At 38.9% G+C, this 121,896-nt stretch overlaps 1 protein-coding gene across 1 annotated transcript; it reads right to left on the reverse strand.

Annotated features, from left to right (window-relative positions):
* Positions 1 to 73,016: 73,016 nt before the first annotated feature.
* On the reverse strand, positions 73,017 to 120,931 carry GPR63 (G protein-coupled receptor 63). Its single transcript, XM_045807037.2, has 2 exons — positions 120,621 to 120,931; positions 73,017 to 74,813 (listed from the first exon to the last, which is right to left on the reverse strand). Exon 2 carries the CDS (start codon positions 74,661 to 74,663, stop codon positions 73,404 to 73,406), a length of 1,260 nt encoding a protein of 419 aa, XP_045662993.1. The 5' UTR covers positions 74,664 to 74,813; positions 120,621 to 120,931; the 3' UTR covers positions 73,017 to 73,403.
* Positions 120,932 to 121,896: the final 965 nt, after the last annotated feature.

Consider the following 121,896-nt stretch of genomic DNA (forward strand, 5'->3'; position numbering starts at 1 on the left):
TATGGCTTCTAGGTAGAAAGACTGTGTTTAAGTCATTCTACATGTCATCTTCCTGTGGGTCACTTTCTTACAGATAGTCTCAGCAACACCTTCATAAGTGAATTTTTAAGAGAAAGCTGAAAGTGTGTTTTCTTTTTAAACTTAAGCCCAAATAGGTGAATCAAACACCAGATGATCTTACGAATTTCCTTTTCCACTTCATATTTCTTCAAGAAATATTTTAAAAGTAAAACTAAGGGGCGCCTGGGTGGCTCAGTCAGTTAAGTGTCTGCCTTTGGCTCAGGTCATGGTCCCGGGGTTCTGGGATCCAGCCCCACATGGGGCTCCCTGCTCAGCAGGGAGCCTGCTTCTCCCTCTCCCACTCCCCTGCTTGTGCTCTCTCTCACTGTCTCTCTCTCCGTCAAATAAATAAAATGTTTTAAAAAAAAAGTAAAACAAAGACCTTTTGTCTGATTAAAAAATTTATACATGGGAATAAATATTCCTGAAGTTTACTTAGGACTACCAGATGCCAAAAAGTGTACACTCTAAAAGTTATCAATTGCTTTCTTTCTTAAATATTAGATATACTATTTAAAAAGTTATATAAAAATAATCCATGGGGGCGCCTGGGTGGCTCAGTCATTAAGCGTCTGCCTTCAACTCAGGGCGTGATCCCAGGGTCCTGGGATCGAGCCCCACATTGGGCTCCCTGCTCTGCTGGGAGCCTGCTTCTTCCTCTTCCACTCCCCCTGCTTGTGTTCCCTCTCTCGCTGGCACTCTCTCTCTCTCTGTGTCAAATAAATAAATAAATAAATAAATAAATAAATAAATAAATCTTTAAAAAAAATCCATGTTTCATAAAGGAGTTTATCAATATCCTGCACCATATAAAAAGAAAAGTAAATAAACGGACTGAAATACTCAAGAGAAAGGGAAAAGAAATGAAGCTATTTTACTGGCATTATACTTACTAGCAAAAAAACAGTGCCAATGGGTTTTAAGTAGCAGTTTAGCTAGGCTTCTTAATTTGTCAACATGTAACAGTTTTGACAATCCACTTCAACCAAGCTCAGCTCTATGTCATGCATTCCAGGCAGGACATGTGGTGTGGCCTTTGGTGCTTGGGGACAGGGACCTCAAAAGCACAGGTGAAGACAGGGAGGGGCAAGACTCATGGCTCACTGGACAAAGGAGAATTCAATGAGCTGCTGAGAACATACTCTGATACCCATACCAACATCTCTTCCTGAGCCTGAGCCAACAGAAAGTGGGACCAGATTACCTTGACTTTCAAAGTTCTCCATCCATACTGACTAGGAAGTTCCCTGAAACAAACAACGCCTAAATTTCTTGCTCAGGTAACAGTGCAGTGAGGGTGGATGGTGGGCTCTGCTTTATGAAATGATTCTGGGACCACAGACCCTTCTATCTAGTGATTCCACCATCTTCCCTTTATTAGATCCTCTCCACCTGGACAGCGGACAAGGGAAAAGACAAAGAAAGAGACACCCGGCCTGACCATCTCAGCCTGGATGGTGACACGTATTACTTCCCATATTCTATTAGCAAGCACTAGTCTCATGGGCCCACCTACATGCAGGGTTTGCCACATAAATCAGAAAATAGGTTTCTATTTCCCTCCAATTCTGTGACCTTTTTTTCATTTCTTTTTCATTTCCTGAGTGGCTATTTTCCTAAAAAATGAATAGAAAACGTGTTTTTGAAAAATCTCACACATCCCTTTAAGATGTAGCCTGATGTGGTGAAAATACACTAACATTTGATGTAAATACCATTGACATCTCAATACTTGTTCCCATTATCTGTGAGAAAATGCAAAATTTGGGCTGAACAATTATAATGTGGCATTTAAACCTTCTCATCTACCAACCTCCCATCTTAGAAAACATATTTAAAGTAAAACTCTCAACATGTTATGCTATTCTTAGCTCAGATAGAAAATGATGCTGGTTATAGCAGTGTAACTATGGTGTTGCCATGGTTATCTACCTATTAATGATTAAACTTGCTTCCTTATGCTCATTAGAATGTATATCTTGAAAACAGAGAAGAGCTTTCAGTTTATTAGCAGATTGTAAGGCCCAAAGTTCTCAAACAAAAGTTTGGACATTAGAAACCAGCTCAGGCTCTGACAGTCAACAGATCCTTCTCTTGTGTCTATGGCATGAGCAGTTTTTATCCCCCTCATTAGCTACACCAATCAATTTTCAAAGGGATAAACATTTTATGCTTCATAGAGTCATTATAACTTCCTAGGAAGAGAGAAACTTGGTGAGAGATAGTATGAATTATGCAAAAAAAAAAATTTGTTTAAAGACCAGAAAGCATCAGCAAATTCAATCTGTTTCTTCATTTCTTTTTTTTTTTTTTTTAAAGATTCTATTTATTTATTCGACAGAGAGAGAGACAGCCAGCGAGAGAGGCAACACAAGCAGGGGGAGTGGGAGAGGAAGAAGCAGGCTCATAGCGGAGGAGCCTGATGTGGGGCTTGATCCCATAACGCCGGGATCACGCCCTGAGCCAAAGGCAGACGCTTAACCGCTGTGCCACCCAGGCGCCCCTGTTTCTTCATTTCAATTTTTTATCAGATCCATCCTCTTGAGTCTACATACAAACTATCACCGTATATTACCAAATCAATCAAAATTTCTGAATCATCGGAATAAGATTGATAATAGTATTTCACAGAAATGCCTCTGAGGCTTATATGCAAGATATTTTTGTTTACTGTTTCAAAAAGCAGTCAAATGTTTGTAGGTATTTCTAGCTTCCAGAACAGCAGATAATTTATCTCCTCACTACAGGTTTTTAGGAAGAGTTAAAACTTGGAAACTGTGTATAAGATATCTACATCTTCAGATCATTTTGCTCGGCATGAGAGAAGAAAGCAGGAATGATGTGGTCATGTTTCTCTTCCTGCGCTGCTCTGTTTGTTTATTCGATGAACATTTCCTGAGGGCTTAGTAAGTGTCAAGCCCTGTCCTGCTGCTGGGGGACAGAAATGAACAAAACAGACACAGTTTCTATCTGTAGGAATGATAAAGGCCTAGACAAAAGCTTGTGAATGAATCACTCTCTTTTGATAAGATGAACCCTTAGCCTGGCCTTCAAATTCTTCAGCCTATATTTTAAGCCTTCCTTGCAGGAGTCTACCCTCCTTCTCCCAAACTGGCTGGCTGTATACATCACTAGGAACCAAATTCCTATGGCCAGGATCCTGTTTTCTATCTACAATTAGATTACAAGGCCTAACTCAAATCCCAGTTTTTCCATAAAGCCTTCTCTGACCGGACGGTCTCTCAGTCCTCTGAACACCCATAAACTTTTTTTTAAAGTAAGCTCTACGCTTAACGTGGGGCTTGACCTCATGACCCTGAGATCAAGAGTCACAGGCTCTACTTACTGCCAGCCAGGCACCCCCCATAAACCTTTTTTTAATGTAGGAAACTTTACTGAGTTTACATTATGAATCATGTCTTTGAAGAACTATAATTTATTTGCATTTTGAATCACTCTTACAATGAAAATATCTACATTTTATAGATGAGAACATTTGATTTTCAATGGAGATAAACTGCCCCCAATTTAGCTGTAATTCAACTCAGGATGTTATAATTCAAAAACATATGTTCTTTTAAACCTATCACATTGACCTAATAATATTTTTTATTTCATATCAAATATAAATTCTGTTAAGTCTGGAATCACCTACATATATGTATTTTTCTTAACCTCTAAAATTAATGCTATACCTAGAGTAGACTCTGATTAAAAATTTTTTCATGATAATTGTGATAACAGTACAAGTCGTATTAAGTACAAGGTATTATAAATACCATCCTTCTCACATGGTATATACAGTAACAGTTAGAAGACATCAGGAAGAAGAAAATCACAGGTGGCTGGAGTAGTAAGAAAAGCTAGGAACTAAAGGATGAGCAGAATTGGTTGCTGGTGTCCATAGGTAAAAGCATTCCAAATATGGGAAAAGTCAAGGGCAAAGGTGTTGAGGTGAGAATGTCCATGGGATAGCCATGGGAAGAGTCTGGCTACAGCAGGAATTGATAGAGTGTAAGATAACCTAGAATGGTTAGTGGGGGGACAGACAAAATAATGCTTCCACAAAGACATCTATGTCCAATCCCCAAAACCTATAAATGTTATCTTTTATGGCAAAAGAGACATTGGGGGCACCTGGCTGGCTCAGTTAGTACAGCATGTGACTTTTGATCTCGGGGTTGTGAGTTCAAGCCCCACGCTGGGTGTAGTGATATCTTAAAAGGTAAAATCTTTTAAAAAAGAGAGAGAGATTGTAGAATTGATTAAGGATTTTGAGAGGAGGAGATTATCCTGGATTATTCACGTGTGCACAATATAATCACAAGGGCCCTTATAAGAGAACATCAGGAGATGACAGTGAGTGGAAAGAGATGTTATAAGAGAAGCAAGAGGTTGGAGTGATATGAGGAAGGCATCATGAGCCAATGAATGTAGGTGGGCTCTAGAAGCTGAAAAGACAAGGAAACAGATTCTCCCTCAAAGGAATACAGCCTTGCCAACACCTTGATTTTAGACTTCTGATCTCCAGAACTATAAGAGATTAAATGTGTGCTGCCTTAAGCCACTCCATCTGTGGGAATTTGTTATCTAAAGAATAGGGTATCAATGCATGAGGAAACTTTAGTATTTAGCCATACTACCATAACTAGGAATCTTCCCTGCAAGCATTGAATGTTTCTCTTTTTTTCTTTTTTAAGATTTTACTTATTTATTTGACACAGAGAGAAAGTACAAGCAAAGAGAGCAGCAGGCAGAGGGAGAAGCAGGCTCCCCACGGAGCAGGGAGCCCAATGTGGGGCTCAATCCCAGGACTCTGGGATCATGACATGAACCAAAGGCAGACACTTACCCGACTGAGCCACCCAGGCGCCCCACGTTGAACGTTTCTAAGCTAGGATGGAAATAAATTAAGGCGATGAAGATGAATCACACTGTTAAATTTATTCACAGTTATCTGAACTGCTGTAGTAGCCATGAGAAAGGAATCAAGGGAGATTGCTTGGAGAGTGCCTCTGAGGAACTTAGAAAAAAGAAAGAAGATGCAAAGGGGCTATCTAAATCATGAGTGTGAGAGATACCATTGAAAAATTACAGTTATCATAGAGAATTTAAGTAGAATAGTAGACACTAAGGAAAACAACGAGTTAAGTCTTACCTTGAGTTCAGCGTGCTGACATCGGAGCCATTAGACCATGAAAGTGCACTACTAGAGAAAGCAAGTGGCTTGGAAACAATGCCAACTAATCCTGAACATCTTGAAAGTAGGAAGACAGCCTTTTTCTCATTACCCATGGGCCCAAACAAAGCACACTGCACCTAGCAGACGCAGAGGACATGGCTGGTGATAGGGAAAATATCTGATCTTGCCAATAAAACATATTATAAAACATCCTCTTTGGGATAAGTATCTAGTTGTAAAGATTCCTCTCTTCTGTAAGTGATCTCCCCTCCTCATTTTTCCAATTTTGCATCTGGATTCCAGAAACCTTATATATCTATGTGGCTTTCATGGGGAGGATGCTCAGTCCTTAAGCCATCTTCTGGGTCTTCAGAAGTTTGTTGTCTCCAGAACTGTGCCTTGGGCCTTCCAGTCCCTCAGTGTCCTGCACTGGTCTCTACTGAATTGACACTGTCCCATGTGGCCATATGAGCATTACTCTGGCACTGTTGCATGTGCCATGGCCTCCAGCTGCAAGGTAGAGCACCTCCCTGATCCCCAACAAAGATCTCCTGTATTCTTCCCAGCACTTCTATGTCCCCTGCCTCTTAGAGACCTTGGAATTCTCCGTCGCTTTCTCTGAATCATTCTGATGTGTCCTGGATCCAGTGAAGTTGGACTGCCTATTTCATCTGCCTAGGCCACCTCCTTTCGTCTTTGTTACTCACCTATTCCCACATCATGGTAGGCTTGGTAACGTTCAATATGAACGTCTCTGAGAGTCATGTAGGCTCCCTCAGGCTATACTTTTGGAAGTATATCCAATCCTGAATCCTCCAACTATATCTGAGTATTTGAAAACAGCTCCTTAGCTTTTAAATCTATTGTCTCTCTAGGAATTCGAAAGTGTCCAGCTTGAATTCAAAGTTGAGCAATGGCTTCTTGGCTGTAGACAGTAGATCTTTTGTTTCCTTCCTTACAGCAATAAGCCTTGGTCTCATGACTTAGCCTTAATGGGACTGGACTGCAGGGAATGCAAAAGAAATATCTGAGAAGGAAAATCTAGTGGAAGCCATTTCAAAAGCATTATTTGCCTGTAAAGCCAGAAGAGAGTTGAAGTCAAGGGCTTGAATGAGAGCAGAAGGAGAGAGTAAAAAAAGAGAATAAAGGATGCAGGACTGAGTTGGGGAACAGCTACAAAGCATGAGCAGGAGAGAAGAGGAAATAAAGCAGTCTGAAAAAACAGTGACCTAAACAGGAGGAGAACCAAATTCTCAGAGTCCCCAAGGCCAAGAGAAAGAGAACATGTCCTAAGGAGGAGACAAGCAGAGGGCAAAACATTAAAGAGATCAAAGAGAATGGATATCCAAATGGGGTCCCTGGGTCTGATACATACAAGGTAACTGCTAATATTTGACAGGTGTGGGTTAGGGGTAGATTTGGACTGGGATCCAGGGATCACCCAGTCAATGACTTCATAGTAGAATGCTCCTTTCTTAGTCTATTCCTGTGCCAAAAATCTGAACAAATCAGAATGGCTCTTTTAAAAATGCGTGTGTGTGTGTGTGTGTGTGTCTGTGTGTCTGTGTGTCTGTGTGTCTGCGTGTGGAGAGACAGAGAGAAACTAGACTTTTTTGTTATTATTCCTATGTAAACATTACTCATTATTAATTTCATATTTATCCCTAAATAACCAAACTGCTATATGGCCACTCTCCTAAAGTATAGTCATTTTATGTGTGTAAAATTTATTCTTAATCGTTATTTTCTGTGCATGTTACATAATTATCCATTTAAAATGCATCAAAGTTATTGTGATTTCAAAAGATGGTCATCTTGTCCCTACCATAAAATTCCAAGGCTGGAAGAGATTCTTATTGTTCCAATGAGCCTGTTAAATGTAAGAAACAATCTTTTGTCATCTCAAGAATTTCTAAGCTTGAAGTAAGGGACAGATACCAATTTGGGAGTTCAAATGAAGGCCTATGCTATAAAAAAAACATTGTATTGATTCCAAAGGGAATTAATGAGAAAGTAGATTATATATGACATGTATCTAAAGCTTATTTCAGCAAATACTCAAGGAATTGGATTTTACATTTAAGTTATTTTACTGGTTACTGTAAAATTCACTAATAAATATACTTTTGCAGCTAAGTATTTTACCATAAAAACATATTCAACAAGGCAGGATGATTATACTCTTCTTTGTATGATAGGTATAAAAAGTATTTCCATGGGGCTATATAAATATAAAGGTCGGGCACCTGGGGGGCTCAGTTGGTTAAGCTCCTGCCTTCAGCTCAGGTCATGATCCCGGAGTCCCAGGATCAAGTCCCGCATAGGGCTTCCTGTTCAGCAGGGAGTCTACTTCTCCCTCGGACCTGCCCCCCTCATGCTCTCTCTCTCGCATTCTCTCTCTCTCTCAAATAAATAAACAAAAATCTTAAAAAAAAAAAAAAAAAAATATATATATATATATATATATATATATATATATATATATATATATATATATAAATGTCACAGACTAAAAACTAAAAGGCAGAGTGATCAACCTGGCAAACACTTAACTATAAAGACTCGAGAGTTCTAGACGAAGTGACAACAGGCAAGATATTTAAGCTTTCTTTTTTTTTTTTTTAAAGATTTTATTTATTTATTTGACAGAGAGAGAGACAGCCAGTGAGAGAGGGAACACAAGCAGAGAGAGTGGGAGAGGAAGAAGCAGGCTCCCAGCAGAGGAGCCTGATGTGGGGCTCGATCCCAGAACGCTGGGATCACGCCCGGAGCCGAAGGCAGGCGCTTAATGACTGCGCCACCCAGGCGCCCCAAGATATTTAAGTTTCCTGAACCCCAGCTTCTCATTCTATAAAATGCGCCTGAATCCTATAAAGATTTAGGATAACGATGGGCATGACACATACGCTACAGTGAGGGGCAGAGTGCATAAGTTTTAAGTGGTAATACACTGCTTCTTTACTGCTGGTTTTACAAAAATACAAAACATGAAATATACCTAAGTCATGGAATGAGGAATCAGCAAAAGATTCTTAGATGCCTTCAGAATAATTTGCTCTCAGCGCAACGCCATCATTTCGGCACGTCATCCCCCTGACATGTGCTTGGGGTATACAGAATATCAATGAAGTCCCTGCGTCAGATTTTACAAAAATGAAAATTGAAGCCGTGTCATCTATTCTTTTCTCATTTCTTTCTTTTTTTTTTTTTTTAGATTTTATTTATTTATTTTACAGAGAGAGAGACAGCCAGCAAGAGCGAGAACACAAGCAGGGGGAGTGGGAGAGGAAGAAGCAGGCTCCCAGCGGAGCAGGGAGCCCGATGCAGGGCTCGATCCCAGGACCCTGTGATCACGCCCTGAGCCGAAGGCAGACGCCTAACAACTGAGCCACCCAGGCGCCCCTCATTTATTTATTTCTAAATAAAAGCCTACCCTCCCGATCAGCAGGAGAGAGGACTGCCAACCTCATTTTTTTACTTTAATTTAACAAAACCCACCTGAGCCTTCATGTATTTGAGGGTGTGACAAGCTCACCCAAAGCTCGCCGCGTCCTTGAGAGCCAGGCCGAAGCCCAGGGGAAGTTGTTACCAAATCAGGCAGATAAAAAAGTACAGAGGATGTGCAGTGGATCTCATCTAAGCCACTGACCTGATTACGCTTCAAAAGAAGCACTAAAGTTTCTGAGGTTGAAAAAGACTGAAAAGAAAGAATAAAAAGCTCGGGCGATCGTGACCGCGGATGAGGGCAGGCAATGCTCTGAGTAACCGTCTGCACAAAGCAATGCACGCATCCTGCAGAACCACCTTTAGAGCAGAAACCAGCAAGGAAAGGCACGGAGTTTTGATCTTACATTGTTATTTTTCAAAAGAAAGTAAAGTAGGAATTTATTTTGATGGACCTCTCATGGATTCTCTCTGAACTTAAAAAGATTAACATTAGTGGGTGATAATACATAAAAATGGTTTTCCTTTCATTAAGCTTCTGCTGGTCCTAGAGGAAGAACAACACAATATATTTTGTTATTGGGAACTAACTTCTTTCTTCCCCTAGAAAATAATTGGTATGTGGGGAAAACGCAATGAAGCACATATTAATAACGTAAAAGCTAGGTTTTAAAAAGATTCCAACTTCCAACAGACAGCCAACGACTAATGATTTCCTTCTACATTATCAGAGAAAAATCTGGGAAAGAATTCAGATGCATATTTTCTGTCCATCAAAAAATATTCGTGGGTCCATTTTGTATATCAGTTAGAGCTTTCCCACATTCTGGTGGAAGAAGCTCTTTAATTAATATTTTTACAAGATTGTTTTCCTTTTCTTTTAGGCCTTGTCCTTGATTCAGTTATTCTCTTCCCAGATAAGATCATGCTATCCCCCAAAGCCCTGCAAACCTCCAGGCAGTTATGATGATGCTTCCATGTGGAGCTATGATTTTGTCCTTGAAATGAAGGTGGTCCAACACTTCGTTTTGTTTCTTTGATTGCTTGCTTTTTGTTTGTTTTTGTAACATATTGAGTAATTCTTCATATTAAAGCCATCTAGATTTCCCCTTTCTTCTGAACTCACCCCCCTTCTACCACACATTTTATTGTCGCGTATACAGCTAAAATGTGACAAATACTATTTATATTAGTTGTGAGAACAGTATTCCAAAATACTTTCCAACAAGAAGATCCTATGAAAATGTAAACTTTCTTCCCCAAATACTACTGTGCCACAAATAGTGTCCAATGTTCTCTTGATAATTATTCTGTGTTATAAAATGTGGAAGCTTTTATTGCCTGAGCCTGTCACTAACATTATACACACAGAATAGAAGCTGGACGCTTAGATACCATTCTATCTCAACCCTGGCTGAGAACCCTTTCCCAATGACTGGAGTGAGTTTTAAAATACCGCTGATGAGCGGACAAAGAAGATGTGGTATATATATAATGGACTATTACTCAGCCATCAAAGAGAATGAAATCTTACCATCTGCGATGACATGGATGGAGCTAGAGTATATTATGCTAAGTGAAATAGGTCAGCCAGAGAAACACAAATACGATACGATTTCACTCATATGTGGAATTTAAGAAACAAAACAGATGAATAGGGGAAGGGAAGGAAAAAGAAATAAACTGAGGGTTGCTAGAGGGGAGGTGAGTGGGAGGATGGGGTAACTGGGTGATGGGCATGAAGGAGGGCACTCGATGTAATGAGCACTGGGTGTTATATGCAACTGATGAATCACTAAATTCTACCCTGACACTAATAATACAGTGTATGTTAACTAACTTGAATTTAAACTAAAGAAAAAATAAGTAACAGGAAAAAATAAATTAGATACTGCTGCCACAGTCCCATCTTGACCTAATATTTCTCAGAGCCCTTCCATCATTTTAATGCACAGCCAGGATTGAGAGTCACTGATCTATCTAACCCTTCACTCATTTGCAGCCAAGGAAACTGAAGCCCAGATAGATTCAATCACTAGCCCACCTGCATAAAGTGAAAAAGCAGCAAAGAAAGGGTTAAAGACCCCCAGTTTTTAGTGCATAGGTTCTTCCAAATCCAAGAACTACAGGATTCCAAAGCATTTCTGAAGAACAGTCTATGGTCTGAATTTCTTTCAGTTTCGCCCAGGTCAGGATCAGCTACGTAATTTGCAGGGCCCAGTGCAAAATGAAATCATAGGGCCCACTGTTTCATAAATTACTAAGAATTTCAAAAAGTTGGCAGCGGGGATTTAAGCCAAGCACAGGGCCCAGTGTTACTGCACGGGACACACACCCAGGAAGTCAACCCTGGTCCAGGTTTGGAAGACATACTCGTCAGTAACAATGTGTTAGTAATAAACAAACAAAGATTTACTACTGTAAATTTAGAAACAGTGCTGAACAAGCCTTTGGTGTAGTTTCTTGTCTGTGTGCTTATTTTTTGGTTTATTTACTTTTTTAAATACAGGAGCTCTCAGGAGACTTCAAGAACCCCTGTTCTTTGTAACCGCATTAGCCTCCCTCTCCCCCTGTCAAAAGCAGAATCTGTGAGATGAGGGGTTTTATCTTAGGAAGTGATCCCAGAGGGCCAGAGAGACGGAGGGAACAGTAAAACAGGGAAGGAAAGAATCAATGCAAGGGGTGGGGAGTTGTTACTGGCCCCCGGCCACTGTGGTGCTAACCCACCCAGGGCTCTGGGCGAGGAGCCCTTTGAAGAGCGAAGGCAGAACGCACCTCAGCACTGCACACTGCACCTCAGCACTGCACACTCCGCAGACAGGCAGGAGGAGGGAGCCTCTATCCTCTGGGTCCCACGCTGGAAGGAGTTAACTTCTGGCCCTTCCGGATTCCACGATGACAGTGTCAGGAGAGAGAGGAGAGTCATGCTCTGTCAGGGTGATGCCTGTGTGAAGCCGGCTGTAGCGACAGGGGCTGGAGGGACACAGAGTCCCGATCTAGTGACCCTCCAAGCTGAGACTCGGCCAGCGGCCAGCCCACACCGATTTTAGCTCAAACTCTTTACTTCCCAGAATACCTATTACCATCTCTCTGGACACGTGTGCTATCCACGGAGCACAGTTCGGAACAAAGGAGAGGATCTATTATTAGAGTTAGATATTCCTTTTCAAAGAAATCACACACTGGGAAAGCCATGTTGGGGATGGGAAAGACCAAAGGGAAAGATTAGAACCTGGAGAATGAAAGCCTGCATCTTAGCTGAAGGGCAGTAATCGTTGTGAATGTCCTCCCACTGGTGTAAGCACGGAGATTTGGCTCACTGACGGTTCTGTGCCAGCTCTCCTGAAATTCTTTAATGTATATCCAGAGAGTTTTAATAATAGGGCTATGATTTTTATGCCACAGAAATCAGGCTTTTTTCAAATGAAGGCTAGATGCAACAGGAAATAGCACTTTCTGCCTGCAGACTGGTCATAGTAAGAGGTTTCAAGTGAACTTGGCTACAGCTAAAAAGTACACAGAGAGAAACCATTTCCTTGTTTAAGACAATTCTGGGCACGTGCACTCTTGGTCACTGAGACGGCTGGCAGTAATTTGCACAGACATATTGTGAATAAATGTCTCCTTACTATATTTATTTAGCTGTGACAGCAGACTCAGAGCGATCTCAGCATTTTAAAGGGAAAACTCCCTAAATATGTTTGGTGTAGGTGTTCCTATAGATGTGATGCGATTCACATAGAAAAACAGTAAAACAAACAAAATCTTTACAAAACTAAATTATCATTTCGACTTTTACTTAGGAACCTTATATGTTACTTTTCCATCAATAGCTTGTTATTTAAAAAAAAAATTACTTTCAGACATCTCTACATCACCTCTCTCATTTTTCGGTCAGTTGGGCAATATTTACTGTTGGTGATGTCCAGAGTCTTGATGTATATATATTTTTTTAAGTATTTTTATTTTTGCGCGAGAGAGAGAGACAGAGAGAGAGAGACGGAGAGAGAGGCAGCACGAGCAGGGGGATCGGGGGGTGAGGCAGGGAGAGAAGCAGGCTCCCCAGTGAGCAGGGAGTCCGAAAAGGGACTCAATCCCAGGACCCTGGGATCAAAGATGTTTACGTATTTTAAAAAGCACAGAGCACACTGTCTCTCAGACAGGCTATAACTGAACTATCAAAATGACAAAATTCCCTGTACTATAGAATATGTTTTTCATAAGGTTTCATTCAAAAACCAGATTTATCTCAAGAGCAATTCAAATCCTTAGAAAGAATGTTATCATAATTTTCAAAATGTAATTGTCTTACTCTTAAATGTTTACTTGCCATTGGAACACATGACTTTAAATATTGAGTTTTCCATCTGTTTTAAAATACGACCACCCACAAAAGCTGTATATTGCCAGTTTTCCCTACATTCCTTTTTATTGCCACACTTTTGTTTCTGCTTATAAACCTGGGAACTTCACACAAAAGCAAGTCAACAGCATGAACCTACAAAGCAAGATCACTTTAAAATCAGTGTAAAAGTCCACCCAAAAAAACTGCACAAAGGATTCTTTTTCCAATACAGTATTGCATTTAAATTTAGATATGAGATTTCAATAAAATCCTCTTAAATCAATAGGGGCATTGTTTAAAGGCCTCACATAAGCAGAAGTTTCTCTTAAAATAGAGACTAAAGGTCACAGAAAAAAAAAAAAACAAACCTTAAACTTACATACTTGGAATTTGTCCTTCATACCTCATTTTATTTCTGTATTTCATATTTCCTCTTTGCCACATCCTTATTTGTTGTTCAATAAGATAAAACAAACATGCTTGAATTCTCCCTCTGAGTCTCAATTATTCTTAACCCAGCAAATCATAAAGTTTCTGCCCCTCAGTTATCTGATCTGTAAACTGTGGACGTTGTACCAAATAACCCTACCTTCTTTAAATGTTGTAATTAAATGTTGTCACTGCAGCTTTCATATAGGCCTTCTTATGGAAGAGATGACTTGAAAACCGTCCCATACATTCCAGGTCAGGACAGCAGATTGAACACTTACATTTTATTTCACTCCCTCTTTTCCCAAACTGCATTAAAACTACCATAACTAAATGTTTAAAAAAAAGGAAGAAAGAGATAGGAGGTGAAGAGCACTGAGTATGGGCAAATCAAGAAACTCTGTCCACCGAAGGTTGACTGCAGAGTCAGCTCCAATCCTGGGGGTCCCGAAGACTCCAGCAGCCTGACCTTCACTGTCCAGGCAGAGAAGCTGACCTTTCCCAAAGTAATACTTAAGAAGGTTTTCCAACAAATGACCTGCTCAGGGTCAAATCTGAGGTTCAAATATGAAAACGCCATCCATGCGTTCAGGACCACTAATCACCTTTTTATTCCCTCACCTTAAATCGTGGGTAGATAGCTAAGGGTGACCAAATATCTGAACAAAGTCTCTAACATGGACAGAAGAGCTCAACAAACAACCTAACAGAACAACCAGGAAGAAACAAATACAGGCAACTATCCCTGATATCCTCGGAGAGAGAAGAGAAGATGCTGCACCCGTGAAACAACCAGGAAGACATTAAAGAGGAATGGAAAAGGTGACCTCGGCATTTTAAAATATGACTGCAGAAGTTTAAAAAAAACACTATGGAAAGGTTAGAAGATAATCTGAGTACATATGCCAGGGAGTAGAACAAAAAGACAAAAGAATGGAAAGTAAAAGGGTAAGAAAGCTGAAGCACAAATCCTTCCATGAAGAAAGAACAAGGGAACATGGAAGGCAGGAAATAATTTAAGTTCATATAACTAAAGAACGTAACTTGCCACGTGGGAAGGACCCACACTACGAGGAAACAGCCATCCTAAGGAATGCCAGTGTACGTTTTCAGCATTCTGAATGAAAACACAAAGGTGAATCTATAAGCTTCCAGGGAGGAAGAGGAGAAAAAAAGATCACATACAAAAAATGAGGACTCAAGTGGCTTTGAAATTCACAACAGCAACACCAGGAGCAACAGAGCAACACCTTCAGAATTTTGAAGGCAAATAATTTCCAAACTAGGATGCTATAGGAAATCGAGCTATCAATCAAGTATGAAGGTAGAATAAAAACATTTTCTGTACATGCTTGGTATCAAAATATTTGTCACCCATGACTCATTTTTAAGAAGTCTCTTAAGGATGTACTTTACTATTATGAGAAGGAAAAGCCAAGAGAGAAGACATGGAATATAGGAAATAAAATATATTATACAGAACAGTGAAGGAGGACAGTAAAGGAAGACCCTAGGATTGTCACCAGTTGCCATAGTGTGACTTAAGAGAAAAACAACAGCTAAAATCACCTAGAGAGGGGCACCTAGGTGGCTCAGTCATTAAGCATCTGCCTTTGGCTCAGGGCACAATCCTGGGGTCCTGGGATCAAGCTCCCCATTGGGCGGCTCCACTGGGAGCCTGCTTCTTCCTCTCCCAACCCCCCTGCTTGTGTTCCCTCTCTCTCTGGCTGTCTCTCTCTCTGTCAAATAAATACATAAAATCTTTAAAAATAAATAGAAAATAAATTAAAAAGTAAAATCACCAAGAGACCCACTGCTACATCTTGTTAATTTGAGACAGAATGTACGGATGAGCCTAGCCCAGAGTTTTATCCCGACTGATATGAGCATGTGCTATGAAGCTCTTTAGTCCCTCCATTTCTCACCAGGTCCTGACCCAGGGATTAGCTAAATCAAGTACCCATTTCCTCCTACAGAAATGCTCTTCTTTGACCTACTCTGGACTGCTAGAGAAAGGCCATGGTGAGTTTAAAAGCATAAAGGACAGAGCAGACCTGTCCTGTTGACCATATTCCTACCGGACACCTTGTCCCTGCCTGCCAGGTGCCTCAATGGCATGGGAGAATGTGCAAAGCACACCGACAGGAGTATGCTAGGGTATTTGACCCTTATAATTCACTATACAGCTCAGTAAATAGAAATTATTGGTTATATTTCACTCTTCTGAGCTTGGTTATACTATACACTCATCCCTATAAAACTGATCTATTCTAGATGTACTGACAAATCAGGTTTCCAATCCTTCAAGACTGAGGGCCACTAATTAGCTTACCAAAGAGCTATGCATGGGAGGACCCCTGTGACAGCAGCCAGCACACCAACTTCTCCCAATGTCTTCTGAGGGTCCCACGTCTTTTCATTCGAAACCTCATCAAATGCCTACTCCATATTCTACCACATCGGCATCAAAAACATCAAACCACCAAACAAAAGCCCTCGTTGAGATCAAGAAGAGAACGGCACAGCTCTTATTGAAACGGTCATAAAAATCACTTGATTTAGACTATTGGTTAAGATGGCGGAGGAGTAGGGGACCCCTTTTTCAGCCGGTCCCCTGAGTCGAGCTGGATAGGAACCAGACCAGCCTGAACATCCACGGAACCAGCCTGAGACGCAGGAAGATGCATCTGGATCTCTACAAATGAACATCTCCAGCGCTGAGTATTGAGGTACGAAGAGGGGGAGCCGTGAAACCGTGCACAGATATCGGAAGATAAACGGAAGGGGGAGGGAGCCGCCGCGTTCGGGTGCCGGGAAGCGGTAGCCACTTGCACGGGAGAGCGGGCGGGGCTCGCGGACGGCACCCGCAGAACAGCAGACTGAGACCGTGAGCCGGGTGCGCGCGCCGCCAGGCATCTCGCGGATCACCGGAATCCCGGTGCGCTCACTGGATCCAGACTGAGACCGGGAGCCGGGGAACGCGTGCGACCAGGCTTCTCACAGAACTCCGGACCCGGTGTGCTCACCGGAAATAGACTGAGACCGGGAGCTCGGGGAGCGCACAGGGGCAGCTGGCGGCTGGCGGTGTTAGAAACACAAAGGACAGAGACGCGCCGGCCCTGGAAGTGAGGGCTGGGACGCCGGCTGTGGGGCGCACATCCCGGGACGCTGCAGGGTTGAGCAGCATCAACAGTAACAGAGTTAAAGTGGCCAGAACATCAGTGGAGAATGGTCCGCGATCCCTCTGTTCTGAGACAGAGGCTGAGATTCGGCCACTGCTGCTCTGAGTCTCAGAAGAAACACTGCAAACCGCCAGGGAAAGCCGCCAGAGAACAAAAGCCTGGGAATACCGGCTCACAGGGTGCCCATCCCCATCCCCCCTCGCAGGGGACACGGAGACTCTACACAAACAGGGTTGCCTGAGTATCGGTGCGGCAGGCCCCTCCCCCAGAAGGCAGGCTGAAAAATCAAGAAGCCCACATTCCTAAGGTCCCTATAAAACAAGTGTGCACTGCCTGCTCCCGGTCAATAATTTGGGCTCTGGACAACCCCGCAACGTCTCCCCATCAGAATGATGAGAAGGAGAAATCCACCCCAGCAAAGAAAAGACAATGAGTCTGTGGCCTCTGCCACAGAACTAATGGATATGGACATAACCAAATTATCAGAAATGGAATTCAGAGTAACAATGGTCAAGATGATGTGTAGACTTGAAAAAAGTATTAACGAAAATATTAATGAGAATATAGAATCTCTAAGGGAAGAAATGAGAGTGAATCTGGCAGAAATTAAAAATTCTATGAGCCAAATGCAGGCAAAACTAGAGGCTCTGACGGCCAGGGTGAATGAGGCAGAAGAACGTATCAGCAAATTGGAAGATGGGTTAGTAGAAGAGAAAGCTAAAATAGAATCTGGACTCAAAAAAATCCACACGCAAGAATGTAGGTTACGGGAGATTACTGACTCAGTGAAACGTTCCAATGTCAGAATCATTGGCATCCCCAAGGGGGTGGAGAAGAACAGAGGTCTAGAAGAGATATTTGAACAAATTGTAGCTGAAAACTTACCTAATCTAGCAAAGGAAACAAACATTCATGTTCAAGAGGCACAGAATACCCCTCCCAAGCTCAACCACGACAAACCTACGCCACGTCACGTCATAGTGCATTTCGCAAATATTAGATCCAAGGATACAGTATTGAAAGCGGCCAGGGCAAAGAAATTTCTCACGTACCAAGGCAAAGGTATCAGAATTACGTCAGACCTGTCTACACAGACCTGGAATGAGAGAAAGGGTTGGGGGGGCATTTTTAAAGCTCTTTCAGAGAAAATCATGCAGCCAAGGATCCTTTACCCAGCAAGGCTGTCATTCAGAATTGATGGAGAGATAAAGACCTTCCAGAATCGCCAGTCATTGACCAATTTCGTAACACGAAACCAGCCCTACAGGAGATTTTAAGGGGGGTTCTATAAAGGTAAAAAGGCCCCAAGAGTGATACAGAACAGAAAGTCACAATCTATAGAAACAAAGACTTTACTGGCAACATGGCATCATTAAAATCATATCTCTCAATAATCAGTCTCAATGTAAATGGCCTAAATGCTGCCATAAACGCCACAGGGTTGCAGATTGGATAAAAAGATGTGACCCATCCATTTGCTGTCTACAAGAGACTCATTTTGAACCTAAAGATACATTCAGACTGAAAGTAAAGGGATGGAATACCATCTTTCACGCCAATGGACCTCAAAAGAAAGCTGGGGTAGCAATTCTCATATCAGACAGATTGGATTTTATACTAAAAACTATAGACACAGAAGGGCACTATATTATTCTTAAAGGATGTATCCAACAAGTGGATATGACAATTATAAATATATATGCCCCCAACAGGGGAGCAGCAAGATACACAAGCCAACGCTTAACCAGAATAAGAGACAAATAGATAAAAATACGTTAATAGTAGGAGACCTCAACACTCCACTATCAGAAATAGACGGAACACCCATGTAAAAAATCGACAAAGAAACAAGGGCTTTGAATGCCATACTCGACGAGTTTGACCTCATAGATATATATATATAGAACACTACACCCCAGAACCAAAGAATACTCATTCTCTTCTAATGCCCATGGAACATTCTCAAAATAGACCATGTTCTGGGTCACAAAACAGGTCTCAACCGATACCAAAAGACTGAAATTATTCCCTGCATATTCTCAGACCACAATGCTTTGAAATTGGAACTCAACCACAAGGAAAAATTTGGAAGAAACTCAAACACTTGGAGACTAAGAACCATCCTGCTCAGGAATGATTCGATAAACCAGGAAATCAAAAATCAATTTAAACAATTTATGGAGACCAACGAGAATGAAAACACAACGGTCCAAAACCTATGGGATACTGCAAAGGCAGTCTTAAGGGGGAAATACATAGCCATCCAAGCCTCACTCAAAAGAATAGAAAAATCTAAAATGCAGTTTTTATATTCTCACCTCAAGAAGCTGGAACAGCAACAGAGGGACAGGCCTAATCCACGCACGAGGAAGCAGTTGACCAAAATTAGAGCAGAAATCAATGAAATAGAAACCAGGAGTACAGTAGAGCAGATCAACAGAACTAGAAGCTGGTTCTTTGAGAGAATTAATAAAATTGACAGACCGCTGGCAAGACTTATCCAAAAGAATAGAGAAAGGACCCAAATTAATAAAATTATGAATGAAAAAGGAGAGGTCACAACCAACAACAATGAAATTGGAAGAATTATTAGAAACTTTTATCAACAGCTTTATGCCAATAAACTAAGCAATCTGGAAGAGATGGAGGCCTTCCTGGAAACCTATAAACTACCAAGACTGAAACAGGAAGGAATTGATTTTTTAAACAGGCCAATTAATTATGAAGAGATTGAGTCAGTGATAAACAACCTTCCAAAAAACAAAACTCCAGGCCCGGATGGTTTTCCTGGGGAATTCTACCAAACATTCAAAAAGGAAATAATACCTATTCTCCTAAAGCTATTTCAAAAAATAGAAACAGAAGGAAAGCTACCAAACTCATTCTATGCGGCCAATATTACCTTAATCCCCAAACCAGGCAAAGACCCCATCAAAAAGGAGAATTACAGACTGATTTCCCTAATGAATATGGACGCCAAAATCCTCAACAGATCCTGGCTAATAGAATCCAACAGTACATTAAAAGGATTATCCATCATGACCAAGTGGGATTCATCCCTGGGATGCAAGGGTGGTTCAACATTCGCAAATCTATCAGTGTCTTAGATTTTATCCAGAAAGAAAAATTCAAAAATCGTATGATTCTCTCATTAGATGCAGAAAAAGCATTTGACAAAATACAGCATCCTTTCCTGATTAAAACCCTTCAGAGTGTAGGAATAGAGGGTACATTTCTCAATCTCATAAAAGCCATCTATGAAAAGCCTACAGCAAATATTATTCTCAATGGGGAAAAGCTGGAAGCCTTTCCCTTAAGATCAGGAACACGACAAGGATGCCCACTCTCGCCACTATTATTCAACATAGTACTAGAAGTCCTTGCAACAGCAATCAGACAACAAAAAGGGATCAAAGGTATCCAAATCGGCAGAGAAGAAGTCAAAATGTCTCTCTTCGCAGATGACATGATACTCTATATGGAAAACCCAAAAGAAGCCACTCCCAAACTATTAGAAGTTATAGAGCAATTCAGTAACGTGCCGGGAGACAAAATCAGTGCTCAGAAATCAGTCGCATTTCTATACACAAATAATGAGACTAAAGAAAGAGAAATTAGGGAATCCATCCCATTTACAATAGCACCAAAAACCATCCGTTACCTCGGAATTGACTTAACCAGAGACATAAAGGACCTATATTCTAGAAACTATAAATCACTCTTGAAAGACATTGAGGAAGACACAAAAAGATGGAAAAACATTCCATGCTTATGGATTGGAAGAATTAACATAGTTAAAATGTCCATGCTACCCAGAGCAATCTACACTTTCAATGCTATCCCGATCAAAATAACGATGACATTTTTCAAAGAACTGGAACAAATAGTCCTTAAATTTGTATGGAACCAGAAAAGGCCCCGAATCGCCAAGGAATTGTTGAAAAGGAAAAACAAAGATGGGGCATCACAATGCCGGATTTCAAGCTGTACTACAAAGCTGTGATCACAAATACAGCATGGTACTGGCACAAAAACAGACACATAGACCAATGGAACAGAATAGAGAACCCAGAAATGGACCCTCGGCTCTTTGGGCAACTAATCTTTGATAAAGCAGGAAAAAACATCCAGAGGAAAAAAGACATTCTCTTCAATAAATGGTGCTGGGAAAATTGGACAGCTACATGCAAAAGAATGAAACTTGACCACTCTCTCACACCATACACAAAAATAAACTCCAAATGGATGAAAGACCTCGATGTGAGACAGGAATCCATCAAAATCCTAGAGGAGAAGATAGGCAGCAACCTCTACGACATCGGCCAAAGCAACCTTTTTCATGACACATCTCCAAAGGCAAGAGAAACAAAGATGAAATGAACTTGTGGGACTTCATCAAGATAAAAAGCTTCTGCACAGCCAAGGAAACAGTCAAAAAAACTAAGAGGCAGCCCACGGAATGGGAGAATATATTTGCAAATGACACTACAGATAAAAGACTGGTATCCAAGATCTACAAAGAACTTCTCAAACTCAATATGCTAGAAACACATAAACAAATCATAAAATGTGCAGAAGATATGAACAGACGCTTTTCCAATGAAGACATACAAATGGCTAACAGACACATGAAAAAATGTTCAAAATCATTAGCCATCAGGGATATTCAAATCAAAACCACACTAAGATACCACCTTATGCCAGTTAGAATGGCAAAAATTGACAAGGCAAGAAACAACAATTGCTGGAGAGGATGTGGAGAAAGGGGATCCCTCCTACATTGTTGGTGGGAATGCAAGTTGGTACAGTCACTCTGGAAAACAGTGTGGAGGCCCTTTAAAAAGTTAAAAATTGAGCTACCCTACGACCCAGCCATTGCACTACTGGGTATTTACCCCAAAGATACAGACATAGTGAAGAGAAGGGCCATATGCACCCCAATGTTCATAGCAGCATTGTCCACAATAGCTAAATCGCGGAAGGAACCTAGATGCCCTTCAACAGATGACTGGATGAAAAAGTTGTGGTCCATATATACAATGGAATATCACTCAGCTATCAGAAAGAACGATCTCTCAACATTTGCTGCAACATGACAGCACAGGAGGAGATAATGCTAAGTGAAATAAGTCAAGCAGAGAAAGTCAATTTTCATATGATTTCTCTCATCTATGGAACATAAGAACTAGGAAGATCGGTAGGGGAAGAAAGGGATAAAGAAAGGGGGGGTAATCAGAAGGCGGAATGAAGCATGAGACACTATGGACTCTGAGAAACAAACTGAGGGCTTCAGAGGGGAGGGGGTGGGGGAATGGGATAGGCTGGTGATGGGTAGTAAGGAGGGCACATATTGCATGGCGCACTGGGTGTTAAACGCAACTAATGAATCATCGAACTTTACATCAGAAACCAGGGATGTACTGTATGGTGACTAACATAATATAATAAAAAAACATTTTAAAAAATCACTTGATTTAGGTTGAGTGAAAAAAATGCATGTTTTGGCTACTAATACACAAGAGAAGTAAAATAAATCTCTGTGAGGACTTCTTAAGACCATAGGTGTTCTCCAAACCACTGAGGATCAGAGTGTCGTAAATTCTTTATGCTCCTTGCATCAGTTAACTGTCATGGTGGAAAATATCTCCCTACAGGAGTTGAACTTAAGTTAATGAGAGATGAAGCAGAAATTGTAATGAAGGTTTTTGTTTGTGTTTGATTCATTGATTTTGCCTTTTTTGTTTTATTTTAGTGATGAGAAAAGGGAATTAAATTTCTAGAAGGGGCATTATTTACATTAAAAAACAAACATGGAGGGGCGCCTGGGTGGCTCAGTCAGTTGAGTGTCCACCCTTGATTTCGGCTCAGGTCATGATCTCAGGGTCGTGGGATCAAGCCCCACATTGGTCTCTGCGCTGAGTGTGGGACCTGCTTGGGATTCTCCCTCCTTCTCCCTCTGCTCTCCCCCAACTTGTTCTCCCTCTGTCTGTTTGTCTCTCCCTCTCTCTTTCCAAAAACAAAAAACAACAAAACAACAACAAAAGAAAAACAGTGGAGAGATGGCAGAAAGCAAATAAAGGTTGATAAAAATGTAATAAAGGTATTTTAGGAAAATGGGATAATCAGCAGGTTCTAGAAACCAAGTTTAATGTAATAAGAAAACTTGGGCCAAAAAGATGCTCATTCCCTCATTGACAGGTAAAATAGCAAAATTCTGATGATGTTCGTGGGAAAACACGATTTCCAGTAACAGCAATGACTATTATTATTATCATTATTAGTATTAGTATTATTATTATTTAATCACATCCCTCCTTTTATACAATTGCAAAATATTTTACTCATTCAGCTTCACAGTGTGAGTCATTGATGAAACATTTTGCTTTTATTTAGACATACAAAAGCTGGGTGTCTCTTTTTAAATGACAGTCATAGGCATTAATCAGTGGATTATGATTTAAATGAGGCTAGTAGACATTTCAAATTTTCCTTGACTTCTTTCTTCACTGTATAAACAAAGTTGTATTCAGGAACAAAACACCTGTAAAGAAAGAGGGTGAGTAAAGCTAAGTAACTTCCTAAGAATCTGTGTTCTTGGTTGCCTGGTTACATTTCATGCTGCCCAAATTACAACCATGCATGGTATCAGCAAGCCAAGAAATAAGTTCTTAAGGTAGATTCTGTGAATGAAGTGATGAAGAACCATTCCTGTAAATATCTGAAAACAATGACAACACGCCCCTCTTAGAACATGTTCAAATACTATGCTGATTCACATCAGAAGGCCCTGATGGAGTCCATCTTTAGCTGCAATATTAATGAAAACAATGGGGACAGGTTGTAAAATAGATTCACAAAACTATTGTCCACAACAATCAAAATTAGTTTAAAATGACAGAGACTACTACTCAACAACGTGGGGGAAAGAAAGAAAGAAAGAAAGAAAGAAAGAAAGAAAGAAAGAAAGAAAGAAAGAAAGAAAGAAAGAAAGAAAGAAAGAAAAGAAATCACAGAAACACTCCCCTTCTAACTTTCATCTATCAAACCAGACTTCATTTTTATTTTTGCCTTCATTCCTCCCCACCCCTTCCCCATTTGTCCAAAAAGCACAATAATGCCTTTCTCTGAGTAAGAAATATGGGTGAAATATTCAGAGATAATTGGAGTTCTATTGGCCATCACCTTATTATATTCTAAGCCTCCCAGCAGGAGTGAACACAATTCACTTTAAGATCAGACTCTCACATTTCCTTAGTGGTTCCTTGGTGTTGCAGTGACTATTACTCCATTGGGAGCTTTGAGTGGTCAAAGTAATAATAAAGGCATCTGAGAGCCCACTTATGCACAAAATGTCCTAGTTCACAGTTCCTCAAATGGGAACAGTCATTTAGGGCTCCATGGCAAGAGGATGTGATGACCTTTCTGTCATCCAAAAGAGGAGAGTCCAGGGATCAAAAAAATAACCTTTTCCTTCAGTAATCATCCAAGCTAAACATGATCAGGAATTCTAACAGCACATCACAGGAAAGAGGTTACTAGGCTCCAGCATGCTCTCGTTCTGCCCTGTGGATGAATGACTGTGTCTTTCTGATCTTTGAAAGCCAGTGTGGCTGTTAAAAACACTGACTCTCAAATGAGAGAAGGGAAAAGTTGACTGTGGGTCTGTCCATATATCAAGCTCTGGTTTCCTCAGGTGTTCCTTCTTTTAGACATTTTTCCAGGTTGCTGCCTCAGCTTTTAAAGATCTTAGAAACTTAGAAAAAAACAAAGACATGAACTATGCTTAGTCAAAGTTGGCTTTCCAAAGACAAATGGAAGAGCTTCTGGACAATGGCTGCTGCCGCTTCTGACCACTGTAGCCCACTCTGGAAGATTATTCGCTAGACGTCAATATTAACCTAGCATCATCATCACACAACTCCTCTCGCCTCCTCCTGCAACAAACTCACACTCTCAATAATATATCTTTGGTTGGGGGAAGGTTGAGTTAAATTACGTAGTTAATTATGCAAATTAATTCCTACGATATTTTTAATGATCACTCACTCATAAAACATTTGAATTACGTTTTCAAAGAAATCACTGTGCTGGGGTACTATAAGTCTTAATTAGATGTAAATAAGCCAAGATCCATTTCTTACCCTGCAACTAATACAGTAATTGTCAGGCAGTAAAGAGCCATTTAAATTCCCACTACAGCCACTGTCCTACTTCTCAAAATTCCATTTGAACTCACACATCTACAACATCTTTGGAGTAAATAAAACCATTGACTTAAAAAAAAAAAGGTTGACATCAATAATATAAAATACAAATTTTCTATACACCATCTGATCTTGGGTTGATCATTAGCAGTGGCCTTATCACAGAATAAGACAAATCATTATCAGAAAGCAGGTGACCCAGATGTCTAAGACGTATAGGAATTACCAGTGAGGATGTTGAGAAGGTAGAATATAGTTGGCCATTACAAAATAAAAACAAAATATTTACTCAGGATAAATAAATGTGGGTTTACCATATGTGGGTAATGGAGATTTATTTGACAGTGTTGGGGAAATATAATTAAAATCCAAATCTTCTGGGGCTCCTTGTTGGCTCAGTGAGTTAAGTGCCCAATTCTTGATTTCGACTCTGGTTAATGATCTCAGGGTCGTGAGATGGAGCCCTGCGTTGGCTCTGTGCTGGGTGTGGAGCCTGCTTAAGGTTCTCTCTCTCCCTCACCCTCTACCCAGACCGAAAAAAAATTAAAAAAAATAAAAAATAAAAATCTCCTGACCCAGAAATCCTCACCATAAAGGTAGCAGGAAAAGAAAACACCGTATGCAGAAGAAACAAACTTTTCATATGTTTATGACAGGAGGTAGTTTTGCAACTTGAAGCAAGGTGTCCACTAAAGCTGGGCTCCTACCCTCCCACAGAAACTGGAGAGGAGGTCTGTATTTATATTTTAAAGCAATGGCTCTTGGAGATTTGAGAAAGACATTTTTGAGTCATAAAGCTAACAAAAACCTATCTAGTCTTCAAAGGATATATACACGTATACACATTTCAAAGAGAGGAAAAAGTACATACAATTACAATTTTCTAAAGTAAATGCTCCAAGAAAAAGTAGGAGGGAGAAGTTTCTTCCCTCATTGATAGTAGAATTACTTTTCTTATTTTTAAATTTTATTTGTCCTTAAAGGAGTAATTCTCAACATAAACCCAATTTCTTCCAGTCTCTTCTCAATGTCACTTAGATCTGAATTTTGCTCTCAAAATCACCTGTCTTCATCACTTCCCATTCAAGCCTTTGCAATGCTCATCGGCCTCGGGGCTTTTATGCCACGTGGCAAAACTCAGCAGTTGGCAGCTGCCAGTAGGAAGGAGGGTAACGTACTCATTTACTCTGAGACTGGGCAAAGGACTGGTTGTTGGAGTATCTCAAACGTAGTTAAAATCAGAGTCTGTAGTGTTCCAAGTGTTGGGGAAATATAATTAAAAAATCTTCTCCCAACCCAGCAAACCTCTCCACAAAGATAGAAGAAAAAGAAAATAATTTTATTACTGAATAAACTTTAACCTGCATGTAATACTCATCACAGGCAATCTGCTAAAGAAATTGCAAAGACAGAGAAAAATTGTACTCTCACATATAGCTAAGGATACAACCCATGACATCCATGTTTCAAGATAAAATTGCTAATTTTCTCATATCTTTATGACTGAAGTAGGGTTTGCAATTTGGAGTCAGGTGACCGATGACGTTAGGCTCAGAATCTTCCAGGAGAATGTGAGATAGGGTGTTACCTTCCCTGATGATTACATTTCTGGAGGATGGTTTTCACTGGGTGCTTGAGGGAACTTTCTTAAACTGTGAGAATAGCAAAAGGCTTATCTAGCATGTTACCTTTGACAAGAAGGTGAAGGAACTCGGGGGAGGGGGCTGCATAGTACATCTAGGGAGGCTGGGCATGAAATTTAACAAAGAAACCCATGGCCAAGTTTGGCAAAGAAGCATTTTGAAGTATTCCGTGAGCTTGGAAAATGTGTACATCCCATGTGACCAGGGAAGACTGTGCTCTTTCCTAATGTTTGGTATAAAGTCAGATTCTTATTATCATTACATGACCAGGGATAAAGGAAAGAAACTTGTCATTCGTGACTCAGACTGAATGTCTTGTCAGCCAGAAATGGGAAGAAAGTAACTCAAAGCAGTTATCTTATTTCTAAAAATAACAAACTGTGACATTCTTACACTAAATGTGGTAGTTAATTCAGACCGGTCACATGTACCCACTGCCTATTATATACTAGTCACTGTTCCATGTAAATAAGACTATGAAGATCCCGACAATCATGGAGCCTATAAAGTATTAGAAAAATCACACAAGCAGATGATTATAATCAAGAAGGGTGAGTTATGAAACAAGAAGCATAAATAATACAGATGTTGTCAGAGACCCACATTTGGGCTGTTAAGGAAGGTTTCCAGATGTTAATTAAGTCCAAACTGAGACTCAAATGAAGAGTAGAAATTACTACTTGTAAGTTCAATATCCTAAAGGTACAATACAATAATGGATTTAAAATGACGACCTCCAGATTTTAAAAAATTTAATTCTCCAAAAATACTTTTACTAAAGTAAGGAAGTGTGGCCTAGATCTTAGAAATATTTCCACCAAAATAGTTAAACTTCAAATAGGAAAACTTTCATTATCCAGAGAATGCTTTTATTCATCTCATTTCTTTAATGATGTCAGGCAAAGTGTTCCTTTATTTTCTTTTCTTTTTTTTTTAAGATTTTATTTATTTATTCGACAGAGATAGAGACAGCCAGCGAGAGAGGGAACACAAGCAGGGGGAGTGGGAGAGGAAGAAGCAGGCTCATAGCAGAGGAGCCTGATGTGGGGCTCGATCCCACAACGCCGGGATCACGCCCTGAGCTGAAGGCAGACGCTCAACTGCTGTGCCACCCAGGCGCCCCTGTTCCTTTATTTTCTGAACTTCAGATCTGACTGCTTAAGTCTTCAGGAAGAGTTCAAGGACTTAGCATAAAGAGAAGACTCAAACTACTGATTATGATTTTACCATATTCTTTCTATTCTTTACCCAACCAACTTAGCTTATAATACATGGGTACTCCATCAGGTGCTGGGGATAACAACATAAAAAATAGCCAGTCCTTCCCTTCAAGTATCTTTCTATACCTGAGTATAGAAAGAAATAATTACTAGTTACGTGCCATGATTGATGCTTCCCGAAGTCACGCTATACTGCAATTACATGCAGGCTCTAACATCCTTACACCACCAGCAGACTGGGAACACAAATTTTAACAAATGACCACATTCTCTTGACACTGCTGCCAGCTTAGGACACTCATCTTTTTTTTTTTCTTTGAGATTTTATTTATTTATTTGAGAGAGAGAGAGCACAAGTGGTGGGAAGGGGCAGAGGGAGAGACAGAAGCAGACTCCCTACTGAGCAGGGAGCCCAATAAGGGGCTCGATCCCAGGACCCTTGGATCATGACCTGAACCAAAGGCAGACACTTAACCCACTGAGCCACCCAGGCGCCCCAGGACACTCATTAACATTAAAGGCTGTACCATTACTGACTGGTCCACCACTACTATTTCTGATCACACCTGTTTAATAGTAGTTTGCAACATATTCTTAGAGCATATCTTCTGCTGTCCACCTCACCCAACGAAAAAAAGGATGACCTAATAACAGTCTCAAAAAAAAAGAAAAGAAAAGAAAAGAAAAGAAAAGAAAAGAAAAGAAAAGAAAAGAAATCCACATGTGTGGGTACATTCTTGAGTTGAGAAATTTTTTTTTTAAAAGCAAGGCAAGGGGGATCTGGGTGGCACAACTGGTTAAGCATCCAACTCTTGCTTTCAGCTCAAGTGGTGACCTCAGGGTTGTGAAATTGAGCCCCAGGCTACACACTCAGCCGGGGTGCAGGGAGTCTGCTTGAGATTCTCTCTCTTTCTCCCTCTGCCCCTACTACTCATGCTCTCTCGAGTGCACGTGCGCTCTCTCTCTCAACTAAATAATCTTTAAAAAATTGAATCAATAAAAGCAAGGCAATATTTAACCTCTGTTTTTAATTTAAAGATGAGAGAAGAAAATGAGTAGATCACTGAATTTTGAAATCATACAAACTTCTTCAGTAGCTGTTTTCTAACAGCTCAGCCGGGAAAAACAAATGGTTTATTTCAGCATTTCATTGAATAAAATAGATATTTTCAGTAGAAGAAACTCAGAAAGAAATGGAAGGAGAATGCTGTATTTTTCCATTTAGAAGAACGGTAAATTCAACTTCAATGTCCTTCATTTATTGATGGAATTTAGGTATTCTTAGATTCCAGGCCACTGTAAATATACAGTAAGTAGCGGTAATAGTAAATAGGAGGTTCTTCAGTTGAGTTTTTAAAAGTTAAACATTGGTATGTACTGACACTACACATTACATGGAAATTAATCCTTAAATCGGAAATTTAGGTATAATTGCAACTAATCACTCTAATTGTGTAATTGCCTAGTCTAAATGGGCTGCTTGCTATGAGCTGTGTTGTGGGTAACTTTTTAATTAGATCTGTGTCTTGAGAAACAAAATAATCCACCAACACCACGTTATTCACCAACAGAACTATTAAGCAATAAAATCAACAGGAATATTCCAAAAACAGTTCATAGATTGTAATGATTCTCCCAAATCCCTAGGCTGACTTTTAAGATTATCTCATTCAATACAAAAACAGCTTTATCTCTTTTCAAATAAAATAACATTCAATTTTTTAAATTTTCATGCAATACAGAAATTCTATTTCTAAACGATAAAAATAAAGTCAGCCTTCATGTCTCTACCTAGAAATAAGCACTGATGTTTTCTTTTATATCTTCCAGACTTTTTACTATCCATAAAAATTTTCTTACAAAAACTGAATTATTTTTAAGCAATGTCCCTCATTCTATTTCATTTATTTACTTTAATATTAAAATGCTTTAGAGTCTATTCATAAATTCTATCTTCTTTAATGTATATATTTTTCACTGTATATATATTTTTCCTTATTTATTTAACTAATCCATTTTTAAGGCACGATTATTTTCCACATTTCTTTTTTGTTATTATAAAAAATATTCTCAGAAATAAACACTCTTATTATACTTTTGATGCACATTACTTGATAAATTCCCACATTGGACTTGTTGGGTCAAAGGGATATATTTAAAATATATAATTTAAAAGCTTTTGTTAAATATTTCCAGATTTTTCTCCAAAAGGTTATATCAACTTATAGTCTCCTTAATAGTGTATGAAATGGCCTATTTCCTGACACTTTCACCAACACTAGTTCTTATCAGTATTTTTCATTTTGGTTTTTTAAAGTTTAAGAAGGAATTGCAAAGGGGAGACTTTGAGGATAATAAATATGTTCCTTTTTTATTATAATGTTGTTTCAGTTATACACATATGTCAAAACTCATTAGTTATATACTCCAAATATATGCAGTTTATTGTATGTCATTTAAACCCCCAATAAAGCTGAATAAAAGAAAAGAACCCAAAATAAAGGCAAGGCAAAAAAAATTGTTTGGTTCTTGGATTACTGGAGAAGTTAAATAATTTTAGGTGTTTATGGGCCATTAGGCAATTGTGTTTTTTATTATTGACTTGTGTGTTCTCTTTATAAATTAATAATATATGTAAATATATTTTATAATTACACATATATTACATAATTACGCATATATTACATAATTATACATATATTATATATAATCAAATATATATTACATAATATATGTAAATATATTTTCCAAGTTTGCCTATTTTGATTCTGCTATATTTGGTCTCCAGCAGTTTCAAATATTTACGTACCTAAATCTACTAGTCTTCTAGATTGTCAGGGCAGGGTTCCAAAACCAAGGGAATTCAAAATAGGAGGAAAAGCCAGGTTTGGGGGAGACATGGGGAATAGCAGAGGGCACATTAGTCTTCACTGGGCCCCTGAGGCTGCTGGCTCAGGTGACAGCACCAACTATAAGTCCAGTGTAAAAATATATTCAGAAACAGAAACTGGATACATATGTAGAAACAAGAGAAACAAAAGGCAAAATTGTTCAGGAAAGCATGAGTTAGAGAAGTTAAGAACTCCAGAGCAGGAAATGGAGACAGCACAGAATGATGAGGGTCTTAGGTTTCTACTGGGCTTAAAGAAACACCGCCAAGGGCTGTGGGGAAGGTACAGCCATGATCTTTGATGGGACAGTTGCTATTATCATGGGGGAGGGGCGGGGGATTGCTTTCTAGAAAGTATGGAAGTTGTATTCCAGAATACATAGAGCTCCATGTAGCACTGACTTCAGAATGCAGAGATCAAAGAAAGATACTGAAGGAAATTTAATAAGCTTTAAAAACTCAGAAATCATATTGTGGAGAGGAAGGGAGACTGAAAGTTAATTTTGCTAAAAGATAGGAGTGTTTTAGATGATATTCTCCCAAAAATGAAGCACTTTACATGGGTGGTAATTTTTTTCTAGGTGAAATGAGATCCTGTCAAAATTAACCTCCTTCTGGGGGATTTCCACCTGCTGACTTTGACATTCAAACAAAGACATTTTAGATCATTGGAATGGGTTTGCATGCAACCTAGCAAAGCTGAAACAAAACCCTTTGTCTTTCCCTGTTTTTCTCCTTTCAATGTCTTCCCCTCCCCCCCAACAACCTCTACATGTTACTTTTTCTCCCATTTTTTAATCAAAGACATGTTTGTGTGGCATTATACATATCAAATAGCCCAATGCAATCGTGCCAATTTGCCATACTCAGCTTGAAACCGCTTAAAAGCATAAAGTTGAACAAAAGTCAAAATGGCTGCATCAATGCTTTAGCAGAGCTTGATTTTAAACTAAGTAACCTTTTTCCTCTCTTCTGCAAACCTCCGCCCCCACCCGCCCACCCCGCCCTTCTTAGCCTTCTGTTTCAGGAACCCCGTTCCACCTTGAAGATATGGTGAAGGAGGCTGGCAGCACGTACATAATTCCTGTCACAACTGGAAAACCCCCCTCAGCCTCCTGCTCCAGGCATGCTTGCAGTTTTGAAGGGCTTAAGCTGCTGTAGCCTTTGCCCGGCAAAGCAATAAAGCTACTGTTCCTTTTTATACGCAAAGTCTGTCTTTGTGTTACATATTTTGGCTCTGGAGCACAGAGGTCAGTTTTTGACAATAAGCTCATGGCAAAAAAACAGTGGGGCTTTGGCTGGGCATTGTCTCTTCAGAATATCAACGTGTGATGGATGTTGACTTTATAGAGCTTTGTGAATAGTCAAGGAACCTCAGGCATAACCTAAGATTCAAAACCCTGCTTGTGAGGAATATATCTTTCATATTAAATTTAATACTGATCCCTCTCTACTTTTATAAATACTTATTAACAGAATTCACTGCAACTGGGATGCCTGGGGGGCTCAATCGGTTAAGCATCTGTCTTCAGCTCAGGTCATGATCCCAGGGTGCTGGGATCAAGCCCCACTTTGGGCTCCTTGCTCAGGGGGAGCCTGCTTCTCCCTCTGCCTCTGCCCCTCCCCTGCTTGTGCTTGTGCATGCTCTCTCTCTCTCGCACATGTATGTGCACCATCTCTCTCAAATAAATAAAATCTTAGAGAAAGAAAGGAAAACAAATCTATATTTTAAAAAAAGAATTCACTGAAATTATCATATAATGGAATCCCTTTGAAGAAACACTATTGCACTACATAAAATCTCCCAGGGAAGGAAAACCTGAAATTAACAAAGAAACAAAATGCACACACTTAACACCTTAAGAAATTAGAAGCATCTGATGTGTGAGCTGCTCTTTTTTCAGCCTTTCCTTTCTCTGCAGGCCTCTCTTCCCACTAAACACCAACTGAATCCCTGATACTACACTAGGCACTCTGAGTATATCATTTCATATTACCACAACCTTGTAAGGTAGGCATTGATCATCTTTATTTTAAAGGGCAAGGACACTGAGATTCATAGAAATCAAAACACTTGCAATAGCTAATACATGGTCTTGTCTGAATGCAAATTACACACCTCGAGAGGCATTTATTCATTCAACGAATATTAATTGAGGGCCTGGACACTGGGGATACAGCAGCAAACAAAGCAAATTTCTTGCCCACATGGAGCATATATTCTGGTGGAATTCTATCTTAATTAAGATATCATATTACTATATCCCAGCCAAACATTCCTATCCCTGCCCTTTGGCAATGGCTGCCGATCAGTATTTTCATTGGAGACACCAAGAACTGGGTATGATTTAGTGGTATGAGCACAAACAACTTGCTGGACCGATTTCGGTTTTGTTTTGATTCTGGATACTTCTCATGTTTGTGATTATCTTACCTTAGTTGGGATGAAAGGGTAAAACTGATATCAGACTAAATAATAAGTCTTTTCCTTGAGAGAAGCTTCTTTTTTTCTTCCCTTTAAAAAAATGTAAGCCTAAGCTATGCTAATACTCAGGATACAGAATATATTTTTGGCTCAAAATGTATCATGAATCAGAAATTATTTTTAAACTATTCAAAATGGCCTTGCAAAGAAATATTCTGAGTTTCACTATTGTTAAACTGATCTCTATAAGTTAGGCTGGCATAGTGGAGCCAAACTTCGCTGAATCTTCCTTCCCGCAATTGGGTGTAGAGGAAGATACAAAGCAAGAAAAAGCAATCATATGCTTCTCGTACAGTCTCATATATTGCTCACTTCCCATACAAATGCTCAGGGGGGACAGCTGCTCAGTAGAGGGCTCTGAAAGTTAAGAGAATTTTGAAACGCAATTTACAATTGTCCCGAAAGTAAATTAACTGAAAACGGGGGTCCAAGAAAGCCAGTGGTATTCTGTAGCAGCCATCAACGTCCTGCCCACCCCCAGCACTGTCCAACCAGAGAAAGAAGGTCCAGATCAGGGGAGATGCCAGCATGAGCAGCTAGCAGATGGGGTCTTTTTTTTATCTTCTGGGATCCATTATTCAAAGAACATTATTTGTTGAAACATACACCTGGATAAACAGAGTTAACCGTCTGTAAGTTAAACTAGCCCAAAAGCCATTCTGTAATACCTCACAAATGTGAATACCCCACCCATTTAACTCACAACAGTTTTGTGAAAATGTAATAAAATAATTTAGTTTGTAATGCCTAACACAGAACATGTTACATAATATAAATTCTCATTAAATTCTCATTAAATGGTTCAAGAAAATAGCAGTTACAGTTATTTAATCTATTAAATGGAGCGTAACATAGCATGGCACAGGAATGATTTCTAGGTTGACGTAACATGGACAATGCTTGACCAACACGAATGCCACCGGTGAAGGAGAAATGGGGGAAAAACAACACAAAGATCCCTAACCCACACTCTGGATATCTAACCTGTCAGTTAAAAAGATTAGCTAAAAGATGACTGAGCGAGAGGAACTGCATTTGGCACAGGTGAAAAATATCACCTCTTAAGTAACCACAACCTCCTTTCCCATAAATGAATATTAACCACCACAATTTCTTTTTTTTTTTTTGACTGAAAGTTAACTTTATTGATAGAAAGTACAATAAGTTAGCCATTCTTTGTGCTGGTTTGACAAAGTTTCAGGTTTCTAAAATTACCCAAGTGGGGTGGTAATATACTATTATTTTTTCATAGCATATATTGTAGACAGAATAATGGTTCCCTAAAGATGTCCACATCCTAATTCCTGTAACCTGTAAATGTTACCTTCTGGGGAATTAAAGATCTTGACATGGGGGGATTACCCTCGATTATCTGGATTTGCTCAATGTCATCACAAGGGTCCAAGTGGAAGGGATGTAACCATCACAATTTAACTCTGGTGCAACTATTTTTCGAAAAATAAATAAATGAACAAGAATTAAATTACAGTGATTACATTCATAATACAATCACAGCAATAACTATGTTCCATTTATTATTGGGAATATGGAAAGTAATTTTGAGAGGAAATATTTTTAAATATCTCAAATTCCCTTCTGAAAATGAATCAAATGTTTTAGGAGATAATTAACTGAGCAAGAAAGATCAAAAGAGCTCTAACACAATAGTATTAACAACTATTTTTAACCACCCATAGATGTGTCTGTATTGTTTCAGTAAATCTCATCCATGACCTACATAGCTACCTTTGCTCTTCAGCTGGTTTTGCCACCCCAGTAAGATACACTCCTCTTATTTTTTACACCATACTTTTTTACTTTAACCAAGGAGGTTAACTGTCAATGATTTCAATATCATAAAATCTGCTTTATTTGAGGGCACTCTGGGAGTTCATTAAAAAACAAAGACACCCCAAATTATAGTAAGCAGTCAATAAGCTAACCTTGAAATCATTTTTACATGAAGTTTAAAAATGTAATGAGGCAGTATACTGTGTTTGGATAAGCTGAGACCACAATTCTTCTCATGAGTCTTAAGAATCCCTCTTTCCATGTTTAACATATGGTATGCTTACGCAGCTGCTCTGTAATTATAAAGGAGCATATACACCTAATTCCCAGGTTTCTTTAGGAAGCTTAGTCACATAGAACACCAACTTCTATTGGAGATCAAGGATAGTCATCATTAATTTCATTATAAATAGATTACCAAAACTGCAATGCTCTATTATAAACATCCTGTTGTACAATGACTTTGTACATCCTGTTGTACTTGGAAATTTTAAATATATAGAATTTTAAAAGCTCCAAGATCATAATATTCATTCTTATTCAAATGGCTTCTGGGAAATTTTCAACAGACCCACCCTTCTGAGGAGAGTTTCATTAAGGATTTCACACAGTCGGTATTTTTTTGGGCTGTGGAGTCCTCAGTTTCAGCCAAATCCCTGGCCTAGTCCTTTCTGAAAATGTCCCTTGCTTACCCAAGCTTTCCAAAATCCTTTCCTAAAAAATTTGGATTTGAGGTATGATCACACAGATAGAGAAGTTGGAGAAACTGTCCACAGGAAGTACAGAAACATTCAGTCTTTAAGAAAGCAAATAGAATAATGCTAGCCGCCTCCATTTTTTAAGTATCATCAAATTCCAGACTTCACAGCATTTTACAAACTTCCTAGATTTTTTTCTATCTTGTTGCTTTTAGATGTTCATGCAATAGGAAAACCACAAGACCTCAATCACTCTTCAATTAGGACTCACAGATCATACCAATCTAAATCTCATTAACTTGTACCAAGAGTTCCCAAAATACAATTTCAATTTACTGGGAAAGATTAAAAGGCACATTTGGCATTTGTACTCCAATGAGGAGTCAGTAGTGGGTGAAGGGCTATCAGTCTCAGAGTTTTATTCTTTTTTTTATAAGCTTATGTGCTAATTGTAAGCTTACAAAGTGAGTTTTCTAGACAAGAAAAAGAGAACTAGTCAATTCCTAGAAACGTGTCAGTGGAAAACACAGGAGTTCCTGCTGCTGCCAGACCCCAGACCTTAACTAACCCACAAATACATACTTCAGCAGATACATAGATGCTTCCCTTTAGGAAATAAAAGTAGCACATTTAAAAAGATTTGGCTGAAAGAGACCCAAAATCTAAGTATTCTCTTTGATTTCTTTCTCCCTCAGAAACTCCGCAACATGTTCTGTCAGCCTATTATATTCAAAACTTTTCCAGCTGGCCCCCCAGCCCTGCAGGTTCATGGTGGCTGGGCCCTGCGCAAAAATCACAAAAAGATCGCCCCCAAGCCATAAGGATTTCACTACCACTCAGTAATGTGGGACTCTCAGCATGGCCACATTCCCCTTTGGTCAAGCCCCCTTCCACCTGAATTTTTCTGCAAATTTCCTCCCAGAATATTACAGTATTTGGTGGTAATGGATTCTGAGTGGTTGAGAGTGGAGACCAGGTCAACCAGCTGAGATAGTAGCTAAGCAATGAGTAGCTGTGTTTTGTTTGCAGCAGTACTGGCCCCCAGGCCCTGGCTCCCCTGAACCTCAATAAGCAGACCTCAGAGAATGCAAGGGAAGATATAAACATCAGTCTGCTGGAGGTTCACCTGAGAACTAGGACATTCCTAGTAGACGAAAACGACTCACTTGCTATCATCACCGTTAGCTGTAACCCACTGTGCCTCAACAAGTGGTTCCCAGAGCCTCCTTTCCACCAAGCCTTTCCAATATCAACCACTGGTTCCTTCCCTACAACTACCAACCCAATCCTGGACTGTTCTGAGGAAGTTGTAACTACCAAATATTAAATTTTACCTGTGAAAAATCCAATCTCATATTAGAATATGGCTTAACAGTTGCTAAAAACTTTGCAGAAAGTTAGTCTAAAAAGGAGACTCCAAGGAAAGAGAAAGGTCATCAGAAGGAAAATCGTAAGGCTCAAGAAGAGAAGAAGGGAAGGAAGAAGGTGACATCAGCAGCCTCTAATCCTGAGGAGAAGTTGCGTAAGTGTGAGTACAAGTTGACTGCTGAGCCTAAGGCTAAGGGCACCTTTGTTCACCTTCCCAAGAGTACCTTTGTGTTGGATGAGTTAGAATGCAAATCATCCAACAAGAATACCCTTGCTATAGTGCTACACACTTACAAGAGAATTCTAGTTGAATCGACTAGTCCTTGTGGTATGCTGAATACAGTATACCTAGTACTCACTCAGACCTTCATGAGTTGTAGCCTAATCACTGGGAAACTGGACAGTGGATGGACACACAGGAAGAGGCCCCTCTTTGGAATCAATCACGGCTACTCATTTTATTTTTGGACTCTGAGCCTGAAGCCCCATTGAGTCCAGATTGGAAGGTGGACTGTGAGCAATTGACATGGTACAAACTGGGTCATGGAGATGCGGAGATCTTGTCACTGGTTTGAAACTGCCTTCAGAATGTAGGCAAAGACTTCACTTAAGGGAAGATCATCCAGTGATTCTGCCATCACCTAGAACTGTTGTTCATAAAGGGAACGAAACATTGAAATCTCCAGAATATAACCACTTTTTTCTATTGCTGCAGCTGCCACCCTAGTACGAGCCACCATCGTTTCCATCTCCACTAATATAGTATCTTTCGAACTAGTCTTCCTACTTCCACATTTGTCCACTGTAGTTGATACTTCACCTGGAAGTTGACATGATTCTTTTAAAATAAAAGCCAGACCATTTTATTCCTCAACTGAAAACATTCCAAAGGCATTCCATCAAACTCAGAATCCAAATTTTCAAAATAAGCAGATTTTATATTTAAGCAAAATCCTGTCAGAGTGCACTGAGGCCCTCCTCACCCCTTACTGTGTTTCCCAGGTAATAAATGTTCCTTATAAACAAAACCCGCTTATAAACAAAACAAAAACAACCAACAAACCCTGTTCACATGAGGGTCATTTTCTTTCCTCACTTCTTCCATGTTGCTGTCCCATAGGCCTCCTCATTACTCACCTTCCTCTGACAAAGACCTTGGCATCTGGCTCATAGTCTTCCTCACCACCCCAAGCCTGGCCTCCATCCTGAGGGACTCCAATCTCCATCTTAAGCCCTAGTCTCTGAAGTTTTAGTCCCCACATGTCCAGTTATCTTCTCAGAGCTTTCTAATTCCACTACTTCCACAATCAGTTATCTAAACTCCACAAACTTCTCTCCTTCCGTATGGCTGGCTGAAGCAAACCTACCTCAACTGCACTGAGATCTCTTTCATTAACCAATCTTCTTGCTTCTGGTCTATTTTTTCTTTAGTTTCTTCCTTATTCATCTTTGATTCTATTGTCCATAATTTCAATCACAGTCTTAAAATTTTCTTATTATCTTGTGCTTTTGTTGCCACTGTCAGAAAAAAAATCTCCACCCTAGATGACTATAACTATTATATTCCTTATATTGACAAAAGAAAGTCATAGAATAAGGTAGAATGATTTCACTTTAAACTCTTGTTTACCAACCCAAACAGGCTCCCAACACTACCTATGCCAACTATGATGCACTATTCAACTTACTTTCTCCTTCTCCACAGTTGCTTCAATTTTACTCCAATGTCTTCACAAGTCCAATCCCCTCCTTCCCACCTCAATACCAGCAGATGACTCCTACTTATTGAGAAAATAACATTCTCCTGAAGTGTTAAAATACAAATTTTAATGGAATGCTAAAAATGGAACATTCCCAATTTTAAAAATATAAATTAAATGTATTAATCACAAACCAGTAGAGAGAAAATAAATAATGAGGTACCTAGCTCAATCTGACAGAAGGAAGAAAAAATTCAAAGAAAATGTGCAGCAAACAAAGTACTATTTATTATGGCATAAATAAATAAGGTGGCATAAATAAATACAAATACATCAGTAACTTCATAAATAAAATTGGACTAAAATTTCATTTAAATGGCAGATCTTTCAGAATGGATTTCTTAAAAATTAAAATATGGCTATGTGCTCTTTATAGGAGATACATCTAAACCATAATGACATAGAAAGGTTGAAAGTAAAGTGAAAAAATATATACTAGGTAAATAATAACCAAAAAAGGTAGTAGTTTTATTTCAATGTAATTGAAAACCAGAAAGCAAAATCATCATTAGGAATAAAGAGAGTCAGTACATGATAAAAGAACAATTCACTAGGATGATTTAACAGTTCTAAACATATTTAAATTTAAAAAGGAACTAAAGGATATATTTGAAAATCTGTAATTGTAGTAGAAAAATTTTCACACATTTCTCTTAATAATCAGTTAAAACTATATAGCATTCAATAGCATTAATAGGTCAAACACTATTCTAAGCTCTGTAAATGTATATTAATTCCTTTGCTCCAACGAAGCATCTTCACTTAAATGTCTAGTAGATTCTCAATCTTAACACACTCAAAATGGAACTCCTAAATTTCCCCCCCAAATTTGCCTCAACCGCAGTCTTCTACTCCTAATATTGATGCTCCATGGCTCCAGTCACCCTAGCCAAAAGCCTTAAACTGATTCTTACTCCCCTTTCTCTCACACCTCATATCCAATAGGTCAAGAAGTCCTGTTGACTATGTCTTCAAGATACATCCAACCACCTCTCACACCCTTCTATGCTACCCTCTGGTCAGAACCACTATCATCTTCTATCTATATAGACCGTCCCAGGCTTACCATGGTTCAACTTATGATTTTTCAACTTTACACTGGTGCAAAAGCAGTATGCATTCAGTAAAAAACCATACTTCAAATTTTGAATTTTAATCTTTTTCCAGGCTAGCAAATATGTGTTATGATACTCTCCTATGATGTTGGGCTCTGACAGTGAGCCCCAGGTCCCAGTCAGCCATGCAATAACAAGGGTAAACAACCAGTATACTTACAACCATTCTGTACCCATACCACCATTCTGGTTTTCACTTTTGGTACAGTATTCAATAAATTACTAGAGACATTCAACACTATATAAATACACTTTGTGTTAGATGATTTTGCCCAGCTGTAGCCTAATGTAAGCATTCTGAGCACGTTGAAGGGAGGCTAGACTAAGCTATGACGTCTGGTAGATTAGGTGTATTAAATTCATTTTCAACTTAGATATTTCCAACTTACAATGGCTTTATCAGGACATAATCCCATGACAAGTTGAGGGAGATCTGTATTCCTTCAGCAGCTTTGTAACTAGTGTCCTTGATTCCACACTTTCCCTCATACCATTCTGTTCTCAACATAGCAGCCAGGGTGATTCTTTTAAAATATATGTCAGATCATGCCACCCATCTGCTCACAAGCCTCTGACTTCTCACTTTACATAGAGTGAATGTCGAAGATGCTTACAATGGTTTCCCAGGCTCTACGTACTTGATCCCATTTTACCTCCTAGAGCGCTCTCCCTTGCAGACACCTCTCCACAAAACTGTTCAATCCTGAACCATGCCAAGCATACCCTAATCCTGGGACTTTTGCATTTTCCTCTTTCTGGAATACTTTTGCCCCAGATATCAGCATGGCAAGCTTCCTCACTTCTTTCAGGTCTGCACTCAGATGCCATCAACTTCATGAGGCTAACCCTAACCACCCTATATAAAATAGGAACCTGCCTCCCACTCTTACCTCCACCCTCCTTCTTCTACTCTATTATTTCCATGGCACTTATCGCCTAAGATACTATACAAGGTACTTATTTATTGTATTTATTTTCTGTCTTTCCTCAAGAAAATATAAGCTGGAGTGGGAGTATATTTTGTTCACTTGTATACTGTACATGCCAAGAACAGAACTGGCACACAATTTTAAGGAATTAAATATTTGTTGAATGAATAAATGAGTACTCAAAAACTAACCAGAATTAAATGGCATTATTTATCATCCCAATTGCAAATGAGGAAACTGAGGCACAAATAGGTTAAGTAATTTGCCCAAGTTCTCACAATTAGATAATAGCAGAAAAGAGATTTCCTTCTGTTTTTCGCACATGGTTTTTAAACTTCTATGCTGTACTAACACACAAGTATCGCTCCTCAGCAACTGAGAAATCAAACCACAAAACCACGACAGCACAGCATGAATATTCGAATCACAAAGTAAATGAATTTGATATATATACTTCATTCCTAACAGAATTCATATCTTTTTCAAGCATATTTAACATATTTACCAAAAAAACATGTTAAACAACAAAAGATAACACCAAAGAAAGATTCAACATAATATAGGTATTATTTTACTTCAAATGCAGTAAAACTAGAAATTGATAAATTAAAGATACTTTTTAAAAGATAATATGCAGATGGAACCTAAAGATCATACTCCTAAATAATTCACACATTAAAAAAGGAATTTGTATCAGAATGAAACATAAAATGCACTAGATGGCTAAATTTCTGGTAGTCACTACATTTTGTTTCTTTTAATGCTTTCTATTTAAATGTATGTTAGAAAACAAGAAAGACTGCAAATATGTGAACTAACAATTTATTCTCAAGAAGCTGGCAACAGACTTTACAATAAATACACACAAAAGTATAGAACAGGAAATAAAGATTAAAGCAGAAAGTAATGAAAAGAAAACAAAGTAGATGTGATTTACAAGTTAGTACTAATACTTAGAACAGACCATAAAATAGATAAGTTGCTGGTAAGACTGACCAAGAAAATGAAAGGGATGATAAAAATAAACAGTATCGGGAATAAAGCATAAGGTATAATAACAGAGTAGAGATTTTTTATTTTTTATTTTTTTATTTTTTTTCAGAGTAGAGCTTTTTTAAACATGAAAATACAGTGAGGGGCACCTGGCTGGCTCAGTCGGTGAAGCATGCAAGTGTTAATCTTGGGGTTGTGAGTTCAAACCCCACATTGGGTGTGGAAATTACTTAAAAATAAAATCTTTAACAAAAGAATGTAAAGAAAATACAGTGAATAACTTCATGTCAATAAATATCAAAACTTGAGCAGAAATAATAAATTATGGGAAATTAGGAATTACCAAAACTAACAGAAGAAGCAATATAAAACTTTAATAGATTTATGACCATTAACAAAACTGGGGTCAATGGTTTAAAATCTACCTACAAAATCAAAGGGGAAAAAAAAATCTTCCTGTGACCAGAAAACCTTACCTATATGTTCTTCAAAATCATCAGCAATCATTTATCTCTAAAACCAACAGTTTCAAAGAACAGAAAATGAGGAAAATTTCCCTAACTCACTTTATGAGGCTGTTATGATATTGATGTCAAAACTGGGCAACAACAGTACAAAAAAGAAAAATTAGCAGCCAATCTCATTCATGAACAAGAACATAAATATTGTAAATAAAATATTAGCTAACTAAATCAAGGATTACATGAATGTAACAGATGAATAATCTAAGTAGGGATTTTCTAGGAGTCACAGAGGTTTAAATATCAGAAGATGGATGGAGAGGATTCTGAGATGATGGAGGAATAAGAAGCACCAAGAATCTCTCTTCCTCCTGGACAACAATTGCACTGCTAGAATCTGTCTGATGCAACCAACTATTTGGAACTCTGGAGTCTTTTGAAGGCTTGCAACTTCTAGAAGAGACTTAGATGGTAAACTGCCATTGAAGTTGGTCAATTTCAGCTCCTCTACAGTAGCAGCCCCCCACCTCCCACATCTTAGACACATGGCAGGCAGCTGTGCCTGACTTCCTAGAGCAACTTGCAGAAGCTTATGGGAACCAGGGTGGGCAAACAGGGCCCTGCCCTCCAACTATCAGGAATCTTTGCTCTGACAGCTCATGGCTGCTTCTGATCACAGAAATTGTAGAGAGGCGGGTGGCCACTGTTGCAAAACCTCCCTCCCATGGTTACAAGCCCCTCTTCTAGCTGAAGTGACTTCCAGGGGATTTAAAAAGCCAGTACCCTTACTTCATCCTTAATTCTTCTCTTTACCCCTTTTGAAGACAAATATTAAAGATTAGGACATTCAAAAATAACTGCATATATGGGAAAAATAAGAAAGTGACCATGCATGTCCAGGAAAGGGTTAAGACCTGAGAAGACCTTAGGTTTATATCTCAGGCTTATCCTCAACACAGAGATAGCTTACGACAATAAAAATGAATAAATAATAATAAACAAATAAATAACAAAAAACAGCAGACACTAGGAAATGGGGAGAATCTAATATCCATAATTACCACATTAGAATCAAATGTCCAGTTTCAACAAAAAAATAACAAGACATAAAAAGAAACAGAGGAATATGGCCCATTCAAAGGGAAAAGATAAACAGAAATTGTCCCTGAAAAAAGATCTGACAGCAGATCTACTAAACAAAAACTTCAAACAACCATCTTAAAGATGTGCATTGAACTAAAGGGAGATGTGAAGAAAGTCAACAAAATTATGTAGGAACACATCAGAAATATCAATAAAGAGGTAGAAAACGTAACAAAAAACAAAAAGAAACTCTGGGGTTAAAAAATACAATAACTGAGATGAAAAATTCACTGCAGGGATTCAAAGATAGATTTGAACCGGCAGAAGAATCTGTGAACTTGAAGACAGGACTATGGAAAGCATTCAATCTGAAGAACAGAAAAAAAAAAAAAAAAAAGATGGATGAAATGGCAACAGAGTGTTAGTGACCTGTTGGATACCATCAAGCAGACCAACACACACATTGTATAAATCCCAGACAGAGAAGGGGGGGGGGCAGAGAGAATATTTGAAGAAATAAAGGCTGAAAACTTCCCAAATTTGATTAAAAAAAAAAAATGAATATAAACATCCAAGGAGCTCTATGAACCCCAAGTAAGATGAACTCCAAGACAGCCACACTGAGATGCGTTATAATGCAACTTTCTAAAGATAAAGAATCTTGAAAGCAGCATGAGATACAATGAATCTTTAATAAGATTATCAGCAGATTTCTCATTTTCTCACCAGAAACTTTGGAGGTTAGAGGGAGTACAACAATGCATTCAAAGTGCTAAAAGGAATAAAAAAAATAAAAATAACCTGTTAACCAAGAATCTTATATTTGGCAAAACTGTCCTTCAACAGTGAGGGAGAAATTAAACAAAAGCTGATGGAATTCACTATCACCAGACCTGCCCTGAAAGAAATGCCCAGGGGAGTTCTGGAAAATGAAATGGAAGAACAGTAGACAGTAACTTGAAGTCATATGGAGAACTAAAGAGCTCAATAAAGTTAATACATGGGCAATTAAAAAGCTAGTATTATTTTAAGTATGGTTTGTAACTCAAGCTTTGGTTTTCTACATGACTTAGGAGACTAATAGATTTTAAAAATTATTAATTTAAATACTAGTACTACTGTAACTTTAGTTTGTAACATCAAATTTTGTTTCCTACATAATTTAAGAGACACATTTTAAAAAATTATTAGTTTATGTTCTGGGGCACAATAAGATATAAAAATGTAATTTTTGGAAAATCAACAACTGAAAGGAATGGAGACAGAGCTAATTTTTGTATGTTATCAAAGTTAAGCTGCTATAAATTCAAATCTGTGTTACAACTTTAGGATACCAAATGTAATCTCCATGGTAACCACCAAGAAAATAGCTATAAAATATACACAAAAGGAAATGAGGAAGGAATTTAAACATTTCACTACAAAAAAAAAAAAATCAACTAAATGCAAAAGAAGGGAGCAATGAAGAAAGTGAAGGGGGAAATAACTATAAGGCATATAAAAAACAAATAGCAAAATAATAGAAATAAGTCCCTTACTGTCAGTAATTACTTTAAATTACAGATGACCCTTAAACAACATTAGTTTGAACTGCAGAGATCCATTTACACATGGATTTTTTTTCCAGTAAATACAGTACAGTACTGTAAATGTATTTTCACTTTCTTATAATTTTCACAACAACATTTTCTTTTTTCTAACTTACTTTCAGTATACAGTACATAATGCACATAACATATAAAATATATGTTAACTGTTTATGCTATCAGTAACACTTTAGTCAACAGCAGGCTATAAATAGCTACGTTTCTGGGGAGTCAAAAGTTATACATGGATTTTTGACTATGCAGGGGGGTTAGTACCCCTAAACCCACATTGTTTAAAGGTCAACTGTACTTTCTCCAATCAAATTTGAATTAAATTCTCCTATCAGATATTGGCAACATGGATAAAACACATGACCCAACTATATGCTATCCTCAAGAGACACACTTTGCATCCAAAGACACAGATACACTGAAAAGGGAAAGGATGGAGAAAGATATTCCACGCAAATAGTAATGAAAACAGCAAGGGTGGTTATACTGATATCAGACAAAGCAGATTTTAAATCAAAAATGGTTATAAGAGATAAGAAGGACATTGTTAATAAAAAGGTCAATACAGCAAAAAGATATAACAATTATAACATTTGCATACCTAATGATAAGCCATCAAAATATATGAAACAAAACCTACCAGAATTGAAAGGAGAAAGAGACAGTTCTACAATAATAGTTGGAGACTTCGAGATCTCACTCTCAATAATGGATAGAAAAACTAGACAGAAGATAAGTAAGTAAATAAAGGGCTTAACATAACTAACCAACTAGATCTAGCAGACATGTATAGAACACTCTATCAACAACAACATTTAACTCCTTCTTCTCAAGTTCTCATGGGCCATTTCCAGGATAGACCATATATCAGGCCACATATGAAGTCTCAAGAGAGTTTAAAAGGGAGATATTATACAAAGCATCTCCTCTGAACACAACAGGATGAAATCAGAAATCAATAACAGAAAACTGGAAAATTCACAAATTTGTGGAAATTAAACAACACATTCTTTAAAAAACCAATGAATAAAAGAAGAAATCACATGGGAAACCAGAAAATACTTAGAAATGAATGGAAAAAAAAAAAACAACCCATACCAAAACTTGTAGGACACAGCAAAAGCAGTGCTAAGGGGGAAATTTATTGCTATAGCTATATTTATTTGTCTGTTTATCAATATAAACAGCTATAAATCTATAGCTATACCCCTGCTAAGGTGGAAACTTATAGCTTACATTAAAAAACAAGAAAGATCTCATATCAACAACCTAACTGCACAATGTAAGGAACTCAAAAAAAGAAGAACAAACTAAACCCAAAGATGGAAGGGAGGAAGGAAATAATAAAGATTAGAGCAGAGATCAATGAAATACAGAATAGAAAAAAATACAGAAATCAATGAAGCCAAAAGTTGGTTCTTTGAAAAGATCCACAAAATTGACAAACCTTCAGCAAGATAGATTAGGAAAAAAAGAGAAGACAAAATTACTATTACCAAGTCCTACAGAAATAAAAACGATTGTGAGAGTACTATGAAAAACTGTATGCCAATACATTGGATCACCTACATGAAATGGACAAATTCCTAGAAACACAAATCATGCAGAAAGAAAATCTGAATAGACCTATAACTAGTTAGGAGAATGAATATCTAATAAAAAACCTAATGTCCTCACTGGTGAATTCTAGCAAACATATAAAGAATTAATACCAATCTTTCTCAAACTTTTCCAAAAGAAGGAAGAGGTGGGAATACTTTCTAGCTCCTTCTATGAAGCCAGCATTGCCCTGATAGCAAAGCCCCAAAGACACAACAAGAAAATGGAGAACAATACCTCTTATGAACACTGATTGAAAAATCCTTGACAAAATACTAGCAAACTAAATCAGCAGCATACTAAAAGGATCATACCATGATCAAGTTGAGATTTACTCCTGGAAGGCAAGGATGGTTCAACATACCAAAAAATCATTCAGTGCACTACATTACACTAACAGAATGAAGGAAGAAAGAAAAAAAAAACACACACATTATCAGCTCAACTGATGCAGAAAAAGCACCCAAGAAAATTCAACATCTTTTCATGATATGAACATTCAACAAACTAGGACTAAAAGGAAGAATACCTCAACAACAAACATAATCATTTGCTCTACCACAACGATACCACAGGTACTTTAATGGAGAGATAAGGCACTTGCACATAAAATTTTATGAAGCCTGCAGAAAGCAGGGTGATCAGCATGCTTCCTTCAGTAACTTTGTGCCCAGCTTGCCTAACTAATTATTTGGCCTATTTCTAATCTTCCCCAGACCCAAAGGCCTACATATTCCCTCATCCAAACATAACTGCATACAAAATTGCATGTGAGGTGAAAAGCCCGCACCGCGAAAAGGAGAGCCTTCTGTGACTTCCTCATACTATACCACATCTGCAGAACACGCACATGTATGGTACATTTCCTTAATAAGGCATTATGATTAAAATTATTTCAGTGGCCCATTCCCTATCCCTAGGTAATCAACAACCAAATCATCCACATTAGTGTTCACACCTTTCTTTTGGCCTTCTTAAGAACATGGCTATCTTTTTCTTCCCCCAAAAAAATAGATCGAAGAATAAAAATGCAGTATATTTCCTATTTCTGAGGTGAGATAGACCAGAGGTAGTCCTTAGCTCTACCTGTACTGATCTTGAAAAGGTGGCAACGAAGCCATTCTTTTGACCATGGCCAAACTATTATTTAAAAGCCATTGGGAGGGGCGCCTGGGTAGCGCAGTGGTTAAGTGTCTGCCTTCGGCTCAGGGTGTGCTCCTGGCCTTGTGGGATCGAGCCCCACATCAGGCTCCTCTGCTGTGAGCCTGCATCTTCCTCTCCCACTCCCGCTGCTTGTGTTCCCTCTCTCGCTGGCTGTCTCTATCTCTATCAAATAAATAAATAAAATCTTAAAAAAAAATAAAATAAAAGCCATTGGGAATACATAAAATACACATTTTTACAATTGTATTTTTTAAAAAACACACAAAAGCACAACTATGTTTAGTTCACTCCTTTTTTTTCACTTTTAAGCTTAAGTTTATGAGAATTATGTGTACAGAAAAAATTTTTGTTCTGCATATATAATAAGGTATTCATCTCTATTACAAGATACTTTGAATATGTCAGCAGAAGTTTTCACTGAAAAGCAAAGATCACTGTGGCATTTATTCTTTTAAAAAATACTTTCTATTAAGAAAGCTTATCCTTTGTTATGCTTCAGTGATTAAAGAAAGCACTCCTAATGAGCAGTATTTTGACAGTAACCAAATGACATTTGAGCACAAATGTGTTAACTGAGTTACTGATCTTTCGAAACAAACAAACAATATTAAACAAATTTGTGAACAAGTGTTCAGGATAATTAGTATTCATTTCTACATATTCAAGGGTCTTTGAAGTTGTGATGGCCATATCACTCCTAAGATAGAAAATCCTCTTTAAAGAGAGAAAGTCTTAAAATGCTAATTGTCAAGGGAGGTTGCATAGAATTTACAAAGCACTTCAAAAACACTGAATGTAATTGTATTAAACTTCAGACTTCCACCCTAATTACAAAACAATATCTTTCAGAAACCATAGCCTCTCTTAAAAGACAAAGAGGAATTTTCATGAGTAGGGTTTAACATCTTAAAAAATTAATTTCCTTCAGTACTTCTCTATTGTTGACTAAGGTAATCTTCTGCCTGTTCTCGCCCATTATAACCATTAATCCTTATTGAGTGGTACTATTCCTGAAAAACATATTCCAAAAACCTGCTAAGCCTGTGACCACAAGGAAAACTGTCTAATGCAGTTCAGAAAGGTTACACTCATCCAGTCCCTCCAAAGAAAAACAGCAACTCCCCAAATCAAATGACTTGTTTGTTACTGTTTATGGTCAATTTGTTTTTTATCCTCTGATGATAAAAATGCAAAAAACTTTCCTGTAGAATTTAGGGAGCTGGGAAAATAAGTGCCAAACTTCACTTCCAACCCAACTCTCCAGCTTTGACATTGGGGTATATCAAACTGAGCCTTCCCATCCCCATACACTCACTCCCCATGCCTTCATTTAGTATCCCTCTACCCTCTGGTCTCTACCTAGGAAAAAACAGGATTACTGTTTACTGAAAGAGCTAGACAGGGTATTCTTTAAGGTAGTTAATATCAATTGTAGTGTTACCCAAGATAAGGAAAGTCCAAGTTTAAGAATACCAAAGGTTATTCCTTTTCAAGAAGTAATGTCAAATTTTTGTTAATGATAGGAGCCACATAAATCTCTCAAGCAACTCAAAGTTTCTCCCAAGAAAGACATCAAACCTGAGATGCTAGTAATATTTGATTCCAAATATTTTAGGATCCCAGCTACTCCTGAGGAAATAATTCTAACTCCACCCTCACACACACATACACATACGCTCTGTTTCCACTCTTACCTCCACCAGATTTTACCTTGATTCTCCTCTCTGTAAAGCTACAGGATCCTACAGGAGAAAAAATTCATTGGTTTTTCAGAGCATGTTTAGATTTATAAAAAGAAATTAGAAATAAGTAGAAATTAGAACTACTTGGGTTTTTATCATATCTGTGGAGAAACATAAATCCTGGGAAGATGGAGAACTAAAAACACAGGGAATAAGGAGAAGTATCAAGAGAGAGAATATGATGAGTTAGGGAGGAGGAAGCAGTCCTGCGGTCCCTCTGGGAAGGCTGAGGTAGAGAGCACAGTGCCCCCTACATGTTCACCCTTTTACCTACCTGGAACTGACCTATGCTTTGCAGTAAGAAGCTATTTACACTTTCAGTGGTGTCATACATGCACTGAATTCCACTGTTGTTCACATAAGGCTTCAACATGATGGCCTCCTTGACTGTGGACCATTGGGCAGCAAGGAGTATTTCCAGGTAAGAGTATAAGCAGTTGAGGGCAATAGTTTGTGTCATTTTTTTCTTGCTATATAACAGGGCCTGGAACATAGAGTCACTCAATAAACATTTGCTGGGTGAAGGTGGAATCACTTTACCTACAGACTACCCAGTAGAAGAATCACAGCTTTTTGGTGGCAGATTACAGATTAGAAACTCCTGATGTCCAGGGTGCCTGACTGGCTCAGCTGGAAGAGCATGCAACTCTTGATCTTGGGGTTGTGAGTTTGAGCTCCACATAGGGTGTAGAGATTACTAAAATAAATGAATAAACTTTAAAAAAAAGAAAAAGAAAAAGAAACTCTTAAAGTCCAACCCTGTTATGCTTTTCACACAATATTAGACACTAGTAAGGAGTTAAGAGTTTAGGGCGTAATTAAGTAAATATTCAACCCCTTAAAACGTCAAATGCTAGGGAACAAGCAAGCAACCTGAGAACACATTCTGAGAGAGGGATGAAAATAATTACTTTCACTTTTAAAAAGAAGAGTTTCATTTTTTAAGTTTAATTCATATAAGTCCTAATTTAATTGTTTTAAAGTCAGGCTGATTATAAGTAAGATCTAGGGAAAAGATGATTTGTGGTACTTCATGGTTTTCCAGAATATTTATTTTAAGCCAAATTTTCCTGGGCCCTGGGGGAGGAGACATGAACTTACACAGTAGAGGGCTTACTACTCTACAGGTAATATTCATATATAACGTTTTGTGAATAAATAATATTTTTATAAGTTTCAAAAATCAAAATATTTTATTTTTTTAAAGATTTATTTATTTTAGAGAGAGAAAATGGGGGGAGGGGAAAAGAGAGAGGTAGAGAGAATCTCTACCTCCATGCTCAGCAGACCCGGTGCTGAGCATGGAGCCCAAATTGGGGCTCAATCTCATGACCATTGATTATCAGCACATGAGCCAAAACCGAGAGACGGACACTTAACCAACTGCACTCCAAAATAATATTTTTTAAAAGTAATAAAATCCAAAACCTATTCATGATTTAAAAAAAAACTCACATTGAGCTGGGAGTAAAAGGGAACTTCCTCAACTTAATAAAGAATATTACTATACTGCACAACTGAAATTAATATAGCACTGTATATTAACTAACTGGAATTAAAACAAAGACTTAAAATAAATAAATAAATACTCTTTGAATTAAAAAAGAAAAAGAAGGAGAGGCAAACCAAGAAACAGGCTCTTAATACAGAGAACAAACTAATGAATACCAGAGTGGAGAGGAGTGGGGAGATGGGCTAAATATGTGATGGGGATTAAGGAGCGTACTTGTGATGAGCACCTGGTGTTGTTCGAAGTGTTGAATCACTATATTGTACACCTGAAACTAATATTACACTGTATGTTAACTAACTGGAATTTAAATAAAAACTTTTTTAAAAAATAATATCTAAATACCGAGAGCCAACATCACATTTAATGGTGAGAAACTAGAAACTTTCCCAATAAAATCAGGAACAAGACTAGGGTGTTCCCTCTCATCACTGCTTTTCAATATCACACTGGAAATCTAGTCAATACAATCAGACAAGAAAAAGGAAATTAAAGATATACATATTAGCAAAGAAAACACAAAACTATCTTTATTCACAGATGACATGATCATCTTTGTAGAAATCCAAAAGAATTGACAAAACACATTGGAAACTAATAACCAAGTACAGCAAGGTTTCAGGATACAACCCTGCAACTTAAAATACAAAAATGAGTCACTTGCTGTATAGTAGAATTTTAAATTTAAAACACAACATCATTTATGTTAGCACTCCAAAAAATGAAATACTAATCAGACATAATACGAATTACACTATATAAGGGAAAGTATAAAACTCTGATGAAAGAAATCAAAGAACTAAATTAATAGAGACCTATTCCATGTTCATGGACAGGAAGACTCAATATTGCCAAGATGTCAGTTCTTTGCAACTTGAGTGTAATCCCAATGAAAATGCCAGCAAGGTATTTTGAGGATATCAACAAATTCATTATAAAGTTTATACAAAAAGGCAAAAGACCAAGAATAGCCAACATAATATTGAAAGAGAAGAACAAAACCAGAAGATTGACACTACCTGACTTTAAGACTTGCTATAAAGCTACAATAATCAAGACAGTGCAGTATTAGTGAAAGAACAAATAGATCAAATGTGATACAACAGAAAACCCAGGAATAAACCCAGTCAACTGATCTTTCACAAAGAAACAAAGACAGTATAATGAAGAAAAGACAGTCTTTTCAACAAATGGTGCTGGACTGAACATCCACTTGAAATCGATCAATCAACCAATCAATCAATCAACCTAGACACAGACCTTATACCATTAAAAAATTAACTCAAAATGGATCACAGACCTAAACGTAAAAGATAAAACTATAAAACTCTAGAAGAGAGGAGAAGAAAATCTAGATCACCATGCACATGGCAATAACTTTTTAGATACAACACCAAAGGCACAATCTATGAAAGAAAGGTGAAGGTGAAGCTGGATTTCATTAAAATTAAAAATGTTCTACTGTAAAAAAACACTATCAAGAGAATGAAAAGACAAGCTACAGACTAGGAGGGAATATCTGCACAAGACATATCTAATCATGGGGCGCCTGGGTGGCACAGTCGTTAAGCGTCGGCCTTCGGCTCAGGGCGTGATCCCGGAGTTCTGGGATCGAGCCCCACATCAGGCTTCTCCATTGGGAGCCTGCTTCTTTCTCTCCCACTCCCCCTGCTTGTGTTCCCTCTCTCGCTGGTTGTCTTTCTCTGTCAAATAAATAAATAAAATCTTTTAAAAAAAAAGACATATCTGATCAAAAAATGTTAGCCAAAATACACAAAGAACTCTTGAAATTCAACAATAAGCAACCCAATTAAAAAATGGGCCAAAGACTTTAACAAAACAGACCTCACCAGAGAAGATATATAGCTTGTAAACAGTCAAGAAAAAGATGACTCATGTCATATATCATCAGGGAAATGCAAATTAAAACAATGAGATACCACTACATACCCTTTAGAATGGCCAAAACCCACAATACTGACTTCAAGTACCGTCAAGGATATGAAGCGGTAGAAACTCTAATTCGATACTGGTAGAAATATAAAATGGTACAGCCACTCTGAAAAACAGTTTGGTGGTTTCTTACAAAACTAAACATACACTTACCACATGATTCAGCGATCTCACTTCTTGGTATTTACCCCAAGAAACTCAAAACCTATGTCCACACAAAAACCTACACATGAATATTTATATATAGCAACTTTATTCATAGTTGCCAAAGCATAGAAGCAACCAAGATGTCCTTCAGTAGTTGAATGGATAAACTATAGTATACCCAGACAATGGAATATTATCCAGCACTAAAAATAAATGAGCTAATCAAGCTATAGAAAGACATGGAAGAAACTTAAATGAATATTACTAAGTGAAAGAAGCCAATCATACATACCATGTAATTCTGACTATAGGAGATTCTGGAAAAGTTGAATTATTGAGATAATAAAAAGGTCAGTGGTTGTCAGGGGTTGGCTGGAGGAAGGAATGAATAGATAGAACACAGAAGGTTTTTAGGGCAGTGAAAGTACTTGGTTAAAGTGGTGGACACATGTCACTATAAACTTGTCCAAACCAAGAATGTACAATATGAAGAGTGAACCATTATGTAAACTATGGACTTTGGGTACTAATGATGTGTCAACGTAGGTTCATCAGTTACAAGAAATATACCACTCTGGTGGGGATGCTGATAATGGGGGAGGCTATGTGTGTATGCAGACAGGAATATATGGCACATGTCTGTACCTTCCATTCCATTTTGCTCTAAATCTAAAACTACTCCAAAAAATAAAATATATAAAAGTTAAATTGAAAAAATTTTTTAAGTATATTTTGATAAATCTTAGTCCCATCCCCATTACTGCCCACTGTGTCCCTTCACCCATTATAAGTAGACATTTTTATTAGTTTCTTGATCACCATTCTAAAATATCTTCATTCAAATGTAAACAAATACAGATATATATTCTTCTTCTTCCATCTTTGTTAGATAAAAGGTAGCTTAGTATATAGGCACAATTCTGCTCCTTGCTTCTTCAGTTAACAGTAATATTTTCTGGAGATCTTCTCACACTACCACATTATGAATATCTCACAATGGCATAGAATGCCACTCTGTGGCGAACCAGGTCCCCATTAATGGGCACTTGTGAAGTTTCTGGTCTTTTGCTATTGAAGACCATACCCTAATAAGTAAGTTGTACATATGCCTTTTTTTTTTTTTTAGATTTTATTCATTTTTTTGTCAAAGAGAGAGAGAGCACAAGCAGGTGGAGCGGCAGACAGAGGGAGAAGCAGGCTCCCTGATGTGGGACTCGATCCCAGGACCCTGGGATCATGATCTGAGCTGAAGGCAGATGCATAACTGACTGAGCCACCCAGGCACCCCTGGTTATAGGAATATTGAATAAATTGTCCAAGAACTCACAAATCCAACCACAGATCTGACTTTGAAGATGATGTAATATCCATTATAGCACAATATTCTTGCCATAAAAATAAAAAATAAGAAAAGCAATCACATCCAACATGTTATATTAACTATGTTTTTATCCTCACAACTCTATGAAGTTGATATCATTTTTATCATACTCATTTACAAATAAGAATCTGAGACTTCAAAAGGTTAAATAAATTTCCCTGGGAAACACTGCTTCATCAAGGATCAAATCCCCACAGTCCCTGTCCAGAAGGAGGGTGCTCTATGTCTAAGCTCTAATTCCTTGTCCTCAAGGAACTTAGTCCAGGAGTAGAGACAGAAATGCAACCTCAATAATAGAGGTAAGAGCTGCATACAGGTCCCGTTGGTATCACTCCATTTATTTGGAATCGTAAGCTGTGTCTCATTTGTTTTGGACATAATGGTACGCTATCAGGCCAGTGTTCAAGCAGCGGGGCAGTATCACTAGATGCTGTCACTACACCCAGCAATAGCCACAGTCATGTCCCCCAGCTACGCATTTAATGAAACACAAATGCCACAGTCCAGCTACTTGTCTGGGAACATTCCCTCAAATTCACCATGTTCAGAAGCTCTGTGGAGAGAAGCACTCCTTATGGAGGCCTTCCTGAACAGTCCGTACGCCATCAATTCCCCTGCTTTTGCTCAGTGAGATCTAGCTCCAGAATAAACCAGACTGGCAGAGAGGAAAGTACCTGTCCTGCTTACAGTTCTCTCTACTAGGCAACTGCTCTTACTGAAATGTAATCGTAAATGATGCTCTCTACCTATAGTGAGAGGGCTTGAGAAATTCTAGAAAACTGTATTTTCTGTTAAGGTGATATTAAGGATGCCTTTCAACATGATCTCTTCCAGTGTCTTACCTGCGAAAGAAAACTGAAAGTGGTTTATGGTCTCAGTGCCAAGAATAGTTTCATTCCCACCGAGACTGATTTTTGCTTACCTTGTGACCCTGACACTCCTATGAAAGATCACATTTCCCTCTTTGAATTGGCCCTAAGGAAGCTCAGATTGGAATGTGTGGCACACCCATGTGATTTGTGTGCCTACTTTTACTCCCAACTCTTTCTTACAATCTAACTCTACTTTCCCTTGTACTTCCTTAAATTAACTCATTGAATTTTGTGTTTCTTGTATTGTCACCTAAATTCATTTTTTAATAAGACAAGGTGTAAATATATATTTAAACTAAGTATTTTATCCTCTTTTTTATTCTTTCAAACATTGCGAACATGATTGGAACTCTGTTGAATCTAAATTACGAGTCCACTTACATAAGTAAAGAAAGATTACTTCATCTGCACCAGAATTTCACTGACTTCTTCTCACTTGTGATAATTGGTATCTCTCATAAAAGAAGCGTCAAGGCACATCAGAATTCTCTTCGGCTTTGGCAACTGTCTGGCATGCTAACTGCTACCTGCTTGAACCAAGCTTACATTATTCATGAGTTTTCTGACAGCTGCTTTGAAGCTAACAGACATGCAGCCTTTAAATTAAAATAGAAATTAGTGCTCAAAATGTAATCTTCCAAGAAATATATTAGCCCCTGTGTACTACAATAAAACCACCCAAAGAGCAAACTAAAACATCACTTTAAAATATTACTTGCTACAGAACAGAAAACATAGGATTATATCAGAAGGAACACAACCGTGCCCTAGAGTCCATACCTAGTATCTCATCCCCATCAGCCTTCCATGAATTAAATACAGGACTATTCATACAATTGAGAGAATTTCCCTGTGTTCTCAAGCTTCTCTCTCTACCACTCTGCTCACGGAAGGCTACCAGCATATTCCGCTCAGGAAAAAGTGTATTTCACAAAAATAAAACCTTAGCTCATTGTGAAGAAAAATCAAAACTAAGAAAACCCAAATATGTTTGTATCTATCCTAAGAATAATAGTAAAAGACTTTCTTTGTCTTACTTTACTCGTCTATTTGTTCACTTTCGTTTCTTTTTCATTTTCAATGAATTCATGAACAACTCAGGGTCTACTCTCCGTAAGCCTTAAATCATTTTATACTTAGACAAGCTGAGTCTGGTTATCTCAGGAAAAATCATGCTTTAGACTTTTGCAATATTTCTAACCTCAAAAAATTACCAGTGTTCCCAGAGTCTAAAATGACTATACCCAGAGGAGCTAATTTTCATCTGTGCTTTGAACTTCTACAAAAAACACAGCTGCCTTTATCTATCTGGCTTATAGGTTAATTTACCACAGGGTGTTCTGTTTGGTTCTCTCTGGTATTCTTTAGCTGATAAAAACTTGGAAATATTGTGACTATCCCTGTCTTGCCCTTTATTATACTGTCCGATTTGGTTCATATCATCTCACCTCGCCCTCCCCCTCTCTCTCTCTTTCTCTGTCTCTCTGAAATTAGGTTTTGCTGTTGCCAAGAATAAATTGTTCCTTAGGGAAACCAGTAAAAGTCTTATTGTGTGTGTCACCTTGAGCACAAGTGTGCCAGGTAATTTTCGTTTTAACCTCAGTTTAAAATCACTGTTTCCAACTCTTGCATATATTTGAAGGGAAGTGGGGAGAACTGATCATTATAAAGTCATTTATTGTTCACACTTTCAACTATAGCATACCTACTAGCATGGGCTGAAACTATCTTCAATCAGCAAGAATTAATATTTAATAGAGCCATTGAAAATAAAGTATTTATCCCCCACTGATGATAAATAAACAAACAAACAAACCCAAGAGATAAATCTTCATTTCAAAGGGAGAATACAAGTCTTTATTTGCTGGATTAGGGTTAAAATTTCAGATCTTTCTGGATTTCACCTAATTTCTGGATCCCTCATGAAACCATTACTTTATTACCTGCAGCTGTAATGCCTCCCTAGGGCTGTTCCCCTAGGTGCGGTTCCTTACAAAGGGCACAGGGAAAACATTTCCAGTTAGTATAATAAGCAGAAGAAAGAACAACTTGCTTTTTTCAAGAAAAGAAAAATAAATCTTAAATTTCAAAATGGTAAACTATGGAAGATGCCATAACACAAGCAAAGTTTACATACCCTTCACATTGTCTAAGCCACTCCATCCACCACTGTTTTCTTCTAATGTTCCAAATTTGGAGACATAATGAAGGTGGAATAGTCAATGAGGAAACAATTAAAGGCTCAGACATATAATTACAGAAAAGAATTTAAATAAAACTCTATGAGAAACACTTAAGCAGGGCAAAGAGGCACCAAGATACTGCCACTGTGTGTAGTTATTAACCAGAATGAGTTCTATCTATGCTAGCTGACCTATGAAAACAGCGATGATCAATTTTTTAAAAAGGTACTGCTGTATAATAATGCATACAATATGACCTCATTTTTGTAAAACGAATAAACAAGCAAACAAAACTAAACACAACAGAAGGCTATAAGTTTCTATAAGCACAGAGGAAAATACATAAGTGTACATAGTTCATGGTTAACAGTGGTTACCTCAGGAAGGTGTAATAAGAAGTAGAGATTCAAGTTTTCTTTCATAGTTCTATATTGCTTTGACTATCAAAAATGAACACCTACTATCTTAAACAAAACAAAAAATGTAAGAGAAAAAGACAAACCATATGCAAAGGAAGATACATGTATCATATATATGAAAGAATTTTCTATTCAGTTCAATAAGCATTTGTCCAGTGCTAGAGAACAGGCATATTGCTTAGATATGGTGCACTGGGCTACCAGTAAGAGAAAACCCAACTCAAATTGCCATAAAGAAGAACATTTACTGGCCTACATAAAAGAAGTCCAGCAGTGATATGGGTCTCAGGAGTGACATGATCCATGCACTCCAGCTCCATTTCACTAAGATTCTCTTGGTTTTCCCTTTCTCTGCATATTGACTTCACCCGCAGTCTGATAGGAAGGATAGGACTTATTTCCAAGTATCACATGTCCAGAAGAAGAATTGTTTCCCTAGGAGATGAAGTAAATGCTCCTGTCAAATCTCTCCTTGTGCCTCATTGGCCCAAATTTCTCCACAATCCCAATTTTGAAAAATTCATTGATAAAGAATATGGACATTTGATCAATCAGGGATAGTTTTGGACTGGCGCATGAAGACAGTCTACGGAGGAACATGGGCTGAGTTGGGGAGAGGACAGGAGTAGATATCGAAACATGGTTCTACTAGCAAAGAGAACAAAGAAGTGATAACGATGGTCAAACATGAACAATGGTGACACAGTCCTTACCTAGCAGAGTTTACGCTGTTGCAAAAGGCAAGCAATAAAGAAGTAATTATGACTGTGAGAAGCATTATGGAGTATATAGTGCTATGCTTTAGGAACAGATAGCAAAGGATTTATAATTGATAACAAGAAGATAACTCGGGCATTATTCTATGTGATTGCTCAATAAAAAAATTTTTATATTAATGGTCAGAATGTATAAAACATGAGACTTCAATATAGATACTTGTCATCTGTAACACTGCTAAAGGTTTCTGCCGTGCAAACATGGGAATTCTGATAAATTCTATTTCAGGTTATTCCCATCCCAAAAGAAATATATATATAAGCTTGATTTTCTACTGCATTAGTGAATAGGTTCCTAACAGGAAGAGAACATCTATGTTACTAGGCTTCAATGAAAATTTAATTATCTACTTCTACTTTTACATATAAGAAGATTGGAGGAATTTTGCATAAATTAGTTTCTGCCTCCAAACATTTCAAACATCATTTCTTCTCCACCATACTTCTGGTGCCAAGCACTGAAAGATGCATTCCTACAGCACCTTCATGTCACAGTGTGGCATGAGTCAGCACAGTGCGGAGTGGGAGTATTCCTGGAAGCCAGTCATACACTTGATTTGCTAGTAATAACTTCACTGTATATGCATCCCACTAAACCAGAATTAAAGTGTGTCTCCAATTCAGTTTGGATCCCAAAACACTCACAAAATTCCCCAAACACAAAGGAAATATGACAGAAGGTAAGCCAAAGTAGAAAGAGACAATGGTCTTGGAGTGAATGAGAAACTATATGCATAAATATTACCATTACTATATCTTGCATTTGTACATTGCACAAAGTTGAGGGCTTCCTATAGAGGACACAGGAGCAGGAAAGGAGCACAAGTCATTTCAATATAGATAAGTTTGCCTATGTAGAAACAAAAGGTTGAGAGAGGTCTCTTTTTTCCACAACTTCCCATAGGAAGTAAAAGGCAAGGTCGTCTGCTGAACGTGAATGGGTAGTTGTATCTAAGGAATAATGGTGAGGCTTATGAATAATCATTTTGGAACCTATACAAGAGATGACCAGGGCAATGGGAAAAGTTTGCTAAGTAGTGCTAAGGTCAAAATAAAATTGAAGAACATAATCTTGACCCATCCCCAGTCTTTAGCGTCGTGTGATAGTCTCTAGCAGCATTCGGCAGCTCAGCTAAGAAACCAAATGTAATGGAAATGTGTTGTTTTTTGACAATTCAATATTCATAGACCATCATTTTATTCATTTTACCCCAATTTCTCTCTAGAGAACCATGTACTTCTTCCCGCACTTTTAGCCCACACACTGTGGGCCCTGGTGTGGAGCATATTCCCTAGACACAAACCAGATTGTTTGGTTTTCTGTCACTCACAATGGAAGAAGTCCTCACTGAATTCGAAAAGAGAGAAACAGAAAAAAGAAAGAGAGAGAGAGAGAGAGAGAGAAAGAAGATAGAAAAAAGGAAAAGAAAGAAACTGCAAGTGGCATAGTATAGGAAATGGATAAACAAGATGGAATAGGTGAAGATAGGGGAGAAAGTAACTAAGGAGTACCTCGTCTTCTATTTGTACTTAGGGACCGAGACCATGTGCCTCTTGCAGCTTCCCCAGTAAAAGACTTGACAGGAAAAGAGTTAGGATTTCGGACAGTGTTACTTATTGTGGCTTTCTAGAAGGGCCTACAAAGAAAAGATTCACTTAGGCTGAAACTGGCCCATTTGAAAGCAGAAAGGAATGAAAAGCATGGATATGCTAATGAAGACAACTTCTGTTTGTGGCCTGCAATCCAAGATGGCTAAAAGTCCAATGAAATGGGACCAGGGGTTGGAAAAATGGAATGCTTTCCTGTCAGCTAAGGTTCATGCCAGGAAAGGCAGGGGGGGAGTTGTTCCAGGAGACCGAAATTGGGATATTTTCCCACTCAGATATCTGCTGTTATGCACTCTAGACTGACAAAGAGAACAACTAACCTAATTGCAAAGAAGCTGGGATGAAGCCTGTGAGCAAAAGGCAAATCACTGGTGACTCTTACCACAGCTATGGTTTAATTTCATCCTTAGGCAGAGAGCAAAATGGAAGCCATTCAGTTGAGAGTCAAGCACATGAGCCAATGTCTGAGACTAAGGCAAGGCCAGCTGCTAAGAGATTGAAATTCCCACGCCCAGTTCCACAATTCACAAGCTATGTTTTGATATGACATCTGACTTTGGGTTCCTAGCCCCTGGAACTCAGGGAATGAAAAGGGGAGTGAGAGGTAGAAAACTTCATAAGTTGTTAAGGACGTTGCTTTACTTGAGCTCTAATTCAATTCCCAGGATCCCAAAACTTTACTAACCTGAAGCAGACTGCTCCAAGATGATATTATTAGATAGCTCATTCTCCCCATTCCCATCTGAGACGTAGCTATGGAAAGCAATGAACAAAAGAGAACCTCCTAAATGGCAGAACAGGGATCACTCACAGTTTTATTAAATCATCTGACTCGGTAGACCCTGGTGCGGCTTTGTACTTTCAATCAACTAACCGGGCTTATTATACACACACACACACACACACACACACACACACACGAAATATAATATTTTAGGGGTAAAAGAATCTGAGATATAGGCAACCTTGGGCCCTGACCTCTATCAATGATTATCACTCATTCTCCCTTCCCATAAATTTCGCAACCTGGGGTACACAGTTCATCAATGACCTAAGGATACCTATGTCAAGGCAAATCTGTCTTCTAAAAGTATCAAAAAGGGGTGCCTGGGTGGCTCAGTTACTTAAACATCTGCCTTCAGCTCAGGTCATAATCCCAGGGTCCTGGGGTGGAGCCCCACATGGAGCTCCCTGCTCAGCTGGGAGCTGTGCTTCACCTTCTCCCTCTGCCCCTCCCCCCTGCTCATGCATGCTCCTCTCTCTCGATAAATAAATTAAATCTTTAAAAATATAAAAAATAAAAACAAAAGTATCAAAAAGGAAGCTGGGCCTGCACACAGGGTAATTCTACTAGGCCACTATCAAATAGAGAATCCCATCGTCTCAGGTGGTTTCCTCTCTTTGGGATACTCTGGCCAGAAACAAAGGGGTCACTACTGGCTCTACTGTGGCAGAAAACATTGTGTTTTCACCAAAACTCACTTCTTCTTCATCTGGGCAAACACTGCAGGAAGATGTACGTATATGGCTGAATTCTAGCCAATGGAATGTGGGGGAGAAGCGATGAACACCACTTCCAGGCTTGGCCTATAAAAATCTCCCAGGTTTCCAGGCATGGTACCTCATTAATCCAGTCTGCTGGATGTTGGCACAATGGAATCCACATGCTGAAGATGATAGAGCTTCTATCATCCTGGTTTCCTGGGTGATTACTCGGAACCAATCAGGAACATATGAATTGGGCTGTTACATGAAAAACATGAACTATTCTGTGTTAAGCCACTAATTTGAAGGATTTGTTGTCACAAAAGCTAGCACTAATTTAATGAATATACAGACTGATGTTCGCGTCACATTTGTGGAGCTGGAGTAATACACCCAGAGTTATGATTGGACCAGGGAAGATGATTAACCAGGGTCACCTGAGGAAGCATGGCTAGCGAATTCTAGTTGTAATGAGAAGGAAGCAAAACTAACTGCTAGAAGAGTATCCCCAAAAGTCAGGATCAAGTGAGGAAAGCATTCACAAGGAGAAAGCCAGGAGGCCCGTGAGCGTGCTGGGCTGCTGAGCATGAAGACGATCAGAGCATGTGGTGTAGGCTGAAGACAGAGATGTGAGGGCAGCAAAGGTCTGATGCACAGGTGACCTTAGAGGGAGGCCTAAAGATGTAAAGGAACTGTGCAAATCCAGACACTTTCAGCCCAATCTCTCACAGCCAGCTCTGCATCCCATTAGTTGCTGAAGCCTCAACCCACTGGCTTCACTCCTAAAAACCCCATTTCTCAAAGTCTGGTTCACTTTTCAACTTCTTTTATTTTTTTTTTTAAGATGTTATTTATTTGAGAGGGAGAGACAGAGAGAGAGAGAAAGCATGGGGGGGCAGGGGCAGAGGGAGAAGGAGAAACAGTCACTCCTCTGAGCAGGGAGCCCAATGCAGGGCTAGAACCCAGGACCCCAGGATCATGACCTGAGCCAAAGGCAGATGCTTAACTGACTGAGCCACCTAGGCGCCCCTCAACTTCTTGTATTTAACATTGGTCTGTACCTGCCAAACACTGATATCGTTTTCATGTTCCTCTTCCAAGTCCTCAGCATATCCATGCTTCGTATTTGAACTTTTCTGTAAGCTAGTAATTGTTGAGTAGGTTACGGTGGGTAACTAACCCCTATCCAGAAGAGAAAGAACCTGCTGTTTTCACTCTAGTGTTATTCCTAACCCTCACACTCCACAATACTACTGTTTGTTAGCCCCTTCTAGGATTAAACTGAAAGCACCCAGATGAGCACCCAGGATGCAGAAGGGGGCAAATACCCATGAAGTCCCCTGCTTCTGTCATATCAGTACTTTATGACAAGTACCACAAGGCTCTAGGCATTCCATGATCTCTTCACCAAGCTAACATTCCTTTTTTTAAATAAGATTCTTTTATTTACTTATTTGACAGAGAGAGAGACAGTGAGAGAGGGAACACAAGCAGGGGGAGTGGGAGAGGGAGAAGCAGGCTTCCCGCTCAGCAGGGAGCCCAACATGGCCCAAGATCCCAGGATCATGACCTGAGCCAAAAGCAGATGCTTGAGACTGAGCCACCCAGGAGCCCCACCAAGCTAACATTCCTGAGGAAGGAGGCATCCAGGTTTTTGTTAAAGGTCTCAGTAGAAACTTTGCCAGCCTCAGTCCCTCCCCACAACCAAAATCTCACCTGTCTCTAGTGGTCCCCATGTCTGGACCCCTTCCGAGGAAGAACCCCAACACAAAGAAACTACCACCGTTGGGATTACTGAGATCTCAAAGGTCTTTTGTTTGCCCTGGTCTCTATGAACTATATGTCTGTCTGGCGGGATTTCTCCCCTATCTTTGTAAGTTCTCTAAGGACAAGGGCCAATAACGCTTAATAAGGATCTTTGATTTCTCTCCCATGCTTCTTCTTTGCAAATGAGTAACACATGACTTCAGGTCATAATGAGAATATTCATGTTTTATTTTGTGGGATCCACCCACGTAAATTATCAGCACTGAGGAGTGCTTAGCAATACTGAACCTAGAATACACCAAGATAAATATGTGATGAATAATGTAGACAGATCACCAAAGCTTAGGGCCAGAAGACCATAGAAGAGTTGAGGACAAACTGAGGGCAGGCCCAGAGGCAACAGGATGAATCACAAAGTCCAAGCTAGGTGAACTAGGCCAATCAGATTCTAAAGGAAAATCTTTTATGAACGAGGGAAAAATAAGGTGAAGGAAACTGGTAAGCCTAGGTAAGAGGATGGACAGATGGCACTGCAAGATGATAAAACCTGAATATCAGTGTCCACGCAGATGTGGGTTTAATTCTTGTATCTCTACTTTGCGTGTCCTGTGGCCTCTTAAAATTCAATTAACCCCTTAGAGCCTTAAAGGACTTGTAAAATAGAATGATAATATCTACATCCTAGAGTTATTGTAAGAATTAGAGACTATTTATACAGATGTATTACTTGCGTCATACAGCAGGCATCAATAAATGGTGGCTATATTAATAAGATTATTTGGTTGTGAGCTTTCTGTGGGCATTAGACAGCAGGAACAGTCTCAGCCAGGAGCTGATGACTGAAGTATTATTTATTTATTTTTTTAAATTTTAAGTAGGCTCCATGCCCAACGTGGGGCTTGAACTCACAACACTGAGATTAAGAATCACATACTCTACCGACCGGGCCAGCCAGGCGTCCCAAGTCATTATTTATAACACTTAACTTGCTTCAGCCAACAATGAATCTTTATTTAGTATTTAAATGTTTTAGTATTTATTCATTGAACAGAATAAGTAAACTCCTTTTCCGTGTAAAAGTCTAAGCTAACTGCCAAAAACACAGTACTACCCCATGCATGTACCATAATGTAACCTGTTTTTATGTGACTATCCATCTTGGTTTTAAATTGCCAGTATTTTTAAAGATTTGTTACTAAATATAAGTCGTCTTCATTTCTATACAATATTACCCTGATTTGGCTGCCTTTTTTGTTCTCCTAAATCCTTTTTTAAATTGAATCAACCCTTTGTTCTGCACCATGTTAATATACCTTTAGGTCTATTTATACATGTCACATCTTGGGTTGACTTTTTATTCCAAGTTTCTTCCTGGCAAAGACAATGATCACAGCGCGCATACTTAATAAATGTTACATAATAATAACCATTAAATGTTCCTTTAAAATCTTAAGCAGCTTTTTATCTTTAGCTTCTACTTGGAGATAATTATATACTTCCCCAAAACTATTTATAGCTCCCATCAGGAAGAACAGCTGAAAAAAAATGTGTTCCCAGCCCTGCCAAAACTATGGTAAAAGTGATTTAAACTCTGAATTTCTGTTGCAAGTGTTCAAATGGCATTCAACATATGGATGTCTGATTCCAACAATAGAAAACGTTTCCCAACCAAAATCTCCCTGGAGATGATTACTGAATACATCTTGTCCATACACCATCGTCATTCATTTACCAACAAACAGATATGCAAAATGGTTACAGAAACACACCTTGTCCTTGCTGTCATCAGTCCATCTGTATCTGTGCTCCTCAGCCGCACCATGAGTCATGTCCTCCTCCTTCCCTTTGAAGCCTGAGCCCCAGCGAATTTAGTCAAGACCACGAGAAGTAGTCACAGATGACCTTACGAATAAGAGGAACAGAGGACCTCCTCCACGAAGTGATTTGCACATCCCAGGGTCAAAAAATTATATACATATGTGCACTATTCTTGCATTTGCCAGATTTAGCAAATAAAAATTTAGAAGCCCTGTCCATTCTACAATCATCCCCCAAACCAGCCTAGCCACAGTGTCTGAAAACCCCCAGATGAGAACCCTCAGTCAAGGAAGCAGGTCTGTCTAGTGGGCTGGTCACTGGATTTGGAGACTGAAGACCAGGGTGCTGGTCTCGGGTCTTGCCACTTAGAAGCCATTTGGTTTAAGTAAATCCATTATGATTTTTACTGCCAAGATCCTATTATCAAAAGGTCCATTTCCAGACTTTTGGGAACCACTACCCTTCATGAGTCACTGTGCTAGCTGCAGGGGAAACAACAGATAAGCACAGTGCTCTGCCCTCAGGGAGCTTAGTGTCCAATGAGAATGAAACCCATGAACTCAAGGGGGAAAGGTGGGGCTAGAAATCTAGACCTAGCGGATGTCTTCTTTTGTTTCTGTTTTTGTCTTTTGGCTGTCATTGCATCTCGGTCAGATGACATTGCCCTTTCGTGTGCATCTGGTTTTACTACATATTTGTTTTCATGTGAAGTGAAATGCCTCCAAGACATCAAATAGGACCCAGGGCTTAGCAATAGCAGCCTCCACACAAATGAACATGACACTGTGACATCTTGCCATCTGAGTCAATCATCGTTTTTGAGATTATAAATACATTTGGGGAAGTGGTACAAGAACATGCCATCTTTCTTCCTGTCAGAGAGAAGTGTCTTCCGTGCCATTTGCAGTTACCCTGTTCATCAGAAGAGTGTCCTGGAAGAGGAGGTGAGAGCAGAAGGAAATTCCCTGGCTACTGACAGTTTCCCAAGGAGTCCCCAGCATCCATGAAGGAGAAGTTCTTCCAGCATAGGTCCAGAGGGACAGAAGGGACAGCAATGCTTACCAGAGCAAATGTGGGGTATGCAGACCCAGCGTAGCTCCCCTCTGAAGTTTAAGTCCACAGTGAGAACAAACTGCTGGCCCACACACACAGAGCAATTCCTGGCCTCCTCACATTGACCTGCCTGCGTTCCTTTGTCCATGAGCTCAGCTGTTTTTTTTAGTGGTAAAGCTTGGGTGATGAACTAAAAAAAAGAGAAATTATTTTCTTTAAAATGTAAACATTCTATTATTCTTTCTACTAATAAAAATGCACCTATGCAATTAAGATACTTTCCAGAACCACGTATCTGACCTCTGCTTACTCAATCACTGGTTTTTCCAAACCTTGCACCCACATTGTCCTGCCCTTCTCTCTGTGATGGGAGAAATCTCACTGACTGGAAGTGGAAGCTCTAAAGTTGGGAGCCATCAGCTCAGTTTGAATCCCAGCTCTGCCTCCTCACTGCTGCTGGAATTTGGGCAAGTCATCTAGTTGCTCTAAAACCGTTTCTTCATCTGTTTATTAGAGTATAATGTATTTGACAACCTCTAATAGAGGTACTGTCACAGATGGCCAGTAAGATAAATTACACAGTTTAAAACATATTTTCATAAATACATAACAAACTACAGGAACAGGTTTTGAGTAGTTTCTCAGTACAAGAATTCAGTTGATTGAGCAATTCAAATTACCATACCAATCATGAGTTAATGAGCACCTTAAAACACTGCCATCTTATGTCAGGCTGAGAGAGATCTGGTGACGGAACAGGAGTGTCAAAGCTGGAACAAGGACCACAGGGCTCTTGATTTCATCACCTCCACCTGCTCACCCCATCTTTGCTACTCTACGTAAATGCTGGTACTTAGAATCGGTACATACTTGAATTCCAGTTGTGCACCAGGGTGAAAGGCTTTCCAAAAGGATTCTGGGATCAATGCAACTTAAGGGAAGTACTGGTTATCTAAGTGTCCCCAAAATTTCTGCCACAGTCAGCAAATTCCATGAAGGTTCTGTGCCATGAGAGAAGCTGTGTCCAAGGCTACCAGGGGCCCAGTCAGCTGACCAGTCTGTTTTCTGATGTAGCCAAATATGGTTAATGACTTAAAACCAAGAACAAACCAATCTAGGTTTTATGTTAATATCCACAACTTTGTGTATAGGTTTTGCTGCTATGATTATTTATTGGGCATGCAGAGTGGTAATGATCCAGTATGATGCTCAATGAGCTCTTCTCACTAAGGACTCAGTTCTGTTATCAGAAAATAACAGAAGCAAGGTGGCATAGAAAAATATGAACTTCGGCATTAGGCCAAAGCTGTGAATCCAAGCCATGCCTGAAAAAGTTACTTCACTCCCGGCAACATAGTTTTCTCAGTTGGAAAAAGGAAAAAATACTGTGAATTAAAATAGATAAAGTGTATTTTGATATAACTGACCAAAAATGGCACCCATCATTATTACTCTGACAATTAGCATATTTTTATGTTAAGGGTTAGTACTGTTGTAACTATGAATGTTTTCAAATTCTTTAAAAAGACATCATCCTTGACAAGTATCACAAATAATGAAAGCTCACATAGAAAGGAAGTTGGTTTACAACATCTTCTGATCAATTGACTATTTTTCCCTTTTGGGAAGTTTCAAAATAGACACAGAGAAAACCAGAGATAAATATTATGCCCTGTGATTATGTGGATTTGAATATAATGCAGTCAGGATGTGCACTCCACCCTCTGCCACAAGCTTATCTCAGTCGTTGCACTAACCTCAACACAGACTGAATTTTTTGGACTAGCAGTACAGCATCATAGGAGGATTTTATTATATTTTAAATTTGGATTTCACCATTGTAATGATCTTTTGCTGTGTCAATTTGGCTAGGCTACCATCTCCGATTCATCCATCAAACACTAATCTAAGTGTTGCTGTGAAGGTATTTTGTAGATGTGATAAAAATCCATCACCAACCCACTAACAGAGATATTCCTAGATAATCTGGGTAGGCCTGATTCAATCAGCTGGAAGGCCTTCAAGCAGAACAGAGGTTTCTCCCAGGAGGAGGAAATTCCACCTTGGGCAACAGCTTCAGCTAGTACCTGTGAATTCTAGCTTGCCCTACCTGACCCGCCTGCCTTTGGGATTTCAGATTTGTCTAGCCAGTCCCACAATCACGTAAGCTAATTCTTGCAGTACATCTTTTAAGAAATATCTTCTACCAGTTTTGCTTCTTTGGTTAAATGCCAACTGTAACAGCCATAATTTTTTTTTTCTTTTTGTATTAAATCTAATTGACTGCACTGTGATATCTCAATTGCTCCTAAAGTTTCTCTCTGTTATGTATGAGTTGAGTAGGGTTCATGGTAGATATTTTTTTTCTATTTTCATGGTAGATATGAAAATGTTTTTAATTCAACATGTTCCTCTATTTTGCTATATCTTTCTTTCCATTTCAGAAAAAAAAAACTATAAAATGTAGATTCAATGGCAATCTTCTTTTGTAAGTTAAAAAGAAATATGTTTTAACTACAGCATGGAAGTTAAAAAGAAGAGAAAATAAAACCCTCCTATCTAATTGGCAAGACGCTGGAACTCATAGACAAATAATTGATATTTCCTATGGATTTAAAAGTGGATTGCAGAAAGGACTTAGGTTTTACAGAAGGAAGTGCGATCTGAAATCATTTTGTCAAAATAGGAGCAGACACTGTCATGGCTTTGCCAAGTGACAATCCAATTTTAAACAATTCAGCAGTAAAATTTCCATAATTCTCCTAGAGAGAATTCCTTAAAACCGTTTCTTAATACTAGTGGTTTTTTGCCAAGTTTCATCTCATCTTTAACTTCTCTGAGAACTTCTAAAACTAGAATATAATTATATACACACAGGCTTTGAGAGCTAATTTGAAAATAAAAACCCAAAGGAAGCAGGATTTGAAACTTAGATTTTAATTTAACAGAAAGTATTACTCATGACAAATCTTTCTAAGATAAGATGAAGTAGTCCTTTAAAAAAAAACTCCACTTTTAGAAATGTTAAATATTTATTCATTTTCTTATGGGGAGCTCTTTTCCTGGTTGTAATAACAATATGCACAAATAACCATACTTTTTTATTCTTGAATTACAACCCAAAATTCAAAGTGGTTTTTTTTCCATATACGTCAGGTACTATTGTAAAATAAGTTAATTTTAATTACAAAGGACTAGTACCAATATATAGCTAAGAAACGTATTACCATTTACCTGTAATAACAAACATGTGCTTTGATATTTTTATTATTTGAAAACTGAGTCTTCGATGAAGGCAGTTTAGCAGGACTATGGTTGTGAAAATAAATTCGAATTAAGCCATCCTTTACACTTAAAAACCATAGTAGAATAAAATGTCAAGCAAGTAGAAATTTTTCCGTGATATATATATACATAAATATTTTCATGTAAACAAAAGCAAAGATTAAGAACAAATTAAATATCTTTGTCAGCAACTGAAATTATACAAAGAGTAAAAGATTATTTTATTTTCTTCATGCTTCCATTGAACACGACTGGCATAAGCAGAGCAACGGGAAATTCGATGATTTTTACATTCCCCTCATACTCTTCCGGAGATTATATACAGTAAAGACATCTCTCTAGAAGAAAAGAAAATATTAGAGAAACTAGACTCTTGAAAGTCATGACTGTCAAATACTAAATGACTCCTTTTGCTCTAGCGTGAGACAGCATGGCCTATGAGAATTCTGCCAGCTGAGAGAATATACAGCCCACACTGGCGAGACCCAGCACTAACACATGTGGCAGCAAATTAGGCACAACCATGTGTAGATTTTCCTCTCGATGTGGATTACCCATGCTCTAGGAGATAATGGCTTCCAACACTAACATTTTCGTGTAAAATGGACAATCTTAAAATAGGTATATTTTCAACAGGAGTGCTTCTTGAAGCACCTGCTTTAGGATCAGGGACCCAGGGACCTGCATGGGAATCAGAGCGCTCAACGAAATCAGAGCACCCCTCTGGGGAACCCGGGCCTCTGTATTGTTAACAAGCTCCCCTGGGAATACTTAAGACACAAATTCCTATTCAAGTTTGAATATCACAACTCCAGACTATTGGGGATTTCTTTTGACTTTCTCTCTTGATCGCAGATATTTCGTGATCTCTCTCATGCCTTGTACTTATTTGCCAGAAGGAAAACGAAATTACATTTCGTTCGACAGACAAATGCTGTCTGTCAGTGGCAATAATTAGTAGTGGTTTTTTCCCCCTCAAGAAAATACAGGGGAACAGGAAAATAGGATTCTGCACCTAAATTTTTCAAAGGTACATCAGAGTACATTTTTTTTTAAAGCTTCCAAAATGTATACATAGCAAACACATTCAAACTGATTTGTGAACTGCCCCCTATCAACAGTCTCCAGTGTAGAGAGAACCACTGTTGGGTGGTGGTGCTAGAGTTCCCACTGAGGCCCCGAGTGCTCTTCTCTCAGGGAGCATCTCAGCAGGCACGCCGAGCTCTCGCCCTCGCCCTCGCCCAATGAGGCACTGCCCACCAGGCAGCACACAAGTACCCGAGGACCGCTCATAAGAAAGGACAAGAAAACAAAGCTCAGTTCCAACGCCTATCACAAAAGGAGTCTCAAGACCCACGGCCAATATGGGAGATGAATACAGATCACGCTGACTTTTCTCAGAGAAAGTCTAATTTCAAACAGACTTATTAATATCCGCTTGAAATCCAGTTTATATCGAAAATGGAAAGCATGATACACTCCCAGGTGCTCCTAGGTATCTACTACAGTGTTTATGTTCCGTAAGATCCCTAACAGACAAAAACAATTTCAACCTGTGAATAATATAAATTAGAAACCAAAGAGGTAGGTGACTATCAGCAAAGGCTGATCCCAAAACAACATGCTGAGTAAGTGCTTTGAGTCCCAAAAGAGCTCTTCAACTGGAAAATGAGTTCTAATACCACCACAACTGCCTCAAGAGCACGGTTCCCCAGGTCCTTCACGATGGCATCAATCTTCCAAAGTCCTAATTACTGATACTGTGCTATGGGCTCTTCCGACATTCAGCAGACGTTCCATTTTGAGAAACAGCTAATAAGTAAACTGCAAAGAAGTAATACTGGAGACCAAAGATTGATGCTGACGTCAGCCGAGTTCTTCACAAATCTCTACTCTCACATGGAGGAAAGCACATTAGGGTTGGGCAAGATTCATTTAACCCAACTCTGTGGTTGTAAAACTGAAGAAACAGAGACTCTTTTCGCACTGGCTCACAAAGCACTAAAATGCTGAAAGATGCTATAAAAATCCAAAAAGTATTCATGTTATCTCAGCTATTTATAAAGCCCGTGATGTGGCCACAAGGCTACACTTTCTACCCTTATGACCTTCATCGGCAGCCCCATCCTGTCAGCAGTTTTATAAAGTGTGCCAGTGGCCACAGAGCAAGGGGACCAAAGGCTCTGAATGTACCTGGGGGGAGGGGGGGTCGTCAGCAAGAGAAAAATCATTTGAAAGCCCAAACCTGCCCTATTAAAACTTGCTCTATGCTCAGACCAGGACTTATCTTTGCTTCTTTGTAGGAGACACACTCGCCCACACTGACAAACTCCAGCTGTGCTACAGGCAAGCCCTCAGGCAACATTCAGAAACAGCTGGACCACTGGAAACCTCTGACCCTGCAAGGACAAGACCTACATACAGCTGTATTTAACTTCTCCATTGTTATTAGTCACCTGTTTTGCAAACCAAAAAAAATCACCTTATGTCCCTTACAGCCTTGTCTAAGATTTTTAAGTTCCACTGTAAAAGGGTGGTTGTGAGAGAGTTTTTTTTCTATTTTCCTCACTTTCTGTAATGTTTTCACATTTTTTTTTTTTTTGGTAATAAAAAAAGTGAAGCTACTTTTAAAAGGAAGGTTTTAGTCTAAAAAAAATTAAAGGCTACAGAGTTCCTTCTTGACTATGAAATACTTAAACCTGAATGATATGTCTACGTGGCACAGAACAGTCTAAGGATTCTGACAGACTTTTTTGGATTCCAGCTCTACCATTAACCTTGGGCAGGATTTGCATCTCTCTGAGACTTACTTTCTTCGTAAAAAAAGAGAAAAAGAATACCTACGTCACAGGATTGCTGTGAGGATAAAGATGCACAGGGCCTGGCAGATGGTAGGTGTCCAACAAATGGTAGGTCCTTCGCCCCACTGGATCAGTGAGAATCCTGGAGTCAAAGGAAATACCACAGCCCACACCAGCTACCCCCTCACTGCATCCCATTTAAATTTGCAAGGATGCTCTGTCTCCTCGACTTTGCTCTGAAGAATCCCTATTGTGCTTAGAAAAATGTCCACATTTTTATGTTCTCTCCTTTAAAACTGGACATGCAGATAAAACATTTTTTAAAATCTTCCTAGAAATGATAATGCAATGTTCCCTAAAGCACAACATGTCATGTATAAAAACAATTCTGAAAAACATGACTGAATTAGTTTGTACATTATTTCTTAAAGTGCACCAAAGTAAATATTAATGACCTTTAAAATGTCACTAACCCCCTTGGGTTATTTTTTTTAATAAAAGTGAATATTTATCTACTGAGATGTATGTGGTTTTGGCTCCAATGTGATGGCAAAAAGCAGCAATGTCTTCCAGAAAAAAAAAAAAATGATAAACTCAATTAAGCATACCTTAGCAGCATACAGAACACCTACAATTCAATGTAACTGCAGGCTCCATAAAGCACAATCTTGATTCCTGCTTCAAAAACAAAATCAATCAAAGAAACAAAACACCATCTCCCCACCCTAAATCAAGGATTTCTCTTGAACCCTGGAGGTAACATTTGTATCACTTCCCTATTGCGTATCCTTTGTAACAGAATTATAACTAATCACCATTCTTTCTTTACACTGCACACACACACCCTTACGCACAAACCCTATATAAACCAGTAAGGTAAACTTGGAGAACCCATGTGAAAGAAAATTCAAAGTCAGATAAAGAGCAACCATCACCCCAAATGTCAAGCAGTGCCAATATTCACACCACTGTCCGGTGTTCCCCACACACATAGACAGCACTGGGACGTATCCGCCGCCTTGTGTGACCAGGAAGACGTGGCAAGAACTTGAAGGACTTGGGCATCATGTCCAGGCAGGCGTCATGAAATTTCTTAATCCTCCAGTAGTAAATCAGTGGGTTCAATGCAGACTTGAGGTAGCAGAGCCAGAGTAGCCAGGTGCTAATCTCAAAAAAGTTGTGCTTATAGTAAAAGTGCTTATTGAATGTTGCCACAAGGCTGTAAGTGGTGAATGGGGCCCAGCAGACGATGAAGACAGCAAAGAGAATCAAAATGGTGGTGAAGGCACGCGTTTTAAAGCCCATGTCAATGCTCATCTGGAAAGGTCTCTGTAGACTCATGAGACCCAGCTTGCTGGCCTGGCTGAGGCATATACCCTCGGGGTAGCTGTGGATCCTCAAGGCATTGTGCCGAAGGGTGTTGAGTACGCCCATAAACGAATACAGTATCACCAGGAAGGGTATGAAGAAAGAAACTAGAGATATCAAAATCACATAAGCTTGGTAGCCCGGATTGGTTGTATACCCAAACACACACTGGGGGGCTCGGGAAGGGATCTGCAGGTCAGGGTTTCCTACAGCCAAAGGAAAAGCTATACAGAAGGAAGCCGCCCAAGAAACTGCAATTAGAATCTTAGCCCTATACGGATTTAGCTTATCCTGCCTCTGGACTATAATAAGGAACCTATCGATGCTAATGATGAGCAGGATGGCTACTCCCTCTATCACGAACAACCAGAAAAACATAGCAGACACCCTACAGAAGAATTTCCCAAAAATCCATCTCGTAGTAAGAATAGTTACCAAGGCGAAGGGCATGTTCAGCACTGCAAGCAACATGTCTGCAAATGCCAGGCTGGCAAGGAGGATGTTAATTGCAGAGCGCATGGCAGCTTTCTGGTAAACCATCAGGCAAACGACCAAGTTCCCAAGAAAAGACACAAACAGAATAAATATCATTATAGCAGAGAGGATGATCTGGAGAGGCAAGTTTAGGCTCTTAACAACTGCTGGTGTTGGGGGTACAGCTGTGTTATTCACTGTCAAGGAACTCATTCCAGTGGGAGCCATCGCTTCCAGGCTGTATCTGAGCAGCGGGCCAATGCCAGGATGTTGGAACGGTGGAGGGACCGTAATGTTCATGTAAGCGTTTTCATAGACCACAAATGTTGTGTTGGTTGCCCCAGTATGGGACGCAGTCAACACTGCAGAAAAGACCATGGTGTCAGCAGGATGGAAGGCGCTGGCAGAGATGTGGGTGTTCTTCAAGCATTTCAACACAAAGCAGCAGTATCATGTTTCATTGATGCGCTTGGAAACACCTTCTGGAAAACGGACAAAGAGCTCCATCTTCCACAGGAGTCCTTTTGCCTGAAAACAAGCCCAAAACACAAAAAGCCAATGAGAAATGGGCTTTGCAAGTAACATTTGACGTCTTATCTTTCATCATGAAAGATCAGTTTTTTGAAAAATACTTAAGTCTCTTGCCTAGTCAGCACTAAAATCTGTTGTTCTGTTTTATATTTGTCAACCATGATGGAATTTTCATGACATTTTTATATAAAGTGAAAATGAAGAGAATCAAAATGTATTATTGTCTCAAAGGCAAAGTTATAACCTTCCTGTTAATTTTTCTTTTAAATTTCCGATAGCAGCATCGCCTTTCCATAGTCACTATTGATACAGATTTTAGTATCTGGTTCTCCTGAAAGTACTAATATTTTTCTTAATAATTCTTTGGTACAGGTTCTTATTCCATTTTTATATTAACACAAAACTATTTGGCAAAAACCACCAAACTCAGTTTCCTATTGATTGCATTATTATCACACACTTTTGTTCTAACATCCATATAAGTAGATACTAAGTTATTTTCTATGAAGGTCTGAAACAAGTTTCTGGCTTCCTATTTTTTTGTGTGTTTCTTCTCAGAAATCCCAACACCAACCATACTGGAGAAGTTATTCAAGAGGAGGAAAAAAAATATATGTAAAAAGTCTTGGTCATATTTTCAAGAGTTTTCTTTTTCTAAAGCTCTGTTTGCTTCTCATATTCTGTCTTCTTTCCCATGCCCAACCATTTCCATTCTTTAATTTCTGATTTTTATATTTTATCTTCTCAATTTCTTCTCCCTAAAGCCAACCTGATTGTGTGTTAGCAACTTGATAAAAGATGTCAAACAAATAACAAAGATGAGGATTCTAAAGTAGATGACCAGAAAAACATTCAGGTGTGGAGAATCCATTACAGAAAACTTTTAAAAATATTTGTTTATCTTTTTTTTAAGACTTTATTTTTAAATAATCTCTATACCCAATGTGGGGCTCAAACTCACAACCCTGTGATCATGCATGCTCTACCAGCTGACCCAGCCAGGTACCCTAAAGATATTTGGTTATCTTGCTCCAGAAGTTTATCACCTTTCTCTTATTCTTACCCTCAACTTCTTATCAATTTCTGCAACCCTAGAATTTTCCACAAGGGACTTTCTTAATCTACTATCTTACTAACCCACTTTTGTGCATGGGCTCTTCCTTCTTTACTGGGGAGGTAATCTCTTTAATTAGACCTCTCTTTGGATTTATGAGTAGATTCCTTTAATAAATCTCAAAGATTGGAAAAAAATAAATGCATGGAAGTTTAAAACAACACTGTAATTTGCTCTTTATTTGAACTTAGAATTAAATCATCAATTTTAGGGGAAAATGCAAAAAGTTCACTTATTCATTTCTTGGGGTATACAGGGTGGAGGCATCCCATCTTCAAGACCCAAGATCTAGCACTCTAGCCAAATCACAGGCTCTCTGCCACACTGTATCTCTCTACAATCCCCTCTTCGTTGTCCAGGGCTGCCTTTATGAATGAGAAGAATACTAATCTATTTGTTCAAAATATTAACTTTAATATTTACTCTCATTTTTATAGCTTAAGTTCTTTGTTCCTATTAGATTTTATCCATCTTCACATGTTCACTTCGAAATGCAAAATATACTTAAACAAGGTCACATTAATCCACTAATTCTCAAACTTTATTAACCACAAAGGTCCAATGGGTAAGGGGGCAGTTGTAGCTGGAAAGCTTTACAACATCATCACCATAAGTCTCTTCAAAATTACTTAAATATAAAAAATAAACGAAATTACCTAAATATACATACAAATAAGAATAGACTGTGCCTGCTATGTCAATCAGTTTCAATACAAGTCTATCCCTAAAGAAAAATTATAAATAGGCAAATGTGTATCTTAAGCCTAACATAATAGTTGTAATTGTGCTCAACCAAGTAAAACAAACATACCTCCATCCTGAAGTAGTACACGCTTTATAAGTTATTTTTTCTCATGGAGGTATAACTTATATGTAACTTTATTTAGTTTCACTTGTACAACATATTTGATATTTGTATATGCTGAGAAATGATCACCACAATAAGTCTAGTTCACATCCATCACCAAACAGTTACAAAGAAATTTTTTTCTTGTGATGAGAATTTCTAAGATCTACTCCCTTAGCAACTTTCATAGATGTAATAAAGTATTATTAACCATAGTCACCATGCTCTACATTATATCCCATGACTTACTGGAAGTTTGTACTTTTTGACCCCCTTCACTCATTTCACCCACTTATACCCCCTGCCTCTGGCAACCACCAATCTCTTGTTCTCTTGTATCTATGAGCTTGGGTTTTTCTTATTTTTTGGTTGTTTGTTTTAGATTCCACATACAAGACAGATCATACAGCATTTGTCTTTATCTGACTTGTTTCATTTAGTATAATGCCCTCAAGGTCCATCCATGTTGTTGTAAATGGCAAGATTGCATTCTTTTTATGAATATTCCATTGTATATCTATATACACAATTTCTTTATCCATTCATGCATCAATGGACACTTGTTTCCATATCTTGGCTATTGTAAATAATGCTGCAGTGAACATGCGGATGCCTAGATCTTTCTGAGTTAGTGTTTTTGTCTTCTTCGGTAAATACCCAAGAGTGGAACTGCTGAATATATGGCAGTTCTATTTTTAATTTTGTGAAGAATTTCCATGCTATTTCTATCGTGGCTGCACCAACTTAGATTTCCACCAACAACACATGACGGTTCCTTTTTCTCCACATCCTTACCTATACTTATTTCTTGTCTTTTTGATAACAGCCATTCTAACAGGTGTGAGGTGATATCTCACCAGTTTTGATTCGCATTTCCCTGATGATAGGTGATGTTGAGAATCTTTTCATTTACCTGTAGGCCATCTGTATGTCTTCTTTGGGAAAATGTCTATTCAGATCTTCTGCCTGCTTTTTATTAGGATTGTTTGTTTTTTTGCTATTGAATTGTATAAGTTCTTTATAAATTTTGGATATTAACTCCTTATCAGATACATGATTTGTAAATATTTTCTCCCATTCAGTAGAGAGAATTTTCATTTTGTTGATGGCCACACTTTGAAACACTTGGTTTCCTCGACCATATTGAGGAAGAAAAACAAAACCACAATTTAAAAGATGCTTTTTAGGTTGTTATATAAACATATATAGTCATAATATTTTTCTGTCATCAAAGCCCCCCATTACTAAAAACTTCTAACTTAATTCATTCCATTATTCATTCATTAAATATTTATTTAAGTACCTAGTATGTGCCAGACACTAGAGAGACAGCAATGAAAAAATGGTTCGGACTTCTGGTTAAAAAGGGCAGACCGGGGCCGCCTGAGTGGCTCAGTCATTAAGCATCTGCCTTCGGCTCAGGGTGTGATCCTGGCATTCTGGGTTCGAGCCCCACATCAGGCTCCTCCGCTGGAAGCCTGTTTCTTCCTTTCCCACTCCCCCTGCTTGTGTTCCCTCTCTCTCTGGCTGTCTCTATCTCTGTCAAATAAATAAATAAAATCTTTAAAAAGGGGGGGGGGACAGACCGACCACAGACCCTGCATCTCTAAATCATACTGAAATGACAGTAAAGGGATTTTTTTAAACAAAATGTACAGTCCCAAAGGGCAAAAGGTATGAATGAAAAACACATCAACAGATAAGGAATTTTTTAAAGTGTCGTCAGACAAAAAGCAGATGGAGTAGCTGACTGCACAGAACAGAACAGAAAACTCATTATCCTCACTATTTCCAGGGAAATACGCTTAGAAGCAGCGGACACACCCTGTAGGGCAGCTCTGGATTGGAAGGTACCAGTTCCCAAAGAAAGTGTAGGTGGCACTAAAAACTGTTAAACTGACTGAAAATCTATCTCCAGAGCCACGAGAACTCCACTCCATGCCCAGGTCTCCCCTCCTCTGAGCAACCATATGAAAGCACACTCTCCCATTCCAGCAGCCCAAGTCTGTGGCACAACTGAGTCTAATGACCATAAACTTGAGACTGAGTGCAGGGCTGAAACAGGGAGATTGACTGAATGTCTGCACATTCCACAGGAGAACCTAGACACCTTCTCTACCCAGTTCCCAAAGTGCCAGCAGCCTGACACATGCTATCCATGCAGGGCTAAAATGTTTGTGTATTCCAGTAACTAAAAAGCCTTAGAGGAAAAATTTCTAGATTCTAACACTGGATAGTACCCAGGAAAAATGCCAGCTTGGTGCCCAGTCACCTTGTATACTGAAGCCCATCCACTCTCAAGCCCAACCTATGCACATAGAGCTTCTAAATCAGCTTTCCAGTGCCTATTAAATATAAATGGTCAATTTCTCTAATATATAAAGAATCTACAAAGGAATTAAGCAAAGGCAATTTTGTAATTAAACATTAAGGAAAAGAACCAGAATTTATAATATCAAGGAACACAGCATGCGTGGACTTAATAATGCCTTTGCCCTGGTATCTACACAGCGTTCCTCATTCATTATACTCCTAGCTCACCACAATGTAAATGTAAATATTCTCTGGCCTTCTTCCTCTTCTTACTGGGAAGCATAATAACCAAAGCAGTGCTTTGAATGCTCACAGTAACCATGTAAAAAGATTCTTTCCTCTAGGACTTCCATCAAATACTATTGTGACCTGAAGTTTCTTCTGAATTTTATATTAGACTAAATAAAAGTTTTATAGTCAAAATTTGCATTTCCAAAAAATAAAATAAAATTTGCATTTCCAAAGGAAATGAGGCAGTAGCAACATGAGAACTAGAAAATTAGTGTAGTTCGATAATATTGCATGACCATCCTAATGTTAAATCTAATCTAAACTAGTCTTTTTTTGCCATTTGGTGGAAAATCTTACCACATTTTCCAAATAAGAAAAACTTAGAATTCTGTGCGAACGTGTGCATGTATGGATATACACATACCGCATAAGTATGTGCACAGGTAAAACTCACTTACGGAAGAAGTAATTGGATTTATGATTCTTTCCCTTTTCTTAAGGCATCTCCAGGAACAAACACAGAAACTGGGGTAATTAGGTTAATGATATGAGTAAAGTGTTTTATGTTTGGACTGTGCCAGAATGTCACAATTACTGCGGTGTCAGTGGCTAGAATGGGCAGTGGAGGTTGTAATATACTCTCGTCTTAACCTGCTACTCTGGTGCTTTAGAGACTTGTTTTATTCTCTGCAAAGATTATATTCGCCTCGAAGGCACAGACTGCTTTTATTAATCTCATAGTTCCCTTTGACTGCTATGCTTTACACACAGCCCAATACACATTTGGAAAATTAATGTGCACTATGTGTTGTGAGATCAGGGAATTTCTTCTTTACTCATTTTAATATTTATTTATATGATATATGCACATAATTTTTTTAAATAATCAAATGATTTTTTTAGGGGGCGCCTGGGTGGCTCAGTCGTTAAGCGTCTGCCTTCGGCTCAGGGCGTGATCCCGGCGTTCTGGGATCGAGCCCCACATCAGGCTCCTCTGCTGGGAGCCTGCTTCTTCCTCTCCCACTCCCCCTGTTTGTGTTCCCTCTCTCGCTGGCTGTCTCTATCTCCGTCAAATAAATAAATAAATAAATAAATAAATAAATAAATAAATAAAATCTTTAAAAAAAATAATAATCAAATGATTTTTTTAAAGATTTATTTATTTGAGAGAGAGGCATGCACACGCAAGCGGGGGGGGGGGAGTGCAGACGGAGAGGGGGAGAGAGACTCTCCAGCAGACTCCCCACTGAGCATGGAGCCCAAATCCGAACTCAATCTCATGACCCTGAGATCATGACCTGAGCCAAAACCAAGAGTTGGACGCTTAACCAACTGAGCCACCCAGGCACCCCTAAAATAATCAAACGATTTTTTAAGTAATAGTCGAACCCTGTATCACCCTTCAACAATCCATTACCATTTTTTGAGGTAGCCATTTTTAATTATTTTAAAGGTCTTTCAAGTACTTATTCTTTATATATCTAAATAATATGAAGCTATTGCTACTTTTTGATTGTCAATATTATATATTAAATCTTGACTTCCTATTAGGATAGATGAGAGTTTAGATGTCACAGCACCTCCAACTTATCTCTCCTCCCTTCATACTACCAAAATCTTATTTGAAAATTGGAATTACAATGGACATTAATGTTGACATTTGCTGATAAGCCAAGAGAATATTTTCCTATCATGTATAAATTTTGGATTTCCTAGAATTAATAATTTACTTATTCTTATTTTCAATTTTTTTTTAAAGATTTTATTTATTTATGTGACAGACAGCCAGCAAGAGAGGGAACACAGCAGGGGGAGTGGGAGAGGAAGAAGCCAGCTCATAGCGGAGGAGCCCAATGTGGGACTCGATCCCGGTACGCCGGGATCACGCCCTGAGCCGAAGGCAGATGCTTTAAGGACTGCGCTACCCAGGCGCCCCCTCTTATTTTCAATTTTTAAAAATAACCATCAATTATTTTTTTACCTGCTCTACAAGACAGATTTTATACTTACAAGTGTTTTATTTTGGAAGGTCAAATTTATCAACTGCATTTTTATCTTAGAGTCATAGCTTTTGTCCTCCTAACCCTCCCTGGAGCAGTTACTTTCTGGGTCTGCTACACAGAAGGCAGCCTGAGACATCCCTTTACTACCATCCTAGAAATCCGCCTTTCTGCCTCTGGCTCTTGGCTTCCACATTTCCTTAGGCTCTCTGTCTTCCACTTCACTGCTTCCTTTGTTTACTTCCTTCTTTCCCAAGAACTGTTTGTCCAATTGCTTTCAAAGGAAGAATATAAGGGAGGTAACTTTTGAGTCCCTGTATGTTTGAATTAAGTCATTATTCTGTCCCTTAATTGTCTTGGTTTAGAATTATCCAAGGAGGGGCGCCTGCGTGGCACAGCGGTTAAGCGTCTGACTTCGGCTCAGGGCGTGATCCCGGCGTTATGGGATCGAGCCCCACATCAGGCTCCTCCGCTGGGAGCCTGCTTCTTCCTCTCCCACTCCCCCTGCTTGTGTTCCCTCTCTCACTGGCTGTCTCTATCTCTGTCAAATAAATAAATAAAATCTTAAAAAAAAAAAAAAAGAATTATCCAAGGAAAATAATTTTCTCTGAGAATTCTGAAGGTGCTCTACATCAGCGGTTCTCTAAGGTGAGGCTTCATTAGAACCAACTGGATTATCTGTGTAAGCCACAGACTGTGGAATCCCACCCCCTGAGTCACTAATTCTATAGCCTGGGGTCGGTCCCAGAATTTGCATTTCCAGAGGAAGGAAAAAAGTAAATGGAGAACTTTAAATTCCAGACTCATGGATTCGTGAAAAACCGAAAAGCTTCATTTACCACTATGAAAAAACTTCTACCTGTTACAACCCCAGAGATGAGGTTTTTGAAAACTAAACCAAAATCCAATCCTGTGGGTGTCTGATCATGGGGACTCTAAGAGAGAAATAATTAGAAGCTTACCAAGTCCTACTTGATATTTATAAGCATCAAGTCTATAAAACAGAAAGTAGCAGCCCCTCGTCAATTCCCCAACTTGAGCCAGTACACAGACCTAGAGTCCCTTGAGTAAAAGGAAGCCATGTGCCGTTGTGGAAGGACCTTGCTACACAGCCAAAAATCTGTACTATAAATCTTCCTCCCAGTCTTCCTCAAAAAACCTGCAGCACATTCCCAGAGTGCCTACACACTGGGGAAGAGGAAATAATCAGAATTTTGTAGGATTGTCCAATATGGCTCTGAACTGGCACTCTTTCCTGAAGACCCAAAATGGTACTATGTTGCACCATTCAGAGTAGAGGCTTATGGAAATCATATGACTAATGGAGTTTGGGCTCAGTTCCAACTCTCACTTATCCTACAACTCATGCCCTCATTATTTTCTGAAATATGGAGTTGGAACAGACATAGCAATGGGAAGAGTCCCTCACTGGTTCCTTGATGTGTAAGGGCTACAACGGTTTAAAAAAAAAAAAAAAAAAAGTCAAGTGCAAACTCCTAGTACTGTCTCTACCTATGAAGATAGTCAAACAAAAAAACTCCCTTTCTGCAGAAATTGCAGAAATTAGGATCACCATCAAGGACTTGAAGGATGAAGGTGATCATTCCAGCACATCCACATTCAACTTGCCTATCTGGCCTTATAGAAAACAGATGGATTTTGTAGAGAGCAGATGCTGTACCAGATGTGACTTCATTGCTGGAGTAAATCAACACATTCCCCGGCATCTGGCACATAGCTATTGATCTGGCAAACTGTTGTGGTTTTTTTTCTCTATATGTGTTAGCAGAGAACACCTGAGCAGTTTGCCTCCAGCTGGCACCCTACTGGCCTATCCCAGAGCTATCGACTCTCCAGCACACTGTCATGATCTAGTCCACAGGGACCCCACTGGTCTCCCCATTCCACAGAATGCCATGCTTTCCATTACATGCTGAGTGAAGAATAAACAGTACCTACTCTACAAACCTTGGTGAGATACATATGTGCTTGAGGGTGGGGAAAGAGTCCTACAAAACTTCAAAGGCCCGCCATATTTGTACATTTTCTAGGAGTCTCGTATTATGTCAAAATAGCTCTTCCAAGGTGATAGCTGGCTCTCCCTATCACTAAAAAATAAGCCCACCTCTTAGTAGGCTTTTTCAAATTTTGAAGGCATCATACACCTTTATGAGTATGTTACTCTAACCCATTTACCAAGTAGCTTGAAAACCTGCCAGGTTTGAGTGGGACATTTGAAGTTTGAGTACGCGGCCATGGCAGCCGCTCTGCCACTTGGGCTAGACAACCCAGACTCACTGGTGTTTTAAGTCTCTGTGTCAGATAGGGATTCTGTATGGCATCTGACAGGGCTGCAATAGGTGAATCACAACACAGACCTTAGGATTTTAGAACAAAGTTATGCAACAAGAGCAGTCCACATGAATTTGGTGTTGACTGACCTTCTGAAGCCATGAAGCTGGGTGTGCACAGAGCACTTCAACCTTAAGCAGAAGTAGTATATATGAAATCACACCTGCCCGATCCCAAGGGCACAGCTAGGTAACATAAGCAAGTGACTCAGATTCCCGCAACTCCTATTCTTGCTGCACTGATCCTCTCTTCAAACTTCATCTGTGGTATTCTTAAAAAGAATATATTCTTGGGGCACCTGGGTGGCTCATTCGTTAAGCGTCTGCCTTTGGCTCAGGTCATGATCCCAGGGTCCCGGGATCAAGCCCCACATCGGGCTCCCTGCTCAGTGGGGAGCCTGCCTCTCCCTCTCCCTCTGACTGCTGCTCCCCCTGCTTGGGCTCTCTCTCTCTCTGTCAAATAAATAAATCTTTTTTAAAAAAAGAGAGAGACTAAATTCTTTTCTCCTGAGTTTTGTCAGGAAGTATAATGTCAAAGAATGTCTTAAGCTTTTTGAATATAAATCAGCTTTTTAAAATGTCACAGCAACTCTATGAGACTACTACCACTAAAATTCTTATTTTAAGGATGAGGAAACTAAACAATTACATGCCAACAAATTAGATAACTTAGAAGAAAAGGATAAATTCCTTAGAAACGTACAACTTATGAAGACTGAATCATAAAGTAACAGACCAATAATGAGAGAGGAGATTCAATCAGTAATCAAAAACCTCCCAAAAAATAGAAGCCCAGGACTTTTTAGCCCAGGACTATGACTTCACTGGGAAATTCTACCAAACAGTTAAAGAATTAACACCAATCCTTCTCAAACTCTGCCCAAAAACCAAAGAGAAAGGAACACTTCCAAACTCATTTACAAGGCTAGCATTAACCCTGATATCCAAGCCAAAAAAGGCAGTAATTTTCTTTTCTTATAGTATCCACTCAACAGGGTGGTTTTGGAGAATTAAATAAACTAGATAGAAGTGGATTATAAAATAATAATCACAAACATTAAGTTAATCTGTAATAGTGATACCAGAGATAATTCATCATACACTAAGTGAAAAAAATCAACTTGCAGAATGACATACAACATAGTCCCACTACGAGAGATGTACATAGATGTGTATATGTCTGTACACTATACATATGTGTATGTGTACTTGTACGTACACATGTACAGACATGTAAACAGACAAAGGAAGAGACACCAAACTTACAAAAAGGATTTCCTCTCTAGTGTTAAAATAAAAGGGCAAAATATATTTCCTTATTTACTTCTGGTTTTTGTAGAGGTTTTTTTTTTCCACATTAAATCAACACTGATCTTTTTTAGTGTGTCACCTGTTTCCTGTATAAAAGTCCTTGAGCATGCAGGCTAAAGCCTATCTTTTTTAAAACCTACCAGCCCCAAAACAAAGCTGTGCACTCCAGTGATGCTTAAAATGCAATAACCAGGCACCCAGGTGGCTTGGTTGGTTAAGCATCTGCCTTCAGCTCAGGGTCCTGGATCGAGCCCCACATCGGGTTCCCTGCTCAGTGGAGAGCCTGCTTCTCCCTCTCCCTCTGCCCCTCGCCCCGCTTGTGTGCGCTCTCTCTCAAATAAATAAATAAATAAATAAATAACCTTTAAAATGCAATAACCATTTATAGCACACTCCACCCATGGAGAAGAAGGTGAGCGTTCAACTATCCAACTGTGGGCTGTATCAACAAATGGGCCCAGCACAGGATCGGGCTCAAGCTTCTCATGGTTCCCATCAAAGACCTCTGACCACTCCCAGTCCCAGCATACTGTACCCACTCTAAAGACTGGCTTTGAGTCCACTGAGCTCAGGCTACTGGGAAGAGTCGAAGAGCACCAATTTGAAATAACTACTACTCTAGAACTCTTCTGTTCCTTAACGGGTGAAGTAAACATATAATTGGCTACTGGGAAAGACCAGGAGAGGACTCATGGAATAACCCAAGTGTTCTAGCAAATTCATAAATGACAGAGCAGAATAAAAACAGGTGAGAATTGGAAATATTGGCCTTACTCAGACTGTCCGCTTGTGTCTTGAATGAAGTATAAATCTAAAAGAAAGGAAAAAAACTTAAGAGAAAGGAATGTTCTAGACTTGACTTACTGAGCATCTCTCTCCCATTCTGGACCAGGGGCTGTGCTAGAGAAAAGGTCTCACACCACTGGACTTTTCTGATACTTGCCACACTCTTAGCCAAAAAAAAAAAAAAGAATTCCACTTGGCCCCAAAGCCTTCCACTCTTCACCCCCACCTTTCCTCTCATTCGGGAAAATAATTAAATGGAAAGCAGAGAGGAAAGAAATGATATATCACCCATAAATCCATATTCTTTGCCTTTATTAGACTCTGACTACACATCTAGAGATTCCCATTAGAAGAGAAGAATGGTAAACAGAGAACACACCAGGATGGAAGCAAATATGCTGAGTACACTCCTGAGTTCTGGTATGAAGCAGGTGGAACCAGAAATAAAGAACCAGGCAGTTGACCTCAGAGGTAGCCCAAATGACAACTTTATTTCATTAGAAAACAAAAGGAGCAGTCGCTTTCATTGGGCAACCTGCTTTACAACTAAAAAGAATAGTCCAGAGATAAATTTATACCACTATAAAAATGTCTACATTTTTTTTTTGGCTGGATTCTGTTATTCTGTTATTTTTATCTGTAGTTTATCTGTAGGTATAGTAAAAGGAAGCTCTGAACAAACTAACCAGAAGAAAATATGCCAACAATCAAGTGGAGTGGATGGGGTACGGGAGAGCTTATTTGAAGTTATTTTTATAAAGAAAAAAATCAACACTGAATCAAAATTTCACTTATTTTCAAAGTATATCTAACTTAAAACCTATATGCAATAAAGCTAAAGGTAAAAAAATGCTGTGTGCACATTTTAAATATGAACTATAAGCAGTGTTCTATTTCTAACAGTGTTCCATTCCCAATAGATTTCTAATTCCAACCAGAATATTCACTACAAAAAAGAACTTTTCTCACTAATGTTCAAAGGAACATTTAGTTCTTCCATGGACATTTAAAAAATTAGGTTAATAAGCATGAGAATTTATTTGCATTCATGTTACTTTTCCCCACAAATACTGAGAAATTAAACTAAATGTCAGCAAGGGTCTGTTTCAGAGGAAAATATTCTAAGTGATTTCTGATGACAATTAAAACTGAAATTCAACCAGCAAGAAAGGTCAACATTTAATAAAAAAAAGTAAATTAATTATAATTACAAACTAGGAAAATATACTTTTTAAGTGGTTAACAGAAGATTAACCTTCTGGAACCTTTCTAGAAATATACAAAGAAAAAAAATGATGAGCCCCATGGGTGACAGGTTTTGTTCATATTCCTTTTGTCTCTTATTTCTAATTCTTATTCCTTGGCTCACATTCATTAGGTCATCGTTCTACTGCAAATCTTTACCTGCCTTGAAACTATTACTGGGGAAAACGCAGGCCAATTTAATTTCACCAGCCTTTTTGGATAGTTTATAGATACAGCACTTACCTACCACTGATGTTTCTCACCATGGTGGTTTGACTGTAAATTCCACATTTGGAAGGAAATACCAGGGCTTATTAAACAGTGAACCTGGAATCTTAAATCATAGTGCCTAGATCTATAACTGCTTTGTTAAAACTTGAATATCTCCTCTTCTCACCTATAAACTATCTGCATAGGGCAAGGGTAAAAATAAGTTTTGTTTCATCAGGGAGTATACAGGCATTCAGACTGAAATCACATGCTAATTAAAAGCAATATAATTTTGTCCGATTTTGAAAAACACAGGTTTTAAAGAAAGGTTTAAAAGCTTGGTTCTTTTTTTCTGTGCCATTAGCAATCTCCTCCTTGCCCACTGCCATGACCCCTGATGCAGGTACCTGCCAAGTGTGTTTCCACACCCCAAACCTGACCTCTGAATTCCAGCCTCATGTACCCAACTGCTCCTTTAACATCACCACCTGGACATCTCAAAGTCACGACAAACTCTGCACGTCCAATTAGATATAGGGGGATAGTCCCTCCCCACTCTAAGCTACCCCAAACCACAGTTCCCATGCTCAGTGACAAATGCCACCCATCTGGCACGCCAGAAACGGGTCTCCTTGACATCTGCCTCTCTCAGCTATAACCCAGTCCTTTCCCCAAGAATGATCAATTTTGACTCCTAAATATTATTCCTATCAAGCCACTTTTCTCCTCCTCCTCTGCCATCACCATCCCGGTCCAAACTACCAACCACTCTCATGAGGCAGAACTTTTTGCCTGGGTTATTCACAACTGGATTCCCAACACCTACGGCTGTGCTACCACGTGCTAGTGTTCAGTAAACACTTGCCAAATGAACAAACACCTCCTGCAACCACCCGTCCTCATTCCCCATTCACTTTGTGAATCCTGACTCTTCCACTACTATGGAAGGCTTCTCTGGCCCCCTGACTGAGCTACCCACCACCCCCATCCTGCTGTCTCATTTCAACATGTACTGCTCTCTGATAACGCTGAGTGAGCCGTCATTTTACAGGGATCCGTGGCACCCTTTGACTCCTGCCTGTGCCCAAGCCTGCCATGCCCCTGCCCCAACTGGAGAGAAAATTCCATGAAAGCAGAAATGGGACATTTTTTGGTCAGCACTATATCCTTAAACTCAGTCAAGAGCTTCCCATATAGTACACATTCAAAAAAAAGCTTAAAAAATTAACTTAAAAAATTCTGACATCATATTCATAAAGCAATATTTCCTTTTATGCCCTGTTTATGACCTCCTTTAAAAGAAAAGATTTTATTTATTTGTCAGAGAGAGAGAGAGAAAGCACACAAGCTGGGGGGGTGGCAGAGGCACAGGGAGCAGCAGCTCCCCACTGAGCAAGGAGCCTGATACGGGACTAGATCCCAGGACCCTGGGATCATGACCTGAGCAGAAGGCAGACACTTAACTGACGGAGCCACCGAGGTGTCCCTGTTTATGACATCCTTAGAAAGAAGAGTCTATTCTAAAGCATTGCCTTTAGCGTTCTTTACTGAAACATTTGGTGTATCTTGTCTGTTTTGGAAGCAAGCTACAGAGATGAGCACAGGAATACAAAGGGAACAGACAAATCAAGCACCTTCTGGGATCTGACCCTTAGGAAAGTCTTTCTGTCTTCTAGGTAGTGAGTCCGAGAGTTGCTATAGTCTGAATGTGTGTGTCCCTCCCCTCAAAAATTCAAATGGTGAAAACCTAATGGTCCAAGATGATAGTACTAGGAGATGGGGCCTCTGGGAAATGATTGGGTCATGATGGTGGAGCCCTCATGAATGGGATTTATGCCCTTATAAAAGGGGCCCAACGAAGCTCCTTTGCCATGAGAGGATACACTGAGAAGTCAGCGATCCGCAGCCTGGAAGAGGGCCCCCAATCCGACCATGCTGACATCCTGCTCTTGGACTTCGAGCCTCCAGAACTGTGAGAAAGAAGCCACCCAGTAAGTGGTATTTTGTTACAGCAGCCCAAACAGACTAAGAAAAAATAGAAGAACACAATTATATTAAACCCACAGTCTAGAAATTATGTGAATGGAGGTATTGGGCTCATAAACTAGAAGAATACGAATCTAAGATTAAAATCCGAGCAGTACTAAAAATAAAACAGTGTAGTAAAATCAGAGCATCATAAAACTCTCAGACTACAAATGGGCAGCTAGGGAAAGAGAATACGGTTGAGGGTAGTTGGGAAAGTGCTTGCACTCTGCCGGCATGCCTCTCTATTTTCACTCCACCCCTGCCACCTGTACCTCCATAAATCCCTTGGACCTCAGCTATTTGCCCAAATCTGACTCTGTAGAGGTTCCAGAGGTTCCAGCTCTTCCAACCACTCCTCGACTCATACTACTCACCACGTTATGGGGCATGGGAACTGCTTCCCACGGGCTGCCCAGAGTAACCCCTTAGCCCCAGTCCAAGGGTGAAGGTAAAACAATACCTCCATGCCTGAGAGACATAGAAGATGGAAGAAAGTTATGCCCCTGAATGACCACCAGGCCCAGGGAGAGTTCTTTAAAGCCTGTCTAGAAGATAACTCACTTGATAAAGTTGTAGCCAGATCAGTAACACGCCACCTTGCATGTGCTTTTCCTTCCTCCTGTCTCACTTTGCTATCCCCTCACTCTCACTGCCCTGGGATTGCACTTCGCAATACAGCCTTCCATTACGTTAGCTTTGCCTCAGGCTATGGTGTCTAGGAAACCCCAGCTAAGAAACACAAAAGCACTGAAAAAGAGATACTAATCTAAAACGATACTGCTGCCAGACCTCTCCTCCGAACTGCAGTTAATGACCTCACCACTCATTTACTTCAACCCAAAACCCGGGAGTCCAACATGGTTGCTTCTCATCCTTCTACCAGCACACCAAATCAGCCCACTTGCCAATTTTCCCCACTAAGTAGTTATCGAACTGCTTTCTCTCCTCCTTAATCCCCATACCATGTCTCCAGTCCAGGTAGGAGCCTACTAAATGGTCTCTCTGCCTCAGTCTCATCCTCCCTTTTTATTTTAATTTCAGCGTAGTTAGCATACAGAGTTATACAAATTCCAGTTCTATAACATAGTGATTCAACAATTTTACATATTATTCAGTGCTCATCAAGATAAGGATACTCGTAATCCCCTTCGCTTATTTCACCCCTGCACCTATCTCCCTTCTGGTGACCATCAGTCTGTTCTCTATAGTTAAAAGTCTGTTTTTGCTTTGTCTCTTTTTTTCCCTTTGTTCATTTGTTTTGTTTCTTAAATCCCACATATGAATGAAATCATATGGTATTTGTCTTTTTCTGGTGCTTATTTCACTTAGCATTAATACTTCCTAGATATATTCTGGTTGTTGCAAATGGCAAGATTTCATTCCTTTTTATGGCTAAATAGTACTCTATTGTATATATATACCATATCTTCATCTATTGATGGACGCTTGGGCTGCTTCCATAATTTGGCTCTTATAAATAATGCTGCAATAAACACAGGGGTGCAAATATCCTTTCAAATCAGTGATTTTGTATTCTTTGGGTAAATACCCAGTAATGAGATTACCTGATCATAGGGTAGTTCGATTTTTAATTTTTTGAGGAAACTCCACACTGTTTTCCACAGTGGCTACACAGTTTGCATTCCCGCCAACAGCATAAGAGGGTTCCTTTTTCTTCTACATCCTCACCAACATCTGTTGTTTCTTGAGTTTTATTTTAGCCATTCTGACAGGTGTGAGATGATATCTCACTGTGGTTTTGATTTGCATTTCTCTGATGATGAGCAATGTTGAGCATCTTTTCATGTGCCTGTTGGCCATCTGTATGTCTTCTTTGGAAAAATTTCTATTCATGTCTCTGCCCATTTTTAATTGACTTATTTGTGGGGGTTTTTGTGTTGAGTTGTCTAAGTCCTTTATATATTTTGGCTACTAACCCTTTATTGGCTATGCCATTTGCTAATATCTCCTCCCATTCTGTAGGTTGCCATTTAGTTTTGTTGGCTGTTTCCTTTGCTGTACAGAAGCTTTTTATGTTGATGTTATGCTCCCTTTTTAAATTCACTGACCAACTGTGGCCAGATGAATAATATTTTAAAAACCACAATCCTAATCATTTAAATACTTGATGGATTCAACTACAGCAATGGTGGCCGACTTTTTTTTTTCCTCCCCAATAAGCCTGAGGGATGCAACATACTCATAGGACTTCAAGGGGACAAGGGAGTATATTAGGATGGCCACTCAAAAAATGTGTATCAGAATTTCTGAAGGATGCTTAAGTAGTTAGGAAAAGTTCCTTCCTTTCTGCTCTCCCAGATTATAATATGTCCACTTGTTTTTCCTTTTTGTTGTTTTTATTGTTGTTTCTGACTACTGCCTCTTTGCCCATCATCTAATAAGGGTAGGGTCCCTGGCCAATGGAGGCAGTCACGGGACTACCAAGCACTCCATCTCCATGCAGCAACTGATCTGAGAATGGGCCCCTGACACCTGCTGGTCCCTCTAACTACGGGACCTTCCACATTTCTGTCAGGTCACTCTTCTACACTCTTACACTTCCTTTAAGAAACCATTCTCTCCAGGAATCTTTCTCAAGGCTGCAACTTAGACCAAGCACTCTCTCTTTGCGCCATACTCTATGCATACCTCTGGGTTAGCAGTATGTTACAGTGACATTATCTCCTCAAGAGCAAGGCACCTGTTAGGAACTTTTATCAGGCTTTTAACTTAGGCCAGGTGGTGAGGGAAGACTGATTTTAAAAAGTAATTTGGAACTCTTTTGGATTAAATACATTGTGTTACAGAACTACCCACCAAGTAAAACACCCATCTCTATGAATGCCTTTAATAAAGTAACAGAACCGTCTCACACTTTTCAAGAGTTAGAGATAATTTTACTCTTGGAGAAAAAACAGGTACCAAAAAAGAACAAAAGAACATTTCCTTTTCTTAGTCATCTATGTTTATTTCCCATTCCATATATTTCAAATGCTGACAACTCTTTAAGGATCTTTCAACCTAAATGATCAAAATTTAGGGGCCTAATTAGTAAGACGTGATTCAGTCACTTTAAGTGGTATTTATGAAGACTTTAAAAACTGGAGAATTGCTTATAGTGTAAAATCATAAAAAGTGGGATGTAATATTGCTTCTATAGTATAATTATAACTCTGTTTCACACGCACACACACACACACACAAGCTCAAGGCAAATAATCACCCAAATGCTGTGTAATATGTAAATTGTGGTAGGAATGTGGACTTTTCCTTTTCTTACTGCATTTTTAATGTGCTTTCATTATTTCTATGAGAAAGTAAAAATAATTAAATTGAACCTCATGGGATAATTTCAATATATTTGAAAGAGTGCATAAAGCCACTCCTCAATGAAATTCTAATATAGTAAAACCTTAGCCTATAAGAATTATTCACTGGAACTGAGTAACCCAGCTAAACTGCAGTTACTGAATGAACTTCACCATCTTTCCGACATGTTTCGACGAGTACTATTCACTTTCCTAGCCTCTTTAGTTAGGCTGCCGTGTCGTGAAAGATGCGGATCAGACGTGTAGGACTCAGGGCTGAAGGACCTGGCTTCCCGGCGGCTCGGCTACCGTACATCTTGAGAGCTCCCAAAAGACTGCAGAAAGCCAGGCCCAGGATGGTCTGCTTTCCTCAGTGGGACAGATGGTTGTCTCTGGGAGTCAGTGAACTGTGCGTGAAGCCCACACTGGGGGACATTTCCAGGAGGTTCCCAATGTGCGCTTCCAGAGGCTAAAGCAGCCAAGGGAAGGGGGCCAGCTATTCAGCCCCAGTGTCCCCCACCCCGGCAGAGCTATTCAGACATCGGCTTCTGATTGCTACTCTTGCTCCAGGTGCCCTCAGCCCCCACCCTCACCACTGCTGCTGTTTCCTGCAGCACAGGCTGCTGGTGCTCACAGGAAGGACGTCCCCATGACCTGGCTATCTGCTCCTCTTTCCTCCTGCTCTTCCCATCCTGTCGCTCATACTCTTTGATGTGATCCAAAGGATAAGCCTTTAATATGAAGCCATTTGCTATCCTGTCCCTTGTATATAAAATACCGAATGAAAAACAGGCAAATCTGTACTATTGGAACTGGCTACTCAAAGGGCGTTCTGTGGACCAGCAGCACCTGCAACACCTGTTGGCTTGCAAGAAATGCAGAACATCAGGCTCCAGATCTACTAAATGAGAACCTGCATTTCCACAAGATCCTGAGATGGAAAAACAGAGCTGTAAGTAAGGCCTCTCTGGGCATATTTTTATACAGTCTGACTTTTGAACCATTTAAGTATTTTATATATTCAAAAAACATTAAAGGGGTAAGTATATAAACTCTCAAAATTTAATACACACAAAAATAAATGAACCTGAACCCATACGCCAAATTGATAATTACACTGAAGAAAGAATTTATCTTTTGTACATAGTACTCTACTGTATGCCCTTAGAACACCCTATATTCTGGGGCACCTGGGTGGCTCAGATGGTTAAGTGTCTGCCTTTCGTTCAGGTCATGATCTCCAAGTCCTAGGGTCAAGCCCCACTTCAGGCTCCCAGCTCAGCAGGGAGTCTGCTTCTCCCTCTCCCTCCGCCCCTCCCCCAGCTTGTCCGGCTCTCTCTCTCTCACTCTGTCTCTCAAATGAGTAAATAAAATCTTTAAAAAAAAAAAAAAAAAAAGAACACTCTATATTCTAAAGGCAAAAAAAAAATCTGCAAAGAAACTCTGGACTTTAATTAGCATAATTGTTAGTAGCGATACTGATATTTGGTAAAATTATTTTGTACATGTAACATAGGATAAAGCATTTATATATTTATATCCTCTCCCCACCTAGCTCTATCCATTGAAAGGGTCTAGAGCCACCATACTCCAGATACAATGAGCACATTCAAGTCTTGGCTTCCAAACACCACTGACCATTAAAAGAAACCAAGGCTTCTTAGAAAGGTGGCTGACCCCAGGTCTGGGATAGGAAAAGTATGAGATGGGGCTGAAGTGCCTCAGAGAAGTACTCAAGACTAAAGAGGACTTGACAACCTCGCTTCCCTCTCCAGAAGCTTTGAGGATCTTTTCTTTACACTTAGTGTTCTTAAATTTCTTAAGAATTAGTCTAAACTTGAAAATGTCTTCACCCAGTTTGCTGAACCCTTAGAACTTGACACTGTGACGATTCAGATTGTGTCTGAGCACAAAGTAAGTTTCTATTATTAATCTGATCCTTTCACCTCTTCGTTAATTCTGTCCTATCTTTTGGAATTCTAAGTATGTAGGTACTGGACCAACTTGACTGAGCCTATCTCTCTGCCCTTCCTTTAAGTTTTCAGCCTCTCTGTTTGCACTGCATTCTAGGAGATTTCCTCATAGTCATCTTTCAAATTTTCCATAGCACTACTTTAATTTCAGCAAACAAATGTCTGATTTTCAAGAGTTCTTCCTTATTCTTTAACTGTTTCCATTTTCCTGCATCCTGTTATTTTTCAGATGTCACCTTCTTAAAACGCCCCTCAAGTTTTCTTTTATGTACTCTCCTCGATTCCTTAATTAATCCTTGCTTCTTCTAGAAACGTTTGTTCTGTTTATGCTATCATTCTTTTGCTGCTGTTTCTTTTCATATATCTAATGCATATTTCTGAGTAAAGGCCACAGTGGCTTTTTCCTCTATCACTGCTGTGAGTTTCCTCTGCTTTTCTGCTGGTCTCTCCTATAATAAGGCAGTTGGCAGAGAGTCGTGTGTGTGGAGACATCAGAAGACTGACTTTATTTTAAGGTAAGCAGAGGGTGGGCCTTCAAATAGGAAGACGACAAGGGACTTTGTTTGGGGCAGGTGTACTGCCCTTATCAGCTCCAAATTTCCACCAGGCACTTCCTTTGATTTCTTGAGAAAAGACTCTAGTTTTCAACTCAGGGGTAAAATGACGGGCTGCTCTATTTCACACAGTAGTGCTGCAGGTAGAGTGCAAGCGTGGAGCAGAGTCTAACTATTCATTCTACCTCCTCTATTCATTGCACTCAGAACCCTGAATCTTTCTCTTAAAATACCTATTATGGCCAATGGAAGTCTGCAGAAAACAAAACGTGATAAACTGTTCAAAAATCTTCAGGAGTTCAAGTATTCTCAATATTCCTGCTAAGAAATTACTGAACCCATCTGTTTTTATTCTTTTCTCTTTTTAAAAATCTCCATAAAATTTGAGATGGAGAGAGAAATCACTTGCCATAAAAAGCATTTCATTTCTCATTTTACAGATATGTACACATTCTTGAGTTTCCCCCACAAGTTTGTTTTACCTTTAAGATGTCTTCTATTCTTTGACTTATCTCTAGGCAGTAGCTATGGCTTTTTTAAATATAAGCATGAGTATTAAAGGATGGCAAACATATGAGCATCTGCATAAATCTACCAGATACTCAATTTGTATTAAAACAAAGCCTTATGTGAAGATTGGCACTAGCTCAAATGTAGGATATAAAATAAAATTATAAAAATTCAATGAAAAGAGAAAATAACTCTGGTATTATTTATGCTATTTCAAAGTAAATTAAAAAAAAATTTTGGGGGGGGTCTCCGAAAATAATCCAGACTTTTCCGACCTCCAGCCTTCTATCTGAAACATGATAGTATAAAAATATATTTGTATATATATATATATATATATATATATATATATATGCCCATTATATATATAAATACATATTTTTTTTTCAACCAAAGGAGAAAGTGCATGGTGTTCTGGAGTGCTGCATGGAAGTATTTTCTGCCCAAGTCACATTTCTTCTCCTTTTGGTCTCTTCCCTGACAGCAGAGAACACAGCAGAAATACTCTTGTGATAACAGTTCTCTTCAGGTTGTCGTCAGAGTAAGCTGGAAGTACATATCCCCACCGCTCTGATATTCCCACTGATCCACAGCAGCCACGGGAATCTGCACCAGCTTCAGAGCTGTCGATTTTTATCCCACGACATTTGTTCACCCCTGCTCCCTTACCTGAAGGCCGTCATTTATGACTCAGCACTGCTGTCTCCAGCCCCAACTCCAATCCTATTACCTTTACTAAGAACAATAACCAATTAACCTCAGCTTGAAGTGTTTCCTTCTATATATCTCATACTTACATATTAGCTAAAAACTATTCTGGAACTTCACAAATACTAATTTAATGAATGACTCCACAAGGTGGGCACCAAAACTGACCTCACTGACAGCTGAGGAAGCCGAGCTACACACTAGCCAGTAGCCCAAGGTCGCAGAGCAAACGACAGCGAGGACGAGCGTCTGCACTACCTGGCTCTAGCCTGTGAACCATCATCCCATTAGGGAGAAAAAAAAAAGTCTTATTCTAGAACGAGAGAAAGAATTTAAGAAGCGCAATTATAGCTACCATTCCTTCAACACCCACCATGTACCAGACCTTCCCATAGATTATTGCTAATCCTGACAAACCACCCAAAGATAGAAGTTACTTTCCCCATTCGAAGACAAGTAAACCGAGGCTCAGAGCTTGACATGCCTCCCATCACACAAACAATGCAAGAGCTAGAACTGGAACCCAGGGCACCCCAGCTCCAAGGTCCTGCTCTTTACGAAATGCTTTGCTGCCTCCCTCATCACCCGAAGAAAGAGAAAGAGACTTTTATTCCATTGAATACAGCAATGTGTGATGTTAAAAATGCTGTCCCTAGACTGGCCTATTCTCCTGGTCTAACACCTTGGGGATTTTATTTTTAGACCAGCCTTCCCCAAAGGCTTCAATTTTTCTTCAGAACACCATTCCCTGAGGGCCAGAAGCACCATGAGAGCAGACACTATGTTTTACGCAGCATTGATGAAATGACCAAAAAAATAAAATAAAATAAAAAGGGAGAGCAGTAACTAAAACAAGGACATTTCTGGGAGTAAAATCCTAACTTACACAATTAAAAAAGCCAAAATATCCCTGACATGATAAGGAAAATTCCACTATCCCTCATCCTCAGACACTACTTTCGTAATGCTGACTAAAAATTAAACTGGATGATTTCTTGAAATCCAAATACTTGGTTAGAATTGGATAAACTATGTGAATGAAGAATGCTTTAGATCTTTAAAATTTTTATGGGCATGCTTTGGAACTCTACAGTCTAAAACTGCCTTACCCTTAAACTCTTTCAAAATGCAACCAATAAGGTTGCCATTCAGCATTTAGACGACACTTCCAGGAATGACACTAATTTAACTTCATGTGATTGGAAGGTAAGACATTTAATCCCCGTCTTTTACATTTGTGGAGGTTTATGAAGAGATACTTATCCTTAAGGGATGTGGTATATCACAAAGGAGAATTTGACCCTAAGTTAGTGATTTGGATGGATGTGAAGAAGAAGATAATGACTCAAAAATGGGATGCCTCACGACCTAGACTTGAGGCCATGCTCCCAGATGAAATAATATAAACCAATAACTAAAGAAATTTTTCACAGTGATTAATCACTGAACACAGCATGACCTAGAGAACAATCTTCTAGAGCTCCTGGCTCCTATCTCTACATGACTGTTTAATATAATCTGCTTCCCCCTATTACGAGCTGTACTCTGCGCCAGATACCAAGAAAGAATACAAAAGAAAAGGAGATATAATCCTTGCCTTCAAAAGTGTCGAAACATAAAGAACAATGGAAAGGCCAATTATGAAGTCCATTAAGGCAATAACCCTTTATCTTCAGATGCATGAATTCTTATTAATAACAGCAATGCTACACAGTTCTTGAAAATCAATGAGAAGGGGGAGATGGGTAGGGGAATGAGAGAAACAGGTGAGGGAGATTAAGAGTACATTTGTGATGAGCACTGAGCAATGTACAGAATTGCTAAGTCACTGTACTATACACCTGAAACTAATATAACACTGTAAGTTAACTCTACTGGAATTGAAATTTAGAACTTAATAAAATTTTAATTTAAAAAAAATGAGAAGTAATGGAATAGATAACTCAAAAACAGAAGATGCAAAAAAAAAAATCAGCCAGCATTTCAGTGTTCAGTTTCACTAAAATTAAAATTAAAAGAAAAATAGTGCTATTTTTTGCCTAATAAATTTCCAAAGGTTTAAAAAAGATGAAAATACTTCTAGGAAACTGATGCTCCAACAGTGGAAATGCAACCTTACAGTATTTCAGCATGCTCTCTCTATCAACAGCCTTGAAAATATTCCCAAGGACTTCCCTTCCTAGCAGAGATGAGCTTGTGGTCAACCAATGCTCCACCAAGAACAACTGAAAAAGCTGGACAGACTTTTTAAAAACTTCTTTGAAGCATCTAAGAGTTACCAAAGCAAGGAGAACTTGAGAGGTCAAGATCTCAGAGAGAAGGAAGCATAGAAAAGTGAGGTAGTTCTGCATTCGATGAGACTTTTCCCCTGAGATATGAGCCAGTTCTGAAATGCCAACCTCAGAGGTTTTTCTCAAGGCAGCTGAGAGGTGGAGAGCCTGAAAAGTGGCAGCTGAAAGGCTTAAAAGCAGCTGAGAAGCTTACAGTTGAGTAAGAGAGGCAGCTGGGAGGCTGAGACGCTGAGCAGAGCACAGTCCATATCATGTCCAGCAGCTGGAAGCTGGTGTCCAGGGCTCATGGGAGGGTAGTGGGAACGACTTCCAAAGGACTTCATTCTTGGACTAGGCATGGACAGGAAATCGAAGAACTCTCATAGCAACCAAACACCAACCTAATTAGCTCAAGTTTAGGTTTCTTAATTAAGTTTCCAAATGAAGTTTATGTTTTGAGACACAAATGGAACATCAAAAGCATGAACTATGAAGAAAAGATTGATAAGTTAGCCAAAAGGCATCATTTGAAAACGAGAAGGCAAGTCAAAAGGAAGAAGACATTTGCAATCACATAACTGACAAAGGACTAATACCCTGAATATATATACATTTTTTTCATGCTGACACATTTTTAAGAAAAACACAAACACATCCAGTTGAGAACCGAGCAAAGGGATAAACCAAAACTTCACAAAGGAAGATACCCAAATAGCCACACACACACACCAAAAACAGGTGTGTCCCTCATTATTCATCAGGGAAATGCAAATAAAAACCACAAAAAGACGAATCTAACAGAATGGCTAAAATTAAAACGACAGAAGACAGTGAGTGTTGGTCACAATGAGGTACAAAGGGAACTTTCATATATGACTGTTGGGAGTGGATATTGGTAACTGTTTGTGCAGAACAGTTTGCCATTCATGGTAAATTTGCACTCCTGAGTATATGCTGAACAGAAATGTTCACATTTCTGCACCACAGGTCAAGTAAAAGTATATTCCTAGTAGCACTATTCAAAATAGCCAAACATTAGAACAGCAAAAATGTCCATCAACAGAAATGTGGTATGTCTTTATAATGAAATACCATACAACCACGAAAATGAACAAGCTACCGCCATACACTATGGATGGATCTCACAAATGTAATACCAAGCAAAAGGCACAGATACAAAAGTGTATATACAGTATGACTCTATTTATATAAAATTCAGAAACAGGCAAAATGAATCTTTGGTATTAGAAGTTATTGGCTACCTTTGGGGAAGAGTAGAATTAATGACTGGGAAGGGCCTTCTAGAAGGTTCTGGGGTTCCTGGGATGCTGATACATCCATGGTGGTTACACACATGTATTCATTTTTTTCAAATTTCACTGAGCTATGCCCTTGATTTGTACATCTTCCTGCTTACATATAATATTTTTTAAACTTCCACTGAAAATAATTATAACTTTGTAGAACTTTTCCTTCTCAGGATCCATTCTTAAGAAATATTTTTTAAATATCCTTTGAAAGTTCAATTAAAATATATGTAAAATCTTCTAGGCCTTAGGTTAAGCAAAAGAATTCATAGACATGACACCAAAAACAAACCATAAGAGAAAAAACAGACAAATTGGCCCTCATTAAAACTCAAAATTTTTGCATTTCAGATGACATAATTAAGAAAATGAAAAGCCAAGAAACAGACTGAAGTATTTGCAAAACACATATCAAATAAAAGACTTGTATCCATCATGTGCAAGGAACACTCACAACTTAGTAATATTCAAACCCAACTGTGAAATGAACAAAAGATATGAATAGACATTTCAACAAAGAAGATATGCAAATACCTAACAAGTATATGAGAGGATGTTCAACATTATTGTCATTAGGGAAATGCATATTAAAACCACACTGAAATACTTCACATCCACTAGAATGACTATAATAAATATGACAGACAACAACAAATGTTGGTAAGGATATGGAGAAACAGGAACCCTCAGATGTCACTGGTGGGAATGTCAAATGGTGGAACCATTTTGGAAAAGAGTTTGGCAGTTTCCCAAACAGTCAAACACAAAACTCCCAACACAACTCAGCAATTCCATTCGTAGGTATTAGCCCAAGACAAATGAAAATGTGTGTCACACAAAGACTTACACATGAACATTCATAGCGGCATATTCTTATAGCACAAAGCTGAAAACAATCTAAATTGTCCATCAGCTGATGTACAGATGGACAAAATGTATTATATCCTTACAATGAAACACAGTTCAGCAATTAAAAGGAATATAAAGTACTGACATATGCTATGTCATGGATGAACCTCAAAAATATTACGGTAAGCAAAAGAAATCAGTCACAAGAAACCACATGTTACATAATTTCACTTATATGAATTATTCAGAAAAGTCAATTGTATAGAGACAGAAAGTAGATTAGCAATTGCCTGGGACTAGGGATGGGAGGGGGGAATTACTATAAATGGGTGTGAGGGATCTTATCTGGGGGAAGAAAATGTTCTAAAACCAATTATGGTGATGGCTGTGCCACTTGGTAAAATTACTGATCACCACTGAATTATGCACTTGACATGGCTGAATTTCATAAAATGTTAACTATATCTCAATAAAGATGTTAAAAAATTTCATGTACACGATAACAAAACAATAAAACCAACCTAAAGGTTCGCATTTGTGAAATAGTTTGAGCTAATTATGTGATTTGTATCGTAGAATGATGGATAGCCATTAAACATTAAAACTTTTTTTGAAGAGTATTTAATGACACAAGAAAATATTATGCAAGCATGTTGAGTGAAGAAAACAAACTACGAAGTTGTTTATACAGTATGCTCTTGCTATGTTTACATTTTTTAAAGGGGTCGGAAGGAAACACATCAAAACATGAACAGAGGTTTCTGACCAGTAGTTTTTTAGTAATAACTTTTTCGGTATTTTCTGTATTTTTCTGTATTTTCCAAATCTTAACAAGTTTTCCTATATTCAAGAAAAACTTCTAAAAAAAAAAAGAAAAAATTCTACATGAGCATTTTCATACATTCTAAAAATATATATATGAATAGTTCTTTTCAATGATCATAAGATATATGTCTTTTTTTTAAAGACATATTTCTTAAAAAATAATAATAAACTACTCCTTAGGAAGACATTAAGAAAGCAAAATAAGCATCCTCCTAGCTCATCATTCCTATTGTCCATAGTTAAAACATAACACAATATTTAAAAATTTAGAAACTGGTGGGAATTACTCAACTGCTTCTGCTATTATACAAGAAATGTACTTTCATCAATAAAGGGTATAACAGATTTATGAGAACAGAATTTTGTTATCCTCAAATCCGCAAATTTTAAATATGATAATTTATCTAGTCACTACTTTTAAAAGTACCCCATATTTCCTCCAATTATTTACCTACTAAAGAAACAGTTCCTATTTTTTCATATTAATCTCTAGATCACCCTTCTGGTTCACACAAACATCACCTGGGAATCAATGCAATTTCAAAGCAAACAAAAACAAACAAAAAAGCCTGCCTATTTTTGTTTATTTTCATGCTATTCCACAAAAGGCTTTTTGTTTTGTGGGTTTTTTAATCCCACTTTAGCATCATCTGAATTTCTGGGTACAGCTCAACTTGCTGCTCCATTCTTTAAACCTATTCTCTTAAGTAACTCTGTACCCATCTGACCCCATACGCCTGTCTGCATGAGAATTAGACATTTAATTTTTTTTTTAAGATTTTATTTATTTGACAGAAAGAGAGAGCACAAGCAGGGGGAGCTGCAGAGGCAGAGGAGAAGCAGACTCCCTGCTGAGCAGGGAGCCGATGCAGGGCTCCATCCCAGGACCCTGAGATCACGACATGAGCCAAAGGCAGACACTTAACCGACTGAGCCACCCAGGCGCCCCTAATTTTTCATTAATAGTCACAAAGTTTGAGCAATGAGAGTTTGTTTCCAAGGCCTTCCAATAAATTTATCGAATCAAAAGTCAATGTTTTCCACCATCACACTGGTATTTTCTTCTAAAACTGCTAGTACTCTATTCTCCACTGCCTCTTACTACAAATGATTTTGGCATGTCCTTCGTAGGTAATAAAAAGTCAGTCAAGGGCCACCATAAGCTTTCTACTGAGCACCTCCATGCTCTTCCTCCAGATGCTCACTGTGTCCACCTTAGTAGTGGTCGGAGTACCCAGCTGCTATTTACGAGCTGTGTGTCATCAGGCAGGTTACCTCATCTCTCAGCTCCTCGGGAAAGCAGAGATGATCATAATACACCCTACTTCATGAAGCTGCCGTAGCATTAAATGAGACAACAAATGTAAAGTACTGACATGTAATCAGAGCTCAATAAATATAAGCCAGCAGTTCTACTGAGGCCACAAAGGAAAACCACGTCCTCCACAACACCAGCACTTGAGTGACATTTGGAATACTCGTCCATCACCCTTGCAGTTGACTATTTTTCATATCTCACCCCAAAATGAACTTAAATCTGTTTCTCACTTCAAGATTCTGCACTATGATTTTGACATACCTTTGTGTCTCTTCCTCTGACCTTCTCCACTCCAGCTTCTGCCCCCCCTTTATTCAGAACAGTGACTTTTGATAGTCTCTTTTCAGAACAAAAGGGATAGCTTCTCTTGTTCTTTCATTGCTTCAAACATGTTAGAAGTCTATATATTCTTTCCTAGACCTTTCAGAAACAGTCCACTACAACCATGTCCAGTTTATTCCTATATCTCCAGGTGCAACTATAATATAGCTTGTTTTTCATAACAACATTTTTTGTGACTGTGACTATCCCTGAGAGCTCCAGCCAAGTCAATTCAACAAAAATGTCAAGGGCATCAACCATGTGCCAGGTACTATGCTAGTTGGCAGTGATTCATATGACATGCTATCTACCCACTAAAAACAACAGGGACAAAGATGCCTATACCATAGTCTCCTCTTTCTTCCTACATATCTGGGCAATGTCACTGCCTAAGATGGTTCAAACATCATCTCTTGGCATAAGACAGTTTATGAGACTCCCTACCCCACCACTTACCACCTCACCTCACCTCACCTGCAATGACTGGACATTATGCTCTCCTACAGTATCATAGAAATTTCACAGAATGTAGAATCAGAGGACCTAAATGATATCACCAAAGGCCTCAAATAACCTCTCGATTATATACATAGTGGTCAACTGTATATCTTTATTTTTTGAAAGACTGCTAAAATCATTGGTCCCTTGGTCCTGTCATATGAAAATATAATTCATGACCATAGCAAATTCCAATAATGAACATAAGGGAAAATATGCAATTACAAATTTTTTCATGAGTGGGAAGCTAGAAGATAACACAGGAGAACCAGCACAGAATGAAAGATCATTCTGCTCTTAGTATGCCATTTCAAAATAAGACTGCTGAAGAGCACTGTTGACTCATCCTCAGAAATAATGGCAGATCTCTGTTTGACCTTGATTCACTGCCATGATCAAAATAATTCTGGTTAACTTGGGAAGATTCTGAAGAATCTAAAGGTCATACTTAAAATACTTAGAGTTCAAAAATCTACGAAGTAAGACTTCAGTTTTAGTAGTCAAAGTAGCCACCAGATAAAGACAAAGACAACGTCAACAGAATCATCATGTGCCAATTGAAATTACCTTCACTTGTATATTCTGTCCTGATGTTCAGTCTTCCACCATGCTACCCCCATATTTTAAAGATTTTATTTTTAAGTAATCTCTACACCCAACGCGGGGCTTGAACACACAACCCTGAGATCAAGAATCGCATACTCCACTGACTGAGCCAGCCAGGTGTCCCCCTACCCATGTGTTTTATATAAATCCTTGACATAGAATTTACAGCTTGACTTATGTACTTCTTTAAATTAATTTCCTTCTTTCCTTTAACAAATAGTTATTAAGCACCTGCTCTAAGCCAGCTTCTGACTAAGCACAGCATACAATGGAGAACAAAACACATCTCCTGATATTATGTAACTCACAAGTGTAGTGTGGAGACTCATTGTGATGGTTAATTTTATGTGTCAACTCGACTGGGACAGAGGGTACCTGATTTAAACGTTATTTTTGGGTGTGTCTATGATGGTGTTTCTGGATGAGATTAGCATTTGAATTGGTAGAGTAGAGCAGACTATTCTCCCCAGTGTAGTGGGGCCTTATCCATCCATGGAAAGCCAGAATAAAACAAAAAGGCAGAGGAAAGGGGATGTTGCACCCTGCCTGACTACTGGAGCTGAAACAGCAGTCTTCTACCCTCAACTGATACCTACACCACTGGTCCTCTAGTTCTCAGAACCACACCATCAGCCTTCCTGGTTCTCCAGTTTGCAGATGGCAGATCATAGCACATCTGCCTATATAATCATATGAGTCAATTCCTTATAATAAATCACAAGCATCTCCTATTGTCTGTTTCTCTGGAGAGCCCTGACTCATACCAAATGCACACACACACAAAATAACCAATGGAGTATGTGTGCTGTGAAGGAAAACTCAGGATTCTCAAAGAGAAGAAAACAGAAAAAACATAATTCCTCACTTACATGTGTCCGCATATTCTTGTAACATCCTCTAAATCTCATGTTCTGTGATAGTGTGATATCATCCACTATGATGAACCCAAAAGTACTAGGCTAAAGACTAGTATATTTTGGTTTTAAAGTTATCATTTATTTTTTGTATTCTGCTTTATTTTTTAGTGGGTACAGGGCAGGAGAAAATAGGTCATAGGGAGTAAGAAGTAAAATAAAATAAAATATAATAAAGACGAAAAGCAGGACTCTCTCACTGAAAGAATAAATACAACTTTACAAAATACATGGGCCCTGAAAAAAGTTTTCTGAAACCAAATACGTGACAAATAATTTTTTAGGGAGTGCGCTCGAGCAGGGGCAGGGAGGGGAAGAGGGAAAGCGAGAAAGAGAATCTTGAGCAGCCTCCCTGCGCTGAGCCCAGACCCCAGCATAGGGTCCATCTCACCACCCTGAGATCATGACCTGAGCCAAAATCCAGTCTCCACTGCTTAACCAACTGACCCACCCAGGCACCTCTTGACAAATAATTTTAAATTCATGAAAATGGTTCTTGAAAACTCACTAGCTGAAGGACTCTACTAAATCCTAACATATAGCAGAATTCAAGCATAAAAATGACTATCTCCTCTAACCCAACCTTATTTCCATTTCTATTATTTCTAAATTTAAATTTTCAATCAAGTTTGCTGTACATCCAATGACGGGGAAGGATCACGCTAAGCGAAACCTGTTACATAACTGTCATTCTAAATTCAAAGTACTCCCAATACTCACCCTGCTCCCCCCCCCAAAAAAAATCATGCCTCAGCAAACAAATTTTTTTAAGATTTATTTATTTCATTTTAGAGAGAGAAAGACAGAGAGAGCATGCAAGAGAGAAGGGCAGAGGGACAGGGAGAGAGAATCTCAAGCAGACTCCCTCCTGAGCACAGAGCTCCATCCTGGACCCTGAAATTATGACCTGAGCCGAAATCAACAGTCATACACTTAACCCACTGAAAAACCCAGGCACCCCTCAGCAAACAAATTTTTTGAAGAAAATCTGCAATATTCATTTTGAATTTTAGAAATTAAAAAAAATCAAGCTGATAAAATGGTTGTATTCTGAACTCCAAAGAACAATTTCTTATCATGCATCACAAATCAGAGGGAGAAAGGATTTGGGTTGTAGTGTTTGTTCGTTAGTGGCTCCCCACTGATAGTGTACCACTGATGCTGCCATTCAGTAAGGTGCCGGTTGCTAGTCCTCTAGTCCTCTGCTCAAAGATCACAGCATCAGCAGAAGCCTTGCAAGTTCACAAGGTGCTGATGCAACTGACATACGGCCGGTAACAAGCACCCCGAGGGAATTCACTAGCCCAATGTCAACTGCATACACAAGAGTCAAAACTGCAATTCCTGGATTTCCTCTTACACACACACACACACACACAAGGAGGAAGAAGAGCACTAAATATTGCTGTATGAACATCACTGCTTGTATTTATGTGGGGTTTTTCTAGTTGTATATACTTTATTCACGCCCACATCTCACCTGATATCCCCTAGCAGACACAGCCTATGAAAGAAAGAGTGATGTCAGAACGTGGTGCACAAGTGTGCATGCAGGTGTGTGTGTATTCTATATATACGATAACGGCAAGAACCACTGCACTAGAATGGCCCAAATGTAGAGTTTGCCTAATGGTTGATGAAACAAATAGGAAAATTCTTCTTATATGCAGAATACTTTATTATGCTGGATTTGAGTAGGAAATGCAGAATTTCACATAGATTCTAGAAGGGACAGCATTCAGTGAAATGATCAATCCACGTCTCAATTTTATATTAGGTAAACAGAAAATTCCCTTTCTACAGGGCCACAAACTAAATGGATGCTTTATGTAACATGGCTTTTCGTATGAGTATTCTGTCTATTCATTAAAAAAATAATTACCAGAAAGATCTTTTCCTGGAACTTTATTCCAACTTAGAATCTAGATATGAGCAAAAACCTTACAAGAATAATGGGGCACTTGGGTGACTCAACTGGTTGAGTGTTTGACTCTTGGTTTCAAGCTCATGTCATGATCTCACAGGTCACGAGATGGAGTCCCACATCTGGCTCCAACCTTAGTGAGTCTGCTTGAAGATTCTCCTCCTCTGCCCCCCCCACTCACACAGCACTCTCTCTCTCTCCTACTCTCTCAAATAAATAAATAAATCTAAAAAAAAAAGAAAAGAAAAAGAAAGAAAGACCTTACCAGGATAAGATTCTAATATTCAAGCTTCAGAAATCATTTCTGTACTGGTGCCTCGTTACGCAAGATGAGGAAAATTAGTAGGACAAAAAGATGGACTTTAAAACTCATAATGCAAAAGAAAAAATTATGTCATAAAAAGAGCACAGAAAATAATAAAAGCTAACTCGATGACATGGATAATTAGCACCTGATGAATGGAATAATTATCCAAAGATAATCAAGTTAATTACTTTAGTCTTCTTTTTTTGGCTTCATTTTATCACTGTATGTAAGTTTTTATAGCTAATCCACAGTAACTGAGTATGGAGAAATAAATGTAAGGTTCTTAAACTTCTTCGACTTTAACTGTTCATCAAAACCAAGGCTGTGCCCACGCATCTAACCCACGTAGGGTTAAAGGGAAAAACTAAGTATGTTATAATAACAAAAGGAAAAACTATATGCTTCTTAAAATATTTATCAAGATGTAACCATCTGAAATAAGCATAGAATAATTACTCCTTTTCCAAAGTGAGCCACCCAGAAGAACCCTGCAGTTTGCCATCTTTCACTTGCTGCTTTTGAGAGTATAAATAAGGGCACACCAGCGGAACAGAACAGAGAGCCCAGAAATGGACCCTTGGCTCTTTGGGCAACTAATCTTTAATAAAGCAGGAAAAAACATCCGGCGGAAAAAGGACAGTCTCTTCAATAAATGGTGCTGGGAAAATTGGACAGCTACCTGCAAAAGAATAAAACTTGACCACTCTCTCACACCATACACAAAGATAAACTCTAAATGGATGAAAGACCTCGATGTGAGACAGAAATCCATCAAAATCCTAGAGGAGAGCATAGGCAGCAACCTCTACGACATCGGCCACAGCACCCTTTTTCATGACACATCTCCAAAGGCAAGAGAAACAAAAGATAAAATGAACTTCTGGGTCTTCATCAAGATAAAAAGCTTCTGCACAGCCAAGGAAACAGTTAAAAAAACTAAGAGGCAGCCCTCGGAATGGGAGAATATATTTGCAAATGATATTACAGATAAAAGACTGGTATCCAAAATCTACAAAGAACTTCTCGAACTCAATACACGAGAAACAAATAAATCATAAAATGGGCAGAAGATATGAACAGACGCTTTTCCAATGAAGACATACAAATGGCTAACAGACACATGAAAAAATGTTCAAAATCATTAGCCATCAGGGATATTCAAATCAAAACCACACTAAGATACCCCTTACGCCAGTTAGAATGGCAAAAATTGACAAGGCAAGAAACAACAATTGCTGGAGAGGATACTGAGAAAGGGGATCCCTCCTACATTGCTGGTGGGAATGCAGGTTGGTACAGCCACTCTGGAAAACAGTGTGGAGGTCCCTTAAAAAATTAAAAATTAGAGGTACCCTATGATCCAGCCATTGCACTACTGGGTATTTAACCCAAAGATACAGACATAGTGAAGAGAAGGGCCATATGCACCCCAATGTTCATAGCAGCATTGTCCACAATAGCTAAATCGTGGAAGGAGCCGAGATGCCCTTCAACAGATGACTGGATTAAGAAGTTGTGGTCCATATATACAATGGAATATTACTCAGCCATCAGAAAGAATGAGTTCTCAACATTTGCTGCAACATGGACGGCACTGGAGGAGATAATGCTAAGTGAAATAAGTCAAGCAGAGAAAGTCAATTATCATATGGTTTCTCTCATCTATGGAACATAAGAACTAGGAAGATCGGTAGGGGAAGAAAGGGATAAAGAAAGGGGGGGTAATCAGAAGGGGGAATGAAGCATGAGAGACTATGGACTCTGAGAAACAAACTGAGGGCTTTGGAGGGGTGGGGGGTGGGGGAAAGGGATAGGCTGGTGATGGGTAGTAAGGAGGGCACGTATTGCATGGTGCACTGGGTGTTATATGCAACTAATGAATCATCGAACTTTACATCAAAAAAAATTTTTTTTAGTGTTTTTAATAAATAAAGGCAATGTGGATGGATCATGGGTGGCTTTTTAACTTTCCCTTTAAACTAAATGTGACTGGCAGTGTTTTTCAAACTCAAAGATGAAACCAGGTATAACCAATTAATTTAAAATAGAATGCCTACACTAACTCTCTAAAGACGAAAATACAAAACTAAAGTTAAAGTGACTGTAAACAACATAAAGTTTACAGCTTAGGAAGAGAAAGTGTTAATACCAATACTTCAAATTTATCAGCAGAGGAAAATAAATCATAAAATTGGAGTTAAAGGGAGAAAAAAAAGGTAAGCAGCTTGCCATTATTTTGACACATTAGGGTCTGCTTTTTCTTTTCAAAAGCAAACACCCTATAGTGATTAGTTAAGGTTTACATATTAAGCTGAAAAAAAAGACATCCTATTTTGGACATATCTACAATCTCAGACACCAAATAGTTTCTTTAGTATAGTCATATTTAAATCAAATTTTGAGTTGGGATTATAGCATTATAATATTTGTCAGAAGACCCCAGCAGCAACCAGGACTTCAAAAGGCTACATTTGCTATGTCAGAGGTCAAACTCCTCCATGCCAAAAGGGCAAAGAAAAAGAAAACTGCAGGTCTTGATCCTGATGTTAGATGGATGAGGGGAAATAGTTCCCCAAAGGACTGTAACCACAAGTTAGGACTGAAATTTAAAAACAACAAACAAAAAAGACTCTGAAGCAAAAATCTGATTTAAAATGTGCCCAGGTAAATAGAGTGCCCAAGCTAGTAGCAGAAGCAAAATATATTTCCCCCTCTGTAGGAAACCACCTTCAACCCAGGCCTGACACAATTACCACAAACAAAATTCCAAAGAAAGTGAGCAGCTCATGGCCAAAAATCACAAAACCTTGGGGCACGTGGGTGGTTCGGTTGGTTAAGTATCTACCTTTGGCTCAGGTCATGATCTCAGGGTCCTGAGATCAAGCCCCACATTGAGCCTCACATCAAGCCTGCTCAGCGGGGAGTCTGCTTCTCCCTCTCCCTCTGCCCAGCCCCCTGCTCATGCTCTCTCTCAAATAAATTTTAAAAAATCTTTTAAAAAAATCACAAAAACCTTAAAATAATAAAAGCAACATGAGTGATTAAGAAGCAGGGGAAGGGGCACCTGGGTGGCTCAGTTAAGCATCGGCCCAGGTAGTGATCCCAGGGTCCTGGGATGGAGCTCTGCCCCCCGCCCCCCACCGTGTGCTCTCGCTCTCTTCTCTCTCTGTCTCTCATGCTCTCTCAAATAAATAAATAAAATCTTAGGGAAAAAAAAAAAGGCAGGAGGAGAAAAGAAACTGACCCACCAAAAGACTTCGGTTATAGAAGTTATTAGAATATAAAATAATAGTTGAAATTACAAGGAGATAAGCAAATGTGAAAAAGAATCAAAATTCTAGAAATAAAAATACAATAACCAATATTAAAGACAAAAGCAACAAAGTGAAATATTAGGCACAGCTGAAGTGAATTAGTAAACTGCAAGTTGAAACATAAATTTTCCCAAATGCAATCAAGAGATTAAAAAGATAAGAGACAAGGAAGATAATATAGAAGGTCTAACAAACATGCAATTAGAGTTCCAGAAGGAGATCATTAAATTAATAGAGAGAGGAAATATTCAGGAGATAATAAACAGAGGTTTTCAGAATTCTTGAAAGATCCCAGTTCTCAAATGTAGTCTCTCTAATGCCAAGAAGATTTTTAATTCATACCCAGAAATATCAGATTGAAAATTCAGAAATAAGAGAGAGAGAGAGCAGGAGAATATCTGAGCATCTTTAAAAGATCTTAGAAGGAACCAGAGGGGAAAGATGGATTTCCCTACAGAGGAAAAAAAAAAATCACTTGACTGCTTAATTCTCAATGGCAATAGTAAAATTCAGAAAACAAGGGAATTATATTTTTTGATGTACCTAACGAAAATAACTGTCCAAATAGAACTCAATACCAAGGAGTCTCCCTTTCAAGAAACAAAGTGAAATAAAAGGATTATCCCACACAACAATCTCTCTCTCTCTCAAACACACACAAAGGTAAAAGGAAAAGTAAAGTATGTACTTCAGGCAGAAAAAAATGATCCCACATAAAAGGTCTGACATCCAAGAAGGAATGGTGAGAATAGATATTGATAAATACATGGTTAAACATAAAGATGCTGTATACAACAATAAAAGTAACATCTAACTTATGAAAGTAAAAGACAGGCTAGAACTAAAATACTCAACAGCAATAATACATAAGTTGGAGTGGGTATCACAAGAGTTAAAAAAAATTCCAAGGAATTTGCATTTTTTTAGAAGAACAGTGTATTAGTCTGCTGGGCCTAACATAAAATACCAAAGACTGGTGGTTTAAACAAGAGAAATTTATTTTCTAATAGTTGTAAAGGCTAGAAATCCAAGACCAAGGTGTTGTCAGGGTTGGTTTCTGGTGAGATCTCTCATCCTGGCTTACAGACAGCCACCTTCTCGCTGTGTCATCACATGACCCTTCCTCTGTGCATGTGCAAAAGGAAGAGCGAGAAATCTAATGTCTCTTCCTCTTTTTTATATGAACACCAATATTCCTGGATTAGGGCCATACTCCTATGACCTCATTTAACTTTAATTGTCTCCTTAGAGGCCCCATCTCCAAATAAATTCACATTGGGGGTTAGAGCTTCAACATATGAATTCTGGGGAGACACTATTCAGTCCACATTAGAAGGCAAAGATATTAACTTTAGACAATATCATTATGAGTATGCATAGTAAAATTATCTGGGTATCCACTAAAAAAAATAGATACTGAGTGTAGAAAATCTCCTAACCCTCAAAATAAAAAGAACACTAAAGGGGCACCTAGGTGGCTCAGTCGGTTAAGCCTCTGCCTTCGGCTCAGGTCATGATCTCAGGGTCCTGGGATCAAGACCCACATAGGGCTCTCTGCACAGCGCGGAGCCTGCTTCTCCCTCTCCCTCTACAAGCCCCTGCTTGTGCGCTCCCTCTCTCTCTCTCACTCTCTCTCAAATAAATTTAAAAATCTTAAAAAAAAAAAAAAAGAATACTAAAGAAAGTAGAAAATCAATCTATCCAAGAGAAAGCAACAAAGGAGAGGAGAAAGACATAGAAAAAGTAGAATAGAAAATACGTCCTAACACAAGAATAAATGAATCTGAATATACCAGTCTTCATTCTAAATATAAAAAGACTAAACTCTAAAGCAAACATCCAGCTACACGCTATTTACAAGAGATATATCTAAAAACATTAGCTATATCAAGTTGATCATAGAGAACCCTATATCATTTTATTAATAGCAAAGAAAAAACATTAAGCCAAAAAGGGCTATTAGAAATTTAGAAGGTCATTATATATGATAAAAAGCCTAAGTTACCATACAATATTTAAAAATCTAATCTTAAAAGCATCTAATAACAAACCTCAAAATATGTAAAGCAAAGGTAAATTACCTAGACGAAACCGACAAATCCATTATTATAATTTTTCAGTAAGTGAATGATCAAGGAGACAAAACTATCAATAAGGGTAAAGAATATTTAAACCACACAGTTAAAACTTTCATCTTACGGATACACACGGACCTACATGGAGCACTGCACCAAGAAACTGAAGAATACACATTATTTTCAAGTTACACATGGAACATTTACTAAAAAGAGAACATTTGCACTAGCCCATGAAGCTTACATCAAAAAGCATCAAAGAACCGGTATGATAGAGACCACATGCTCTGACCACATCACAAGTAGGTTGGAAATTAATCAGCAGCAACAAGTAAGTACGTTTAGAAATTAGCAAACACCGTTTTAAAGAAATAACAGCAAATAGCACTGTATGATAAAAAACACTACATAAGAATTTCTGATAAGCAGCTAATGTAGTGATTCAAGGGAAATTAACTGTCCTCTAATAAGGCAAGATTCACAGTGAATGAGCTAAGCACCCAACCTAAGAAATTAGAAAAATAGCAGAATAAACCTGAAAACACAGAAGAAAGAAAATAAAAGACAAGAATGAAAGAGCTGGGAAACAAGCACATAATAGAGATAATCAGCAATACCAAAACCTGGTTCTTTGAACAGATTAAGAGAAATTACACACCTGAGGATTGAAGGAGCCAGAGAACTTGGCAAATCATGAGCTTTAAAAAATTAGGACATATCACAGATGCAGCAATGATTAAACAGATAAAAGAATATCATGGAAAACTTTATGATAATACTTGTGCTTTTGAAAACCTAGTTACAACGACAAATGTTCCTTAACAGTAGAATGGATAAACTATGGAATTCATACACTAAAACGTGAACAAAAATGAAAACAAATTATGGCTACAAACATTGACAAATCTCAAAAACGTAACAGTGAACAAATAAGCAAGCCTAAAAGTATATGTAATATATAATCAAGTTCAAAACTAACCAATGCTAAAAGAATACGCTGCTTTCGGGATAAAGCGAGCATTGTCATTAGGTGCGGAATGAGGAAATTGAGGGATTCTAGGTATATCATACTTTTTAATCTTGGTAGTAGGTCATGGGTATTCAATTATTTTAACTTACAAATATGTTCTATGTACTTTTATACGGACAATGTACTTCACAATAAATGTTCTTTTAAAAAATTTCATGGTAAAATCAGTCTCATGTAAACAGTGAACATTCACATGATCTCCTGAAAAAAATTTACCTTTTCAATCTTTCCATGCCTGTGACAGTCTATGCCAAAATACAAAGACATGGTTCTTGTTCTCTGAGATATTACAGAGGGAATGATACTCCCCTAAACAAAAAATTCATGCTGAAGTGCGTACTAAGGGAACAGAGAACCTCAGACCAACTTGCAGAAACGAGGAAAGCAGATTGTTTCACAGTGGAGAAAACAATGTCTGAAAAAAGAATAACTGGCCCAGAAAATATGTTTGGTGTGTATGTGTTTACTTTCTCTTTCCTTTTACATCCAGGACCAAATTCTAAAAATGAAAAATATGCCTGAAAATGCAAATGTGACTCTGCATTCCTTAGGGTCATGTTTGATGGCTACGTGTAACTATGGTCATAAAAATGAAGGGGAGAACTTCTCTCTACGTTTAACCATCTGTCCTTAAGTTTCCACACATGACCTTTTCCTGGTTTTGCCCATTTTTATCTCTAGTTTTGTTCCTAGAAGTGACCATGTTTCTGTGATAGCCAGATTGATACTTACCTGGTTTCAAAAGGTAATTTCTGGTTAAGATGAGTTTTTACATTAATGACAGAATGGGAAAAAGATATAGATAAAATACAGATATACAGAAACAGACCCATTAATACAGGACATTAAGAGCCCCAGAGTTGGCAGCAAAGGACAGAAAACAGGACATTTTTAAATCCTGAAGATGATTACATAGGAAACAATACCTACTCCTTCTACCACACAGCAATTGTGTATGGATATGGGGGCAGCAGGTCAGATGCTATATCGCAAGGAGACTGAAAATGGAAATGGAGAACATTCTCAGGGCAAATTAAAACTGCTGTACCTGTTTAGATGGTAATAGCATTTACAGCTATGACCAAGCACTAGTGAATGGTTTGGTGTGGAGGCTGGACCTTACAGTTGAGTACTTAGAAATACCTAAGGTTATTTCATTTAGATAAAGCCCTAGTCAGTCATGTCTGGGTTCAAATCCTATCCAACTTGAGCATTTCATATGACACTGATAAGAAAACTGCAGAAGGCAATGAAGGAAAAGTATAACCAAGTCTATAGATTAGATATTGAGAATAATAAAGTGACTTAAGGTCAACAAGAAACATCAATGCCCTTTACCCCTACCAAAAAAATCTACTTCTAGGGCTTTACTCAAATGGATAATCACAGATATGTATGAAAAACTGAGCTATAAGATATTTACTACTATATAGTAGCAAAAAACAAAAAAGTTAAACCTGTCTGATATTATGGTATATCCCCAATAAATTATGTTACATTCATAGACTACAATATTATTCAGTATACAAAATATGTTATGAAAGATCACTCCATGATATGCAACGTGGTTCATTCTTGTGTGAAAATTAAGAAGAAATATATAGTGGGGCGCCTGAGTGGCTCAGTTGATTCAGCCTCTGACTCTTGATTTTGGCTTGGGTCATGACCTCCAGGTCGTGAGATCATGCCCCGCTTTGGGCTCCGTGCTGAGTGTGGAACCTGCTTCAGATTCTCTCTCCTCTGTCCCTCCCCCCCCAAAAAAGATTAAAATTTTAAAATTAAAATTAAAAAAAGAAATATATGGTATAGTATCATTTTTAGAAACTGAAATATTATAGTATTTTTCTACATTATATAAAAATATACACCAAAATGTTAACAATTGTTAACATTTTTTTCTTGTCTGTTTGTTCGGGGTTTTTTTGGTTTTTTGTTGGTCTGGATTTTCTAAATTTTCTATAATGAACATGTGTCACTTCCATCATAAGAAAAAAATATCTATTATAGCATAAGGATGAAGAATAAAGATTTGAAACCTTACAATAGCAACTACTTACAGAATATGGAAACAAAAATGAGAAGTTCCCAACATCACTACACCTCTCTGTAGGAACAAATTTACCCAAAGCCTATTTATGGAAAATGGGGGAGCTTCAAATCCAAAACTCCTCTCATGAAAGAACTCAATAATTCAAAAAAAGGAAAAGTGTCTAAGAAGTACTGAATGGGAACTAGCTGAAGGAATAAAAGAACAGACTTCCTGCTACTGGTGGGCAGTGTAAAACTTCAGAAGGTACTATAGTTTGGGCAAACCGTATCAAAATGGAGCAGGAAGACAGCCTACTTCACATCTGGCCTGGAGGTAATGGCAAAAATAAGCTAAAACGATTAAAAGAATGGGTTTTTAATGCAAGTACACATTAAGAGTTGTGCCCAAAATGCAACACTTTCCCCTCTGGAAGCCAATGGATGTTAGCCTGGAATAGTCCCTTTCCACTCCACCCTGCTTTGAATCCGTATCCTCCCAGGACCAACTTAGATCAAAAAACCTGCAGCAGACACCCTCAGCCAGAGACTGTACTGAACACCTGACACAAATGTTAACTGATTCTTAGGTAACTTTCAGTTGAAACTTTTATTCTGATCCAAACTTCAAGCGTCTTTAAATGCCTGCAAATGTTCTTTCTCTAAAATGTGTTTAAAAAAAAAAACAAAAAACAAAACAGGAAGAGGTGACAGCATCTCCCTTTGGAAGGTAACAGCTAGAACAAAGAATCACGGCTCTTCTGCACGACCTCCTCAAGGCAGAACATTTAGGGTTTCCATATAAAACATTTTACCTAACGTGTTTTTTGAATGCTTTCATGATATAGACAAGACTTAGTCAATTGCGAGAAAAGAAGCTAAAGAGCAGCTTTGGTCAAAAACCCCAACTGGCATGTAAAACTTATGGCTAAAATGACACTAAGGGTTTCAACTGAAAATTATCTAAGAATTGATGAACATATAAGCCAGGTGATTAGTTATCTGTACAGTATTTGGCTGGGAATGTTTTTCAGTCTAAACTGGGCCTAAGAGAATATAATTTCTTCAGAATTATCACCCAAAGGAAATATTGATAATAACAGTGTTATTATTAATTTCAATTGGTGATCCCTAGACGACCCTCCTAACTGCAAATATACACTCTTTTGCCCAAGGTCTGAAAGCTATGTTAAAATCCAACCTTCCCAACTCTTCCTTACATTTTTAATAAACACGAATGAGCTTTCCAGTATATTAAGCTAGAGTTCCATGGTTGAATTTTCTGAGTCTTCTGTCATACAGACAGAAATGAGAACAAATTACTTTTACCAGTCCTGTCCGAATTTGCCAGCATAGAGGCTAAAAGGCACTTTATCCTATGTGTCAAACTCAAAGACTGAAACAGCTCATGTCAGCTTCAAAAGCCATTTTTTACAAGCATGGCACACTGCCTCAAGCCAACTAAACACTGAAGCATGTTGGGCTGCCCAAACTGCAAATTATTTGGAATGTTCTCCATGTTTTGTGGTTACGAAAGTACCTATTTTGTGGATCATCCAGTTAAAATCAGGGCCACATCTGACCTTAAACAAAAAATTCCCAGGAAACTGAAACTATAATTGACCAAGATCCCATCAGTTCCGAAAGGCTGTGATCTCAGGCTCATAATCAAATATCTCAAATGTTATTTTTTGAAAGCCAAAGAGACAACATAAACTCAATGAAACACATTACTGTCTGTTTCAAGTAAACACTAAGAACTCACTCTAAAACACAGCTCATAGTTACAAAAAAGGAATAAAATTGCCACCTGCAACAATGTAAAGGGCATTTGTGGCAAATATAAACACAAATATAAACACATTTTTTTAAAAATGCCTAGCAAATAAAGCAAAAATCAGTCTAAAAGATTATTTCACTTCATTCCTAATTTTCATACACATATGTTAAAATGTAGCCGCTTCAGCTGTGGAATGTGATAAGAAATACTCCAAACCTTTGCTTGTAGTGATTAGAGCACTGTATCATAGCTATTATTTTCCCAAGCATTAATGGGTACCCCTTTCAAATCAAATACTTATTTAGGACACCATTCACAAATTGGAGGACTAAAACTTCCCAAGGTTTGCCTCCCACGCCTTCAAGATCTACTCTCTAAGTCTCAGACCTTCAGAGAATGCCCTGAAGGCCATTTTTGAAGTGTTAAAAAAGAAAACATCATATTGACAAGCTAATTTTTTCCTAGGGATTCCTCTACTGAAGATAAATTACTGAAGCATGAGAAATGCCTGCTTCAATCATCCACTGATGGGATAATTCAGTCCATTTTAATAAACATGTGGTTAAGATCGTTGGCATATGGCCCCCTGGTACAAGCCTTGTGCAAGAACAAGAACACATGGGAAAACACACTATTTTTTAACTTAACTGATATTGATGAAATTGATGAAAATGCTGAAGAGATGACAAGCCTTAATGGGAACTATTTTTAGCTTCTGATCTCTTATACCTGTGTTTCTAGTGCATGTATATTATCAAGTCCCTATATAGTTCTCCCTGTTACAGATATACAGATATATAAATATGTAAGTATAGATACAGACAGACAGATATGGATTTTGTAAATGTATGTGTGTGCATATGTGTGCGTGTGTGTGATATATATATATTTAGCTTTAAAAAGAATAATTCAGAGGCACCTGGCTGGCTGAGTAGACAGAGCATGAAACTTGATCTCGGGGTGGTGAGTTAAAGCCCCACATCTGGTGTGAAGATTACTTAAAAAAAAAAAAGCATCATTCATAAAACAATCATTTCAAATCAAATAAACCATATACAAAATGTCAAAATTGTTAAATTTCCTAGAAAATAGTGTATTCTAGGAACTAAGGCCCACCCACCTTAGAACCCCAAATTTCATTGAATACAGTACTTTCCTGACTGGACTCCAGCAAACTTAAGTAAAACGTAACTGCAGTGAGGATTTTAAGTATGTGACTTTTTCTAAGCAAATTTTTTTTCCAAGAGCGGTCAATGTGCTGCAAATTTTCAGAAAATGCTTGGACAGTGAGCTCTTTTTTTTTTTAAGTTTCAGTTCTGGTATATTTGACAGCAGAGTGATAAAATTTTACTCAGAGATGAAAATCTATATCCCAAACAAAATGTTGCAATATTAATGGTTATTCTGGAATGGTTTCCTTTCAAAACTTCCTCACTACAAATGTTTCCTACAATACCCCCTCTCTATTTTGATAATATTTTTTCACACAGAGATTATACATAAAGCATATTAACTGAGAATTTAAATACTTCTGATATTCTTTTCTTTAACTAAGCTCCCTCATTCTATTTTAAATGTTTAAAATAATCTAGATGATGTAATCAATTATGTCACTAAAATTCTGGCTATGCAACACTTCACAAAATATAGGGACTTTTCATCAGCACCTTCGATTTGCAGCTGACACCAGATGCATGCCACGTGAGTGGAGAGAACAGAAACAGGATTAGACCTGGGGGTGTGAGAAAATGGGTTTCCTTCACCCACAGGACACATGAAAAAAGAAAACTTACCCATTTGTGTAATAAATGTACTCATATATTAGGTTTCATCAAAATAATTACACATATTACATACCTCATCCAAGGGTAAAACTGTCTTAAGTAATGTCGGATTATGCAAGAAACATGAGGGTGTGTGTTTTTTTATGATTCTTAGAAACACTACCCTTGAAATTAGTTGAAGCCTTTTAATCTAAGACATAATGAAAACCTTATTCACCAATAAACAAACAAATAAAGAGAAAATCCTATCTTAAACGGTATGGTTAAAACCTCACCTTGCTTCACCGAAAAAACTGCTTACCTACTACGAGGGATACCTGTATTTCGTAAGTATCCAGACCAAGTCTAAATATCTAATCAGAGACTATAGGATCACTTTGAAATTTTGGGTCAACCCCAGGGGACATATCATAAACATATATTGTTGGTGTTGGTGTTGGTGTGTGTGTGTGTGTGTGTGTGTGTGTGTGTGTGTGTGTGTGTGTATAGCACCCTGAACCTGAAAGATATTTAAAAAAAAAAAAAAAAAAAAAAACACCAGAATGTTTCCCAAAAGGGGCGGGGATGCGAGGACTTAAAATCAGGGCGACGCTGAAAACCGACCAGGGCTGAAAGACAGACACACAGCGCCGCAAGCTCACCCACATGTAAGAGGCAAGCTCTCAAACTGCTGGAGCTCCCGGGGAGCCTCCCGACTTGGGCAAACGAGGTGAATTTCACCCCTAAAGAGGGACGAAAGCACAGTGTAAAAGTTCAAGAGGATTCCATTCCCCTTCCTCTTACTCCCGGCACTTAGCTTCGGGAGGAGAAAGCCCGGCAGAGAAAAAGCCGGCGTTGGGTGCCAACCTGCAGCCGCCCAGTTTCCTAGAAGGCCCAACTGCTCCAGCGGGCAGGGGATGGCGACAGGGGGCGTCGGGAAGCGAGGCGGGCGGCACCCGGAGAAACCGAGTCCCGACCGGGCCCCCAGCGTGCGGCGCGGGCTGCAGAAATCACTCAAGTTCAGCCGAAAACCTTCCCGAAAACCCGAGCTTCTCCTGCACAACTTCGGTCTAACCAGCTCCTTCTCCGCCACACGCTCCGCCCAACAGCACAGCCTCCCCAACGCGGCGGATCGAAGCGCTCCCCGCGGGCGGGTACCTGTCCGGGGGCCGAGGACCCCAAGTCTCACCTCATACAAAGGGCTGCGCGCGGGCGCCTACCGAAGAACCCAGGGAGCATGGCCCCATCCAGTCCCTCTCGGAACTTTCCTGACATAGCACTTCTCTCTGCTGCAGAAAACGGCGCTTGAAGGCAGAGGAGGAAGGGGAGGAGGCGGTGGTGGCGATCCAAGCGGCGGCGGCGGCGACGGTGGCGGCGGCGGGAGCTGGAGCAGAAAGTGAGGAGCATCGCGGGTGAGCGCCGCCGCCTCCCAATCTGCCGAGGGGTTCCCGCCCCCAGGGTAACCAAAGCTCCCTCTTAAAGGCGCCCGCCGCGTTTTAGGACGCGAGGTGAGGGGGAGGAGGGAGTGGGGGCGGAGGCAAATAAAGAGGGAGGGGGCAAGCTGAGCCCGAGCGATTCCGGAGGCCGCCGTCCAGGCTGCCCCCAGGCTGCTGCGCTCGCCCGTTTCCGGCTGCTCCCCCGACTCTCCGCCAGATCTGGTTACCCCTCCCCCTGGGCAAAGGTAGGACAAGTGCTGGGACCCGGCACCCGCCGTTGGCTTGCTCCAGAATTGCCCCTGGAACTTCGCCCAGTCTCCTCACCGCCCCCATCCTTTTCGGGTCCTGTTTTCTTGCCCCCACCGCAGCGCCGCCGTCGCCCGCGCCCCCAAAGCCCTTGCGCGCCGCTGGCGACTGCCCAGTGGAATTGCGTTTCCTCGCATGGGTCCCGCATATTCTTCCTCTGTCTCCCACACAGTGATGAGGGTCTCCCCAGGAGCGCTGGAGACTGAAATAACTAGATAGGCCAGTGGGGGCCCCAAAACTATACCTGAAAGTGTCATTTGTGTAGAGCATGGGAGATTTGCCACATGTCCTGCTTGTGCTCGGTTTTCCGATGGCTAATTGCCAGATGGCCTCCAGCTGGATTTCTTGAACTGTTGGCTTTGACTTTCATCAACAGAGATTGGCTGTAAAGATCCCCAGAATGAACTCAGGAGGACCCTCCAGAAAACTCACCATCTTAAGATTAAATAAAGCTGGGAAATGCTGCTTTCAAGTAACAAGTGATACTGTTTTCCTAGCCGTCATCAACATTTGTGATCGCTGCTGAGGCCGCTGGGAGGTGTGCGCAGCGTGGAGATGCCACAGAGACAAGCAGCGTCAGCCGCCCTCAATGCGTTAGGAACCGACCACAGGAACAGTGGGTGTGGGTAGCAGAGGGCTTGCTTCTCTACCTCAGGGCTCCGGTTCTTACTTCTTTGTACTTCTGGGCTTCAGGATAGGCTGTGCTGTGTACCCTGCACAGTG

Source organism: Ursus americanus, chromosome 11, assembly GCF_024610735.1.
Source record: "Ursus americanus isolate L20-20 chromosome 11, mUrsAme1.1.p, whole genome shotgun sequence".
In the NCBI taxonomy this organism is placed as follows: domain Eukaryota; kingdom Metazoa; phylum Chordata; class Mammalia; order Carnivora; family Ursidae; genus Ursus; species Ursus americanus.

What these genes read in the sequence shown, in the direction of transcription:
- GPR63 (XM_045807037.2), bottom strand. Translation starts at nt 74,663, where the DNA reads ATGGTCTTTTCTGCAGTGTTGACTGCGTCCCATACTGGGGCAACCAAC.